General features: G+C 39.1%; 6 protein-coding genes across 7 annotated transcripts; 3 read left to right on the top strand and 3 right to left on the bottom strand.

Moving 5' to 3' along the window:
* The first annotated feature begins 6,096 nt into the window (after positions 1 to 6,096).
* LOC135469755 (WASH complex subunit 5-like) lies at positions 6,097 to 37,743 on the top strand. Its single transcript, XM_064748339.1, is given in 29 exon segments — positions 6,097 to 6,444; positions 7,066 to 7,172; positions 7,704 to 7,788; positions 8,732 to 8,832; positions 11,505 to 11,627; positions 12,104 to 12,329; positions 13,722 to 13,835; positions 14,640 to 14,823; positions 17,195 to 17,319; positions 17,958 to 18,087; positions 18,752 to 18,864; positions 19,868 to 20,034; positions 20,412 to 20,487; positions 21,906 to 22,025; positions 22,473 to 22,604; positions 23,743 to 23,823; positions 24,234 to 24,335; positions 26,776 to 26,955; positions 27,352 to 27,439; positions 27,442 to 27,475; positions 28,908 to 28,998; positions 29,781 to 29,955; positions 30,650 to 30,729; positions 31,174 to 31,277; positions 32,252 to 32,381; positions 33,270 to 33,366; positions 34,570 to 34,726; positions 35,012 to 35,099; positions 35,416 to 37,743. Coding segments are annotated over 29 exon segments (3,501 nt in total). The 5' UTR covers positions 6,097 to 6,216; the 3' UTR covers positions 35,479 to 37,743.
* A 148-nt stretch (positions 37,744 to 37,891) lies between these two features.
* LOC135469756 (mitochondrial enolase superfamily member 1-like) lies at positions 37,892 to 48,729 on the bottom strand. Its single transcript, XM_064748340.1, has 16 exons — positions 48,607 to 48,729; positions 47,776 to 47,875; positions 47,543 to 47,658; positions 46,644 to 46,730; positions 45,852 to 45,878; positions 45,450 to 45,490; positions 45,047 to 45,078; positions 44,072 to 44,110; positions 43,526 to 43,608; positions 43,113 to 43,147; positions 41,835 to 41,922; positions 41,288 to 41,422; positions 40,597 to 40,768; positions 40,112 to 40,211; positions 39,418 to 39,499; positions 37,892 to 38,260 (listed from the first exon to the last, which is right to left on the bottom strand). Exons 1-16 carry the CDS (start codon positions 48,688 to 48,690, stop codon positions 38,135 to 38,137), a joined length of 1,347 nt encoding a protein of 448 aa, XP_064604410.1. The 5' UTR covers positions 48,691 to 48,729; the 3' UTR covers positions 37,892 to 38,134.
* Positions 48,730 to 51,648: 2,919 nt separating this feature from the next.
* LOC135470251 (mitochondrial enolase superfamily member 1-like) lies at positions 51,649 to 63,799 on the bottom strand. The gene is made up of 16 exons (XM_064749071.1): positions 63,642 to 63,799; positions 62,121 to 62,220; positions 61,692 to 61,807; positions 61,120 to 61,206; positions 60,329 to 60,355; positions 59,532 to 59,572; positions 58,909 to 58,940; positions 58,600 to 58,638; positions 57,331 to 57,413; positions 56,154 to 56,188; positions 55,758 to 55,845; positions 54,952 to 55,086; positions 53,610 to 53,781; positions 52,990 to 53,089; positions 52,349 to 52,430; positions 51,649 to 52,036 (listed from the first exon to the last, which is right to left on the bottom strand). Exons 1-16 carry the CDS (start codon positions 63,726 to 63,728, stop codon positions 51,926 to 51,928), a joined length of 1,335 nt encoding a protein of 444 aa, XP_064605141.1. The 5' UTR covers positions 63,729 to 63,799; the 3' UTR covers positions 51,649 to 51,925.
* A 426-nt stretch (positions 63,800 to 64,225) lies between these two features.
* LOC135470400 (sodium-dependent lysophosphatidylcholine symporter 1-like) lies at positions 64,226 to 83,181 on the top strand. 2 transcript variants are annotated; one of them, XM_064749319.1, is made up of 14 exons: positions 64,226 to 64,279; positions 65,333 to 65,467; positions 66,415 to 66,536; positions 67,373 to 67,499; positions 67,958 to 68,036; positions 68,958 to 69,085; positions 70,750 to 70,840; positions 72,146 to 72,258; positions 73,012 to 73,095; positions 75,099 to 75,182; positions 75,930 to 76,042; positions 78,720 to 78,857; positions 80,219 to 80,395; positions 81,475 to 83,181. In XM_064749319.1, exons 1-14 carry the CDS (start codon positions 64,238 to 64,240, stop codon positions 81,593 to 81,595), a joined length of 1,554 nt encoding a protein of 517 aa, XP_064605389.1. In that variant the 5' UTR covers positions 64,226 to 64,237; the 3' UTR covers positions 81,596 to 83,181. The 2 variants fall into 2 exon arrangements, with proteins under 2 accessions (XP_064605389.1, XP_064605390.1); XM_064749320.1 differs by lacking the exon at positions 78,720 to 78,857.
* Positions 83,182 to 84,044: 863 nt separating this feature from the next.
* Positions 84,045 to 92,269, top strand: LOC135470155 (V-type proton ATPase 21 kDa proteolipid subunit c''-like). Its single transcript, XM_064748932.1, has 7 exons — positions 84,045 to 84,168; positions 87,403 to 87,451; positions 87,743 to 87,826; positions 88,320 to 88,467; positions 89,032 to 89,098; positions 89,704 to 89,894; positions 90,119 to 92,269. Exons 1-7 carry the CDS (start codon positions 84,069 to 84,071, stop codon positions 90,146 to 90,148), a joined length of 669 nt encoding a protein of 222 aa, XP_064605002.1. The 5' UTR covers positions 84,045 to 84,068; the 3' UTR covers positions 90,149 to 92,269.
* Positions 92,270 to 95,513: 3,244 nt separating this feature from the next.
* LOC135470660 (phospholipid phosphatase-related protein type 5-like) lies at positions 95,514 to 105,093 on the bottom strand (the record flags this gene model as incomplete). Its single annotated transcript, XM_064749695.1, has 7 exons — positions 95,514 to 95,705; positions 95,888 to 95,986; positions 96,665 to 96,841; positions 97,418 to 97,475; positions 102,123 to 102,309; positions 103,340 to 103,457; positions 104,902 to 105,093. Coding segments are annotated over 7 exons (1,023 nt in total), but the record flags the coding sequence as incomplete, so codon positions are not given.
* Positions 105,094 to 109,294: the final 4,201 nt, after the last annotated feature.

The following is a 109,294-nucleotide window of genomic DNA, read 5'->3' on the forward strand; positions in this document are numbered from 1 at the left end:
ATTTCCCCTTCTCATCACAGTATCATTTCCCCATCCCATCACAGTATCATTTCCCCATCCCATCACAGTATCATTTCCCCTTCCATCACAGTATCATTTCCCCTTCCCATCACAGTGACATTTCCCCTTCTCATCACAGTAACATCCGTTCTTCCCATCACAGTATCATTTCCCCATCCCATCACAGTATCATTTCCCCTTCCCATCACAGCGACATTTCCCCTTCCCATCACAGTATCATTTCCCCATCCCATCACAGTATCATTTCCCCTTCCCATCACAGCGACATTTCCCCTTCCCATCACAGTATCATTTCCCCTTCCAATCACAGTGACGTTTCCCCTTCCAATCACAGTGACATTTCCCCTTCCCATGACGGTAACATCCCTGTCCCATGACGGTAACATCCCTGTCCCCCCTTTCCATCACAGTAACATTTCCCATTCCCATCCCAGTGACATTTCCCCTTCTCATCACAGTAACATTTCCCCTTCCCATCACAGTGACATTTCCCCTTCTCATCACAGTGACATTTCCCCTTCCCATCACAGTAACATTTCCCAATCACAGTGACATTTCCCCGTCCCATGACGGTAACATCCCTGTCCCCCCTTTCCATCACAGTAACATTTCCCATTCCCATCCCAGTGACATTTCCCCTTCTCATCACAGTGACATTTCCCCTTCTCATCACAGTGACATTTCCCCTTCCCATCACAGTAACATTTCCCCATCACAGTGACATTTCCCCTTCCCATCACAGTGACATTTCCCCTTCCCATCACAGTGACATTTCCCCTTCCCATCACAGTAACATTTCCCCTCCCCATCACAGTGACATTTCTCCTTCTCATCACAGTAACATTTCCCCTTCCCATGACGGTAACATCCCTGTCCCCCCTTCCCATCACAGTAACATCACTGTTCCCCATTCCCATTACAGTAATATCCCTCCTTCCCATCACAATAACGTTCTCCCTCCCCACCACATTGACATTCTCCCTTCCCATCACAGTAACATCCCCCCTTCCCATCACAGTAACATCCTCCCTCCCCATCACACTGACATTTTCCCCATCCTATCACAATAACATCTTCCCTCCCCATCATGACGGTAACATCCCTGTCCCCCCTTCCCATCACAGTAACATCCCTGTTCCCCCTTCCAATTACAGTAACATCCCTCCTTCCCATCACAGTAACGTTCTCTCTCCCCATCACACTGACATTCTCCCTTCCTATCACAGAAACAACCCTCCTCCCCATCACACTAACACCCCTCCTTCCCATCACAGAAACAACCCTTCATCCCATCACAGAAACAACCCTCCTTCTCATCACAGTGGCATTCCCCCTTCCATCACAGTAATATCCCTTTTTCACATCACAGAAACAACTCTCCTTCCCATCACAGTGACATGGCCCCTTCCCATCACAGTAACATCCCCCTTTCAATCACAGTAACATTCCCCCTTCCCATCACAGTAACATCCTTCCTCACCATCACAGTAACATCCTTCCTCACCATCACAATAACATTCCCCCTTCCCATCACAGTAATATCCCCCTTCCCATCACAGTAACATCCCCCTTCCCATCACAGTAACATCCCCTTCCCATCACAGTAACGATCCCCATTCAATCACATTAATATCCCACTTCCTATCATAGTAGGGTCCTCCGTGGCTCATTTGGTTAGCGCGCTAGCGCAGGGTAATGACCCAGAAGTCTCTCACCAATGTGGTCAAGTTCAGCTTATGCTGCCTTCCTCTCCGGCCTTAAGTGAGAAGGTCTGACAGCAAAATGACGCAGAAACAACGCAGAAACAACCCTCCTTCACACCTCCTGAGAGGTGAAAATGATTATCATTTCCACCTTTCACGAGAAAAATATTTATGATATTCAACCTTCACTGTGCAATATTCTATTTGTTATTTTGACAATATCATGATTTAAGCAAGTTTAAGCTATAAACCTTCAAAGACTTGTATAGCCTATATAGTGTGACGACCCATATAACGTCTTGTATGACGTCGTGTCTTGTTGTGTGAAGTAGAAATGTTAAAGCTGACTGAACTGGCATTATGGCGTCAATCCGCTGAGCTCAGATTGGGACGTCATAAATTTTTTGACGTCATGGCGCCTGGGTGTGTAATAACAAAAATGATATCTTGTATCCCGTTCACACGGCCAAAATTGAAACCGGATCCTATCTGAACTGGTTTAAATCGAAGCCAGTTGTAAACATGCGTGTCTTTACACGACCATGTGGACAATCCGGTTTTAAGCCAGTTCAGACATTTGTCCGTTCACATTTACGCGAGTTTAGTAATTGCAGTGTCATCCTGGCCTCCATGTACCCGGGGCATTTAATCCAGTTGCCATTCACACGAAGCGGATAAACCTGCACAAGTCCTGAATCTGGCTTAAAGCCACGTCGCCTGCAGGAGCAAATAAACCGGACTAATTCCCCCCACTTTGCGTTCACACGAGCGGCGTCAAACTGACTCAAAGCCACTTTCAGATTTAAAGTAGCTTAACTTCACCTGTGCGAACAGGGTATAACTGAGTCAGTGAGATATGACTTAAATTATCAGTGATTAAAATCTTTACATTTCACCCATATATAAATAATCCAGTAGGAATAGCCTATCACCTGGGCGAGACCCCTCCTTCCCTGCACCTCAGGTTCACAGTATCGCCCTCGGTCAAAACACGTCAAAGTCGGAGACGCCAGTCTAAGGCTTATTAAATTCCACACCTATTTGTCTGAGTATATAGCGGTGTAAACACCGGTGCCACGCCAGTTACCAACCAACGTAATGTTCTACTAACCCGATGTTACAATCAAGTAATTTGATCGAGAAATGCCTCTCCGCAAATGTAAGTGGTTGTAGTTCTTGATGAATGCGTTTCAGATGTAAAGGAAAACTTGGAACATGTTTTCCCAAAAAAATCGATACGCCAATACCAGTGATGTGATTCCTGCTGCACAGTCGATTCGGAGCCCATTAATCGTTACTCCATACACCTGGAACTGCAAGGAAATGTACCGGAGCCAGCTATGAAAGTAATCAATACATTCCAACTATTTTTAAACGGACGTTTGTGTTCTTACGAGACAACGTAACGTTGTACAAGAAAGAGAAGCCATTTGCTGTAATTTACTGTTTCCCTGCCGAGGAACCTCCCTTTTGGCATTTTCACGTCACCTTCCCTCACTGCAACTTTCCAACCATTCCTAGCGATACAATGCCAGAGTTTAATTGGACGATATTTCACTGCTTCCATGCTATAAAGAAGCCACCATTTCACTTTTTATTTCAGCATCAGCAGTTTTCCCACCAGTTAGATTTACTGAGGACGATCCTTCTCTCTCCTGATTTCCTTCCAAGGCAGGACAATTTGGATTATATCTTAATGATGGAACTTACCTTATGTATGGCTTGATCTGTTAGTGAAAGCCATGCAATCAACCTCCATTACCGCTGTTTACCTCTTTAAATTCATATTCTATTAAGCAATTTTCAACAGCCATAGGTGTAGATGTACTTGACAAAAAACAATTGTTTAGCCAGTATGTTGCCTTTCAGTGACAAATTGAAATCTTTAGATTTAAGAGACAAGGACAATCCAGTTTCCTTGTCTAGACAGTTTCCACTCGTTAAACGGGAAAAGATTGTGCTAAAGATCAATAATATGTGTCCAGTCTTCGTGTCGTGATTGTACAACATTCAGTTTATCAAACTAGAATAATGAACTCAATTGTCTCAAACACACGCAATCTTACCAGAGCTGATGTTTTATCTCCTCTATCGTGCTTGTCGGAACGATCCCATTTAGCACCAAGACCTGCACCGTCTCCACTTGCATGTACATGAGCTTTGTCTTCTTCTCCGTCTAGGCCTATACCCTGGAACCTTTTGAAACAACACGATAAACGTACACGTTAATTATGTACTAAGGAAATGCAATGTTGCATGTTTCTGCCGTATTTAGAACTATCTTAATTAACCTGACACAATGGCGGCACTTAGTACTCGTATATTTAATGAGTACACGCTTCCAATTTCTTTGAACGACATTTAAAGCATAGACATACAGACTATATGAACACCATTTTCTTCAGCGAAGTCGCGCATAAAACAGCCCCCAGTCTGAGTAATTCTCATATGTAGAAACGTATTCTGGGTTCAAGTTGTCACACGTGCTTCAGCACCTATCCGAAAAACTATACAAAGCTGTGCACAGAGAATAATATACCAAAATAGCGAGCTATAAATCGTTATGGTTACCCAGTGGTATAGGTTTATAACAATGACATTGACACACGTACAACAGCTCACATTCACACCACGAGTGCGTATATAGCCTGTCTGCTATGAGTCGAACTGATGTGTTGAGAGAGTGTATGGTTCGGTACTCTGTCCATAATCATGGAACTTACATTGCTGACGCCCTGTAGCAATATTTCAAAACTGATTCCTTATATTTTATTTTCTGGGAGATCTGTTTTGCTTCTTTTCACCAATACATACATATAGATGTTATGGTACTGTTTTTGTTTTTTTTTGTTTAGTTTTGTTTTTGTTTTTGTTTTTTTCGGAGTAAGCCTACTCCTCTAAAATCATATTCTGGAAAAAAATTTTATGAAAAAAAATTATTCTTTTTGTCTATAATTGCCTTGGAATTTTGTAAACACCCCTTTTATTTTGACTATCTTTTGACCGTTTTATATAGGGCATGCATGGTACGGGGAGTGGGCATTCATTCACGTCCATATTGTTAATGCTCCCACCTTTAACATTGCGATTATGCGTATGTGTTCCTACTGAGGACCGGGCCGGATAGCACAGTTGGCAGAGCGTCCCCTTCCGGAGCGGTAAATCCAGGATCAATCCTGGGTTCAGTCACACCCAATACTGTACAAGAGGAACTTGTAAATTCTTCGTTTTGCGCTCAGCATGAAGGAGGGTGTGTAACGACTGATTGAACCGTATCAGTATAATGGCTCTTGCGGGGCGGCTCAGTGAAGCAGCACTAGATGAAAGAGCGGCGTAAATCCGCCCTGCAACAAGGAGGCACACTACATACACCCTAAGGATTCCTTCGTCGTCATATAGACGTTTTTCATTTTTTGTCATGAAATTCCTGTCTGCGGTGCATCTCCCCATATATGGTTTAAATTTTTCTAATATGAAAACTGACATAACACCACTGGCCGCCGTGACTTATGTCAAGAGGTCGACAAATAATTTTCAGTGATAGGCATTGGGATGGGACACAACACAGTTCCTTTAGAGTTACGCCCCCTTTCGGTTGGAGGCACCCAACCGATAGATGGCAAAATAATAGTCACATGATATCAACATGGAAGAGGCGTGGAGTGTAGCAACCTGATATTTTCTGGTATATTTTCTTATTAATCCTCTTTCACTGCCACTGATTGAATGTAAAAGTTGAATGCTGGCCAGATATGTAGATTTTCGCATACGTGAAATCATTATGGGCGTGTGCATAAAGTTGGAAAGGGCTATCACCATCTGTGAACTAAACGCACTGACGCTGACAGTTACTGAGCTCGAACTTGCTTAGTCTTGGTCGGTTGTATGTGACCAGCAAGATTTTCGGTACCGGTGCAAGTTGTAGTAGTAAAACCGTAGTTGGTCCTCTGGCACAATGTTTCTGTCATATATCTTCGCACTTTAGCCAAAATCCATGGAAAGAATACAGAGCAATTCACTTCCTAGATCTACTTAAAAAATTAAATTAAACGCCGAGATGTATTTTCAACAATTTACATGTACCTGCCTCAGGGATTATCATTGAACACTGCTGAACTGAAAAATCCAGTCGGTCCATAGCATTTTGCGGTATAAACGTTATAAATAGATATAACATTTACCAGGTGCTCTTTCACTCCCACTACAACCTCCATGTCGCTTCTGAGTACGACTGGTTAACAAAATCTGAAAGGGTTAAAGAGTATAGGGTATTTGGTCTTATGCAATGGTTGTTGTTTAGAATGTTTGTCTCATTGGCACTCCTAAAAACTGACATGTTATGTTATATTTTCAGATGATGATAATACATAGTCTGTGGCACAGTCATGCATCACATGGGTACCCAAGCACCTCTAAAATTCCTGAGATCAAAGAAGAACTAGATTGTAGTGACTTATCTGATAGACCCAACTGATCGAAACTACACATCACCATGACAGAATTCCTGGCAGAAAATAACCAGTGTGGTCAGACAATTCTGCGGCTTGTGGCTCGAGGCAATGCTATCATTGCGGAATTGCTGAGGCTTGCGGATTTCATCCCACCAGTCTTCAGACAAGAGCAGGGCCGCCCAGATCATGTCAAATACGCTGACCTTATTTGTGACTTTAGTTACTTCAAAAGTGCTGAGTACTTTGATAACAGGATAGACTCAAAAGCAGTAAGATTTTTTTCATGCCTGTTTTGGCTTATTCACAAGTGGTTTTAAAGAGAAAGTAATAATTTATTGCGCATTCAGTTGGAAAATAGAATTGCAAGGGTGGGCCAGAATCAAAACCTTTAGGAGAGGTATGTTTTGAAGAATTTAATGGATCAACAGAGAAGAGATCAGAATTCACCGAAGAATGCAAATATCATACACATAATTTTTCTTTTCAGTTGGAGATGGTGTATTATATTTTACATAAAGTGTGAAATATTGGATTTTAAAGATTATTTTCAAAAATATGTATACTAATCTGATATAATGATATCACAGGGTGAATTTGACATTATTAGTATTCTGTGTGGGATATCTAACATGTTAGGTAATATATCATGCACAGATTAAAACAAATCCATTGTGTTTGTCCCACTTCTGCGCATGAAATTTCTAAACAGCTCATGACAAGATTAGATGTTACCCCTCGTAGGGTTGTAAAGGCTCATTGGCATATACCTGTTCATTGTCAAGGAAATTTTAAATGTAGCTTGTAACACTGACATCCAAAATTTAGGTAAGTGGATATTTAAGTTATTCAGTGATTCCCATTCTACTCCGCTTTTCCTATTACTTTTGCAGGAGCTTCAAGACTTGGATGAAGAGTTTCGGGAAAATCACATTGAAATCTTGACCAGGTTTTACCAAGCCTTTGCCAGTGTTCATAAATATGTGTCTGATTTGAACAGGTAGGTTATGTAAGGTATATGTAAGGATATGTGAAATCTAAACATGCCGCCAAACTCCAACTGGAACTTTTGCATTGCTGACTTTTGAAAATGTATATATAGGGACAATATCAAGGCAGATTTATCCCAGGACTGTACACTATACCATCATTAAATTTATCTTAGGAGATTATCCTGTACCATCTACAGGTAGACTTATCACAAAACTTTAACATATACCACTTGTGGATTCGCCCAGTACACATTTTTTTATGTTACTGTTTTGCATGTTACTAAAGTGGGTGGCATTTGAATTTTTCCATTTACATGTATGTTACTATAGCCCACTTTATCACCACTCACCAACCCTCCTGCATGACTTCCAGATACATGTAGGTAGTGTGTACATGTAGGCTATATCTGTAAATGTCAAATGTGGGAAAGATTATCTGTAACTTTTGTAAAATATTCCTGAGCTTTTGGTGAGCCACTAACAGGAGTGCTCCTCTGTGACTACAGTATGAATTGATTTTGTTTATACCCCTGTTACAGATTCCTGGAGGATTTAGAGGAGGGTGTGTTCATACAGCAAACCCTGGAGAGTGTCCTGGTGAATGAAGATGGCAAACAACTACTGGTAATGACTTTCTGTCTCAGTTAACAGTTATTGAAATTAACACATCATTGTTAACATTAGAATGAACTAGTAGCTACTTCAGACTGCTACAAGGTAATGCATTGTACAGATACATGTATATCCGAGATGAAAGCCCACTTTGACAAGCATTATTCTTCGCTACTTCTGACGTGCAATTGTAAGCAGATGATCATTAGTCATTAGAATCAGCTACTACTTCAGGCTGCCACAAGGTGTTAATGCATTGTACAGATATATCTGAGATGAAAGGCTGCTTCATCTAACATCCTGCCTCGTCACTTTCTGCGTGTAAATGTAAGCAGAGGATTGGTAGTCATTAGAATCAGCTACTGGCTACTTCAGGCTGCCACAAGGTGTTAATGCATTGTACAGATATATCTGAGATGAAAGGCTGCTTCATCTAACATCCTGCCTCGTCACTTTCTGTGTGTAAATGTAAGCAGAGGATTGTTATTCATTAGAGTGAGCTTGTAGCTACTTCAAGCTGCCACAAGGCCAGTACATGTACCTTTTATCTCAGATTTCATCAGTAAAAGGAACTACCTTGTGGTAGCCTATAGTAGCTAGCTCATTATAATGATTATTATTCATATTGGTACTAAAAATATTTTTAGCAAAGCTCAGGTGCCAATTCCACGAAGCCAGTTTTGACTTAAGTCAAATTTTAGAGCTTATTTTCAAACCTTGTAAATTAAAATTTTGATTGCCTCGTCAATGTTATCTAAAGAAAATTGTCTGAATATTTCAACTTCTAAAACCAGAAACTAAGCATAGTGACAATGTCTTAAATTTTTACTTAAGTCAGAAATGTCTTCATGGAATTGGCCTGTGATCTGATTATGAAGGCAGCTGCAACATTCAGTTGACCGAAGAATTTCATTACCAGAATAAGTTATACATGGTATTCTTTTTGTGTTGACAGTGTGAGGCAGTGTACCAATATGGTGTGATGTTACTGGTGATTGACATGAGGATAGAGGGCCTCATTAGAGAAAGGATGCTTGTGTCGTATTACAGATACAGGTAAGCTCTAGTGACTGATGTGAGGATAGAGAGAGGATGCTTGTGTCCTATCACAGATACAGGTAAGCTCTAGTGGCTGACATGAAGACTGAGGGCCTCCTTAGAGAGAGGATGCTTGTGTCCTATCACAGATTCAGGTACGCTCCAGTGACTGACATGAGGATAGAGTGCCTCATTAAAGAGGATGCTTGTGTCCTACTACAGATACAGGTAAGCTCTAGCGACTGATGTGAGGATAGAGGACCTCATTAGAGAGAGGATGCTTGTGTGCTATCACAGATACAGGTAAGCTCTAGTGACTGATGGGAGGATAGAGAGTCTCATAAGAGAGAGAGGATGATCGTGTCTTACTACAGATACAGGAAAGCTTTAGTGACTGATGTGAAGATAGAGTGCCTCATTAGATTACAGATACAGGTAAGCTCTAGTGGCTGATGAAAGGATAGAGAGCCTCATTAGAGAGAGGATGATCGTGTAGTATTATATATACAGGTTTGCTTTAGTGACTGAGGTGAAGATAGAGGGCCTCATTAGAAAGAGGATGATCATGTTTTATTACAGATACAGGTTTGCTTTAGTGACTGAGGTGAAGATAGAGGGCCTCATTAGAGAGAGGATGCATGTGTCCTATGACAGATACAGGTAATCTCCAGTGACTGACATGAAGACAGAGGACCTCATTAGAGAAAGGATGCTGGTGTCCTATGACAGATACAGGTAAGCTCTAGTGACTGACATGAATACAGAGGGCCTCATTAGAGAGAGGATGCTTGTGTCCTATCACAGATACAGGTAAGCTCTAGTGACTGATGTGAGGATAGAGTGCCTCATTAGAGAGAGGATGCTTGTGTCCTATCACAGATACAGGTAAGCTCTAGTGACTGACATGAAGACAGAGGGCCTCATTAGAGAGAGGATGCTTGTGTCCTATCACAGATACAGGTAAGCTCTAGTGACTGATGTGAAGATAGAGAGGATGCTTGTGTCCTATCACAGATACAGGTAAGCTCTAGTGACTGATGTGAGGATAGAGTGCCTCATTAGAGAGAGGATGCTTGTGTCCTATCACAGATACAGGTAAGCTCTAGTGACTGACATGAAGATAGAGGGCCTCATTAGAGAGAGGATGCTTGTGTCCTATCACAGATACAGGTAAGCTCCAGTGACTGATGTGAAGATAAAGAGAGGATGCTTGTGTCCCATCACAGATACAGGCAAGTCTTGCATGGTCATTGCTGAAAACACACAGATATACATTCATACATGATTATTGGAAGTATCTACATCTACATGTAGTTCCCGATTGGGTGGATGTAAGATTTGTCAGGTACCTAGATGTACGATGTGGTATGATTGTTAACAAGATTCTGATTTCCTCGTTCATAATTACGCCAAAATCCTGTATTCCCATTTACATTTACAAGTGGAAGTTGGCTGTAATGGGAAAGTTCCTTGCAGGTAAATAATATGTATTCTATAACCCTTGACCATTACATAAAAAAATGAAAATATGAAAATCCATGAAATCCAACTATGAATCTCATGTTTTACTTTCTTTAGAAATGCTTATATGGTGACGTAAATAGAACAAACAAGTCTAAAGAGGGATGTTTTCTCGTTGACAAAAAGAATGGATAGATATCACGTGTCAGGTGTAACAGAACAACATCTCGCAACAGTGTTAATTTCATTCAAGCCTTGGCGAAAGGTATTGATGTTACAGAAAGGTTAACAGAAGTAACCAGTGTGGTTAAAATTTGCAACTTTGTATTTCATTCCCGGTGAAGCAAATATTTCACAGTAAGATCGAATGTATGTACTAAACATCATCTGGCAGCAATGTTTATTTCACGCTGGGAAATGTGCCATTGTCAAAAATTACAAGCAGACCAGTACAAACGATTGTTTCACTGTTCAAAACAGGTCACAGATTATTTTCGACAGCCACATTTACAATCAGGTTGACACCCGTTCAAACTGAAATCAGTGACCATGCAGGTGGGCACACCTTTTGTTTAGAAGTACATGTAATGGTTTTACTTAGTGTGTATGACATCATACGCCAAGCACTGTGTAGAATAACTTTGCTCGGATTATCCAACATTACTTTGTCTGGGTGTGAAAGTCTTCACATGACTCAAGTTTTTCTTATTTAATTACTTATAACCGACATTAAATATTTTGGAGAGGGTTATAGAATAGAAATAAAGTTCCTGCTATGGGTGTCTAGCATCAGTTTTATAATCAATAAGGTGGACAAGGTTAAAAAATTGTTAGGTCTTGGGCTACAACCTAAAAGAATAATATCGTCCACGTTATTGACTGTCAGTGCCACTAGACACTCTTACCAGGAACATTATTTGTTAAATATAGTAGATACTAACAAAAAGTTAACAGTTAAATGCTACCAGGGGCATTGCTAGCCTAGTGGTTAAGTTGCCTGCTTTTCAATTGCTAAGACATGAGAATCAGGTTCAAAATTGACCTTGACCTTGGGAGTGTGGGACCTTGGTTACAATAACTGGTTGACAACACTCATGTGGCCATTTGAAGTCTAACCTTTGTCTCCATCAGTGTATACTTTGATCAGTCATTCTGCACCTTATTATTGAATTATGCATCTATTGTATACATGTATGTGTTATTAACTGATTCCATATTGTGTGTTGCAGTGCCCAGAAGGCAGTAACTGCTGACTCCAACATAGATGATGTGTGCAAACTCCTGAGAGGTACAGGTTTTACAAATGCACCCGGGGCAAAGAGGCCCGCTCAGTACCCAGAGAGTTACTTCAGGTACGTGTACTCACATTCTTGGCTGTCGTGTTAAATACAAGCAGTGGGTCTTAATATGGTTGAAATCATCATGTTTAAAATCTGCTAACCTTCTGCTATAAAAGGAAGGATATATAGCACTTTAATATGTATATAGACATTATGACTAACCTGCTACAAGGAAATCCTCCACCACCCCTAGTATGGCGTAAATATGGATCAAAAGCAAGCAAGTGGCCAGTCAACCCTTTCTATGTAATTGATTGAAAACATTATCAGAACAATATGGTATGCATACTGCAGTCACTGTTGACTGTCTATAGAAAAATAAATGGAAAATTTGCAGTAGCTTTGACATACATGTACAAGTTTTCCCAAAAAGTCAATGTCATTTTCCACTCAGGCTCCTTGTCAAATGCATTACCCCTGCTGAAAGATTAGCAGACAGACAGAGCCAAAACTTTAATTTGCGCTGTAAACTGTTTTCTTGTTGTTAGTCGTGTTCCTGTGAACCAGGACTTTATCAGCATGGTGATTGGTCGGCTGAGATCAGATGACCTGTACAACCAGATCTCAGCGTACCCGTTTCCAGAGCATCGCAGTACAGCTCTCGCCACCCAGGCCAGCATGCTTTATGTCATCCTGTACTTTGACCCTGAAATTCTTCACAGCCAACAAGCCAAGATGAGAGAGATTGTGGACAAACACTTCCCCGATAACTGGGTAAGTCATTCCTGATATTTATTTATTTCATTGGTGTTTTAAGCTGTACTGAAAAATATTTCACTTATACAGCGTCGGCCAACATTATGGTGGGAGGAATCATTCCTGATAATCAACATGACTCCTAGAGCAGGGAGAAAATCGGCACCTAGATAACAAGCTATGGTGTCCCTGATAATCAACGGAACTCCTAGAGCAGGGAGAAAATCGGCACCTAGATAACAGGCTATGTTGTCCCTGATAATCAACGGAACTCCTAGAGCAGGGAGAAAATCGGCACCTAGATAACAAGCTATGGTGTCCCTGATAATCAACGGAACTCCTAGAGCAGGGAGAAAATCGGCACCTAGATAACAGGCTATGTTGTCCCTGATAATCAACGGAACTCCTAGAGCAGGGAGAAAATCGGCACCTAGATAACAAGCTATGGTGTCCCTGATAATCAACGGAACTCCTAGAGCAGGGAGAAAATCGGCACCTAGATAACAGGCTATATCGTCCCTGATAATCAACGGAACTCCTAGAGCAGGGAGAAAATCGGCACCTAGATAACAGGCTATGTTGTCCCTGATAATCAACCTGACGTCTGGAGCATGGAGAAAATCGGCACCTAGATAACAAGCTATGGTGTCCCTGATAATCAACGGAACTCCTGGAGCAGGGAGAAAATCGGCACCTAGATAACAGGCTATGGTGTCCCTGATAATCAACGGAACTCCTAGAGCAGGGAGAAAATCGGCACCTAGATAACAAGCTATGGTGTCCCTGATAATCAACGGAACTCCTGGAGCAGGGAGAAAATCGGCACCTAGATAACAAGCTATGGTGTCCCTGATAATCAACGGAACTCCTAGAGCATTGAGGAAATCGGCACCTAGATAACAGGCTAAGTTGTCCCTGATAATCAACCTGACGTCTGGAGCATGGAGAAATGAGCACCTAGATAACAGGCTATGGTGTCCCTGATAATCAACAGAATTCCTAGAACATTGAGGAAATGTGTACCTGATAACTGGCTATGCTGTCCCTGATAATCAGTGTGACTCTTGAAGCATGGAGGAAATGTGTACCTGATAATGGGTACACGGGTTCACGTCCCTGATAATCAACAGGACGCCTAGAGCATGGATTCAAGTATATAGTTCTCTTGTAACTCATGAAACAGCAGTGCTCTCTTTCTACTTGAATAAAAATGACAGCTGTGATAATTCATGGTTATGTTATTGAAATCTCTGATATTGTTATTCGTAAACATATAGGGCATGACTGTGTGATGAGTTGAAAGCTTTGCATCCCCATGTTGCAGGAGAACCCCACTAGTTAACCATTACTTTCAGACTTCACCAAACCACACTTTTGCAAATTTCAGTGATGTATGTGTTTGTTATTCAGGTGATCAGTATTTACATGGGTATAACTGTGAACCTGGTGGATGCCTGGAGTCCATACAAGGCGGCCATCACAGCTCTCAACAACACTTTACAACCTGGGAACATTAAGGAGCAGGTGAGGCAGATAACCCACTGAGGGGATAGGTGGGGTGAGCGGGGCTTACTTGATGCTTGTTTTATTCTTGTCTCAACACACAAGGCTCAGTCCCAGCCCAGACCGGCAGTTTTCAACGATCCCCACACCTATTTTTATCAAGGCCATGTTTGTAATAAGTGGCTGACAGTGCATGTTGAGGTTTTTGTGGATGGGGGGTGAGGGTGGGGGGGACTATATGTACATGAAGTTAGTTTATGATATCTTTCTTTCCGTACATTGAGCTCAACTCAGCAGATGAAAGCTTGTGCGCCACAGTTGGGATAGTTCACCAGTTTATACTTTAGGTGGTTTGCATGAACTTGAAACTGAGTGTCTACATACAAATGAAATATTCCTTTTCTTTACATCTATTCACCAAAAGATTTACAGTGTCCTTATCAGTGGGGGCCACCTTGGCCAAGATGGCTAGCATGCCAGCGCAGTGCAATGACCCTGGTGCCCCTCACTATTATGCGGTCGCTGTGATTTCAAGTCTATCTCATATTGGCTTCCTCTTCAGCCATACATGGCAATGTCTCCCAGCAACCTGGGTATAATCATGGGTGTCCTCTGGGCTGTGCCCACTTTTTTCCCACGATAATGCTGGTCGCTGTTGTATAAATAGATACAAAGGGTATGGATACTTAATTGACGATGTCTTGATATTAACTGTAAATTTTCATAGTAGCATAAGCATAGTCGTAGGCCTTTCATGTTGAAGGAAAACTTTGTGTGGAACTTCCTTTATAACCATAAGGCTTTCTCTCTTGACTTTGTCTTCAGTCACTGAAATACTCAAGGAAGATTGAGAAGTTGATACCTGTGCTGGAGAAGAACCTAAAGGAAGGTGTGCTGGTGGAGGAGTATGTGTTAGACCACATCCCCAAACTGATGAACATCATGAGAGAGAGTAACGTGACTCTACGCTGGATGATGCTACACACAGCTGCTCTAACCCCAGGTAAGTGTGCTCATGACTTAGGGAGGAGTATGTGTTAGACCACATCCCCAAACTGATGAACATCATGAGAAAGAGTAACGTGACTCTACGCTGGATGATGCTACACACAGCTGCTCTAACCCCAGGTAAGTGTGCTGAAGACTTAGGGAGGAGTATGTGTTAGACCACATCCCCAAACTGATGAACATCATGAGAGAGAGTAACGTGACTCTACGCTGGATGATGCTACACACAGCTGCTCTAACCCCAGGTAAGTGTGCAGAAGACTTAGGGGGGAGTGTGTGTTAGACCACATCCCCAAACTGATGAACATCATGAGAGAGAGTAACGTGACTCTACGCTGGATGATGCTACACACAGCTGCTCTAACCCCAGGTAAGTGTGCTGAAGACTTAGGGAGGAGTGTGTGTTAGACCACATCCCCAAACTGATGAACATCATGAGAGAGAGTAACGTGACTCTACGCTGGATGATGCTACACACAGCTGCTCTAACCCCAGGTAAGTGTGCAGAAGACTTAGGGGGGAGTGTGTGTTAGACCACATCCCCAAACTGATGAACATCATGAGAGAGAGTAACGTGACTCTACGCTGGATGATGCTACACACAGCTGTTCTAACCCCAGTAAGTGTGCTGATGACTTAGGGAGGAGTGTGTGTTAGACCACATCCCCAAACTGATGAACATCATGAGAGAGAGTAACGTGACTCTACGCTGGATGATGCTACACACAGCTGCTCTAACCCCAGGTAAGTGTGCTGAAGACTTAGGGAGGAGTGTGTGTTAGACCACATCCCCAAACTGATGAACATCATGAGAGAGAGTAACGTGACTCTACGCTGGATGATGCTACACACAGCTGTTCTAACCCCAGTAAGTGTGCTGATGACTTAGGGAGGAGTGTGTGTTAGACCACATCCCCAAACTGATGAACATCATGAGAGAGAGTAACGTGACTCTACGCTGGATGATGCTACACACAGCTGCTCTAACCCCAGGTAAGTGTGCTGAAGACTTAGGGAGGAGTATGTGTTAGACCACATCCCCAAACTGATGAACATCATGAGAGAGAGTAACGTGACTCTACGCTGGATGATGCTACACACAGCTGCTCTAACCCCAGGTAAGTGTGCTGAAGACTTAGGGAGGAGTGTGTGTTAGACCACATCCCCAAACTGATGAACATCATGAGAGAGAATAACGTGACTCTACGCTGGATGATGCTACACACAGCTGCTCTAACCCCAGGTAAGTGTGCAGAAGACTTAGGGGGGAGTGTGTGTTAGACCACATCCCCAAACTGATGAACATCATGAGAGAGAGTAACGTGACTCTACGCTGGATGATGCTACACACAGCTGCTCTAACCCCAGGTAAGTGTGCTGAAGACTTAGGGAGGAGTATGTGTTAGACCACATCCCCAAACTGATGAACATCATGAGAGAGAGTAACGTGACTCTACGCTGGATGATGATACACACAGCTGTTCTAACCCCAGGTAAGTGTGATCAGGAGCATCATCACACAGGATTGAGGGGAAAGAGGAGAGTATAAAACTTAAGTTGTCTGCCCATCTGTAGGTCTTTAAGTATTACAACTATTTCCAAGCAACAAGCTTCATAAACTTATACCTTATATAATAATATATAAGGTATATTATTATAACCTATACCGTATACCTTCTGCATTCATGAAACCGAGTCATAAAATTTTGTCAATTTTTTTTTTATCAACTGAGCTGAAGCTTATATGAAAACGAGTCAGATCACTTTTAAATTTTAAAAAGTTTTAATACAGTATATGAAGAACTGCTTCAATAAAGATAAGTAGGATGATACCTGTATCCCGAGGTTACTATGAATCGCTTGTTACATGTATCACTCCTTTGGTCCTGGTACGTGTAGGACACTTAAGGTGGCATCAGACGTCTGATACAAATTTACATAGAGTGTATGAAAAATTGTCACTCACTGCAGTATGGTGTTGTGATTATTTTTTTATACATTAATGTTTTACGCTGTGCTGCAGAATATTTCACTTATACGACGACGGCCAGCATTATGATGGGAGGAAACCAGACAGAGACCCAAGGAAACCCACAGCCATTCACAGGGTGCTGCCACACTTAGCCAGGTATGAGAGGAATGCGCAAGAGCTGGACTTGAACTCACAACAACTACATTGGTTATAGGCCTCTCAGTCATTGTGTGTTGCTAGCATGCTAACCATTCAGTCTTGGAGGGCCTCAGTTATAGTCTAGAATGAATGAGAGTGTTATGCTATACATGGGTACATCTGGTCAGAAGATATGGGATGTTGAACGTGTAGTGAAATACCTTATAACACAGAACTGTACTTTGTGTATTGTGTTTGACAGCTGCGGAGTTAAACAAGCGGGTGAAGCAAGTGAGAGATCAAGTGTTGGTGGACAGCAAGTACAACCCTCTGGTACTTTTTCAACTCTTGCTAAACACAGCACAGTTTGAGTTTAGGCTCAAAGAGGTGAGTCTCCTGAAGATTTTGTGATCTGTATTAAAGGGTATTAAAACCTAACTTGGCAATAGAAGGATATGACGTCGTTTATTATTCTGTCATTTTTCAACCTTTTCCCATGTTTGCAAAGTGTTTATTCAAGCATGTTCTGAAGGCATTATACTTTGTAAATTATACTTTTTGCATAGCCCTGAAATTCGCCAACCCTATCCAATTGCATCAAATTGCAAATTTGCATATATTTCACTGAAAGTTGCTCTATATTTAAATTGAAAAGTTTGAGGAATAAGGGTAAATTCAAATTTGTGCTACTACTCTAAAAGCATTGTCCTTGATCAAGAAATCTGGCCCTTATTTCACAAGCCAGTCTTTGACTTTAGTCAAAAGCTTAAAATGGCATAAAATATTTTTATAAAAGTAAAGACTTTCTTAATTTTCAGGTTAAATTTGTGTGACATAAATGGGCCAGAATTGATCAGAAATTTAAAGCTTGACATGTTACTAAAGCGATTAGTGTGAAGTGTGTATCAGACATTTCATCACACAGTTGCTGCAAGAGAAATGATCATGTAAATTTACACTTTGATTGGAATATCGTAGAAAACTTCGTGACTTGATACATAAAGTAACGTTTTAATTTTTGACAGATGTTTAAGCAGATGTTGAATGAGAAGCAGGATAAGTGGAACAGCCACAAGAAAGAAGGCTCAGAGAGGATCCAGGAGTTAGCAGACGTTTTCTCTGGGACTAAACCACTCACAAGGGTGGAAAAAAATGGTAAACCCAGTTGTTTTGTTTTCTTTTGTGATGGGTATGTAACTATTGACTCGAGAAGTTATCACCTAAATTACAACCTGAGCAATTAGGTTGATATGTGGGAGTAGAGAGGCATCTGGAAAACAACCTGACTTCGACAGATTTATTCAGAATCATTGCTGATTGGCTGGTGTCAGAGATGGGCACGTGCAGGTCATGCATAGGATTTTAAGCTGAATGTGAGGCATGGCGCATTATTCAAACATGACAAGGACGGTAGGAGTTGCCCCATTAAATCTTGTCTCCACTGTGACCCAGTTGGTGTTGATTCTGTATACACCTGTAAAACCACAGTCAAAGCAGATGGAATGATGCAAGTCCAAAACCTTATTCATGTTTAGGGGCCAATCTGCTGTTTTGAGATCCATGGTTTATTAAAACGAATGAGCCAAAAGCACAAGGATAAAGGATGATATTTTGATTTCATCCAATGTGCTGTATCTATAAACACATCCCTATGTATTTAATTCTCCAAAAGTTGTTGAAGCAGTCAAGAATTTGTATTTTTGTCAAGCTCAAAAAAGATTAAAGTTTCCCAGTATGGAAACAAGTAAACTTGCATGTGTTGTACCAGTGCTGACTGTTCCTCTCTGCTTTGATACTCAGAGTGAAAGTACTGTTGTAGAAAATCTTCAGGCCTGGTTCGCGGAGATGTCCAAACAGATTACCTCCCTTAACTACGAGGATTCAACAGCGGCTGGCAGGAAAATGGTTCAGCTGATACAGGCCCTGGAGGAGGTGAGCTGTTCATTGTAGCTGAGTGTACATGTACCTAACATTACTAATGGAATATGGAAAGGGCTCCTGTACTAGGATGTGTAAAAAATATGACCTTTCAAGGACAACCTGAAGAGAATGATTTAGGTTCATTTGGTTTAGTGACAGTGTCTTCAGGTTTGGTAATAGTAAATATGCCCAAATTTCATTACTGGATTTTGTCTTTTTTGTTGGTGGACACTTCAAACCAACCCATGCCTGGTGTCAGTATGCTGTGACTGGATGGGGTGTCATGTCTGGTGTCTGTTTGCTGTGACTGGGTGGGGTGTCATGTCTGGTGTCCGTTTGCTGTGACTGAGTGGGGTGTTGTGTGTGGTGTCAGTATGCTCTGACTGGGTGGAGCGTTGTGACTGGGTGGGGTGTCATGTCTGGTGTCAGTATTCTGAGACTGGATGGGGTGTCATGTCTGGTGTCCGTTTGCTGTGACTGGATGGGGTGTCATATCTGGTGTCCGTTTGCTGTGACTGGGTGGGGTGTTGTGTGTGGTGTCAGTATGCTCTGACTGGGTGGAGTGTCCTGACTGGGTGGGGTGTCATGTCTGGTGTCAGTATTCTGAGACTGGGTGGGGTGTCATGCCCTGTGTCATAAGATTGTGTTGGTGTGCTGTGGTTGTGTGGGATGTTGTCTGTAGGTCAGTATACCGTGGTTGGATGGAGTCTTATTTCTGGTGTTAGTGTGCTGTGGTTGTGTGGGATTTTATCTGTGGTTTAGTATACTGTGGCTGGATTGAGTGTCATTTCTGGTGTCCGTATACTTTGGTTTTATAGTGGTGTGACTAGTGTATGGCTGTGATTATGTTGTGAATTTGTGGGACTGAGATGACTGTCTGACTTCAGTATGTTGTGACTTCAAGAGATGGATTTCTACCAGTAAACCTGACAGCCATGATATGAAGGGGTGTTTTCTTGAGCATTGTGTGGAGAGAATATCCATTTGTGTCATTTTTCTCATTTTTATTTTCCAGGTACAAGAGTTCCATCAGCTGGAGAGCAATCTTCAGGTGAAACAGTTCCTGGCAGACACAAGAACCTACCTACATCAGATGATCCGCACCATCAACATCAAAGAGGAGGTGCTTATCGTCATAGAGATCGTGGCAGATTTGTCCTACGCTTGGGAGATTATTGACAGGTACATACACAGTGTAGCTGTGCTAACGTTTGAAGATTCGGTCAACGTTGTAAGCTGAAAATAGCTCCTAGCATTGCCATGTAGTAATTTTGTATGAAGAATGGTTCCAAATATCAACAGATTATTTATCTTTATAAAAACATGTATATATACCCCTAGAAAATAAAGATTTTTTATTACATATGCTTATGTGTAAGAAAAGTGAAGAGAACAGACATGCTGTCTGTTTTATAATAAGCAGTCCAAAATGTGTATAAAATTGGAAGTACAAAGAATATAAGTTAAACTTATGTACTGTGGAATACTTGTTTACCTAAAGTTTTCTCGGCATTTCTTTTCATAATATACAATATACATGTACTGCTTCCAATTTTCAGTTATACGGGTTACATGCAGCAAGGAATTAAGAAAGATCCCTCTCTAGTCACCAAACTGAGGGCTACATTTCTCAAGGTGTGTATGTCTGTAGTCAAGTATACTGTCATGTGTGTACATGTGGCTGTTGTGTGTGTACATGTGGCTGTCATGTGTGTACATGTCACTGTCATGTGTGTACATGTCACTGTCATATGTGTACATGTCGCTGTCATGTGTGTACAGGTCGCTGTCATATCACTGTCTTGTGTGTACATGTCACTGTCATGTGTGTACATGTCGCTGTCATGCTGCTGTCATTTGTGTACATGTCGCTGTCATGTTGCTGTCATGTGTATACATGTTGCTGTCATGCATGTACATGTCACTGTCATGTGTGTACATGTCGCTGTCATGTGTGTATCAGTGCAATCATGATGTTTTTTCCTACTGTAACATAGTCCCTATTAGGATTACATAAATCAACATGGCGTACATGTACAGTAGTACTCGCTGTTCCTGGTACCTCACTGACAGTAAACGTTATAGGACACTCCTGGTCATTTTTAATACGCAGTCTTCAACCAGTGTTGTGTGCAAAGCTGCTGTACATCTTTATTAGGTGCAAAGTTCATCAGCACTCTGGTTTGCTCCATCCACAAAACTCTCTGTCGTTCTATTATTGAACAATTCATTAAACAACAATTAAAACAGTAAATAAAGAAAAAAAAATACAGCAGTACTTTTTATTTGAGACTGGTGGAGAATACACTAAAGCAGTGTTACCACATTAATAAGGTCTGAGAATCTGATGTGGTAAGGACCTCTGTGGCTTAGTTGGTTAGCGCGCCAGCGCAGCGTAATGACCCAGAAGCCTCTCACCAATGCTGTCGCTGTGAGTTCAAGTGCAGCTTATGCTGACTTCCTCTCCGGCTGTAAGTGGGAAGGTCTGTCAGTAACCTGCGGATGGTCATGGGTATAAGTGAAATATTCTTGAGTACAGCGTTAAACACCAATCAAAGAAAATAAATAAATAAATCAGATGTGGTAAAGTGAAATTGTGTTTCGTATAATATAAGTTCTCTTCGTGTTGAGAAGGTATATGGGGAGCTAAATCTTGGGTGTGAAATTTTAACCCTGGGACCTGAGGCCTCTGCCCTAGACCTGCCCTTACAGAGGATTAAACAGTGTAACTGTGTGTTTTTAAGATGGCCTCTGCCCTCGACCTGCCCTTACTGAGGATTAACCAGTGTAACTGTGTGTTTTTAAGATGGCCTCTGCCATCGACCTGCCCTTACTGAGGATTAACCAGTGTAACTGTGTGTTTTAAGATGGTCTCTGCCCTCGACCTGCCCTTACTGAGGCTTAACCAGTGTAACTGTGTGTTTTTAAGATGGCCTCCGCCCTCGACCTGCTCTTATTGAGGATTAACCAGTGTAACTGTGTATTTTTAAGATGGCCTCTGCCCTCGACCTGCCCTTACTGAGGATTAACCAGTGTAACTGTGTGTTTTTAAGATGGCCTCTGCCCTCGACCTGCCCTTATTGAGGATTAACCAGGCTAACAGCCCAGACCTGATGAGCGTGTCACAGTATTACTCCGGAGAGCTGGTGGCTTATGTCAGGAAAGTGTTACAGGTAAGTGACTTCATTATTTATGTTCACAACAGTGCTGCAGGTAAATGTCTTCTTTGTGTATGCTCACAAATGTACTACTGTACATGTAAAGATCTCGACCAGTTTGTGTAATTAAATGCAGACAGAAGTAAATGTCTCTCAGTAATGAGTTTTGTGGCAGCACATACTAGACACATGTAGGTTATTGAATGATTACAGACTGACGTGGACTCATTCTATTTTTACGTGGGTACGTGGGAGGGTCTGTCTGCAACCTGCGGATGGTCGTGGGTTTCCCCCGGATTTTACCAGGTTTCCTTCCACCATAATGCTGAGTCACCGTCGTATAAGTGAAATATTCTTGAGTACAGCGTAAAACACCAATCACACATGCACCACAATTAAAGATAGATAAGCTTGGAAGGTGTGTAATAAATAAAATATATGTCATAAACTGGTTTCCCACAGATCATTCCACAGACCATGTTTGGGTTACTGGCCAAAATCATCCAAATGCAGACAGCTCAGATAAAGGAGGTTCCCACCCGGCTGGAGAAAGACAAGATGAGGGAGTATGCCCAGCTGGATGAACGATACGAGGTATGACACACAGATTTCCTCTGGCTACAGACCCAACGCAGTAGGACGAGGTGTACAGTCAATTATGTGAGCTCTGATCAGGATGGCCGTAGTCAACAACCATTCTTTTATTGTACACGGAATGTGTGGAGGGACTTGGGCTGGCTTGCACACAAAGATCGTAGCAATAATTGTAATTGTGAATATATTTGTAACAGTTTATTAATTTGTAATAATAAGTTGTGCTCATTGAACAATGGCATTGTAAGGTTATTGTAAATTTTTGAAGTTACAATGTCATTTTCAAAAGAGCTTTACATCATTGTGATTCAGCAGCTAACAAAATCAACGTGAAAAGATGCTCGTAACACCTTTGTGAGTCTAAGAGTACTAACAGTATACTTAAGACAAGTATTTGTACTTTACGTTAATGTTGGGGGCGATTGTGAATATTTACAACTGGGTCAACTCAATTGTAATTTCTGATGGCAAGTAACAATTATCTTAAATGTAGCTTACAATATCATGGTGCATGAGACTTAGGCTTACAAGCCTTTTGTGCCCCAAGACATGGAGGTTCTTTCTCATCTACTCTCCAATCCAAGACTGGGAAAAGAAGACTTATAGGTTAATACTTGTGAATGCATAGTTTGTCGCAGATCTATATTTTCTGTCTTTTTACATATTGCCCATGATTAAATGTTATTAGAAATTGTCCACTTTATATAGGTGTCTTTCATATTTCTATAAAATTCTGAATTTGACCAGCAAAGAATGTTCCAGAAAATTGCCATACAACAAATAAATTGTACTTTATGTTAAAACTACATGTACTTGTAGTGCCGATTCGGGGCATAACTACAACCAGTCTTGGCTCTTCCCTCACTTGACACTGAGAATAAGGATATATGTGTAGTGCTGGTTTGCCCAATGTCAGTGTTTTGATGGACTGGGATGTTGTATATGGTGTCTTTAGTATGGTGTTCCAGTGAGGTGGCACTACGAATATGTAAAACTGGACTGGACATTTGAGCTGGCAGACAGAAGTGCATGTAGCAAAAGTCTGTTGTTTATATTGCATGTGTAGAGTAGTTGAGAAATTATATTTGTATTCACCAGGTACATGTAGCATTATGTATGCCTTTTGCTCTATCTGCAGGTGGCCAAACTGACTCATGCTATTTCTGTGTTCACTGAGGGGATTCTCATGATGAAGACAACTCTTGTGGGAATAATCAAGGTCAGTGAGTTTAGTGAAAATAATCAAGGCCAGTGAGTCTAGTGAAAATAATCAAGGTCAGTGAGTCTAGTGAAAATAATCAAGGTCAATGAATCCTCATTTGTGAATTATCAAGGTCAGTGAGATTTGTGGGAATAATCAATGTCAATCAGACCTCATTTGAGAATAATCAAGGTCATTGAGTCCTAATATGAGAATAATCAAGGTCATTGTGTCCTAATATGAGAATAACCAAGGTCAGGGAGCCTTAGGGAAAGTCAAGATCAGTGAGTCTTGCGGAAATGACTAACGTAATAATGAAGTCACCAGTAATGTGTGACGATTTACAAACTGTAACAATTGTCAGCGCTGCTCTAGTCTTTTGTAGTGAATAATATGATAGATATCATTCGTGCGTTGTCATGTTTTAGATTGATCCCAAACAGCTGCTTGAGGATGGAATAAGGAAGGAGCTGGTGCAGCAGGTGGCATTTGCTCTTCATCAAGGGCTGATCTTCAACCCTAAGGCAAAGGTAAACTAAGCCTGAAAGACTTGGTTTTGGATTTGTACATCTGTAGCTGATTTGTCTGTGTTTACATGAGTGAGCTAATGCCAAAGTTGGATGCCCTGGGCAGTCAGATATATGTGTAAATCTGTGTTTACATGAGTGAGCTGATGCCAAAGTTGGATGCCCTGAGCAGTCAGATGTGTGTGTAAATCTGTGTTTAGGTGAGCGAGCTTATGCCAAAGTTGGATGCCCTGAGCAGTCAGATGTGTGTGTAAATCTGTGTTTAGGTGAGCGAGCTTATGCCAAAGTTGGATGCCCTGGGCAGTCAGATATATGTGTAAATCTGTGTTTACATGAGTGAGCTGATGCCAAAGTTGGATGCCCTGAGCAGTCAGATGTGTGTGTAAATCTGTGTTTAGGTTAGTGAGCTAATGTCAAAGTTGGATGCCCTGGGCAGTCAGATGTGTGTGTAAATCTGTGTTTACATGAGTGAGCTGATGCCAATGTTGGATGCCCTGGGCAGTCAGATGTGTGTGTAAATCTTTGTTTAGGTGAGTGAGCTAATGCCAAAGTTGGATGCCCTGGGCAGTCAGATGTGTGTGTAAATCTGTGTTTAGGTGAGCGAGCTAATGGCAAAGTTGGATGCCCTGGGCTGTCAGATGTGTGTGTAAATCTGTGTTTAGGTGAGTGAGCTAATGTCAAAGTTGGATGCCCTGGGCAGTCAGATGTGTGTGTAAATCTGTGTTTACATGAGTGAGCTGATGCCAATGTTGGATGCCCTGGGCAGTCAGATGTGTGTGTAAATCTTTGTTTAGGTGAGTGAGCTAATGCCAAAGTTGGATGCCCTGGGCAGTCAGATGTGTGTGTAAATCTGTGTTTAGGTGAGTGAGCTAATACCAAAGTTGGATGCTCTGAGCAGTCAGATGTGTGTGTAAATCTGTGTTTAGGTTAGTGAGCTAATGTCAGAGTTGGATGCCCTGGGCAGTCAGATGTGTGTGTAAATCTGTGTTTACATGAGTGAGCTGATGCCAAAGTTGGATGCCCTGAGCAGTCAGATGTGTGTGTAAATCTGTGTTTAGGTTAGTGAGCTAATGTCAAAGTTGGATGCCCTGGGCAGTCAGATATTTGTTTAAATCTGTGTTTACATGAGTGAGCTGATGCCAATGTTGGATGCCCTGAGCAGTCAGATGTGTGTGTAAATCTGTGTTTAGGTTAGTGAGCTAATGTCAAAGTTGGATGCTCTGAGCAGTCAGATGTGTGTGTAAATCTGTGTTTACATGAGTGAGCTAATGCCAAAGTTGGATGCCCTGGGTAGTCAGATGTGTGTGTAAATCTGTGTTTACATGAGTGAGCTGATGCGAAAGTTGGATGCCCTAAGCAGTCATATGTGTGTGTAAATCTTTGTTTAGGTGAGCGAGCTAATGCCAAAGTTGGATGCCCTGGGCAGTCAGATGTGTGTGTAAATCTGTGTTTAGGTGAGCGAGCTAATGGCAAAGTTGGATGCCCTGGGCTGTCAGATATATGTGTAAATCTGTGTTTAGGTGAGCGAGCTAATGGCAAAGTTGGATGCCCTGGGCTGTCGATATATGTGTAAATCTTTGTTTAGGTGAGCGAGCTAATGCCAAAGTTGGATGCCCTGAGCAGTCAGATGTGTGTGTAAATCTGTGTTTAGGTGAGCGAGCTAATGTCAAAGTTGGATGCCCCTGGGTAGTCAGATATATGTGTAAATCTGTGTTTACATGAGTGAGCTAATGCCAAAGTGGATACCCTGGGTAGTCAGATGTTTGTGTAAATCTGTGCTTAGGTTAGTGAGCTAATGTCAAAGTTGGATGCCCTGAGCAGTCAGATGTGTGTGTAAATCTGTGTTTAGGTGAGCGAGCTAATGGCAAAGTTGGATGCCCTGGGCTGTCAGATATATGTGTAAATCTTTGTTTAGGTGAGCGAGCTAATGCCAAAGTTGGATGCCCTGGGCAGTCAGATGTGTGTGTAAATCTGTGTTTAGGTGAGTGAGCTAATACCAAAGTTGGATGCTCTGAGCAGTCAGATGTGTGTGTAAATCTGTGTTTAGGTTAGTGAGCTAATGTCAGAGTTGGATGCCCTGGGCAGTCAGATGTGTGTAAATCTGTGTTTACATGAGTGAGCTGATGCCAAAGTTGGATGCCCTGAGCAGTCAGATGTGTGTGTGTAAATCTTTGTTTAGGTGAGTGAGCTAATGTCAAAGTTGGATGCCCTGGGCAGTCAGATGTTTGTGTAAATCTGTGTTTACATGAGTGAGCTGATGCCAAAGTTGGATGCCCTGGGCAGTCAGATGTGTGTGTAAATCTTTGTTTAGGTGAGTGAGCTAATGTCAAAGTTGGATGCCCTGGGCAGTCAGATGTTTGTGTAAATCTGTGTTTACATGAGTGAGCTGATGCCAAAGTTGGATGCTCTGAGCAGTCAGATGTGTGTGTAAATCTTTGTTTAGGTGAGCGAGCTAATGCCAAAGTTGGATGCCCTGGGCAGTCAGATGGAAGGCTTCAGGAAATCATTTGAGTATATTCAGGATTATGTGAATATCTATGGCCTGAAGATTTGGCAGGAAGAGGTTTCCCGAATCATTAACTACAATGTTGAACAGGAGTGTAACAGCTTCCTCAGGACAAAGGTATGTGTAATGTGTCGTCTCTGTGTATAAATCTTGTATGGGTAGAAAACATCTTTTTCTATCTGGCTGATGAAAACGGTATTGGATTTTAAGGAAATTAAAATTGGGAGAAAAATAGAAAAGGAAATCCCATCAAAGGCCTAATAAAGGTTTAAGTGCTGACCCCTTTTTTTTTAGAAGGTCAGTGTTGGTGTATGTATGGCTTAAAACAACAATCAGATAAATAAATGTATTTTTCTGTAAACATTTTATTTGTAGAATAGGATGTATACAATAGATTAGGATATGCTTGTATATGTATTTGTATTTTGTTATGAATGTATTTTAGTTTTGTATTTAGCCTATGCTTTTTCTTCTGATCCTTACAGTATAATAGTTTTGTTCTCTTTGCTTCAGGTCCAGGATTGGCAGAGCATCTACCAGTCCACAGCTATCCCCATTCCCAGGTTTGCCCCTGTGGACCACAGTGTTAACTTCATTGGAAGACTGCCAGGGAGATTATCAAGCTGACAGATCCAAGGTTAGCGGCACGCACTTCATAGGAGGCTGAGGAAATGGAAAACTGATTTTGGAAATTAGTAGTTGTTGGCCCGGTTTCCTCCTACCATAATGCTGGCCGCCGTCGTATAAGTGAAATATTCTTGAGTACTGCATAAAACACCAATTAAATAACTAAATAAATAAATAGTAGTTGTGGTAGCAAAGCACATAGAAATGTCTGTACATGTACTTATCAGGCTTTGCTGTGGAACATCTTCTTGACTGGCTTCCTTTGTTCTTGCAGCTCCGTATAGAAGTTTGCTATGATGTACATGTATGTAGTCCCCCCATCAAATGTATGACAGTGCTTTGGCTAAATTCCATGAAACACACATGTGTCTGCTTATGTGAGCGGAAATCTGTAGTAGAAAGAAGTAACAAGACCCAGCACTGATTTTGAGAGCTGCTGCTATCTCATTTGGCTAAACCCTTGTTCTTCCTGTAGCCAATCTGCTTTTGTTGGTCTGGCTGCAGTCTGTAATCAGAAGATTTGTGAGGTACATGGCTGTTAATGGGCAGTACCAGATGCAGTCATGAAGTGGATAGAGTGTCTACAAAATACAGGGTTTCCCAGAAGTCCCATCCAGGTTGAGGTGGAATGCTTGAGCTACAGAGCAGTGTGTTGCCCCATCTCTAACAGCATAAAAACCAATTCAACTCTTTCTTGTACTGTTAGTTTGTTAGCCATAATTAACTCTGAAAGAGGGGAAAAAAATTAAAATCAGTATTAAACCTGAAACACAGAAAAAAAAATGAAAATCAGGATGGTGCACGACTTCTGGGAAACACGGTATATGGTAGATTGAGTGTTCAATCCCGAATCAAGTCGTACCAAAGACTTCAGCATTAATAATCTTGGTACGTGTACTACCTTGCTTGTCAGTCAGTATAAGAGGAGTAGACCAAGTACTGTTTGACAAGGAGTCGGTATAATGTGACAGCATTGGGCGCCGTGTCTGGTGTCGTCGGCATGGTGTTCCAGTGAGGCAGCACTGTAAATATGTCAGCACTGGGTCTGGTCTGCTAGAAGGAGGTCACAGTTGTGAACTAGTAACTTTAATAGTGTTAAAGTAATGTTGAAAGGGACATTATACCCTAATCAAGAAAACAGAAATAAGTTAAAAACCAGTGGTTTGTTCTGGGCACTATGGTTTCCTTCACTCGTAAACCTGGTTACTGTTGTCAGTGGAAAATTCTTCACTACAGCAGTTGCCGCCATCCTCTTAGCAAACTATTCCTGAAACGAATAAATGAATCAAGTACAGGTTCTGCTATCAACAAGAAATAATCAGGTATAATAATTAAATACAGTGGTTTTATGTCAACTGGGTAATGTGTAGACCATGAAGACTTTGCTGTAATTTCTTGCACTCTTTATAGGATTATTGTGACCTGAAGTTTGTGTTTTTCAGGATTGCAGCCTACATTGACCAGATGAAGGCCTGGTACGACATCAGAACCAAGCAAGAGATTGTCAACAGGACACTGTTTCAGAAGCTACAGGTATTTAGGTTTATTGTTAAATGCTACAGCCGTGAATTGCTGATAATACATGTGTTAAGTTTAATGTTTCCTAACTTCAATTTAGAAAATTAATTAGAAAACAGCCAGTAATAAACAAGGGACTTTGATGTCAAGAGCCCAACGTTTATTGGCTCATTTCCTTGTTTGAATTGCTTGTAAGTTTTGTGGACTACATTGTAAGGTGGTTTGGTTGCCAAATTGTACAGCAGAATAACAGAGATAGTCTTAAGTGTGGCAGCAATTAGCCCTCTCACAAATGGAATGACAGCCCAATAATCGCTAACATACAGGTGAGTAAGATGTAGCTCAGTGAGTAAGGTGAGTGACTGCTGGCCATTAGGCACACAAGATGCGGGTTCAACCCTGGTCTTGGACAGGGAACTTATGGATTCTCCAACTCTCAATGTTTTTGGAGTCTTTGTGACATTACCTTTGTTGAAGATCACTTGTCTATCTTCAACAAGATGGACAAGTATTTCAGTAGCTTGCCAGAGGTCTTAGCTGTACTCCAGGCGCTCCAGCTTCCTCAGCTCATTAATTGGCTGCTATATTCATTTCTTCATTGCATCAATCATAAAAATGACCGCCATCTTAAAAGTGAAAAATTATTGAGTATGGCATAAAAGCAATCAAACAATCAGTCAGTCAATTTAAGTATGGCATAAAACAGCAATCAGGTACAAGTAAATAATCAATCAGTCACATACCTGTATTAAAGTACAATGTAGGTACACTATTTACTTGTCTGCATCACATTTCAGAAAGCCGTGGGGAGTTTTGGGCTGGCAGGGCTGGATAGACTGCTCAGTTTTATGATTGTGCGAGAGCTACAGAACTTCCTGATGGTGCTTCAGAGGGGGGTTCTCAAAGATAAGCAGTGGTTAGACATGTTTGGTTCACTGCTCAAGTCCCTCAATCCTATCACGGGCACAGTCAGTAAGTACATCATTTTTGTCAGGGTTTTTGTTTTTTTTTTGTACAGTTTATACATGAACATATTCTTTTCTGTAAAGTACATAATGCTGAAGCATTAGCAACAAAAAGGTTAATTTGGGTATTTGACTGTTACATAATGCCATACAAAAAAGGTTAGGAATAAAATCTTTGTTGAGCTTTATATTAAAAACTGATGTACCAAGTATATGACTGTACTGATGCACTCCATGCAATCGTCAGAAGAACTGTAAAAAAACTCTCTTAAACATTTCCCAGTTTCTTGAAATGTGAGTTACTGTTTATACAGTATATTTGTTTATTTATTTATTTATTTGGTGTTTTATCCCCACTCAAGAATATTTCATGTTAAGGGCAGCCAGCATTATGGTAGGAGGAAACCAGGCTCTTAACCCACGACCCTCCAGCAGACTTTCCCACTTACGGCAGGAGAGGAAGACCACATGAACTGAACTTGAACTCATAGTAACCACATTGGTGAGAGGCTCCTGGATCATGGCACCATGCTGGTGCGCTGACTGCCTTGACCACGGAGGCCCCCATTTACTGTTCACATACTTGTTTTATTACTGATATTCTGATATGTGAAGTGTGGCATAACGTGGCAGGGTAGGCGCTAATTGTTCCAGTCATTTGGTTCCGTATATATGTATATATATCTGCTGATGCTTTTCAGGTCAGCCACAGAAGCTTTACCCTCTGTCAGTGACCAAGGCTATGAAGATGTGGCCGCCATTTCTTGATGTTATCCTAAAGGTAAGACTGACGCAGATTTCCATCACTGAGAAACAGACTTTTTCGTCTTTTTGGATACTTTTTTGGATTTCTCTGTATTGTACTCGGCATACTTGGGACTTACATGTGATTGGGTAAGGTTTGATATACATGCACATTTGGCACAGGTGACTGGGATGCAGTAGACCACTCTGCCGGAGTTTCTGTTTGTGAAAGAATCAAAACTACATTTCAACAGCTCAGCACCCACTTTCAAAAAAATTCCGATAAATATGACTGACAAAGTTTTGTGAAAATGACCCCAGTATTTTAATTCCTTTAGACACTCTCAGGCATATGCATGTGTACTTGGACATAACTGATAGAATGTTATCACAGGATTATTCACAGCCTGCAGGCGTGATATCAGAAACCACAATGCTGTTATTGTTACCTGTGAATTTGTGCTATAATGTGCATCCACAGGTGGGTCAGATGCAGCTGTTACGCCGCCAAATTGCTCATGAACTCAGCACTTCCTGCAAGTTTGACTCCAAGTTTCTGGCCAGCAGTTTACAGACATTAAACACGTAAGTTGGACATAATACGTGCACACACATATGCAACATTGCATTATATGCAGTATAATATTTCAAATGTGGGAAGGTCTGCCAGCAGCCTGCAGATGGTCATGGGTTTCCCTTGTGCTCTGCTCGGTTTCTACCCACCATAATGGCTGGCCGCCATTGAAGAAGTGAAATATTCTAGAGTAAGACGTAAAACACCAATCAAATAAATAAATAAATAATATTTAGAAAAACAAAAAACATTATTACTGCATCATAATTTAAAGTGGTGATAATGCTGGCCACCGTTGTGTAAATGAAATATTCTTGAGTACGGCACAGAACTCCAATCAAGCAAATAAAGAACTTATTACAACACATTAATGTTCACTGCAACCTTCAGGCCCTTGACCAAAGAGATTATGTGATCGTATCCAGCTTTCACTGTTTTGTCTGGAGCTTTACAAGTCAAAGAGCTTGTGGCACACCTGGCAAAAGTCAGTGGTTTACTCCAGGTACACTTGTTTCCTCCATTCAGAAACCTGGCAGACATCATATAAGTGAAAAATTCTGCAGCGTGGCCTTGAATAACAATCAGTGGGGGGTCTCCGTGGCTCAGTTGATTAGTGCGCTAGGGCAGCGTAATGACCGAGGAGCCTCCCACCAATGTGGTCGCTGTGAGTTCAAGCCCAGCTCATGCTGGCTTCCTCTCCGGTCGTAATTTGGTGGGAAGGTCTTCCATTAACCTGCGGATTGTCGTGGGTTTCCCCCGGGCTCTGGCCGGTTTCCTCCCACCATAATGCTTGTTGCCGTCGTATAAGTGAAATATTCTTGAGTACGGCGTAACACAGCAATGAAACAAAAAAAAAAAAAACAATCAGTGGGAAAAATTCAATCGTTAAAACCATTGCATTATGTGGTAAACTGTCTTTCATGAAACTCTGATGCTAATTGCTTATCATGATACCATCATATGTGTTTGCCTCACCACCCCACAGTGCCTTGCTGGCTGATATAGAGAGGCATTACAAGGATCCCTCACTTCCCTACCCTAAAGAGGAGAACCCACTGATGTACGAGTTGACCTCGTACCTAGAATCTGCAGGGCACCACAACCCACTCAGGAAGGTAAGGCCTATGGGAATAAGGTTCAGGATATCATAGTCAGTATATATTGTAACAGCTCATGCTATCTAAGACAGCTTATATAATGAATGTATTCACTGACTATCTTAGCCTGGAGACAGCAGAGCTACTACTAAAGGCTGTACTTTGGAAGGGTGAATGGAAAGTCCATAATAAGGTGCATGCCCACTATGTTGCTGGCCGCTGTAGTATAAGTGAAATATTCAGCTCACGGTGTACACCGCCTATCAAATGATTAAAGAAATAAATAAATAAAATACATACTATTCACCCTTTTGAATTCTTGTGCATCTGTGTCTCCGAGTGCCCAACTAGTTCTAACATGGTGCCAGAGTGAGGGTTCTCTTGTAAAACATAATGTTATTCTCCATTCCTGTTGATCTTTGTCGCTTTTAGCAAAGGTTATGTACAGTTCACTCTGCATTGAATTATGTGCTAGTCATTATTTAAAGACTTTTGTAATATACCATAAAATATAGTTCTTATACGGTTCTGTTTACAGTTTAATCAGTTATGTATTTTAAGACTTTGGATCAGTTTTTCTCTCTTTTTTTATTAATTTTAATTGAGATGTATTTTAGGTGATTTGTCAACATGTCCTGTCTGTTTTTGTTGGATTTTTGTTCTCCTGACATTGAAAATCTTTTACTGTCTCCAGATTTAAAGATGTCACCATGATAAGGCTGCAATATTGCCAGAGTGATCTTTTTAAGCCATACTTTATTCATTTATTCATTAAAAAGTGGACAGATCAGACCATATGTGCAGATCTTCATATGAAACAGAAATAAATATACTGTCTTCCATATAAATAACATTTAAATATATGTTAACTTTTTTCAGTTATCCCAATCTGTTTTTTATCCCCAGATATATGTGACAACAAGGAAACTTCCCTACTTCTCGTTGTTCAACTTCCTGTTTGTCATCTCCCAGTTACCCAAGCTTGTCTACACCAAGAGCATAGGTATGCCATAGGGTTTCATTATGCCGTAGTTACTCCGATTTTTCATAACTTGAAACTATATAAAGATAGAACTCCTGTACTGCGAAATTCCACCTCTCAACGTGAGGTTTCTTCAAAATGATCCTCACCTGGGCTCTGCCCTGTTTCCTCCCACCATAATGCTGGCCGCTGTCTTATATTGTGTGTGTTAGGTAATGATTATATTGATTCATAAATAAATCAAAATGATCGTACGAGCCTATTTTATCTGAGCCTTCCAGTCTGGTGTATTCTGGATGGCGTTCCAGTGAGGCAGCACTATGAATGTATTGGAATTAGCTCCAGCCTGTTTCAAGTAGGCACTGCCTTGATGTGACTGAAATAATGGAGAAAGTGATGTTAAACCCAATCAAACAAACCCATGCCCTTGACTACTAGGCACTTAACCATCAAGGTCATCACTTAACCATCAAGGTCATGTTCAGGAAGCCATCTCTGAGTGATACTGCTGCAGCTTTCCAACAGGGACAAATTCCGCAATACAATTTCTGACAAGTCAGAATATGAAATACGATCATAAAGCTTATTATTCTTTTTTGTAAAGTAAAATTTTGTCCACCTCATTAGTGTTGTCTTAAGACAAATGTGTCCAAATTTCAACTTGAGCATTGTGGAGAGGTTTTAAATCTCAAGTCAGAAATGGCTTTGTGGAATCGCCTCCTGGACTTTTCTAACTTGCCTGGAAATGCCTTAAAAAGTTATTTTTAAATATGAATATTTTGTTGTATCAAATTGTAACATCAAATTTCCCAAATTTAATGTGACTATTATGGATCCTTGAAAGTCATATTGCAACACATCTGTAAAAATGATATTAGGAAGGTCTTTGAAAGAAGCAAAAGCAAGAGGTGTCTGTGAATTGAATAAATATAGAACTCAACAGGTCCAACATGTTTCCCTACCTTAGTAACAGTAAGTGGCCGATGACGCTTGTGTGGCCATTTTCACAGTCTCACTTAAAGAACCACTTGACTTCCTCCAATATGATGAGCATATCTGTACGTCACACGTCTGAGAGTTCATTATTAACTTACCAAAGGTCGGTGGTTTAACACAGGCAGCACGGTTTCTACTACTCATAAAACTGACCGCCATCACATACATTTGTAAGTGAAAAATTCTTGAGTGCAGTGTTAAAGAAATTTGTGCTTCCCTACCCTACAGGAGGCCTGGTGTGTAAGAAGTACCAGGACCCCCTGGATTGTCCCCCCTTTGTTATCGGCAGTATTACCCTCCTGAAACAGTTCCACTCTGAAAACACAGACGTCTTCCTGGCTTACCTGGGCCAGTACGTTCGCTCCATGGTGGAGGCTTCTCCAGGGTGAGTGCATTTGTGGGTCATAGTTAGGCCTTAGAGAAAAGGTAGGGATTTAGGAGAGGGGGGGAATGTTTTCTTGGACACCTTTTTAAGATTCACACATTACACAAAGTTTGTCTTCACAATGGCACATGTTAAGGAGTTTTTCATTTCGTTTTTTTAGTTCTCATTTTATGGAGGCTTACCTTAATCTGAATTCTCTGAGTGATTCTTAAGTAACTCATTGTAGCTTCTTTGACTTGTATGGTATGCATTGAACCTGATTGTATATGTCTGTTATGTTTAAAGGAACAAAAACCAAGAATTGTCCCAAGAAGTTGTCAGTGTCCTTCTCTTCCTGGAAGATTTCATACATTACAGTGGATTTTCCAGAAAAGTAAGTGCAATTTTTGTAGCCTGAATAGTTAACTTGTTTTACACTTAAGATTATTCTAGATTATTATGTTGATGTTGGATGTAATTTCTATTCAAAAATTGTCACTCAGAGTGTTCTCATTTGAGAGTTTGGTCTTAGCCAGTTGTCCTTTATACAATAATGTTACATCACAGATATAAATTCACGCTGATAGAGCATTTCACAATAATAATTTCCAAAACTTTTAAAAATATAAAACAAAATGTTTTAAATTTGTTTGACATGTTTTCTGTATGCCTGTATGATTCTTAATGCATTGCTCTGTTTTCCCATTTAGGCAATAGAAGCCCACATCCCTTCATACATCTTTGATCAGTTCAGAAGTCAAGCCTCCTCCTAGCTGATCACTCTCCTTGTAGACAGCATCAAGAATGGCAATACTCCCATCAGAGCATACAGAGAAGCAGCACTGAAGGCCTGTAAACTTGTGGCTTGTCAAACCTGTCTTCTAGAGAGAATGAAGAATGGCAATATAGGTTAAGCTGGTTTGCTAAACCATCTTTACAAACGTTATCAGCATGGCTTTGTAGCTGAAATTTTTAAGCTGATCTAAATTTGTAGCATGTCAAACCTTTCTTCTAGGCAGTATGAAGAATGACAAAGTAGCTGGAGATAAGCTGATGTAAACTTGTGGCTGGTCAAACCTTTTGTTCTAGCAATGTAACTGAAGTATTTAAGCTGATGGAAACTTGTGGCTGGTCAAACGTTCTTTCTAGACAACATATATAACCACAATTGCTGCAATACTGCCACAGTGGCATATAGTCATAATCATCTTTCATTCTTTCTGTACCTCAGTTTGAAGGGAAAATACGCCATTATAGCATTATACTAACCTGTAATATTGAAGTTTTTGAGCAAATATAAACTTGTGATTGTCTAATATTATTGTTGTCTTGAAAAATCACGTATTACAAATTTGTTATCGTGCGGGGTTATCATTATCCAAAAATGAGGAAGGTACAAGTCTCCTGTTGTCAGCTTCAAAAACGGATGAAATTATTCGTGGAAAGATTTAGAAATGTTACAGATGGTTGTTGTTAAAGACAGTATTGTTGATTATATAAAGTTATTATCCAGCAGACCCATTGATAAGTTTCAGGTAATGCACAAGTATTACCTGATGATGGCATACTAAAATGCTGAAATGTTGGGTCAAAATGAAGCTGTCGTTACACTATTCGTGTAAAATTATTATATATGCTTAAATTGTTAATACCTTGCATCAAATTCCAAATAGTAGAACTGTCATGTCTTCTTTTGATGAGCTAGAACAATGGTGCTTATTTGATGTGTGTGTTAGGTAATGATTATTTTTACGCGTGGATACGATGGACAAAAGTACATGTATATTTGTATATGTGAAACACGTAATAAAAACTGTGTGTAAAATTGACAAATGTAAGTACAACGGAAGCTATATTCATAAATGTTTGTTTTGGAACTGCAGATATCTCTGGTCGACTGGGTCAGGTGAATCAGTCTGGTATATTAAATGGATGGTCACATGTAACGAGTATGTTTTATGGGTGCGTTGTGCTACTGTCGAAATACCCTGCAGAGCAGTGGATTTAGTCTAAGTTACGTTTCTCACTCTACACAACGACAATACACAGAGAATATGCATTGAAAATCAAAACCATACAGATTCCTTGACTTGTTGGACTTCCTGGACAACGAAGTTGATTTGTCAAACGTCAACAACCAGTTCAGAAAGACGTTATTGTCGGACAAAAGTGGACGGGCACTTACAACCAGGCAGGTTTGTTCCCGCTTGCAATACCAAGCCAAGTCTTTGTTTAGCACAGTAAGTAGTAGAAGACCTAGGGCTCGGTTTCCTCTCGCCATGATGCTAGCCAAGTCGTATTCTGTAAGACGGATCGGAAGCTAGAGAGCACGTGATCTTGTTAGTAACAAACGGCGTGGGTGAAGAAAACGGTCTTTCTATTGTTGTTGCATAGGAAAATGCCTATTTTTGAATCGCTGTAAACGATATTTATCCGTTGAATTTGTATAATTTTCGGCCGCCGTCGTATAAGTGAAATATTCATGAGTACGGCGTAAAACACTAATCAAATAAATAAATGAATTATATAACTTCCATCTTTCCAGATAGTCTGAGTATCTCTGCAGAGTCTTTATGATGGTATTTTGTACAGCTAGGCCTCACTGATCGCTAGCGAAGTGGCAAAAGTGACGTTTTCCCCAATTCTTTAACATTGGGCGACCGTTTTGTTTTCGACACGACAGGGTGGTCACATGACCTCCAACTTCCGACCGTCTTACAGAATAAGTCAAATATTCTTCAGTAAAACACCAATCAAATAAGTGAACAGAGGACAGGAACATAGCCTATGAATCCACTGTACTGCATGGTACTGTGGCAACCACACAAGCAAGAGTTCTGTATTATTCTTTCAAGCATGTTGAGATTTGTCACCAATACTGTTCAGAATTGTCATTACCTTAAATTGAATGCTGTTTTGGATATTATACGTTGTAAAACGTGAATGTTATTGTAACAACAACATCAAAGTTTTACGCATTTTATTTTATTTGTTACGCAAAAATCCACATTGTAAAATTAAAATATTTATCTTTTAAACCTTGGTGCCTTGTTTTACTTTTTTTATCTGAAGGTTTTTCTGAAACAGTATGTCATAGCGTTTGATAACATGCCAGCAACAGCATTTTTTGGGATTGGATATGGTTGGAAGTTTCCTTACACCGGTACTTCATGTTGCTACAATACGCCTATGACAAAATTGCCAAACATTTGCACCAGCCATGTATTACTGAGTACATTCAATACGGGTATGTCTTACTCTATGCTGCTTTTTTGATCGCCATCACGGCAAATTAGAATATTTACGTGACCTTGTAAACTGGGTAAGTTTCAATTACTGTCAGTTTGGTAGATGAGATCCTCATCCAATCAGCTTATAGTTTCTTCAACGCGTGATTCACGAGAAGCATCACGTGATCACTTGCAGCGTTCACCACCTCTCTGTGGTAACTGGAGGGAACGTTCCGTCTGCGAAATACTTCTCCCACGTCTTTCCTTCTGGATACTCGAAGTTTTCTACGGCGGTCTTCGTTAGTATGGGACTGTAACCCGGGGTCTACAAGTATAAAACCGCGTAAGAAAATTAAAACTAAAAGCTAATTATGTTATCTGAAGAATTGCTTTGTGGAATCATGTGCTGGCTGATAGGTCACGAATAAAATTGTGGGTTGTGTCCAGTTTGGTGTCTTGGACATAGTGTCTCAGTGAAATAGCAACGTGCTGTACAAGGGCACACTATCGTTATATGGAGAGATCGTCCTTTAAATGGTGAACACCTCACTGGTATCAATCAAATCATTCCACGGGTTTATCTTTTTCCGGACGATGTCGAGTGTGGCCGACTCGAATTGAAAATGGCGGTTAGCGAAGTTTGGCTTGCCACCGATGTAACAGATACGTTTGTTTTAATTGTGACATTATGTTCTTTATTATTCACGAATAACTAGGTGAAGTAAGAATTACTGAAGGATTACAGGAAACATGTTTTTGTTGCGTATAGCTTCGACATGTTGAGGACAGTATACGCGGGAGTTCCAGGTTAGTAAATGGAAGAGTACAGATCCGTATTTTTGAATGCAAAGCTGGGATGAATGAAACAGACCTCAGATCTAGTATGTATGTATGCTTGGGATTTAACGTCGTACTTTTTCAGTCATATGACGACGAGGAGTCATTAGGTGTCATTCATGGACTACGAATTTGAACTTTGATATGGAATTCATGCCTGGAATATTCACTGTCTGCCCGGCATCATTGAAAGCTGATGACCGCTTCTCTCTCTCTTATGTTACCGGCTTTATTTCCTATTTGTATAATTTCTTACATACCTTTGTTTTTGGGAGCTAGTGTTAAACGTTGTTTTGGAAACGGATCTTGCGATTATCGACTTGGAACGCCCTTTACGGACTACGAATGGTATGCGAATGTCGGACATGACGCTTACATGTGTACATGTGTCTTCTTGTGGCAAGGCGAGTGCATGCTGCCACTGAAGTATTATGCCGAAGACACCAAACATGACGAAGTACCCCAAGTCACATTATACTGACACCGTACCAACCAGTCCTGTTCACTTGCTCTAACCTCTCTGTCTTGAGCGCCAAGCTTTTAAAGTCTTTGGTATGACCCGACCCCGGGTTTGATCTAGGGGTCTCCCGACTTCTACGTGGATGTCATTAGGCCACTGAAGCAGCGTTCTGCTGTGTGACTTACCACAGGCGCCACACAGTTTCCGTTCCTCACAACATTGGGGTTCTCAAAATGTGGACTCAAGTGATCAGCGTACTCCATTATCCTGATAAGAGAAACGAAAGACAACTGTCAGGAAATCAGAAATATAACCAAATACCTTATAACACTGTACATTCCCCAGGTTCTTTCATTCTGGCTCCATTATTATCCTCACCTATATGTGTCTATCACTGATATATTCTCCCCCGGCTCTTTCCGGTTTCCTCCATTATTATCCCCTCCTATATGCGTCTATTAGTGATATATTTTCCTCCAGCTCTTTCCGGTTTCCTCCATTATTATCCTCGCCTATATGCGTCTATCAGTGATATATTCTCCCCCGGCTCTTTCCGGTTTCTTCCATTATTATACTCACCTATATGCGTCTATCACTGATATATTCTCCCATGGCTCTTTCCGGTTTCTTCCATTATTATACTCACCCATATGCATCTATCAGTGATATATTCTCCCCCAGCTCTTTCCGGTTTCCTCCATTATTATCCTCACCTATATGCGTCTATCAATGATATATTCTCCCCCAGCTCTTTCCGGTTTCCTCCATCATTATCCTCATTTCCGTCGCCTTTGTGAAATGTTCTTGAGTGCGATGTTAAATACCAATCGGATACAGACATTTTCAAACAAAAACTACGTCTTAACTGAGCACCTTTACCTGTTCTCCAGGTCACCCGACACACAGACGTAATCAAAGATACATGTGTGACGGGCATATTCTGACAGCCCTACTCCCCCACCGTGTGGACATACCGGAACTGGGAAAAAAGCGGAGAAGCACTAGTTTAATCGTTAAATCGTTTGAAATTTGAGAGTACATAAAGCAAAAAACAATGGGTGCCTTAAGTAATAAAGAAATGATAAAGAACTATGTCCAAAAATAGTAAAAATTACTCTTTAGATTTTTTCACCTACTGCAAAATGGCACAATTTCCAATATTTTCTAAGGAGTTTTTTTCCCAGAAATTCTTATTAAGCAAGTGATGTGACGTCACATCACTTTACTGTGGTCGGAAATGGTCACTGTATTTTATCCGCTATTTTTGTATGGCGACGGACAAATTAGAAAAAAAATGTATATATGAAAATAGTTTTTGGGACAGATTCACATGGCGCATTGAAGTCGTCTCATTGTTTACGTACCTTTCATCTTGGCCGCCATAAGGATAACAGGAATGAGCTCGTTGATACTGCCCAGTCTGCAGCAGTCAATTTGACAAATCTGCAGAGCCCCGAACTCGAGGAACTGTTTGAACATGATGCGGTTCTGGCATTGTTCACCAGTAGCCACGTTTATTCCCAGAGGGTTGAGCTCCTGTTGTTAAGGTAATAATATTTATTTATTTATTTCTGATTATTGTTTAACGCCAGACTTCAGAAATTGGTTGGAGCAAATCGGAATGCCTGGCATAAACCACCGACCTTCGGCAAATTACTGACTTGTGGAATCTCACACCTTATTGGAACTGCCCCAAAAGTAAACAAGTGCCTCATAAAAGAAACGCATACGTAGATTTTCACAACATAAATCTGTTTTAGGTCAAAGTAATAACACGTAATTACTTAAAATAATTCGACGTCAGTTTCGGCTGGATATACAATACAGTACATGTATTGTTACAGTGATAAAGGCTGCAGTCATAGAGTAAGAAACATATAAGCTCATTCATCGAAGACACAAGCTAGATCGTAACTGTACTTTCATCGCTATACCATGTATATGCTCACCTATACGTTACTATTTTGTGAAAGTATATTCCGTGTCTGGTATATCTAAAGCCAATCGCATGATACAGGTACCACAAAATGAAATTAGCTTGCCTGATACGCGCACCTTAGCTATTTTCTTGTGTCCCAGTATATCATCTGGATTGGTCGGCTCTTCTATCCAAAAAGGCTTGAATGACGTCAGTTGTTTCATCCAATCCACGGCGTCCTGGACATCCCACTTCTGGTTAGCGTCCATCATCTGTTTTATGAGGTTTGTCAGTGAGGATGTAGTACAACAAACTTTACGTTTGTAATTTTGACAGTTGATGTGTAATGATGTCACATTACGCTTGCCTTATTCTGTCCATACTCCATGTGTGGCCGCGTTGTTCAAAGGGTGGACTCATTAAAGAAAGGAACTGTAATGTTTAAGTTTTAGGCCGTATCGATACCCTCTACTGGTTATGTAACATGAGCTAGTCCGTCTCCATGGTAACAAGCGGGGGAGTCCGCCATCATGTAAACAAGCCTGAATACAGCCGTCAAGTGTGTCACCAAACAAACTGTACAGTTTTTATTTGTCTATTCACATATAATTAAGACATTATAGGAACACTATAATATTATATGCAATGCATTTCTTTCGAGTACATTTAAAAAGCATTGCCTACCAACAGCTTGTCGTATCCAATGATATCTCTGATAATCTTGCACCGCCTCTGGTCGTCTTCAATGTTTCCGCCAACTTTCATCTTAAACCTGTGCAATATCCAGCATCGTCAGTAATGCCGGCGCAGTTCTCTCTTTAAAATGACTGTATATACAATTCAAAAATTAATCTGTTAATTTTAACAGAAATTCTGTTTTCTGCACGATGCAAGAATGTATATATGACAGAAAATTATGCTACAGTAACAGAATACATTCAACCATCAATGCAGGCAACAGACTTTCTGTTAAAATGAACAGATTTAATTTTTGAGGGTACATATAGCGCTGGAAATCCAAATCGATGTTATACCGTTGTAAATATTTTTTCTCAAACTGAATATAAAGATCAATTCGTTAACAATCAGTCAACACCTTCTTAAGGGCGCTGTCATATAACAACCGTAAATGTCCGAAGAATCAATCAATATCCTCCTTAAAAGAACATACCTTTCTGGTAGTACATGCGAAAGGTCTGGCACAACCTGCGGATGATCGTAAATTTTCACCGGGTTCTGTCTGGTTTCCTCCCACCGCAATGCTGGCCGCCGTCGTATAAGTGAAATATTCTTGAGTACGGTGTAAAACCAATTAAATAATTGAATAAATCAAGGAACATACACACATATAGACAAGACTGGTTAAATGTGAATCATGTAAGTTTTACAAACATTACAAACAATTCGCCATCGCAAAGGCATGCAAGCATGAACAAAAGACTTCATAAGCTTTGGCCCAAATTATTTTTGGCGGGAAAAGTTCCCTATTATTATATGAGCAGACACACTGAGCGTTGATCTCATGATATATCAAAAGTTCAAATTAAATTTATTTAACTATATACTATATCCATACAAGTCAGATTCAAGATATGTGCATCTGATGGGCGCGTTAATTTGGAACATATTTATTTACCGATTTATTTGATTGGTGTTTTACGCCGTACTTGAAAAAAATTCACGTGTACGACTGCGGCCTGCAATATTTTGGGGAGGAAACCGGGCAGAACCCGGGGGAAACCCACGACCATCCACAGGTTGCTGGAAGATCTTCCCACGTACGCATGTTTATTTAAGTTATACGGTAATGTCACTAAAGTAGTCACTGAGCTCTCTCAGACAGCTGGACAAGATGCATGATAGAAAATTGCCACAGATTTGTCCCATGTTGCACGCTCTGAATCTATATATTTTTTTGTATTCTATATATATATATAACAATACAGAAGCTATATGACTTACCGTGTAAATCCTTGGGCCAGTCCTGATTTGAACGCCTGCCAGAAGAAACAAGACCTTTTGCACATGGGAATATATTGTAATTTTCTAAATTTAATTGTGGATGTTTTATAGTTTTGATGTCACAAATGATCTGTATTGGGGGGGGGGAGAGGGGCGTTAATTTTTGTTACTATTTAAGCCTTTATATGAACAGTCAGAATAAAAACCTAACTGAGGCAATTGACAAGAGACCGGATCTCACCGGTTAAGTGAGGCCATTTCACTAAATATCACACTGTCCCCGATTCTCTTGAATTATTTCTATACTGTTGTCTTTTACATTTAGATCCCATATTTCACCTGAAGACTTAAACAAACAGAAGCATGCTTAAAATGATTTTCAGTTTTCACGGAATGTATGTAATATATGATACCTTCTTGAGCTGATCGTCATCATACCCCAGCCAGCCACAGGACATTGTGTACGCCGGGTAACCGTTGGCAACTATTTCTGCCTCTGAAAATTAAGAGGATCATTGGGACATACTGGACATCCAGAAATTAAGTTGTCTGAAACTTTCTTAAATGTGAGTCAAGCAGTCTGATTTCTTTTGACTTTACTTCCATTATGCATGCCATAGTAGTCTATGTGTCATCAGTTTGGACCAGGATCCTCTCAAAAATCAGCTTTGTAAATACTATTTTTTCTTAACACTCATCGGAAATGCCCAGATTAGGGTACAAAATGAACACGTGATTTCCGATAAATTCACAAAAATATCGGTTTACGACGTTTCCCGAAAGTCTATACCCAGGACTTTGCCCTCAAAAGACTATATCAATCAAATTTGCAAACACAGTATACGCCTCACCAGCAGTAAGCTCATATCATTACCTTGTGTCATATATCAGAGAAGATGACAAGGACAATACGGCTCAACTCCAGTACAATTATATAGCCTAGGCGTATATATGCCTACCTCTTTCTTTCTTCCCATCTTGCATTTTCCTTAGCATTTCTGCAAAATGAAGGCCACGAACTGTTTCATCACATCATCCTGTGATCTACTTATACAACGCAAATGTTTATGCACTTGATATGGAATTTGCAGTTATTTGAATCCGTCATTTTCATAAATTTTACGATAAAAATGTACGTCGATCTTTTCCATAAACTGGAACGTATTACGGTAATACTTTCTTAGAATCATTCATTTTTACACAGTAATACTGCATAGAATCATTCTTTTTACATGCTAATACTGCATAGAATCATTCATTTTACACGGTAATACTGTGTAATACTGCATAGAATCGTTCAATTATACACAATATACACTGCAAACATTTAGAGTCATTTAGACATTCATTCATTTAGACATGGCAATACTTTTTAGAATCATTAATTTAGACCTGGCAGTACTGATTAGAATTGTTTATTTAGACATGGTCAAACCGTTTAGACTCATTTACTTATACATAGTATACACTGTAAGGCTTTAGAATCATTCACATTGACCTGATAATACTGCATAGAATCATTCGTTTAGACATGTTGATAGTGTTTACAATTATTTATTTATGTTTATACGTGGTAATAATAGTTAGAATCATTCATTTATACATTGTGATATTGTTTAGACTCGTTCATTTATACATGGTTACAAAATTGCAGTTCACATTTGCATATTGCTGAATCCAAGGACTGCACACAAGGCCCCTGTGAAATGTGACGCATTCCAGCCAGTCTACTTAAAATGTAACCAAAGATTAATTTCACAAAAATCTCTAAATCAAATTTCTGGAAGAACTTTTTTGTAACTCCCTCTTTCTCACACAAGGGGACGTGATTTACGAGAAAAAGTACCAAAAAATTGATTTATGATGTTCAGTGAGTCAGTCCAGTATACTGTAATGTTCTTGTTAGACAGGTGTTTCCAAAGTGTTAACATTACCTAACGCCTCTTCCTTAGTCAGCAGATCCGTTCTAAATAGACAGAAGAAAATGATGCTATACTTGGCCGGGAGCAAATGATAATCATTAAAAGAAATGTATTAAATAGACGGTAAATTGACTAAGTATATTTACACTATAGCAGGTAAACAATGCTGGAAATTGCAACCTCCACGTACCCGAAGTATGGCGTATTTATGATTTGCTTAAATTTAAATTTAAATCAAAGCTAACCATCACGGCATCTACTTAGACAATTAACACGTGCAACGTTTAATTAATTAGTTATCTACAATGACGTATTACTCCAAGACCGTATAGGGCTGAACTATTTATTTGATTGGTATTTTATACGCCGGATACATAGGCTTAATTATGATTGTGTTAGCTTGTGAACAACTTACATGTACCGAAAGTCGACCACTGAAACAATTTCTTCGGGGGTCTACAAAACGATGCAGGGATTATCAGAAACGTTAATAACTGGTACCATATAAGAAGTCTGAAGTGAATCATTGATTGTCTGAATGACTGAATTATTGATTGATTGATTGATTGATTGATTGATTGATTGATTGATTAGTGGAACGCCATAATTTCAATCATATCTCAACGTTCATGAGGTCAATGATGGAGCAATTGTCCGTTTGATGATGTTTTTGGATATGATAGTCAATATATATCAGAGCTCGAAATTAAAGTATTCTGAATTCTAATTCACCTTCTTTTCTAACTTTGATAAAACTTGGGACAAGGATGAACGGTTCAGTGTTACGAGGCTATGAACGATGTACTTTTATACTCACCATGTCGACCAGGAGCTTCCAGAGTGGCTGCGAAAGGAAGCAGAAGATGCTGAATCACATCAGCCAGACCACTCTGTTAAAACTACAGTCTACTAGTGCTACGCAGTGTGCTACACAGTGTGCTACACAGTGTGCTAGACAGTGTTGTGGCAAAAATGCACATCCACATAATTTTGTGTACTAGTACACAAACTGTGTAATTCATGTGCCTAAAATGACTTGTGTACATATGTATATATGTGTGTACCGCTGATACACTTGTCATTGTGAATGTGCCAATTTATACAGTCTTTTTTAGAGAGCAAAGAAACAGATTATAATCAGTTATTATATTTTAATTTCATGTAGTATTTCAAAAGTATTAAATTATAGAGCGATTCGGTAGAATGTTTGTACTTTCCAATGTGCACACATAAAGCTATGAGAAAACAATGAATATATGTAAGGCTACACTATAGGGCTTCTTACAGGAGAGGTACAAATGAATTATTAGACTGAATTTGTACTTGATCCACTGAATACACTGTAACTTGCCTCAACATATAAACAAAGCAGTTCCTAAGATATGATCTCAGTCTACCGATTTTCGTGGTAAGGATTTCCAGAAAAATCTTCTCATCCTTGTTACCTTTTCTGTAAGTTTGCTGTATGTACAATGAACGCCACAACTTGGTCTCATTCAACATATGATGATGACTTATTTAAAGCCGAAATGCTGAGATCGTCAAAATGCATTTCATTGGAGTAACTTTGTTTAGATTCTGATGAACTAATACATGTATATTAATATACCTTTCCCGCCATTTTGGCCTTGATATCCCACAATGCATTGAAGACAGCGGACAGAGCCAGGTGGATCACGCCTTTTTCCGGTCCGATCTTTTCAAATTTGAAATGTATAAAAATTAAGTCTATACCAAAATCTGAAAAAATTATCTCTTACACTGACAACTTTCAGACTATTTCCACAATATGTATGTATGTATGTATGTATGTATGTGTGTGTGTGTGTGTGTGTGTGTGTGTGTGTGTGTGTGTGTGTATGTGTGTATGTATGTATGTATGTATGTATGTATGTATGTATGTATGTATGTGTGTATATACGAATGTATGCGTGCGTGCATTTATTTATTTGATTGATGTTTTACGCCTTACTCAAGAATATGTTTTTACATTTTTACGATTGCGGCCAGCATTATGGTGGGAGGAAACCGGGCAGAGCCCGGGGGAAACCCACGACCATCCGCTTGTTGCTGGAAGGCCTTCGTACGTACGGCCGGAGAGGAAGCCAGCAGCAGCAGGACTTGAATTCTCAGCGACTGCATCGGTGAGGTCATTACGCTGAGTGTATGTGTGTATGTATGTATGTATACAGGTATGTATTTATATCTGTATGTAAATATGTATGTGTGTTTGTATGTATATATGTATGTATTATACGAGCAAGTTTTATCTACTCCCGAAATATATGACAGAAGCAAATAAGCAATCAGTATTATTTTCTATACGATGAATACCAGAGGAGATTGACGAGATCATCCTGCTTTTAGGTAGGTAGGTTAAAACGACAGCAGATCGTTCAATTTATATGTGTTGGATTTATTTCGGGCTGCTAATTTAATTTTTAATTCAATTTAGATAAAATGAAGCCTATCTAAATGAAGAGAAATTGAGTGAAAGTGAAGACTTACCCATCTCATCTGGTCATCATTTGCGCACTTCCGGTAAAAACTTGCAAAGTCACCAAAGATATCTGCCAACTTTTGACCAACAACGAAGCGCCTAAAGACCTTAGCGGCGTACGAAACTGTAATAAAAAGTAATAAAAAATGTAATAACTACATTGTATATTATACCATGTTAAAGTGATGCGTATTTCAAAAATATATACTCATTTCAAGAAGTGTATGGTATGAGAACATACCTATTTCATTGCCCCTGCCAGACGTGAAGGTCAACCCGTAGCCCGTAAGCTCAGTGTCCGTTTTCAACTCCACATATGCGCATGAGTAATCGGGGCGGTGCTGTAAGACAAATGGAATATGGTAGATTGAAATAGAAATGCAAAATACGTTCACAGCTTTGCATGTGCATGGATTTTCAAACGTGTCTGTGATTTGCCAATATTAACACTATTTAGCTGAATCTGTTACATCTCTCTGTCGTTTAGTCTAAAATATTTCGTGCGGCATCATACGTAAACAAATAGAAACCGCCGTTTCTACTTTGTAGCACATCAAAAAGATCGGTGTCTACATAAGGTACAGAAAAGGTGCATGTTTGCCATATTTTCGGATTTGAAATGAAGCGATAGCAGGTTGAATTAAGGCTTCGTCTAATCATTTAGCCTACATGAACAGTTAGAATAAAACACTACTGAGGTAAAGTAGCAAGATGTTGTATTTAACCGGTTACCTGTGATCGTTTGCCATTTGTAACACCGTCGTCGCTACTTTGGTTTTACTCTCTATACTGCGGGTATTTTATTACAATCTAGAAATAGGTCATATTAATGCTATTAACGATAAGTTACATCTTCCATGGTGTGTATATGTAAACGTCATCTTGTTCTAGCCAACATAGTAGACCTAAAGCTATAGACAATGGTTATGTACGGTATCCGAGTAAAACATGTCCAGAACAACGTATAACGCCAATCATATATATGCCTGTAAATAAGGCTTGGTGTTTGTTGCATTAAGACTACAACATATTTCTGGACCACATATAAGCATACTTCAATGGAAATTCTTACCGATGCATCCGAACCACTGCCGTCCAAGGAAGTTGGAAATCGGATGTCTTTAACGTTGAGCTGAGTGATGACCGTGGGGGCCATGTTTCTCCTGTATAGAACTATGTCAGAGCAAGCGTCCACTGACTATAACTGCACAGTCTGTCTATGTTTTTGAAGTAGGCCTATACCTTACATTGGTTATCTTAGTTTCAAGGTCACCATCGTATGAAAAGGAGTTTCTGGCCAACATATACGCAGATACACGCTGACATATAAACGGCGGTTGCCCTATATTTCACGTAATCTATGTTTTAGATGCTTTTGATACTTATTTTGTTTAAGCGTGGTCACGTAAGAGAGGCGTGATGGACGGCACTAGATATTCTAAATGCACCGTATCGCGTCACATGTATATATTGCCCTACATGCTGGTGCTGATTAACTGCTACTGCAATATTTGGACACATTTCGGCTTGTTTCCATAATAAAACCGGCGATCTGAATGTATCATCCTCATCACTGGTGAATGAACGCACTTGATTGTGTGGTATTTGGATTGCTATATGAGATACACACCGACAATCGTCATATATAGGACATTAGAAGCAATATCTACAATTAATCTGAAACATCGGGGAAGCGAAAGTTTTTCCATTGGAAATTAGGGTGCGCGACTAGGATGCTGACAGAGGATATTTCGTTACCTCCTTGCTTCGCTTTCTCTCCCAGTATCACAGAGTTAGTGGAAAGGTCTGCCAGCAACCTGCGGATGGATTGGTTGGGTGGCCTAATGGTTAGAGCGTCCGCCTCGAAGTAGGGACATGTCTGGTGTCTTCGGCATGATACTTCAGGCACGATAGTGTAATGTAATTTTTTCTCGGTTGAGAAACGAATTAGAGAGAAATTATGTTCTCTTGATGTACGGAGTGATCGGTAGGGAGCGCCTTTCTCGCGCTTGCAAGGCCTTTATAAAGCTGCCTGATAAGGTGCTAATGGCCATTCAGCACGACATATTTTGACTTACAATTTATTTGCCACCTAACTTTGGTAGTGATAGAGGATGCGACCACTCGCTTTTCTCTTGTTTTAATAACACGCCTTTCGGGAAGGGGTGCAGTGTTGGCCTTGGGCAGGGAACTTGTACATGTACATCTTCAGTGTCGTGGAACCCACAGGGCGCGGGCACAGTGTTGGCCTCCGACAGGGAACCTGTACACCTGCAGTGTCATGGAACCCACAAGGTGCGGGCGCGGTGTTGGCCTCCGACAGGAAACCTGTACATATACATCTTCAGCGTCACAGAACCCACAGGGTGCGGGCACAGTGTTGACCTCCGACAGGGAACTTGTACATGTACATCTTCAGTGTCGTGGAACCCACAGGGCGCGGGCACAGTGTTGGCCTCCGACAGGGAACCTGTACATATACATCTTCAGTGTCGTGGAACCCACAAGGTGGGGGTGCAGTATTGGCCTCGGGCAGGGGTACAGTCTTGGCCTGGGACGGGAACTTGTACATCTACAGTGTCATGGAACCCACAAGATGCGGGCGCAGTGTTGGCCTGGGGCAGGGAACCTGTACATATACATCTTCAGCGTCACAGAACCCACAGGGTGCGGGCACAGTGTTGACCTCCCCCAGTCTTTGTCGCCTTGTATTCTCCATGTCTCGATCCACGGGTTTTTGACATGCGAGAATGAGAGACTAGAGAAAACAAGAAAACGTTATGATCTCGCACGGTTTTAGCTATTGTGACGTTCTCGAGTTCTCGAGCAGCTGGTCATCAAAACACATGACAAGAGAAAGCGAGTGGCCGCATCCGTCTTCCTCAGTTGAAGGACGAATTAGAGAGAAATTCTGTTCTCTTGATGTACGGAGTGGTCCATTGGGGGCGCCTTTAAAAAGGCCTGATAAGACGCTAATGGTCATTCAGCACGACATTTTCCGCCATATTTTGACTTACAATTTATTTATTTAATAGTAACAAATGTATATTTTTCTTATTACGGTGCTTGTTTTGTACTATTCGATCCAGCATTACAATCCAGCGGGGCCCTCCCTTTTGTGTACAGTACACGTTCGGACGGAACAGCTGCATGCTTTTTCAAGAGAATTTGTCCAGATCGATAATCATTAGAAATGTCATACATATAGACAAAAACAAATGGTTTATCTCTGTTTTTTTTAATGCCGGGAATGTTCTGTTTTCGACCAAGGTTACCTAATATATAGCGGTTTGAATCTTATACTTACTCTGTCCACCTGTTATATATACATACATATGCGTGATTTTATGGCTACTCAGTTATTACGCAGCCCGATTAAAGAGCGGCTGTCGTGTCTATACTCATCAGAGCGGCTGTCGTGTCTATACTCTTCAGAGTGGCTGCCATGTCTGTGCCCCAGCATTGAGCTATGTTGTTTTCGTATATGTAGTCACAGAGTTGAGCTAGAGTATGCCACACCAAGACGCAGTAAATGTACACACTAAAGACTACATCGCACTACGTACGCTTAATGAAACCGGACGGAGTGGTTGGACCTTATGTGTCAGTATAATATGACTGAGTGGGGTGTCATGTCTGGTGTCTTTGGCATGATACTTCGGTGGCGGCAGCATGGACTTTCCCTGACACAGAATATATATACATATCTAATGACTCCTCGAAGTCATTTATGGCTGAAAAGTTGCCAAGGACGGCGTAAAACCCCAAAGCATACATACATACATATATTCAACAACACCTTTATAAATTTATAAAATCTCCTTTACAAATTCATCAAAAAAGAAAATTATAAGAAAAATCAAATCTCATAACCATAAATGTTAATATTCGATAGCTATCACTTCCCTCATAAATAAGGGAAAAGCACGTATTTCCACAACTTACCTTAAATCAACTAAATGTAAAATACTAGTACATTAAATGCGTTTTTCTCTTAAACTTGTGAAATGGAAAAGTTACACGTTGAAAAAAAACAAATAATGTACTTAAATATAACATTAACAATATAAACATACACGCAGTCACTTTTATATGAATTTTTTATTCACTGCATTTTGTAAATTTAATGAACTGTAAATTGTCAGTGCAACTGATAATACTGTATGTTTTAACATCTCAATTAAAGCGTTTTTCAAATTTTACAAACAAATAAAACAAGCGTATAAGACTGTCATTTGAAATCAAGAAGACTAACCCCTTGTGGAAGAATATAAAATTTTTAGATAAAAACACATAATTATATAGCGAGTATTAAAATATGAATCAAAACATGAGATTTAATTTCGATCGCGTATTTGTACCGATCTTTGCAATCTTTGTTTAAGCGTTTTTCATTCTCTTTCGTAAATGCCATCATCAAAGAGTTTCTGCCAGACTTTGCCTTTTGGATATTCATACATGTCTAAAGAATCGGCTTTCATCTCTATACTGTATCCAGGGGCCTGAAAAATGATCATAGATTTTTATTGATTACATTGAATTTCAGTGGTTGTGCAAATCCGACAGCCATTAATATCCTGTTAGTCCAGAACTATATTTATGATGAAGAAATAGAATACATGTGCTATATTTAATAGAATAATTTGCTGCAATGACAGTACAATCTGTTCCAATAACAGACTTCATTCTAGCGTCACCCAAAAAAGACTTTCTTTTCAATTTTTTGTGAAACTAGAGACGCAGACTAAGGCGTCAAGGTCGCTGGTTCAAAACACAACCGGGGTCGCTGTGTAAAATATAGTGTTTGATCTCACCTGTGGCACTTGGTAATGACCCTTCTTCATGATGACAGGTGTGACAAAATGCTCGTGGAGGTGGTCCACGTATTCCGTTACTCTGCAATTTAGGGGATATATACACAGTTATAAACCATACACAAAATGATGCTGGCTTCCTCTCCGGTCGTACGTGGAAGGTCCGCCAGCAATTACCTGCGGATGGTCGTGAGTTGCTCCCCGAGCCTGGGGGAAACCCACGACCATCCGCAGATTGCTGTCAGGTTTTCCCACGTACGGTCGGACAGGAAGCCAGCATGAGTTGGACTGGAATTGACGGTGACCGCATTGGGTCATTCCTCCGCGCTGGTGCGCTAACCACCTCGACCACGGAGGCCTCCTAATACCAATATATGTGGTGTGCATGTCTGCACGAGGATGAATTCGTCAGTAACATGCCAAAGGTCAGAGGTTAAAGCTAGGCACTGATTACTGCCGCGCATAAAACTGACCTCCATCAAGTAAGCAAACATGTCTTTACAACCCTGGCTTAATGTAGTGGTTTATGCTGGTTTCAGGGAATTTTAAATTGCCCAGTTTTGCTTGCGTATTCAGATTGTGAACGAGTGTATCTTGCACTCATGGCTTCACACCACAGTCAAGCTGGCGAATTAACGCACCTGTTTTCCATGGAGCCCGACACGCAGAGGTAATCAAACATAGAGATGTGCTGGATGTATTCACACAAACCCACCCCTCCTCCATGCGGACACACTGGTACTACAAATATAACATTCATTTCTTCAGTCATAAATCCCTAGACTTCAGCATATTAACATTTTTTACTTTTCCGACCCTCATTCCTCAAACTTTTCGCATATGAAAGAGCAACTTTCAGTGCAATTTATGTACATTTGTTAAAAAAAATATTTAATTTTTGATTTTGAAGATAAAACTACAGTGGTTGGATTGGCCAGTTTCAGAGCTACACAAGTATAATTTTAACAGTCTACAAATGAACAATGCCTTCCGAATATGCTTGAATAAACATTTGACACATATGCGAAAAGGTTGAAGAATTACAGCAATTGTAAGCTGCTCTGATTCATGGCTACAGTCTAACAGTGTTTCATTCATATTAACCTGTGAAAAAGCGCAAAATATTACGGACAGAAAACAATAGAAAACTGACCGCCATCATGAAACATTGAAGTGAAATATTCTTGAGAATGGCGTTAAACAAAAATAAAAAGAATGAGTAAATAAATTAATAAATAAATTACTGGACGTAAGAACTTACTGTTAACTTTAGCGGCCATAAGAAGAACTGCTATGATCTCGTTTAGACTGCCCAACCGACAGCTGTCAATCTGACAGAACTGTAAAGCTCCGCCCCGCAAAAACTGCTTGAACATGATGCGGTTCTGGCATTGCTCCCCAGTAGCCACTCCAATGCCAAGAGGGTTTAACGCCTATTACACCGGAAAATAAAAAAGAAAAAAAATCTTTCAAATATGAAATAGTCCCAGGATCACAAAGTTCTCTTAAACTTACGTTTAAGTATTACTTTGAAATCCCCAAAGCCGTACGGAATCGATTCTGATTGTCTGGTATGAGACATAGGTAAGTCCAGGCTACGCCTTACCTAACCTGAATTTTTGGTAGCCTCCGTATGGTACATTTATTCAAGCGAGACCAAGGCTATAAGACTTAACCTAGGAAGCCCTTTCTCCACTGTCAACCAATCAACGTCGATTCTGTATACCATTAAAGGCAAAGAAAACACTAAAATAAAGTATTTATCAGATGAACAACCATTAAACATTGTCCAGAAAAATAGTTTGAATTATCTTTTAGAGCGTTTCTGATTGACTAAAATGCATGGGAAACATAGGATTCTGTTTTTGTCTGTTAGGACCCAGGAGGTATCAGTGACGTCACAGCAATATTTTTGGCTGAAATAGTTCGTTTCAAGGTCCATTTGGTAAATGCATTCATAGCTCTAAATGAAGACGCATCTTGAATGATGAAAAACTATAGCAATCTTTCTGTGTCAAGTGACAAAAAAAACAAGTGACACCTTTGGTTTCAATATGATCAGAAAAAGCCACAGTAAGTTTTAAATGCATTTTACTAGGTCGAAAAATATTCTAAAAATATATATATGCATATCCGACTATTTTGCCGGACAATATTTAATGATCTTTCATCTGACATGTACTTCATGCTAGTGTGCTATTTGCTTTTACGGTAAGCCACAACTGTTTTGAAGTTAAACCTACGTCTGATTAATCTGGGTCTGTGACACGATATTCTTGCTCACATCTATTAAACAATATCGAACCGTGAACCATCCAACATAAGCGAAGTGATTTAAATGTCAATGTTTTAGACGACGCCGATCTAGAATAAGTAAAAACCTAAAAAAACACTTTATATGACCACAGCAAGCGACAATTCAGAGTGACTGGTTATCTGAATATGTTTGTCCATAATTATTCCTCACTTGTTAAGCAAATGTATGTCTGGTAAACCTAAGAGCAATTGAAGACTACGCTACAAACGTGACTCGTTATAACTTAAAGCAAGATGTTGTAATACAGCATAAGCCTACATGTCGAGCTTGCTGACGTTTTGTATACCTTTGCTATGGTGGCGTGTCCTAAGATATCATCTGGGCAAGTGGGTTCTTCAATCCAGTACGGTTTGAAAGGTGCCAACTTCTTCATCCAATCAATTGCCTCGTTCACGTCCCATCGTTGGTTAGCATCAGTCATCTGCCAATGAAGTGATAACTTGTAATTCATCAAACGTTAATTCTTCTGGACATTATTTTCAATTCACGCGTTACCGTTGTCTTCATGCTTGCGAACTACAATTTAGGTGCAAGTTGATTTTTTTAAGGCCATCTCCAAGAATTTTTATGGGATGTCAGTTTTAGAGCGCCTAGCTTAAGTCATCGACCTTTGGCAAGTTTCTGACGAACTTTCTCACATGCATGTGACGCACAGATATGTACATCATACTGGGGGACTCTTTCTCCTAAGCGGTCTTCAGTGAACGTTAAACTGTCTATAGTGATTGAAAGGTAAGCAATTTGAACCATTGTAGACTACTAAGGCCCGCTTTCTTCTAGCACAGAGAAAACATCGGTGTTTAACACTTGAGAAAACAAACAGCTTATCTCAGTGTTAACTGAGCCTAAAGCATCATCTATACGTGTAGCTTAAGAGTAAAAGATTGTACTTTTGTGCGAAAATGAGCCTTTAAAATGGTCCTGTATTGAATGAATCCCGATTTTGTTGTCTTTATCTGCCTGCTTATGGTGTTAAAACGTGTACTTACGTATGCTATACTTCTATGAAAACCAGTGATGTAAAATACATACAGTCTCTTGACTCAGGTTAGTTTTGAACTCCTCTAGTTTCGAGTCATCTGACACAATTACCAATTTTCGGTCCGGTCCAATCATTTCTCTGATTATCTGAATACGCCTGATATCATCCTGGACATCAGCTCCAACTTTCATTTTGAAGCTAAAATATATGGAGGAAAAAAATCATCAAAGAATGAAAGAAATATGGTGCATGTGATTGATCGGTGTGGCACTGATTGAATTTCATGTATCGGATTAATATTAAAATGCTAGTTTTAAGTTTAATCATGTAAAAGTAAATCCACACACCACCCAAAAATAGATACATTATTAAAGAAACTTTGCTACTCTGGTGTTTCCGTTAGGTCGGGTTTTTAAGCTTGAATTAGTAACCTTTACATGACGTGGTTCTGAGAGTGTACGTTTTGGACTTTTCAGTTGGGTATTTGAGTATTATCCTGGACTTACACATCAAACCCCTCTGTCAGAGCTTCTTCACACAGCTGGAAATGAAATAAAATAAACAAATCACATAAACGCCATATATACGACTGCGTCAAGTACCTTGTATCTATATATGTGTCAGAATAAATACTTGTATGCCAGCCGTCAAGCAAAAGTAACGTTCCAATAATCACGTGGCCAATACCCAAAATCAAAATTCCCAGAACGAAGAAGGTATATAAAGTCCCAAATTAGGACGAAATCATGCAAAGAGAAGTAGGTATCCATTTTAACTGAGGTTGGAAAGAACCTGTTCAAGGCGATTAAATGAAATCAGTATTCAAATCGTGTACCATGCTAGTATATATAAGTTGTCAATAACTAAAATATGTATCTCATTTACGCTTTGATCGTAACTGTCCATATATCCACCGTTGTCATCTAAATCTATAATGTTTGGATGCGTCAGTGGGTAGTTATAGAAACTACTATACTACAGAAACCCATTCCTCATGGTGGAATTAGCTAATTTCCCTTTCTAAAAATATACTGATATTTTTTTCATACATTTTAATTGACGTTTAACGCCGTATACACAACAATATTTCACTTATAGTACGGCGACCCTGGGGAACTTACGACCATCCGCATAATGCTAGAAGACCATGTACGGCCAGAGATGTATATTGTCTTCATTAACACGGTATAACATGTATGTATAACTGGAATAATGTTACAGTAAGTATCTTTGCTATCTAGTGTTTGGAAACGTTTCCAGGAAATTCCTACATTTTTTTTTTTTTTTTTTTTTTGCTTACTTACTAGTTTCAGACTAGTTAAGAAGTATATAATCTCAACGACGGGTCATGAAGAAGTCGAAATAACTGAATACAGACAAATTCATTTGTTTCACCCACCCTTTCCACAAGTTTCATCGGTCTGGTTTCCCGGCCACATTATACCGCAATAACAATTTTTACCCACTGACTTGACATTTTCATCATGAGAGCGGTCATCCTTGGTACACAATTTTCAATCCACATTATAAAGTCTTGGAGCCAATTTTATACATGTTCTTTCTTGATTGCCCAAGAGATCTCCACTCCATGATTACACTCTATTTAATTGTTTCTCACCGAGACAAATCAAGCCTTTTAGAACCATTACATTTACAAGACGACCTTGAACTTTGACCCCTCACCTGCCTTATCTTGTCGTCAGGATAACCGAGCCAACCACAGGATGTCGTGTACGCGGGATAGCCCTGCGCCAACAGTTTGGCCACTGAACAAAAAAGACAAACAGTATTTAAATGTCCAATCCGGAATATTTAAATATGTTTTTAAACAAAAAAGTATTTTATTTTATTGATTTGACTGTTTTTTAACCCCATACAACCAAAATGTTTTAGCTTATATGAGGCCATTTTAGGTCGAGAAATGCGAAGTCTCTGGAGTAAACCACCCACCACTGGCAAGTTACTGCCAGACTTTTTCACTTGTGAGAGCCTGATTGGTAGACAAGAGAATTCCTGTGGACCTCATGCAAACCCAGACAAAACAGCACCGCCCATCACGTATTTCCACCAAGCGGCCCCGAGGAACAATGGAAGCGGGGAATGGACAACCCCGTCCCACAAATGAGATTTAACCCGCGTGTCGTGTGACCATGCAACTGAAAGGTAAGTATGTTAACCAATCGGTCACATGTAAATAGATTTGTTTATCTGATTAGTGTTTTACACCGTACGCAACAGTGTCCATTTCACAAATAAACAATATACCTGTAAACTCGACACAAATACATCTTGTTCAGTGGAGTTCATCGGTTGTTTTCTCGTGGGACAGCTGCAGTTCTAAATAACTTGTGACGAATTATTAACAACAATCTGTTTTCTCATGCGTGTAGTTTTTGGAGATTTATGCTTAATTTGCAGTATGTACCCAGATGTATGCGTACATCTTATATGCAATATGTACCCAGATGTATGTGCATATCTTATATGCAATATGTACCCAGATGTATGTGTACATCTTATGTGTAATATGTACCCAGATGTATGTGTACATCTTATATGCAATATGTACCCAGATGTATGTGTACATCTTATGTGTAATATGTACCCAGATGTATGTGTACATCTTATATGCAATATGTACTCAGATGTATGTGCATATCTTATATGCAATATGTACCCAGATGTATGTGTACATCTTATGTGTAATATGTACCCAGATGTATGCGTACATCTTATATGCAATATGTACTCAGATGTATGTGCATATCTTATATGCAATATGTACCCAGATGTATGTGTACATCTTATGTGTAATATGTACCCAGATGTATGTGTACATCTTATGTGCAATATTTGCCCAGAAGTATGGGTATATCTTGTAAAAATAGGCCTAGTCTGACGTGGCCTATAACGGTGCTATTGAAGTCACCTGTAATAAATTTGATTTCTTACATCTGTCTTCTTTGCCCTGCTGTCCTGCTTTCAGTAACCCTGTTAGGAAAAGATGACAGATATGTGTAACATTTCACAGTGTTCCAAGTTTGCCAACATTAGAATAGGTAAACGCAAACAAATTGAAAGCATAAGAAAGTACCACTACGGGTTATTAGTTTTGAAAGTTTTCCAAAATGAAAATTATCAAAAGCAAATAATAACAATAATGAGATTTTATTCAAGCAGAATATATAATATGATCTAAATAATTAGATAGTTTCATGTATTTTATGAATAAATAGGTTTTCATGTAAAAAAAACACTTACCTATAGCCTCTTCTCTCGTGATTAAATCGTTTCTGAAATAAACACATTGGTAAATCGGTTACAAATTATTTAAAGGTGTAATAGTGCATGAGAAACAAAGCACGCACTTATTTGGCCTTATGGAGAGCAATAACCATGGTGATTCATTACAATGAAAGTGGAAAGATGAATAATCGCCTTGGTTACCATTAAAGCAGCTTCCATATGTGCCGAAGAGCTCAGTGATTATTTTGCTAAACAGCACCTGCAATAACCAGAAAGAACTGGCATCGTCGGTGCTAATGGACGATATACTAGCAGGCCTTAAAGGCCATGTGCACCTATGTTTCCATGATTACTGAACTGTGCAGGATAATTTCAACTGTCACCACAATCTTCAAGATTATCGTCATTGTTTTCAGGTTCACAGAAGAAACGTTAAACTGTCTGTTTTTTTTCTTTCTTAATAAATCAGTTTTATCTATCCTCACATGTAGATTCGTAGAACACCTGGTTGTCCTAATTTAAATACGCTTTATGTTTAAATTTAAACATTTCACTCAAGAAACAGATCATAAGAGACTAGATCAACATGCATATTGTCTTTCTGGATTATTATCAGTTTACTAATAAAAAAAACTTACATGTATCTGAAATCAACCAGCGAAACGATCTGCTCCGGGGCCTGAAAGAATACAATTGGTATAGAATATATCATGATGATTCATTTTGTAGGCGGAGTATAATGGAGTGCCGGTAGAAAACCACCAACCTTTGGCAAGTTACTGGCGAACATTTTCTCACAGCGACCACATTGGTGAGAGGGTCCTGACTCATTCTGCTGGACAAGCACGCTAACCACTAGGCCACGTATGCCCCCAATCAACTCATATAACATACACAACGTAAATCCACATACTGCGGAGAATGACAGCAGGCTGTACAGATCGATATTGACTTATCAGTGTCATACAGAGTTCAACGCCGCTTGTTTTTGTTTGAGCTCCGTTTTAAGGTCGCTTTCAACTTTGTTTCAGTCATATCAGAAAAGCATCACTTCCTATGTTGCAAGTCAGACAAACTGTTGACATATAACGGTATTACGACACTATAGAACGCTAATGCCAATGACACAAGACACGACACCTCATCCACAAACATTATGGTGACAGTGGGCAGATCAGAACTTGTGCTGTTGAGTACCAAAAGAGAAAGTTTGGCAGATTTTGCACGAAGCGATGCGGCATTGAAACCCGGACTCCTGCGCACGAGACCGACACTCTAACCCTGATTAGCTAGGGCAATACCTGTATCTAAGATGTAACGGAAACAATTATACAACACAAGTATAAGTATTAGATATGAAAAGCACTTTGTCACCTAGACAGGCTGTTTCCATAATTTCCAAATCCTATCATTTTCACGCTTTATTTATACTTACCATATCTGCAAGAAGCTTCCATACTGGCTGAAACATGGTAGAAACAATTAATTAGTATAGTCCTGCGTTTGGATGTGCGGTCTCAGTATCCGCTACATCTCGGAGGAGCTTAGAGTCAGATGGACGGTCAGTGAGTTATACCATGTATATAAATAGATATATAAATACATCAGAACATGAGTAGGCTCATGACAATTTATCCCTTCGGACGGCCAGTCTGCTCGTGAGTCTTGCATGCTTTCTATTCTAATGTTTAGTCCACGTGTAAAGCTGTCCTCATTTCAATGACCGTTCGAAACTGTTGTGTGTATTTTCTGTGTAGATGCATGTACAGCTTTATCATGGCATCCACTGTGTGGCCTCATCTGTCCATCCGCCATGTCGTCTGTTCAATTATATCTCTTGATCGCTTGCAACCAGGTTTGCCAAATTTACATTCCACATACTAATTGTACACTTATTTAATTTCCTGTGATCTTCGTCAAAGTTCAATGTCTTTGAGGTCATTTTACTTGTTCTCTCTTTACAGGCCTGGAACACCACATTTCTGGAAGTGTGTAATCAGTCTTCGTCGAAGTTGTACCGCATATGCACCTAGTCATGTAGACATACCCTATAATGTTATGCATTGTCTTTGATCCATTTTTCATTCAAGATCATTGAACCTTTCCTTGCATTTTCTTGTAACACACTATCTCTTATAACGCTTAACTAGTACCGTGCATGGTATTTTTTTTTATAAGCGGAAGTATTGCGCTTTGATATCGTTTCGTGGGTGTACTACATATTACCTTTCCCTCCATTCGAGCCCATAGGTCCCACAGAGCATTAAAAATGGCTGCCGTAGCCAGATGGGTTACACCTTTTTCGGGACCCAGCTGGAAAAGAATCATCACAAACTTCACAAAGAGGTTTCATCTATCATGATTGATTTGCCGTCTTCATTGTTACATGCTTTGTTACCTGTACATTTGCCTTGAACAACTTGCGTTCCTGTTTATAATACTGGCTGATGGTTTTGAGTTGAGAGACATCATATAGGTGTATTAAGCACCTACATGCAGAAATATGTACCACTGGACGTAGATTATATTGTGTGAGCTAGAGTACTGAGAAAATCGTGAGGTCGCAGACATTTGTATAGGCTATTGGATACACATGGGATCAAGACAGACGTATATCTTAATCCCAGTATATACAAGGTTTTTAAATCTTCCACTAATGCTTTAAATGCCTTTCTATTTAGACTAAATATAGTTACAGACCATGATATTGATTTTATATACAGAACACAATAACGTACCGATCACAAGAGAGCATATAACATTAGAGAAAGATAAACGGTGTATTTAAATCGACTGACCCATCTCAACTGTCCGTGCTGGACAACATCTCTGTAGAAACCACCGAAATCAGCGAAGATATCCGCCAGACGTTTCCCCACTATTAACTGAGTGTACGCCTTGATGGCGCAGCATACTGTTAAAAAAAAGATCAGTCCCTAATTAATCCATTAATTTATTAATAGATGGATCGATTAATTGATTGATTGATTGATTGATTGACTGATTGACTGCACATGTGTTACTCGATTTCAGTCATTCATACTATAATGGCCAAGACATTATAGAGATCTAGAGACCTACGGAGACCTAAATATTTACACACTGGAAACAGATTATACGGTTAGCAACACAATGTGAAAGTGAGAGTATATCCCAGCCTACAATCTCTTTCTGATATTTTCCCCTACTTTAATTATTACAATTGTGTATCACTTATGTATCATTACCAATTTCATTCCCTTTGCCAACGGTAAATGTTAACCCATAGCCTTCTAACTCGGTGTCTGTCTTGACCACCACGTAAGCGCAGGAGTAGTCAGGTTCATTCTGTAACACAGATTCAAATATAGGGCAATAGTATGAAACACTCATTATGGAAATATACAGAATAGCTAGGATATATATATATATATAGGTGAAGAAAAGATACTTCATGTATGAACTTCAAAATAGGATTATAGGCCTACCAATAAATTTTATAACTGCAAATTCTCTGGTGGTTGTTGTCACCTTAATTTTCCATTTTTAGAGATAGTGTGTATGTCGATGACATTAGAAGACACCGGCCGCTGGTTTCCTTCGGCCGTTAATGGGAAGGGGATGCGGATGGCCGTGGGTTTCCCCCGGGGCCTGCCCGGTTTCCTCCCACCATAATGCTGTCCATCGTCGTATAAATGAAATATTCTTGAGTCTGGCGTAAAACCCCAATGAAACAAATAAATAAATCCATAAAATATAATAAGCGGTATACATTTAGTGAAAAAACACAAACAAGCAAAAAACCACTCAACATTCTACAGCATAGCCACGACATTGATAGGTCGAGAAAAGACTCTTTACGTATGGACTTAAAACTAGGCCTATGTCTAGCAATGAAATTGACAAGTGTGTATTATCCCCATACATTGTCAGCATGCACCCGTCGGGACGGACTGAATAAACGCTTCACATTTAGACAGAAGAATACTGTGTTCTTGGAAACGAACTTAGTGCTTGTAGGGTCGAGCAATATTCATCAAGGGAGAGTTGGGGGGAGGGGACCGGTGCAAATAGAAATGTATCACAAAAGACTCTTATATTTTCAATATACTATATATACACGACTCCTTCATTCAGGTGGGGGCCTCCGTGGCTCAGTCGGTTAAAGCGCTAGCGCAGCGTAATGACCCAGGAGTCTCTCACCAATGCGGTCGATCTGAGTTCAAGTCCAGCTCATGCTGGCTTCCTCTCCGGCCGTACGTGAGAAGGTCTGTCAGCAACCTGCGGATGGTCGTGGGTTTCCCCCAGGCTCTGCCCGGTTTCCACCCACCATAATGCTGGCCGCCGTCGTATAAGTGAAATATTCTTGAAACACCAATCAAAAAAAAAAAAAATCATTCAGGTGTACAAGTAGGTGTTCTGCAATAAAACGGCTCTTTACATCAACCAGTACGTGTTATTGTTAATAAATAATATTATTTTCTTTTATCCTATGTAAAAAGTTTATATGAAAAATGCATTAACCCCTTGCTCAGAAAATGAAACAAATGAAAAGAACTTGTCAAGCCCCCATCTTTTGCACGGATCCTACCCCTCAGTAAAAAATGATGCTAAGCAGACGATTGTTAACATATTTTACGCGAAGGCCTACACCTGTGTACACATCAGAGACTATTACACCGTGTCAAGTATATTTGATATGCTCGGTAGGACTACGTACACATCATCGCCCATTATCGTGGGTCACACTGACATACCGGTACACCTACCATGGCGTCCGACCCGTCTCCTTCGAGGGTAGTCGGGAACCTGATGTCTCTGGCCGAAATCTCCCGTATCACTGTTGGTCTCGTCATCTTGCGTACATGTGCAATAGGAAGGGAATTTACGAGCACACAGAAGTTGTGTTCACTGCAGCCTGCGACTAACTGAATGACCTGTACACGCCCGAGCAACTCAGGAGGGTGCGTGACACAACTGGGTCACCGAAAGGGGGCGTGGCATGTGGAAAGTGTAAACATCATAATAAATGCTCTCATCGAAATGTAAATGTCCTGAGGCTATATTAGAAACTCGAAGAAATCAAAATGAAAACTTGGCTACAAAACTGTAGTATAGGCCTAATACTATATTCTATTAAACGTACCGGTAACCAAAATGCATTTTTACTCACGTAAACAAGAGCTTTAGTATACAAACATATAGGCCTAACCTAACATATAGTCATGATGTGACTGTGTCTTTCGTTTTAATACGCTAGCTCAAAACATTAAGAGATCTACGGTAGATATATGTCGTGAAAAGGAAAGCAGCTGTTTTCATCGTTCCACTTTTTGGTCATCGCACGTGACGAGAGAAATGAACGATGAAGAACGATGACAGTCTACGGGAAAAACTCATTGTCAAGGTTGGTGTCAGCTGATGTTTGTCTCGGTTTTAATTTCGAGAAATATAGATTTTTAATTTTATTCGGTTTCGTTGTGTATTTGTTACAAGGTAATAACACTGCAGCGCAAGATTTGTCATTCTGCTTAACACTGCATGTAGGCCGATATATATAACAAGACTGGATTCATTAAAAAAAAATGACATATCTTGAAAACAATAAAGAAATCCATTGTGTGAAGACTTGCGCATGAATTTTGAAACCTTATACAGTGTAGTACGTGTATATGGTAGCTCACGTAGGCTGTAGTTCCTATCTATATATCGTCCAGCTATAACCCAATAGTACGCCAAATATGTACATGTATATCCTTTACCGGTAGGCCTATATAGGCCTACTGGTATGTTAAATGTTGTATGAGGAAGTTAATCCAGAGCTAGATAAGGTCTGAGCTGCTACCCTGTCGCCAAGGTCAAATCTGTCCAAAAAAAAAAAAAAAATGTCAACAATCGCAAATCCACTGCACAGACCAAATGTATGTGATAGTAACTGTACTATAACCTCCTTCACAGGCCAAATTCAGCCGTCTCACACGCCAAACCTGTCTGTATCTGGCCACATCATCCTCACTGTCTAAATCACCCTAACTGATTTAATCATCCTCACTGATTAAATCAAATACAGAGAAATCTGTAAAATACAATATGTACACCACAAAACATACAGAAAATAATGCTCACAACATGATAGTTTCAAAAATAGTGCTGACCGGGTTGTGAAATGTTCTTGACTACCGCATAAAACACCAATCAAATAAATAAATAAATAAACATACAAAAATACATACAAACCAATGTATACCACATAATACCACTGGTTGACCAGTCAATTTAGAATTTCTGGTAACTTTTCATAACATTTGTGTAACATGTGTGAGCACGTATTTTATATTGTCGAATAGGGAAAATCAGTGGCAGTTTTGAGATGATACCTGTTGCCATTTCATTGGAACACCCAGACCAGATTTCAGACTGGCAGATTTCAGTATGTTTGAATCAGTTTTTTTGTTTATAGGAGAACAGAGGGTCATTTTCCCAGCCTTTACCGGTGTGGAGGAAGGTGTGTTTTGCGGTGGGAGGAGCACCTTACCAAATCACTAACACTGTCATCAACTTCTTCATCAACATCTTCCTGCTGGAAGTAGCTCAGGTACAGACCTTGGACACCGTCAGTTAAAAAAAAAACATAGTCTGAATAGAATCCAAAAGTAATGTGCTCATTATGACTGTTCAACACATTTGTCTGTTTTGCAGGTTACAAAGATTCTTGAAGAGTCTTTGCTTCATTATCATGAAGAACATAGTGTGACAACTCAAAATAAAATAAAGGTTTACAATAACAGAATACTCTTTTTATCTCAACATATAAGAAGTACTTTTTTGACTTGAAGTACATAATTATTTGCTTTGTAAATCAGTTTATTAAACACAGTGGGCCCCAGGGGCTGATTCACGAAACCGTTTCTGACTTAAGTCAAATTTTGAAATACGATCTTAGATCTTATTTTTGGGCTGCAGAAATTGAAATTTTGTCCTCCTCATCAATGTTATCTAAAGGCGAATGTGTTCAAATTTCAACTTCCAGTATCAAAAACTAAGCATCATTAAGAGTTGTTAAATTTTGACCTGAGCCAGAAACAGCTGTATATGGCATTGGCCCCTGGATCATGAAGCTGTCTTTAGTGGACTTAAGTTAGACTTTGTCTTAACTTGAAAACTGTTTACTGTCCTCAAATTGTGACTCAAACTAAGGATTTTTATTTTAATACTAAGAGTTGTCTTAGACCTTCATGACAAAAATGAAAATTAGCGTTTACACGTATGTTAGGACTTGAGCAAGATCTCTGGTAGATGAATGAATGAAGGAATGATTATGGTTTAACGCCACATTGGCAATATTTCAGCCATATTGTGGCGAGGTAGATGAATGGCAGGAATCCACCTAAAGTAATTTAAGCTGTTACTTATATTGTTCATTCATTCATGCAATGACCTTTTACGTCAAAACTGATAGTGTATTACTAAGACATTGCGAGAAAACACTAGTCAATCCAGCTAGGACCTGAGTGAAATCCTTACCTTTCTGTGTTGTGACAGATCCGCCCACTTTATGTGTCAATCATTGTGTTCGTGGGGAAGGTGTGGGATGCTATAACAGACCCTGTGTGTGGTTATTTTGTGAATCGCACGGACAGCAGACTGGGTAAACTACGACCATGGTTGGTATACAGACTGGATCAGCATGGGAGAAACCATCATAGATGGATAACTTGAATGTATTCTTGAGACAGTGCAAATGTACTAAGTCGAAAATACTTAGTTTTGACAAGATTATATTGCACAAATTTTATGAAAATTTCCAGAAATATCTTTTTGTGGCTCAGTTCAGCAGGAAAGGCTTGCCAGGATATAATTTGATTAAAATGAAAGGGCTTTTGTGACCCACTCTAGAAAGGAATCTGAATGGCTGATTGTGAGGTAATGAATGGGAGGGTATGGGCCGCTGTAGTCCTTGGCTAGGCCAGTAAGTCTGCCTGTTTGATTCTGGCTCATCATTGTTACGAATGCAGCCCCATGTGAGCAAGTTTGTCAGCTACATGTCAAGGTGCCTCCACATATAAATACCACTGGCCTTATATAAACTGCATTTACCTTAAAACTGAGAATTGTCCTGAAAAAGAGCATTTTTAGTGGCAAAATAAAGGTCATGAAGATGTACATTTTTAGAGATAAATAACACTCATGTCATTGTACTTTCCTTAAGAAAAAAAATCAGATCACCTTTCTAAGATCGGAGATCAGGCAGAATGAGTTCTATAATCATGAACAAAATTTTAGGTTAAATACAGAAGTTTTGAACGTGACATTAAACACTAAATAAATAAATATGCATGAATGGAGATACTGGCATTAGCCATATTATCTGAAATCAGTGTCTGTCCTTACAAAGATTCTAGTTCCAGCAGCCCTAAGTAAAATGCTGCATTTATGCATGTGTGTTTAGGGTTGGGATTTGGTGTGCTACAAATTTGCTGAGACTTTTTATTTTGTCCAGGATTTTATTCTCCACTCCATTTGCCTGTACTGCCTACTTTTTCCTGTGGTATGTACCCGACATATCAGAAGAGGGCAAGCTTGGTTACTACTTCGTCATGTACTGTCTATTCCAAGGCCTTCTCTCCGTGAGTAGATTTGAACTTGAGTGGCCCATAAAGGCAAACCGTAAAACCTTTCCATTTCCTGAAAAACAGAAAAAATCAATAAGCAGTGTTTGTTTATATTGGACAGAATTTTTAATTGAGTGGTTATGGCTTTTTGTTGATGCTCCTCTGATAAAACTGGCTACCATTGTATAACTGAAATGATCTTGAGCATGGCGTTAAATTTTGCATTTGCTCTAAAATTCACCTGAAAATTAAATTTCTGAGCCAAATGAAGGTCAAAAACTGAAAGAGTAATTTAGGTGCTGAAATTTATAATTTTCCAAGAAGATATTATCCTACCTTTCAAAAAAATCCTCATAACATCTTTCTAAGGTAAGCAGTGTTAGTATAATCTAGCCAGTGGTGAAATTTTGTGTCAAATAATTATACGGTACAAATATAAGAATTTACCTACAGTGTTGTCATTTTTGTTTCAGTGCCTTCATGTGCCATACACATCCTTGACCATGTATATCTGTGATGACCAGAAAGAGAGAGACTCTGTCACAGCTTATCGTGAGTTAATTGACTAAACTGAGGGATGTTTGAAATTTAGTTTTAATCTTTACTTATTTATTCATTTATTTATTTATTCCTTTACATTTCTGATGACATTCACAGTTAAATTTTGGATAGGAATTTTATGGGAATTGCTTTCATTTTTGACATTCCTTTGATGGGTAGACAGATTTCGTCAACCAGGCCAGAGGTTGTCTGTGGCATACTCGGCTAAAAAGGCTCTAGCTTTCCACAACCTGTTCATCAGTCATTACCTACTCTTTGGGTGTGGTGCTGCTCCACAATAGTATGTGGAGAAGGTAACTTTCTACAACCAGTCAAACTATGACACGTATCGACTCACTATTGATAAATCACAGACTGACTACAGGCAAACCACAAACCCACTACAGGCAAACCACAAACTCACTACAGGCAGACCATAGACGCATTACTGGCAAATCACAGACTCATTACAGGCCAACCACAGACTCACAACAGGTAAACCACTGACTCACTACTGGCAAATCACAGACTCACTACAGGCAAACCACAGACTCACTACAGGCAAACCACAGATTTACCACAGCTAAACCACAGACTCACTACAGGCAAACCACAGACTCACTGTAGAGGCAAACAACAAAGTCGCTGTGCAGACAAACCACAGTGTTACTAGAGGCAAACCACAGTGTCCACGACAGGCAGCTATATAATCACAAGAGGCAAACAACCTTGAACAAGTGGAACACTACCATTGTACCTGTGTGCTTTAAAGCTGGGTTAAAACAGTCTTTTTTTTTATATGTAATCCAGGCTATTACCAAACTGTGAAACAAATTTGATCTGCCAATTTGTGATAAAGAGTTCCTGCGATCATTTTGCTGCACCTACTTATTACTGACTTTTTAAAAATTTCCATGTCCATTTACCTGTCAGGTATGCTGTCTGAAGCTGTGGGTGTTTTACTGGCTGTGGTTGTTCAGGGTCAGCTTGTGAACAAATACAGAGTGGCAGGGGAGTGTAGTGCAGAGACAACCATCTCACCTGGCCAGATCAAAGATCAGGTGAGGACTTGGTGCTATAAAAAAGATACAGAATTGATCAGTCCTAATACAGAGTGGCGAGAGAGTGTAATGCAGAGACAACCATCTCACCTGAACAGATTATTGATCAGGTGAGAACCAGGTGTTATAAAACATGATACAGAATTGATCAACCATAAGAGAGAGTGGCAGGAGAGTGTAGTGCAGAGACAACCATCTCACCTGGCCAGACCAAAGACCAGGTGAGGACCAGGTGTTATAAAACATGATACAGAATTGATCAACCCTTATACAGAGTGGCAGGAGAGTGTAGTACAGAGACAACCATCTCACCTGACCAGATCATAGATCAGGTGAGAACCAGGTGTTATAAAACATGATACAGAATTGATCAACCCTTATACAGAGTGGCAGGAGAGTGTAGTATAGAGACAACCATCTCACCTGATCAGATCATAGATCAGGTGAGAACCAGGTGTTATAAAACATGATACAGAATTGATCAACTCTTATACAGAGTGGCAGGAGAGTGTAGTACAGAGACAACCATCTCACCTGACCAGATCATAGGTCAGTTGAGAACCAGGTGCCATATAACATGATACAGAACTGATCAACCCTAATACAGTGTGACAGGAGAGTGTAGTACAGAGACAACCATCTCACCTGACCAGATCATTGATCAGGTGAGAACCAAGTGTTATCTGGGACTAATATAACTGTTATTTATCCCAGGCGTTATATAACATGATACAGAATTGGTCAGTAGTAATGAAGAAATGATCAGTCATAGTGGTGAGATGGTCAACCATAATACAGAACTGACAAGCCATTTTACAGAAATATACAAGCCATACAATACTACAGTAATAGACATTATCAGATGCATAGTACAGACATTATCAGCTGCATAGTACAGACATTATCAGCTGCATAATACAGACATTATCAATCACCTTACAAAAATAACCATAAAAATAAGACAATGGGATTTAAAGTGACCAGTCATGATACAAAATAACCCAAGGATTCATTAAAAATAAAACAATCTTATCAATGTACAGAAACGAATAACCATAACACAGAAATGAATAGCGGTAACATAGAAATGAATAGCAGTCACACAGAAATGAATAGCGGTAACATAGAAATGAATAGCGGTAACATAGAAATGAATAGCAGTCAAACAGAAATGAATAGCGGTAACATAGAAATGAATAGCGGTAACATAGAAATGAATAGCAGTACTACAGAAATGAATAGCGGTAACACAGAAATGAATAGCAGTAATACAGAAATGAATAGCGGTAACACAGAAATGAATAGCAGTAATACAGAAATGAATAGTGGTAACACAGAAATGAATAGCAGTAATACAGAAATGAATAGTGGTAACACAGAAATGAATAGCAGTAATACAGAAATGAATAGTGGTAACACAGAAATGAATAGCAGTAATACAGAAATGAATAGTGGTAACACAGAAATGAATAGCAGTAATACAGAAATGAATAGTGGTAACACAGAAATGAATGATTCTCCCAAATTAATCGACAAAAGTATTCAGAAATAACCAGCCAGTAATCACAACTGATCGACAATAAGTATGATTAATATATTTGTGGCAACCAAATTATACATTATACAAAAGCATGACTTCCTGTTTATTTTTTTTCTGCTGCCAGGAATGGTCCTACATGTATGGTGCCTTTATAGTGATAGGAATCTATGTGATTTGTTCCTGTACAGTATTCTTTGGAGTCAAGGAAAAACAAGGTAAGTCTTGGAAGGATCAGTAGAAATGCATAGGACATCTTCTGTATTACACAGCCATTGCAAAAGTGAAATATTTTTCGCTATTGGCACGGCATAAAATACCAGTCATAAAATAAATAAATATTGTGTATTACAAGCCTGACAGAGAGAACTCATAAGTTCCCTTGACAATGGACCTTGACCTTTGACCCTTGACTGGCTCTGAAGTTTCCAGTTTGCATCTAGATTTCCATGATGTCTGCCATGACTTTAAGTCAGGATGTTTGTCAGGAAGCTGGTGAGATGTTTTAAGGGTTTAACACCTTAATCTTGGTGTTTGTTGTGTGACCCAATACCACTGAACCTTATTTCTCACCTGAGCACTTGAGAGGTTTGACGAGGTGCAAAAGAATGTTTAGCAGTATTGAGTTACACAACAAACACCAAGATGAAGGAGTATCAAGTTACACAACAAACACCAAGACGAAGGAGTTAATTAAAGTCTATTGTACTCTGAAAATGTGGTAAAAATAGCATATTTCTTGCTTGCTACTGTCCTCTTCACCCTGTTAGGCTGAGGGCATGGATTTTAGAGCAATCAACATCAAGTTGAACTTTGGACCCAGATATTCTGAAGAGATATTACAAATGTGTAGTAATGTAAAAGTGTTGTAATAACAGAGTGATATCAATAAACAATGTGGAATTTATTGCACCTATGTTGTAATAACAAAGTGATATCAATGAACTATGTTAAATTTATAGCACCTGTGTTGTAATAACAAAGTGATATCAATAAACGATGCGAAATTTATAGCACCTTTATCACTGAAGGAAATGAGTGTATTTCACCAATATATAAATCATAAAACAAATCTAGCACATAAACAAGCTCTAAGTCCATTTATGCAGAAATAAGCAGGAACGACCTTTTTCTTCGCTGAAGTAAACATACCAGCTGGTATGTTGCGTAACACACTCAGTGTTGCTTGAAAGGTCCTCTCTGTTTGATATGCAAATTTGCACATGGCCCACAACTGACAGTAGAGTAGAATATGGTTCCCCCTGGTGTTTGTGTAGTTTCCTTTAGCCTTAAGCATGAATCTTGCCATGCCTTGGAGAAGTAAAATATTAACAGGGTCAAATGTGTTCTGCTACTTACTGGTTGGCAGGCTGACAAATTGTGTATGTGCCAAGCTACTAATATATCTCCTTGTATTAAATTTTGTTGCACGACATTAAACTTTGTTGCACGACAAAGCACTGACTGACTAACTAACTATGTTTCAGTCCTCTTTAATCACCTCTTGTTTCTTACCTGTACAGGTGTCATCCAAGATGGCCATGAACCTTTTTTCAGGGCTCTGAAGCTTGTCTTTACCCATGGGCCTTATGTTAAACTGGTTGTCATATTCCTCTTCCACTCATTAGCCATTGCGGTAAGTCAAGTGCTGTAAATATTCATGAATATACATGAATGTGCCGCATAACTCAAAAGTTGACTCAAAAGTCATTCTTGACTTTCATGATATGCCCATTTTTCCAGCTCATCGTCATATGACTGAAAGTTTGTGAAATACAACGTTAAACCCCCAGCATACATACATACTTTTTTTTATCAGTGGGAATTTAGATATTACCTACAGTAAGTGATATTACCTACAGTAAGTGATATTACCTAAAGTAAGTAACTTAAAGTTACTGTATTTTGCCTGAAGTTTGGTATGTAAAATGCACTGTCAGAAGCACATAAAGGCCTTAAATTAATACTTTTGAGGCCACCACTTAAGTTTTGTCTGATGAAAGAAATTAGTCAAACTTCTCAAAAAACTCAAATGGCAGAATAAGGAGAATGAATCACTGCGAATCCAGAAAAATATGCCGCCTGAAAAATGCCGAACTTAAGGTGCAATGCAGTACAGTTTGAAATGCAGTATTCTGTGATTTCTGTGAAGGTGTGAAATCCATCAATTCTCGATCAGTCTGCAAATAACTTATTTGGGCTTTAAATCGTCAGTATGCGTAATCTGCAATAGTTCATGAGTCTTACGTGAATGATCAAATTTTACATACATCGCTGTGTTTTATGTGATGGAAATACATGTATACTACACACTAAAATTCAAAACTCATTACATCATCAGTTAGTGTTTTAATATAATGCCTGGATCAGTGTTTCTTGTTGGTTTCAGATTGTCCAGGGTAACTTAGCCCTGTTTGTTACGCACGCTCTCCATCAAGGAGACCAGTTTGCCACGATGATTCTTGTCCTTCTGGTAGGTCATCAGGTCATTCATGGATGTATATTACCTGTTTTATACACGTACTGTAATTCTTCAGCCTTTCTGCATATTTGCAAGATGTTTATTCCAGCATATTCTGAGGGTATTGTTATATGTGGACTGATTATTCTGAGGGTATTGTTATATGTGGACTGATTATTCTGAGGGTATTGTTATATGTAGACTGATTATTCTGAGGGTATTGTTACATGTAGACTGATTATTCTGAGGGTATTGTTATATGTAGACTGATTATTCTGAGGGTATTGTTATACGTGGACTGATTATTCCAAGGGCATTGTTATATGTAGACTGATTATTCCGAGGGTATTGTTATATGTAGACTGTTTATTCTGAGGGTATTGTTATATGTAGACTGATTATTCTGAGGGTATTGTTATATGTAGACTGTTTATTCTGAGGGTATTGTTATATGTAGACTGATTATTCTGAGGGTATTGTTATACGTGGACTGATTATTCCAAGGGCATTGTTATATGTAGACTGATTATTCCGAGGGTATTGTTATATGTAGACTGTTTATTCTGAGGGTATTGTTATATGTAGACTGATTATTCTGAGGGTATTGTTATATGTAGACTGTTTATTCTGAGGGTATTGTTATATGTAGACTGATTATTCTGAGGGTATTGTTATACGTGGACTGATTATTCCGAGGGCATTGTTATATGTGGACTGATTATTCTGAGGGTATTGTTATATGTAGACTGATTATTCTGAGGGTATTGTTATACGTGGACTGATTATTCTGAGGGTATTGTTATATGTAGACTGATTATTCCGAGGGTATTGTTATATGTAGACTGTTTATTCTGAGGGTATTGTTATATGTAGACTGATTGTTCTGAGGGTATTGTTATATGTAGACTGATTATTCTGAGGGTATTGTTATATGTAGACTGATTATTCTGAGGGTATTGTTATATGTAGACTGTTTATTCTGAGGGTATTGTTATATGTAGACTGATTGTTCTGAGGGTATTGTTATATGTGGACTGATTGTTCTGAGGGTATTGTTATATGTGGACTGATTATTCCGAGGGTATTGTTATATGTAGACTGATTATTCTGAGGGTATTGTTATATGTAGACTGTTTATTCTGAGGGTATTGTTATATGTAGACTGATTATTCTGAGGGTATTGTTATACGTGCACTGATTATTCCGAGGGTATTGTTATATGTGGACTGATTATTCTGAGGGTATTGTTATACGTGGACTAATTATTCCGAGGGTATTGTTATATGTAGACTGTTTATTCTGAGGGTATTGTTATATGTAGACTGATTATTCTGAGGGTATTGTTATATGTAGACTGATTATTCTGAGGGTATTGTTATATGTAGACTGATTATTCCGAGGGTATTGTTGTATGTGGACTGATTATTCTGAGGGTATTGTTACATGTAGACTGATTATTCTGAGGGTATTGTTATATGTAGACTGATTATTCTGAGGGTATTGTTATACGTGGACTGATTATTCTGACGGTATTGTTATATGTAGACTGATTATTCTGAGGGTATTGTTATATGTGGACTGATTATTCTGAGGGTATTGTTATATGTGGACTGATTATTCTGAGGGTATTGTTATATGTAGACTGATTATTCTGAGGGTATTGTTATATGTAGACTGATTATTCTGAGGGTATTGTTATATGTAGACTGATTATTCTGAGGGTATTGTTATATGTGGACTGATTATTCTGAGGGTATTGTTATATGTGGACTGATTATTCTGAGGGTATTGTTATACGTGGACTGATTATTCCGAGGGTATTATTACATATAGACTGATAAAACAATGCTTTTTTTAAGCTGGCAAATCAAAGCAGTATAGTTTTGTCTCCAAACTCAAATTAAAAATATGCATAAATCGCAATGAAAGTTGCTCTTTTTTATAGGAAAAGGTTGAGAAATTAGGGTATATCTCATGTGTATGTGTCAGATGTCATGTCTGTTTTCTATTCACAGTTGAGTGCAATAGTTTTCATGCCTGCCTGGCATCTTTTGTTGTTAAAATTTGGCAAAAAGAAAGCCTACGCAGCAGGTCTTATTGTAAGTATCATGTTTAAATATCATCAGTACTGTTTGATATGTGAAATAACAGTGAGTATGGCGTAAAACACTAATCAAGTAAATCAAGTAAATAAATACTGTTTAATCAAAATGATGACATTAATAAGGGGTGCTTATAAAGTGTGCCCTTTTTTATCTTTTGAAGTTAACTAACAAACATAAGTACATGTACATTAATTTGGGGATTATGTGAATCTATATTAGGTTCTTATAAAACAGAAACAGATTTGGAATGGTGAAGAGCTAGTGATACGTACAGAATGCAACAAAAATGAAAATATATTACCCTATTACGTCTAATTTTTGGGACACCTGGTCTGCACATTTTAGTATATATATGTAATTGTAGCAGGAATATTGAGTTTCTTTTTTCTCACATGGTTAAACCATCTAATTACTCATATCTTTACTTTCCTAAAAGGCTGGTAAAGAAATGTAATATTCTACTTTCAACACAACTAATATCTGTCCTATAAATTAGAAGAATTAGGGTAACTACATGTATAATATTCTGTTTTAGTTGATCATTGGGTGAAACATGATTTGATCACATGTATCTGCTAAAACAAAGATCCATGTACAAAAAAGAAAGAAAATAAGAATCATGCGTTTTAGGTATCATTTAAAACCTTAACAGTTGGAAATAAGTGTTGCACATTGCTGCATGTGCATGTATGTGTTGACTGTTTGTGTTGACTGGTTATGTTGACTGGTTGTGTTGTGCAGTTGTTCATCCCAGTGCTGATATCACAGTTGTACGTACAAGGCAGCATCTATGTGTATTACCCTATCCTGGTGGTGGCTGGCGCCTGTGTGGCCGTCGCCCTGCTCTTACCCTGGTATGTGTACAGATTCGATAAACTTTATTAAATTGTATACATTTTTATCTGTAGTCTGTGAGTTTTAAGTTTACTTCATGTGTGGGTACATGTGATTTAAAAGTAGTGGTACACGTATCAGCAGTGTTTGTGCTTTTGTTGATTTTTTTTATGCCCCCTTGGAAAATTTGTCAGTATCCATTATTGGAAATACTTGATAGTCTTCATCATTGAAAATGTTCACTAGTGTTCATCATTGGAAATGATCACTAGTGTCCATCATTGGAAATGATCACTAGTGTTCATCTTTGGAAATGATCACTAGTGTTTATCTTTGGAAATGGTCACTAGTGTCCATCACTGGAAATGATCACTAGTGTTCATTATTGGAAATGATCACTAGTGTTCATCTTTGGAAATGATCACTAGTGTTCATCTTTGGAAATGATCACTAGTGTTCATCATTGGAAATGATCACTAGTGTTCATCATTGGAAATGATAACCAGTGTTCATCATTTGAAATGATCACTAGTGTTCATCTTTGGAAATGATCACTAGTGTCCATCACTGGAAATGATCACTAGTATTCATCATTGGAAATGATCACTAGTGTCCATCTTTGGAAATGATGACTAGTGTCCTTCTTTGGAAATGATGACTAGTGTTCATCTTTGGAAATGATCACTCGTGTCCATCTTTGGAAATGATCACTAGTGTTCATCTTTGGAAATGATAACCAGTGTTCATCATTTGAAATGATCACTAGTGTTCATCTTTGGAAATGATCACCAGTGTCCATCATTTGAAATGATCACTAGTGTTCATTATTGGAAATGATCACTAGTGTCCATCATTGGAAAATGATGACTAGTGTTCATCTTTGGAAATGATCACTAGTATCCATGATTAGAAATGATCACTCGTGTCCATCTTTGGAAATGATCACTAGTATCCATCATTGGAAATGATCACTTGTGTCCATCATTGGAAATGATCACTAGTGTTCATCGTTGGAAATGATAACTAGTGTCCATCGTTAAAAATGATCACTACTGTCCATCATTGGAAATGATCACTAGTGTCCATCGTTAAAAATGATCACTACTGTCCATCATTGGAAATGATAACTAGTGTCCATCACTGGAAATGATCACTAGTGTCCATCGTTAAAAATGATCACCAATGTCTTTCATTGGAAATTTTCACTAGCGTTCATCACTTGAAATGATTACCAATGTCCAAGAATTGGAAATGATCACCAGTGTCCATTATTGGAAATGGTCACTAGCGTTCATCCAGCCTTGCTTTAAGATACTGTGGACAGCCTTGCTTTAAGATACCATGCACATTGTAAAGCCTTGCTTTAAGATACTGTGGACATTGTCCAGCCTTGCTTTACGGTACCATGGACATTGTCCAGCCTTGCTTTAAGATACTGTGGACATTGTCCAGCCTTGCTTTTAGAAACCATGAACAGTTTCCACCCTTGATTGTGAGAACTACAGACAGTCTCCACCCTTGCTTATAGGATGAGTGGACAATGCCCACCCTTGCTTGTAGAAACAATGAACAGTGTCCATGTGTACTCATAGAAAAAATTAACAATGTCAACCGTTGCTTGTAGAAACCATGCATGGACGATGTCCACTCTTTTTGGACAGTGTTTACCCTTGCTTGTGGAAACAGTGGTTATTTATTTATTTATTTATTTGATTGGTGTTTTACACCGTACTCAAGAATATTGTGGAAACAGTGGACAATGTCCACCCTTGCTTGTGGAAACGGTGGACAATGTCCATCCTTGCTTGTGGAAACACTGGACATTGTCCACCTTGTGTGTAAACAGTTAACCAGCCTTGACAGTAGTATACACTGGAGACAAAGTCTTGTTTGTGGATACCAATGACTTGTCCATTTCTCCAGTGAAAACAATGGACTTTGTCCAGCCTTGTCTGTTACAAATACTGTGGATAATGTCCACCCTGTGTTTGTTAACCATTAAACCACATTGTCAAGCTTGTGGAAACAGTGAACATTTTCCAGATTTTCTGTAGAAACTACAGATGTTGCTTCTTTTGGAAACCATGGATATTTAGTTTAATCCAAGTCTCAGTAATCCAATGTAAACCTGTTGTTATCAGAATTTTGTTAAGAAATACTGTATTTGACCAAAATTTTTCTCCAAGATTAAGTTACTCATTTAGTCTGATTCTGACAGTTTTCCTGACCTTAATAGAAAGGTGTTTTTGAAGTTTATTTGGAAAGCAGGATGTTTATATACTACTGGAAACAAATGTAAATTTGAACACCAGAAGTAATTTTGTGACCTCTACTGACCAAAATTTTATAACCTTTATTTTCCTCTATAAATTAACGAATTAGTGGAAAAATTTTAGGGTAAATACACCACACCATATAAAAATATTGTGAAAGCCAGTCACATTTTCCAACATTGTCTCCACAAGTCATGGGCATTGTTTACTGGTAAACGATAACCATGTTTTTCTTTTTAATTGGAACCTAATAGTTAGCATCTGGCCTTCTGTTAAGGAAACCCTGTGACTTTGGCAAGAAGTTGTTCAATTTGGCTACCATACTGGCTACAGTCTTTCAGGGACAAACATTTTGCTCATTCATTAGAAAATGAAGTTATGAAAATTTATTAAACAATAAATTCGTGAGTTTCTTATTTACAAGGTCTATGCTCCCAGACGTCCTAGATGATTTCATGCTGAACACAGGCACGAGGAAAGACGCCATATTTTATTCCTTCTACGTCTTCTGCAACAAATTTGCTGCTGGAATCGGGTTAGGATTCTCACAGATAGCCCTAGAGTAAGTATAGCCACATTAAGTCATCCTTACAAATATGCAGTAGACACTAATTCCTCAACCGTTTCGTATATGAAAAAGCAACTTTCAGTGCAATTTATTGACATTTTTAATTTGATTTTTAAGACATTGGTTGGATTGACCAGTTTCAGGGCTTCACAAAAAGCACAGAATAATACCTATGCTTGTATAATCACTTAATTTGCAAACATTTGAAAAGCTTGAAGAATAACATTAACTGTATGTAAAACAATGAGTCTTCACTATAACCTTGCAGTACATGAGTTCCTACATACATTATAAAATACGCTATTTGTTTAGAAATGATGTCTCTCTCATTTTAGAACACTGTAGGACATGTCCATGCAATTGAAACATTGAGATGTTGTGTAGAACTTTGCAAAAAAGGTTATGAGACTATTCCTCTGAATCATTTAATATGATTTGGGATGTTATATTAACTATAAAGAAATAATCTGCCAGTAGGTTTGATAGATCTCCCAAAAATAGTTACGTTATTGAAAAGAAAGACACGTACATGTAAGCAGCCCTAACGCGTCAGGAAGTAGGGAGGTCACAGTTGAATGTTATAGCATGGTGACAGCAGACAGACTCAGTAATCAGATAATCATAGACTGGTGATAAAACCAAAAGTTTAGATGTAGGATGTTCATTTGTTTGGGGTTTTTTAGTGTCACAGTGTATACAGTGTACAGTGTATAATTGTGTCAGCTTAGTCAGACATGCTTAACGTGCTGCCTCACTGGAACGCAATTTCCTAGAAGCCAGACATGATTCCCCACTCATTCACATTTAACCTGTTTTTCTCAACTCAGGGTAACTGGTGTAGGTGGCCTGAATTTTCCCCGTCATGTACTACAAGTACTGGAGGCATGAAAATTCCAAATTCCCATTGTGACCTTGACAGGGTTTGAACCCAGATCTCAATGCAAATTTACATCCTAATAAATTGGACACCACAATGCAGTCAGGTTAAGGAATCATAGTGCCTAGCTGTGACAAAGTGACGGAATGTGACAGAAAACTTCTGTGACAGATCTGGTATATATCCCTCTGGCAGAAGTGGCACTTTTTAAACCCAGTACCATCGCCCCGCACCAAACCTCAGACTAAACCCTACCCTAAACCCCACCCTAAATCCTACCCCAAGCCACACCCTTTGGTTTTAATCACATCAGGAGGTGTGTCCGATACTCGGTGGTGTGTTGTTTCCTCTTCTGCTGGGTTAATCTTAAAATGATTGTTTCTGTATCAAACAAATGAATAGAATGTTCTGAATTTCTGTTTAAACTTTAAATGTAGTGGAATGGTAATCTCATGCATGACTTCTCAATCTTTCTCAGGATTGGGGGGTACCAGACAGGGGCATGTGTCCAGCCCAACAGCGTGAGCCTAGCACTAAGGATTCTCATGGTTCCAGGTCCTGTTATCTTCATCCTCATTGCTCTCATCTTCCTCTGGAAATATCCCATAACAGAACATCGCAGATTAGAGATTAGACAAGCTATTGAGGATTTAAAGTAAGAATGGTTTTCTGATGTCTTTATTTGTGCATGATTGTTTACGCAATCACCAAAGCTATTCAGATATTTTCACTTATTTAAATTACTTTTTGAAGGTGTTGATAATTTCAAATTCTGCGCTATTTGTATTAACATAAAAAAATGGTAAAACATGTATGTTTAAAATCTTTATGGGACCCTGACCAAAGGTCACCTTTAAGGGTAATGTATGATGTAAAATTGATACAAATTTAATAAAATGGAGGGAGCAGGAACAGAGAGTTTCGTATATACATGATTTAAATTCCCGTATTTCACCTGAAGTGTAGCCTGTAAAAAATGCACTTCCAAAAACACATAAAAGCATGTTAAAATGACAGTTTTGGTGTCAGCTCTTAAGTTTTTCTGATGACAAATTAATCATCAAAAAAAAAGGAAAAAAATCAACTGAAAACTCGTCAAGTGGGACCATAAAGTGAATCAGTCAATCAGAATTAAGTGTCAAAATGTGTCACTTGAAAATAGCTTTAAGTTAAACACATGAAGTAGACTCTGAAAAGCAGCACAGCTGAATATGCTGTCTGAGCCTGGCATAGTAAATCTGTTTTCTTCCATTAATTTGTATAGCTGACAGGTAGGCCAACACCTGTTAAAGACCAGGTAACAAGCTGTGCTATAAAGCCTCTACCCTGCCCTTTTATGTGGCCAATTGAGACTTGACATGCCAGGTGTTGTACTAACTGCACAGCTAGGTTGCTTTGTTCTTCACAAAATATATTACAACCAGCTTCAACTCTGTCTGGTTTGGATGGTGAAAAAAACAAAACACTGTGAGGGGTGGATCCCAACAGCTAGCCAGTCAAGGCCCAACTTGTGTGTAATCACGTGTTTATTTATTTATTATTTTTATTATTTTTTTCTTTACCATTTGAAAATGACTTTAACAAAACAGTGATCTAGCTATATCATCTTTTCTTTGTTCCTTATTTGTCTTATTGGAAAGTGAATAAGCCATTTTTGATCAAATTCTAAATGATCCTCTTATATACAATACAAATGATGTTGCAAAACTTTTTTCTTTTCCCATGATTCACCAGGAGTGATCAAAGCCCAAACCACAATTCAGGGAAGAGACAGAAGACAAATCAATCTAACAGGTCAAAGGAGGTCCTTGCCAGTTTGAGTTACAGAAGTATAGATGACTCAACAGAATTTTGATTTACTGTTAGTATCTATCTATATAAACGTGTTAAAGTTTACTACTAGGTTGAGAACTGATGAACACCATGATTTTATGCTTTAAACTGGTTTATAATGGAATGGTATAAGAAAGTTATCCAAATACATGCAGTTTTCAGTCTACATGTACTGTAATTCTTCAACCTTTTCATGTTTGCAAGGTATTCACGACCGGCTGATAAAATTTTACATTTTGTGAAGCTCTGAAATTGACAAAAAATGTGAATAAGTTGCACTGAAAGCTACACTGTCAAATGAAAAGGTTGAAGAATTCAGGTACTTTTACAATGTTACTTTTGTAACGATTTGCATATACCAAAGCACCAAGTTTAAAATTCACAGACTTTGTTATCCTGTGGCCGGTGTATTTTAACCATATGTGAAATCACATAAGTCAAACAACATTGTACAGTGTTTAACATTTTCTTTGTGTGAGGAAAGAAGTCAAATAAGATCAAAGGCACTATTTTCTTTATTTACTTTTCTACATACTAGTATTTTGCTTATTGTGCAATTTTACGAGATTACAAACATGCATATTCTATATAAACCATATATGGAAGAAATTTTGATGAATGTTCCATGTAGGCCTACATCATTTCATTTGTATAATATTGCTAGCTGTATGTGGGCTATATAGCTTAAAACTGACCAGTTATGGATTCTATTGAAGTACTCATAATGATCGTAGAAATCTCAAATTGTTAAAGCATTGCAATGCATTTAAGATGTAGTTATTTTGTGCCAGTCGTTTACGCAGGGTAACAAAGGACTTCCAAAGGACTCTTTCAATCATTACACAGACAAAAAAATTGAAAGAAAATTGATTTTATTCTGAAATTGATATCATGATTGGCAAAAAACCCATACGTATGTAAATTTGTACTTCGCATATCTAAGATCATTTAAATATGCTGTACAGAAGCTGAGTTTCTATTGCCTTTCCATTATTTCTGTATTACCATAACCACAAAATAGAGGACTCTCCAGTAAATGTCATACATCATAGTAATTTATGTGGTTGTATCCTTCTAGATATTTTCATACAATAAGACACCATGTTTTAAATATTGTTGTTTTTCTATCGGAAGTTTTTATAGTGCAAGATATGCAGTGTAAAAATAATTAATGCTTTCTTTTGAGAAGTATTTATAAATTATAAAATATTTTGTTTTTTGATTCCCAATATCTTAATTGCACGTGTAAAAATATAAATCGATATGCATGTTACATTTCTTTGACATCATCTAATAAAGCCTACAGTGATACTTATGGATTCTTTACATCCCAGAAATTATTGAGGTGAAATGATTCTTGTCAAACACATTGTGCAGTAAAATCTATATGTACGAGTTCAAATATTTTAATCTTTCATGGTTTGTTATTATACTGTTATGTTTTTTTTGTCCAAATGAGCTGGTGTGCAAATTGTTTTCGAACCCTTAATCATTCATTCTACTTTTACAAAGAACCTAAAGAATCTATGGTATATCATTTGTATGCACAAAGTTTTAATATGACCACGCACATACTGAGCTAAAGTTAGGACTTCATATTAAAATTGTTACCAGTGTTTTTTTACTATTATTATTTACATGAATGTATGTATTATATTCCCCATGATTAAGCTTTCATAATTTCTCATTATAATTTACCAGCATTGCAACAGTTGACCATCAAAATAAAAGATACAAAACCATTTATACTTTGCCATTAAAGAAACCACTTGCTTTCTGTGTCCCATTTCTCACTTGTTGAAGTTTTAGAATAAGACTACGTGTAGGCAAAAAAATAAGTGAAAATAGGCCTACTTAACCTTTGCTAAAGGAGAATACCTCATATCAAGAGCAGGGTCCACTTTCACTAAACAACATGAGTCAGATTTCTCATAACTTTCTTTCATAAAAGGTGTTGTCTGTGTCATAGTGAGAATAAGGTGGTGTCCTTTACACGAAAAGTTACAAAAAACTGATTTATAAAGTTTTATGAAAGTGGGCCCACAATAACAACAGGGATGGTGGGTGGGAGAGGTGGGTAAATTTCAGATTAGGAGAGGGTCAAAGGGACTGCTCTATGAAACATGGCTGTGCATTGTGGCCAGAACATGTTTGAGTTTTATGATGATCACAAATATCAGAGCAGATCATCTACAAGTCTGTGGGGAGAAAATAGTATCTTTCAGAAATTATTCAGGGGTATTTTTCACTGAGTTGGTGTTTCCTCCCACCATAATGCTATCTGTAGTCATATAAGTAAAATATTCTTGAGAATGGTACTGGTGGCACTGGTGTTTATAAGAAGTAGTGGTAAATGTTCAGGATTGAATTGTGCATGTATATATTTTATTTGACGTTTTACGGCAAAGGGAGGTAAGCGTTAAAGTGGGATAGGGGGCGCCTCGGTCAATTTATGCTCATGTGATAGGAAAACGAGTAGACGTACAAACAGCAAGATGGAGTTGGAAAGGCAGCCTACGAAGACGATTGGGATGCCAACAAGGCTAATTTATGATGTCTTAGTGGGAATATTCATCTCAATTTTAATTTTAATAGGTAAGTCTGTGAACAGTTTCCCAATGTATATTTATGAGAGGTGAACTAATTTGATATTTCGACCTAAGGTTATTTTTGTCAATCTGTGACTGTCAGTCACTTGACATCACCGGAATGTCAGGTGCCGTAGGGTTCTCAAAATGATCACTCAACCGGCATTTGGCAAAATCAAACAAAACACCAGAAATATTATTGGAATGTTATTAGCATCCAACAAATCAGAAATTAGATGTAACAATGACAATCGTGGTGTGGTAAATTATTGTTGAGAGCCAGAGGAATCTGAGATTGTTGTGTTTGTAATTTTGACACAAGAATCCAGGAGAGGATGTCTTAATTTTGTGTCCGTTACCTGAAATTTCTTTTTTATGAGGAAAACCAGAATTTCTGTTGTAAGGAGAATACGATACATGGCAAGTTTGAAACAAATAAAGGCTGAACCTGCAGATTCATGGTCGTGGGCTGCCCTAGTCCATCTAGATGATCTGGATGAGTGTGCTATTTAAATATTCTGACATCCATCAACACCTCTCAAAAGCATGGCATGGATTTCAAACTCCCATCTCCTTTCAACTAAGGGCAGTCCAAATCACTTCCTTTGTGCATTTATATCTAATTTTCCAGTGGAATCTCTAATACCATCCTCTTAATTTATTATCCACACCAATAGAACTAATTCACTCGCTGACTTGTCATCACACAGACTGCTAGAACTTCGGCAGAACCGAGTGCCTTGCCATTTTGAAGTGTCATGTGACCTACTACTGGGTTTAACTGAATTTCGGCATTGAAATCCTCGGGAAAACTATCATGTTCCCACTGCCGTTTGCAAGAACAACTTCATTCTTCGTAATTCAAACCAAAAAGGCATAAAAACGAACATGTATTTTAGTGCAGGTAAGTTTGGGTGCTGTTAGCGCAGACTTTGAGAGGTGGCAATAGACTCAGTATCACGATGAATGACAGAATTTTAAAATAGCACACTGTGTTCAATTAGATGTACAAGGGCTTGCTAGCTGCTGTTGTATAAGTGAAATATTCCTAAATCAGTTTATGTTTAACTGCTTGTCGAACATGCTTACAACAATTTAGACTGACTGGATTTAGTCATAACTTTCATCGTAGCATGCAGTAAGAGTTGAAAAAAAAAATAAAATTGTTTCCTCCCTTTCTCACTACTTGTGGGACCTTGGTGTTCATGAGCATTCAGTGACACTTGTGTGGCTGTTTGCACAATGATCATTGAAGACCACGCGTCTCCCACTAGTGTGATGTGCATACATCTGTATAAAACATGTGGTAAATTTCGTCAGTAACTTGCCCAGGTTCAGTAGTTTACATCTGGCACTCCTGTTTCCTTCACCCATAAAGCTCACCACCATCATATATATATAATATTATTCACCAGTACTGGGCGGTATGGCATTAAATGGCAATCAAATAATTAACAAAAACGTAGCTTGAACTATTACTTTGTTTTTGTCTTTTGTCACCCTGCATGGATTATAGTGTGAATGGTGAGATGAAATGATCTTCAGTGATTTTAGTATTCACCTATCTGCAAAGGTATCAGGCTAGTCAAGGGTGACTGCATATAACTCTGCAAAAGTTTATGTTGACACATACTGTAGTCACCAGGGAGCTAGGGGAAATCTAGTTAAGAGGGGGGAATACGCATGCCAGTTTGGCCTAGCTTCATGTACAGGATCTGTACATGTACGGCCCATATGCGTGAAACAAAACTGGTACATAGCAAAGACAGTAAAATGTGCTAGTGCAATTATTCAACCTTTTTGCATGTTTTGAATTACATTAAATTTTGTTAAAGGAAAAAATAAGCAACAGGGTAGAGGAAACAACAGCACATCACCAGGTACCTGACATATCTGGTGAGCTCATAGTACAGCTTTGGGTTAAAAGATTTGTACGTCTAATCTCCCTGTTAACTTGCTTGTTTGAGAGATGGAATCAGTGAAGCTGCTATCATGGATGTAGATAGTGTTACAAGCACTCAGACAGGATAGACATAAGGAGTAGGCACATACTATTGATGGGCTTCTTCTTTGATGAATATAGATAAAATGTAGATATTGTTACAAGCACTCAGACAGGATAGACATAAGGAGTAGGCACATACTATTGATAGGCTTCCTCTTTGATGAATATAAATAAAATGTAGATAGTGTTACAAGCACTCAGACAGGATAGACATAAGGAGTAGGCACATACTATTGATAGGCTTCCTCTTTGATGAATATAGATAAAATGTAGATATTGTTACAAGCACTCAGACAGGATAGACATAAGGAGTAGGCACATACTATTGATAGGCTTCCTCTTTGATGAATATAGATAAAATGTAGATAGTGTTACAAGCACTCAGGCAGGATAGACATAAGGAGCAATCACATACTATTGATAGGCTTCTTTGATGAATATAGATAAAATGTAGATAGTGTTACAAGCACTCAGACAGGATGGACATAAGGAGTAGGCACATACTATTGATAGGCTTCCTCTTTGATGAATATAGATAAAATGTTGATATTGTTACAAGCACTCAGACAGGATAGACATAAGGAGTAGGCACATACTTTTGATAGGCTTCCTCTTTGATGAATATAGATGAAATGTAGATAGTGTTGCAAGCACTCAGACAGGATGGACATAAGGAATAGGCACGTACTATTGGTAGGCTTTTTCTTTGATGAATATAGATAAAATGTAGATAGTGTTACAAGCACTCAGACAGGATGGACATAAGGAGTGGGCACATACTATTGATAGGCTTCCTCTTTGATGAATATAGATAAAATGTAGATAGTGTTACAAGCACTCAAACAGGAAAAACATGAGGAGTAGGCACATACTTTTGATAGGCTTTCTCTTTGATGAATATAGATAAAATGTAGATAGTGTTGCAAGCACTCAGACAGGATGGACATAAGGAATAAGCACGTACTATTGGTAGGCTTTTTCTTTGATGAATATAGATAAAATGTAGATAGTGTTACAAGCACTCAGACAGGATGGACATAAGGAGTGGGCACATACTATTGTTAGGCGACCTCTTTGATGAAAAAGGAGTATACACATGCTGAAGTTTAAATTTATGTTCAGAATTCTCTTTGCATTCCCCAGTTACATTTAGATTTTCACACAAAGACTTCATCATTATATAAAAGGTCTCCAGAATACAGTGTACCTAATTTATGTGTCTTTTTTTATTTACAGGTCTTTACTACATCCTCTCAGGCTATGGTGAAAGATTTGATATAGGATGGTAAGTAGTGAATAATACTGTGCGATAAAAATAAAAACAACGAATTTTGCTTGGATTGAATCAGTCAAGTTTTGCCCCAGGCTGTTTTTTTTTATAATTCTTCCATTAACTTCTTGTTTTGATGCGTATGGTAAATTACCTAAAATTTATTTGCCTCTAAAATGGAATTTTTGACAAAATTATTGGTGATAATTTGATCATGTTTTTTCTGTGACTTACAAAGTACTGCTGTAAAGGCTGTCGACCGTCATCATTGATCCAACTGTATAAATGTGCTTGCTTCTGTGCCAGGTTCCTGACAGACACCTCACCGTACATGTGGGCCATGATTGGTATTGGCCTCTCCATCTCACTCTCTGTGGTAGGAGCCGCCTGGTAAGACACAGTGCCTGCTAACTATATTGAACCTACAATTTTTATCATTAACAAAGTTACTAATTTTGTCTGGGAGTTTTTCTCATCTTTGAAAGGTATCTTGAGGTTTGTTAGGCATTTTTTCTCCTACTTCCCATATTTCTCCCATGTTAAATTGCATAAGAATTTAGTTTCTCAAAGATGCTAAGTCATGAAACGAAGGGATGAGGAGTCTGGAAAGTGTAAGCTTGCATTGGTATTAAAAAGAGAAATTTCCATTTTCTTTTTTGATTGCTTGGCGAATGAATACTTTTAAAAAATTTAAAAGGTAATAATACACACGGTAATAAGAATGATATAGTTTTGTCCTCACAAATAAAAAGGAAATGGTTACTGAAAATTTCTTTGCTTCTTGTCACATTAACGTTGTATTACCTGAGGCTATGAAGTGACATGAGGCCTTACTATTCCTGTTGATATAAAGCTGATATAAGGGAAAACATCCATGTTACAGGGGCATCCACACAACTGGAGTCAGCATCCTGGGGGGTGGAGTGAAAGCACCGCGAATCAAAACCAAGAACCTTATCAGTATCATTTTCTGCGAAGCTGTGGCCATCTATGGAATCATAATGGCCATCGTGATCAGCAACAACGCTGAGGTCAGTTCACGGAAACACGCTTTCTTTTTCAGTTAAACATGCCCTAATTCTTCAGGTGTTTCAACCACTTCTGCAACCAATATTTTGAAATATTCTAACATAAGTACATGGTGTGCAGAAGTGATTTGCACAGTTCTATGAAGCTTGTTTCTTTAGTGACATAAACAAGTCATTTTTAGTATCATTTTCATAATAATTGTATGCATAAATTCAACGGAAAAAAGTGCTTTAGTGGTTGAAAAGGTTGAAGATTACAGTATTCTAACAACATGACTTCATATGGCCTCTTTCATGCAGCTATTTAATTATACGCTGCCAGGCAGAAATATTCAAGAGATAATAAGGGGAGATAACTATTTTGTGATTCACCAACTATGTGCCTTGGTAAAATATTTTGGCAGATGTCGTGAAACTCTTGAGTGTTACAATTAAGAAGTGTCCAGAAATATGAAAAGGTACTGTAGTTCACTAAATGTACTGCACAGAAAGCAAATTGGAATTTACATTATTTTACCTGCATTTTTAATGAGAACTATAAATTTTAAATGTTGTTTTTTATTTCAGGCGTACGATGATGCTATTGTGAGACTGCCACAGAATGCAGAGGCTTTGAGAAGTAATTATGCTGCTGGTAAGTGTGATATTTACTGCTCTACGGTTTGGTTTGTTGTGCACAAACATTTCATCATTAACTATGGACAATTTCATTCATCACAGAACACTGAACAGTGCAAAGACATCATGATAGCCAGCATTGGAACACCTCTACCTTATAGCATGTGGTAAACGGGAAATGGTATGTTATTCAGTACAACAATGCTATATTTGAGCATCAGTGCTTAGCAGCCATGGCACCCTCATTTCAGACAAATTTTCATTGTTAATAATAGGCTCCATCTGTTCGATAAATCTGTGTTAGTCCATACTGTGTTGGGCACAGCCCAGCCTTGTCAGAAAAGAAGGGCATTTTAAAGTATTGCGCTTTTTGCAATCTGGTTAATGGAGATATTTGTATTGATGGAGTGTGTCGCTAAGCAGCCTTTATATAAACAAATAAGTATTCTTAAAGGTGGCTTCTCCAAGGTTGTCTTTTTTAATTTTTTTTCTTTTTTGACAGATAAGAGATCTGTCAGGAGTGTGGAAGATTCATTAGAAAGACATTTGAGTAAAATCGTTTAATTTCAAATAAGTGTGATATGTATCAGGTGTTCATGTCAGGTGACATCTATTTTGCAGGCTATAAGATGTTTGGAGCTGGGTTGACAGTGGGACTAACAAACCTGGCTTGTGGCATCTGTGTGGGTATTGTTGGTTCAGGGGCTGCCCTGGCGGACGCCCAGAATGGCAGCCTCTTCGTGAAGATCCTCATCGTGGAAATCTTTGGCAGTGCTATCGGGTTGTTTGGCATCATCGTGGCCATCTTACAGGTAATGAGTTCATGATCATGACTTGAAAACTTGTTTGTCAGGATAATGTAGGTAGTGTGGCACAGTTAAAGTATGCCCTCTGTTAATTACCATAAATTACAAAATTCCTCACTTCTGATTTCTTTTTGTAGCCTTTCTGCCAAATCTAATGATTTTTTTTTTTTTTTTTGATAAATAAATGGGATTAACTGTGGCTTATTCCTCATATCTTTTTTTTTTTTCAGACAAATGGAGCTAAAATGGGAAATCCTTAATGCAGATTTAATCCAGGTGCAAGGTGAAAAATCTACAACTACTGCAAGCCACGAGCCACTCTGCAAAACTCTGTGTGGAGTACATCATTCGTCTCATTTGTATAGTTCCATTATTCACATCGCCTGATTTCATTTTTGTGATTTCAATAAGTTGATATTAATTATTGTTCATCTGAAAAATAGTGCAGTGATATTGATTTGTATACACATGTATTGGGTTACACAAACTATCTGAATATTTCAAATTATTTCACACACCTTTAAGATGACAGATCAGAGTTGGATAAGCTTGCACTAATCACTTCAGTTGCAAGTTCAAGTCCAGGCTTGGCATTGTCTTAATTTTCTGGGTCAGTTTCTAAGACCACTGTCTTCAGTTTTACACAGTTTGTCTTTGTTGGTGTTTATTCTACTGGAAATGTATCAGAATTAGGAAACATTCCTATATGGATTGCAATTTATTAAAATGTATCTTTCACTCTAGATATAGTTTCATTGAAGCATAATTTTGTGCACTCTTAAGTTGGCTGTGTCCATATGTGTAAGATACCGTATATTATTAAAGTATGAGAGAAATATTTGTATTTTAGGTGTTCAGTGAACATTCATTATAATTGCTGAGGCACAAACATACCAGATTTATTTATAATGTAAAAAATTATCTGTTGGATTGTTATTAAATCAACAATGTTGTGTTTAGTGTGTAATCAAGCCCACAAAGGTTGCAAGTTCAAATCCAGCCATGGTATTTGTCAGGATTTAGAAAAGGTCTTCATCTACGTGCCTGGGGTTTTGTAACAGCTTGTTCTGGGTTGTACTTTAACTTGATTCTGGTTTTATCTACTGGTAAAAGTTCAGATATCATATAAAACTTGATGAGAAGATTCTGTGTGATTGAAATAGTAGATATAAATTACTTTAAAACAGATAAACGTGTGCAAGTTTAAAAAGTTGGTAATCAGTTGGCAGAACATGACTGTGCAGATGCAAAATGTTGATTCGCTAAGCTCTTCGTATTACTGTCTGTCATATACCTACTCCTTTCTGTACATCACAACAGAAAATACAGTATATATGTGAGGATTGTGGGAAAGTTGTTCATGCTAGTATTTCGGGTAAAAAGCTGTCAATTACATGTCTGTGTGTATATTACAATAGTGATCTGAAAACTGTAAATAGCCGAAATTAGCTTCTGTTCTGCCACAGATTGATGATCTGCAAGTATTTGTTTACTCTGATTTGTAAGAGAATCAAGCAGTATATGTCTTTATGTGTTCTGACAGTGGATAAAATGTAAATATTTAGGTTGATTGAGGCTTTCAAGCTCCGGGCCGGAGAGCTTATCTTTACTTGAAAGTTTTCAGTTTGCTTTGAGTTCTTAATAGGAGCATAATACGTACAAGAGTGACCTTTGTAATGGAACAGCAGTATAACAGTTCAGCCTGTCTGTTACAAGGTACATATTGGACTCTTGTGTAAGATCTACATCTACTGTAAAATATTAATTGTCCCAATCAGCTCATGACTTTCCATCCCATGTGTGACAAAATGTTCGGGTCCAACCTGTAAAAGGAATTTCAGTTGTCAAGTTATGCAAGAAATAATAATTTAGTTGACTGATGATTTGAGTGTACGGTTTCTGGTAGGTCATTGGATGCACCGGCTTTAAGGGGCATTGATAATCTAGTCACATAGTTCAAGCACCATAGTACAGGTTCCGCGAGAGAAACGAAGGAAACTGGAAACCTCAAGGTTGGAAGACTGGTTGGTATTTTTTACAAGGCATGGTCACTGTTTAAGATGAACTGCAAAGTGACAATCAATGAAGTGAAAAAACCCATGTATTGGACTGCAGCTTGTGATTAGAATGTCGATGATATACAATGATAATTAATAATCAATGTATGTTTCATAGTTTTATCGTGTAATCTGTCCAGGTGTAACTGACAAGCACCTGCAGGCCCACTTAATTTTTCACCTGTCCAGGTAGATACCGAGCCAGTGGGTACTATCATTTGTTATTATCCGGACTAGATCCATGCTGTGTTGTGGATGGAGAAGGTAAAATGATGTACAAAGTAAATAGAACAAAGAAATAATAAAAAATTCTATCCCAACAGAGTATTTGTTGTCTTGTTCGTGAACTTGGGTGGGAAGTGGGAACAAAAGTATTTGTACGTATTTCAAAATTCTTGGCATGAACTTGGGTGGGAAGTGGGAACAAAAGTATTTGTACGTATTTTAAAGTTTTGTTCATGAACTTGGGTGGGAAGTGGGAACAAAAGTATTTGTACGTATTTCAAAGTTTTGGCATGAACTTGGGTGGGAAGTGGGAACAAAAGTATGGGAAGTGGGAACAAAAGTATTTGTACTTATTTCAAAGTTTTGGCATGATATAGCTGATGGTCAAGTTTTCGTGTTGATACATTGCTAACAGAGCAATGGCTTTGGGTAAATATTATTTGGATTTCCATTTTTCAAAAATGTATAGGTAGGTTAGAATATACCAAATGCTATAAAATAAAGGAGTTTTAAGACGATATGACATTATGGTGAAGTCCCTTAATGCCAAAGAATATTTTCCATAGTCGATCACTTATTTCCTGTAATAATTGGTGTAGTGAATTTGTTTAGGCACTTCAGTAATTTGAAGACATCTTTTGTGGATATTTCGCAAGTTTGTGCATATCTGCCCATGTTGAAATGCACTGAGGGCTGAGGTGGTTAGCCTGCCAGTGTGGTGCAATGAACAAAGAGCCTCTCACATATGCGGTCACGGTGAGTTAAAGTGCAAAACACCAATCAATAAACTGAAAAAAATGCACTGATTAGCCCATGTTCCACAAAGCCATATCATGGCACAAAGTGATGTCACCATCATGATGTTTGGTAGAAACTCGAAATTTTCATATCGACAATATTGACACTTCATCACTCATCAGTCAGGAGAGGGTCAGTTTGCCAAGCAGCACTCAGCCCAGTGTTCGTCATCAATGATGCAAGCTTCATTAAACTGTGCAAATTCGTTCTATAAGAATGCTTCAAAATATTAGTTGCAGAGGCGGATGTAAGGGTAGAAGAATTTAATAGGGTATGTTGGTATTATTTTATTTTTACTTATTTGATTGGTGTTTTACGCCATACTCAAGAATATTTCACTTACACAACGGTGGCCAACATTATGGTGGGAGTAAACCCATGACCATATGCAAGGTGCTGACAGACCTTCCCATGTACGACCGGAGAGGAAGTCAGCATGAGCTTTACTTGAACTCTCAGCTACCGCATTGATGTTGGCATTAAGTCCAGCGTTCTAAAACATGATCTGTAAAGATGACCTGAACGGAAGTACTCTAATTTCTCAACCATTTCGCATATGAAAGAGCAACTTTCAATAAAATTTATGCGCATTTTTAATTGATTTTGGAGACAAAATTACACATTGGTTGGATTGGTCAATGTCAGAGCTTCACGAAAAGTATATTAAACTTGATCATTCTACACAGAATGTACTCGAAAGAAGAACTTGCAATCATGCAAAAAAGGTTGAAGAATGACAGTGATGTTGAAAGCAAACAATGTAAGTCTGCAGCAAAGCTACTCATAAACAAACTCCTGATAAACAGTCCAATGATATAAACCATACCTTTATTAAAATATACAATTAGCAGCATTTCATGTTTTAAACTTCAGACTGACAGTCAAGTTAGGGACTTAAAATGGCAGCTCCGAAATCTAGGAAGCGAATCATTTACTCAGTGCAAGCATATATAAAAGTATACATAGAGAATGGATGAATTTAGACATGCCATTCAGTCATTACCACAGCACTAACTGTGCTAATGAGAAATCCTCCAAAAAGAGACAACATAAACTGAACTCTAGTATATATTACATATATATGGTATTAGCCTCATTGAACAAGCAGATATGCTCAATAAATACAACTTTAGTTTAGACTAGATATCACTCAGATCCAAGTATTTGACTCCGTCAACGCCAATGGAAAGTTGACTCGTGGTAACTCACATTTACGTACATTTAATTTATGACTTGAAGCTAAATACATCTGCTACATAATATGGCAAGATATCAGGATATACTTTTAAATTTACAAGTTCTCATGTACATTAATTTTCATAAATAAATGTAAATATTAACGTCTACTAATACATGTACAAAGATCTGGAAACAATTCGCTTTTGGTTGACATTCCTCTTTCTCAGTTTTCATATTTCACACCAGCATTGAATTTAACTCAAAAAATTGAAGATCAGTTATATTCAGTTAGGGGGAAACTTTTCTGAAGATTTTTTTAACACAAGATCTCAGATCTAAATTTTTAACCATAGACTTCACGCCTTCACAACTGACAGACAAGAAGGCTCAACACATACAGTGTTTATACCCCGAATGCACCAATTCTTTCATTTCTTTATTTATCTGATCTGGTTCATTTATTTGTTTGATTGGTGTTTTACGCCGTATTCAAGAATATTCACTTTTAGCAATATAAGCATTATGATGGGAGGAAACCGGGCACAGCCTGGTGAAAACAAACAACGATCTGTAGGTTGCTGGCAAACCTTCCCACGTACCACCGGAGAAGAAGCCTGCCAGAGCTGGACTTGATCTCACAGCAACTTAGCGTGCTAACTAACTGAGCCACGGATGCCCCTTGTCTGATTTGATGTTGTGTGCCTTACTCAAGAATTTGTCACTTTTACGTGACAATTGGGGCCGTGATTATGAGTGAAGAAAACTGTTCGTGTAGCACATTTTGCTTGATTCTGATTGATTCATGCGCCTTAAAGGTCCACTTAAGAGTTTTCAGTGAAGTCTGATTAATTTCTCACAAAAAAATACACAAATGTTGGCATGAAAAGAGTCCTTTTATGGCCTTCATGTCTTTCTGCAAATGCATTGTTACATGCCAAATATTAGGTGAAATATACCACCTTTTTTTACACTAGTATTGAAAATAATAAAAATTTGAGGAATATATGTGGAAGGAATTACATGACATCATTATATGACAATTCAGCTTAATTAAAGGCCTGTGGCAGCATTCAGCCTAATTATGTTCTAATCTGGCATAACCAGCAGCTACAGCCTGGTAAAACAAATATACGTATCTGGCGTCTTTTTTTTTCTTCTTCTTCTCGGCATGTCTTTTAAACAAAACAACAAGAAAATCACACCCAGTTGTGTAATTACAAGACAGATTTTCTCAAACCTCTGATGGTAATTCGTCCCTGTATTTTCTGCAGGCATACATCTGTGAAGGTAACTTTGGTATGTCATAATATCAATTTCTCCAGTCCATGCATTGTTCTGGCTGATCAGAGTTGTCTCCCTTGCTCCTTCACATATGAGAAGCGTAGGAGTTCGAGTTTCTGTAATGTTCTGTGCTTCTGTTTAGCTCTCTCATCTGGCTGTCCGACCGCATGCGATGCTTGCTGTCGCTGATTAAACTAGGGGGTCTGGAGCGCAGATGAGCTCGAGGGATGTGAAGGTACTGGCCAGGGCCAAAGAGCTGGGTGTGAGACTTCTCATGCTGTAAATAAACAACACTGACCATAAAGATCATGCTAGGAACACAATCATCTAAACAGTAAATTAATACAGCATGTAATATCTGATTTAGTCTTGCTATGTCCTGAAAAAAAAAGTTCGCAAAAAAACTACTTCAGGCTTCATAAGTTCATGAAACAGAACTTTCAAATCGTGAAGTCATACCTCTCTTGCAGCAGCCATCTCGTAGATACTCTGCTGGAAATGCCGTAACGCTGTCTGCAGACATAAGCCCTCAAGGAAACAGTTCAGTACTATAATTCCCTGCAAAAACAACATACAATTTATTTTATTTATTTTCATTTTATTTGATTGGTGTTGTACAGTGTACTCAAGAATATTTCATACTACGGCTTCCAGCATTATGGTAGGAGGAAACTGAGCAGAGCCCACAGGAAACCCACAACCATCAGCAGGTTGCTGGCAGACCTCCTACCTACCATTGGAGTGAAATCAAGCATGAACTGGACTTGAATTCACAGCGACCAGATTGGTGAGAGGCTCATGGGTCATTGCACCCCTGGCACGCTAACCACCTCGGCCGTGAATGCCCTAAGGATAATATAAGTCTTAGCAACAATCACATTCACATAAGAGGAGATCCATGAATAGATCAACACAAAGTAACATGAACAGATCAACAAACAGTAACATGAACAGATCAACAAACAGTAACATAAACATATCAACAAACACAAACATGAACAGATCATGAGCTCATTACATCCATTACTTTTCAGATACCTTGACACTGCTTTCGATGCTTGGGGTGTGACACCAGCAATGCCTTAGATTTGTACAGAGTGAGCTAAAAATCAGCATTTGTTATTTTCCTGTTGGAGCGAAAAATGGCACTGGATGTACCAATGTGAACCAAACCATAACACACTGTACCACTCTGCCAGCTTATTAAGCCTTCGAAAATCACAGAAGTAGACTCACAAGATAAAATGCCATGAAGGATCCTAGCCCAAATCCCACAGCCACATCTGTCCAGTGTGACCTGTTCTGAGCTATCCGTGACAGTCCACAAAGCAGTGCCATCATGGCAAGAGACAGCGCCAGGAAAGGACGCAACACTTTGACAGCATGTGTGCGGATTGCTCCATGAAGGTATATCTGGATTAAGCATGAAAATATGTCGGAGATGAAGATATATTTATTTTGAAAGAAATGTTACATTTTCACCAAAAAATGGTGACAATATTTTAAATTTGTCTCGGGGAAAAACTATAGCATATATTACTTTTAAGTTTGGAAACAGGATTATAGTGTTTAACTCAAGTTTTGTTGCTCATGGGGAGTGGACCTCCCTGTACCTATATTACAGGCTTCCTTGTACAATATACTGACACCAGAATTGGATAGCCAATGACAAAACATATAATACATGTATTACATAATTTCACTTACTGATTAAGTTAGGCAGCATGAGAAATAATCACGACAAAATACATGTGTGGTAATAAATGGCCTAATATCTGGCCCATGAAAATTGCAAGTTTAGAGGCCAATTAATTATTATAATATATTACATTTGGTGCTGAAATTTAGATTGTTGATTACAATTTCACCTTACCTGCACAACAAACCTCAAAACACCTTTTTATGATCAACACAACTCGCAGAATCAGGTAACGTGCAACTTAATCATGTGCGATATTTTTTGGTGATTTAAGATGTGTGTACACTTACAGCTGTGAATACTGCTGAATATGAGGTCAGTGCTGAGTGCATGGAAGGGAAGGACAGTCTGAAATGAAGACACAGTTCACATTAGATTAGAAATTACAAAATTATTCTTTTTTTTTGGCTATTTAGTTACAGCCTCTTACATGCAGTTCTGGAAAGAAAGAATAAATTTAAAAGTGGGTTGTTTGTACACATACACACTCAGCCTACACAGGACTCCCCTAGATAATAGGTACTTGTACTTAAATATATGTGTGACCAGCTACCAATTATCACACTGTGGGTATGTCATATGTATGCGACCAGGTACCAATTATCACACTGTGGGTATGTCGTGGGTATGTCATATGTATGTGACCAGGTACCAATTATTAAACTGAAGGTGTGTCATATATGTGTGACCAGGTTCCAATTATCAAACTGCGGGTATGTCATATATGTGTGACTAGGCACCAATTATCACACTGTGGGTATGTCACATGTGTGATCAGATACCAATTATCAAATTGTGGGTATGTCATATGTGTGTGACCAGGTAACAATTATCACCCTGTGGGTATGTCACATGTGACTAGGTACCAATTATCACAATGTGGGTATGTCATATATGTGACTAGGTACCAATTATCTAACTGTGGGTATGTCACATATGTGACTAGGTACCAATTATCACACTGTGGGTATGTCACATATGTGACCAGGTACCAATTATCAAACTGTGGGTATGTCACATATGTGACTAGGTACCAATTATCACACTGTGGGTATGTCACATGTGACCAGGTACCAATTATCAAACTGTGGGTATGTCACATATGTGACCAGGTACCAATTATCACACTGTGGGTACGTCACATATGTGACCAGGTACCAATTATCAAACTGTGGGTATGTCACATATGTGACTAGGTACCAATTATCAAACTGTGGGTATGTCAGATATGTGTGACCAGATATCGATTATCACACTGTATGGGAAATTTTCAAATAAATTGGGAGAGGGTGGCCAAAAAAAGGTATACAGGGCAAGGAGGGACTGCTTTTGGCTTCTCACAGGGCAATTCTTTAACATAACACATACAGGTGAAGATCAAAGATGAACATGTATGTTTTAGGATAAGAATTTAACACCGGAAAAGCAACAGACACTGAAATCTGTGAACAACAGAAAAATGTTACATCTATCCCCAGCCATGGCCAATGCTAACTGAACATCAGGAAATGTCACCTTCACAAGACACACAGAAGAGAGAAAGGTACAAAATGATCTGCACACCGCATATATACAAGCCTTGTGCATTTTAACTTTTTCACACAATATAGATTTTGTAAAGCTTCAACAACAATGTGATATTTTTGGCGTTGCAGTGTATGTAGAGTATTTGCATGTCAAACTTATGTAACATGACCCAGTTGTTCAGAAGTGTATTAGGAGTGAAGCCCAGTATTAACTTAAGTCTGGACTAAAGTCCCCTTAGGTTTGCACTGGGACTAATATAACTGTTATATTATCCCCAGGTTTGTATTAGGCCACGACATGTAATAAGGTTTAAGCCTGGCTTAACTTTTAATACACTTTTGAACAACTGACCTCAGGTATTAATGGAGAAAAATTTGTTCCCAACTTGTACTTTTTTAGGCAAATCACATCAGTGAACTAATATTTACTTAAATGCAGGCTGGTACATTTGGAATCTCTGACTTCATAATTACATCAGGATGATTGATGTGTATTTGACTTCATTGGGGTGATTGATGTGTATTTGACTTCATTGGGATGATTGATGTGTATTTGACTTCACTGAGATGATCCATGTGTATTTGACTTCATTGAGATGATTCATGTGTATTTGACTTCATTGAGATGATTCATGTGTATTTGACTTCATTGGGATGATTCATGTGTATTTGACTTCATTGGGATGATTGATGTGTATTTGACTTCACTGAGATGATTCATGTGTATTTGAAACATACCTAAATGTTTAATATATGCATTTATTTCATTGGTAGTTTACACATTGGTTGAGAACGAGAGTTTATTTAATTATTTAATCTGACATAGATGTCTTTTTTAGGGTTATATGTAATTACCTTCACTCGTACCATGGTGCTAAAATAAAAAACTGAAGGAAGCAAATCGGACAGAACCGAAATCTTTCAAGAACAATTAATTCTCAAAACACACTCTGAAACAATAAGTATGATTGACACAATGTCAATAAGAGTGAGTGAGTCAATTAGTGAGTGCTTGAGGTTTAACGTCGTTTTTAACAATTTTTCAGTCATAATACGGCAAAGGAGTTCTTAGAGCGTATGTAATGTGCCTCCTTGTTGCAGGACGGATTTCTACGGCTCTTTTATCTAGTGCTGTTTCACTGAGATGACTTACCGAAAGCAAGTAAGCTGCACTGCCCGAGCCATTACACTCATACAGGTCAACCAGTCGTTGCACTATCCCCTTCATGCTGAGCGCCAAGCGAGGTAGTTACAACTTGCGCTTTTTTAAGATCTTAGGTGTGACCTGACCAAGGATCTACCGCCCTCGAAGTGGGTGCTCTACCAACTGTGTTATAGGGGTCGATCAATGTCACCAAGAAATGATGAGTATGTATATGTAATTATACATTTTTCCTGTTAGTACGTGTTATAGTGATTTTGTTAGGGCTGCATCTGCCAAGAGATCAAAGGGTAATTCCTCCTGTCCTGGGGGTACATAGCTGCTAGTCTCTACACCGTTATATACAAGTATGGTAACAATTAGAATGACATGAAAAGACTGTTCATAATACACTCTAATTATCTCTGCTCACAAATGCATCTGATATCAAGTCACACATACCCACAGTGTGCCTATTGCTATCTGGCCACACATACCCAAAGTGTGCCTACTGCTATCTAGTCACACATACCCACAGTGTGCCTATTGCTATCTGGCCACACATACCCAAAGTGTGCCTACTTCTATCAGGCCACACATACCCACAGTGTGCCTATTGCTATATGGTCACACATACCCACAGTGTGCCTACTGCTATCTAGTCACACATACCCACAGTGTGCCTATTGCTACCTGGCCACACATACCCACAGTGTGCCTACTGCTATCAGGCCACACATACCCACAGTGTGCCTATTGCTATACGGTCACACATACCCACAGTGTGCCTACTGCTATCTAGTCACACATACCCACAGTGTGCCTACTGCTTTCAGGCCACACATACCCACAATGTGCCTGCTGCTATATGGTCACACATATCCACAGTGTGCCTACTGCTATCTGGTCACACATACCCACAGTGTGCCTACTGCTATCTGGTCACACATGCCCACAGTGTGCCTACTGCTATCTGGTCACACATATCCACAGTGTGCCTACTGCTATCTGGTCACACATACCCCCGGTGTGCTTACTGCTACCTGGTCACACATATCCACAGTATGCCTACTGCTATCTGGTCACACATACCCCCAGTGTGGCTACAGCTATCTAGTCACAAATACCTAAAGTGTGCCTACTGCTATATGGTCACACATACCCACAGTGTGCCTACTGCTATATATTCACACATACCCACAGTGTGCCTACTGCTATATAGTCACACATACCCCCAGTGTGCTTACTGCTCTCTGGCCATCATGTGATAACTGGTATCTGGTCATATATACCCACAGTGTGAGACTTGATATCTGTTCATACATACCCACAGTGTGATAACTGGTATCGGGTCACACATACCCACAGTGTGGTAACTGGTATCTAGTCACACATACCCATACTGTGATACTTGGTAGCTAGTTACACATACCCACAGTGTGATCACTGGTATCTGGTCATGTAGACCCACAGTGTGATACTTGGTATCTGGTCACACGTACCCACAGTGTGATCATTGGTATCTGGTCATACATACCCTCAGTGTGATAAATGGTATCTGGTCACACATACCCACAGTGTGATCACTGGTATCTGGTCATGTAGACCCACATTGTGATACTTGGTATATGGTAACACACATCCACAGTGTGATACTTGGTATCTGGTCATACATATGCACAGTGTGATACTTGGTATACAGTTACACACACCCACAGTGTGATACTTGGTATCTGGTCATACATACACACAGTGTGATTCTTAGTATCTGCTTACACATACAAACAGCATGATAACTGCTATAACTGGTATCTGGTCCCACATACCCACAGTGTGATAACTGGTATTGGGTCACACATACCCACAGTATGATAATTGGCATCTGATCACACATACCCACAGTGTGACAATTGGTATCCAAATACACATTATCATATCCACTGAGTGATAATTGGTATCTGGTCACACATAATCATACCCACAGTGTGATAACTGGTATCTGGTCACATATAATCATACCCACAGTGTGATAACTGGTATCCGGTCACACACATCCACAGTGTGATAATTGGTATCTGATAACACATAATTATTCCCACAGTGTGGTAGCCGGTCACACATGCCCACAGTGTGATAACTGGTATCCAATCACACATAATCACACCCACAGTGTGATAGTTGGTATCTGGTCACACATATCCACAGTATGATAACTGGAATCTGATGACACATAATCATACCCACAGTGTTATAATTAATATGTGGTCACACATGTTTACACTCTCATGACAGTATAACATTTCCACAATGCTTATAACTAAGCCTTACCTGGCATCTCTTAAGGCCCAGTAGTCCGTGGTGGAGCATAGTTCTTCATCCCCAGACAGGTTCTGTAGGGCACATGCTGTAAGGTTCACCTGACACACCTCCAGGAAATTAGGTCGTAATATACCAGTCATAAACTTTGTCACATCCACGAATATCAACAGAGTGAAAGCCCCAAACAGAAAAACTCCTGAAGAAAAGAAGAAATAAATGATTTTGTATCCACAAATATCACTATTAATTTCTTTGTGAAAACTCAAATAAGAAATGTGGCAAAATATCTTTTTAGTCTTGCAGGTGTCTTTTTAGTCTGGCAGGTGGATAAAACTGGGTACATCCTAAGGAAGAGTAAAGGAACTGGGCAATGATGTGATCTCTAACTAAGAGTTACCCTAATTCCGAAAAATTTCACATGAGAAAGAGCATCATTCACTGTAATTTATGCACACTTAATTTCAATTTGATTCTGGAGAAAAAATGACATTTGTTGCATTGGCCAAATGCAAAACTTCATAAAAAGTATAACTTTCTCAGTCAACAGAGAATATTGCCTTCGAAGTATGCTTGAATAAACATCTTGCCTCTTCATAATGACAGATTGTAAAGTAATGTAATGCTCATGTTTTAATGCTAGAAAGAGAGTTGTAATCTAAACACTGGTGAATGTTATTGTTACTATGGTTAAAAGATTGGCCCAACCCCTTTTCACATACTATTTCTATAAATGAATCATGTCTTCCTACTGGAACAATCCTTGTGAAAACCTCTTTCAGACTTTCAGTTAAGACCCTTGAGTTTCAAACTCTCTGGAAATGAGTATCTTGCTGAAAACTTCTCATTTACACAGTATAAAAGTATTCCACACTAAAACAGTGTGTTATACAATGTGGAAAAATAGCTTGACACCTACACATGTATTCCGCATCAACCAAGGAGTTTTGCAGGTGTGGAAAGAAGTGGGGCTCAATTTACACAGCACCTCTCTGTGAGAAACAGGCCAATCCCGACCACCACTACACTGACGAGTAAAAACTTCTCAGAAGGTGTGTGGCCGCACCACCAACAAACCAGACCTTAGTTTAGTTGTTAAATTCCCCACCTTTGTGTGGGCCTGTTTTTAATGCCCGTTATGTTTACCCTCAGCTCAGGGTTTGAATAGGGTGGGTACCGCCGGCAAAGTCGGCATGCAGGAAGTTAAGCCATATGACCTTTGGCCTTACCGATGAAGCGAACCAGTCTCCGTATGACTTGAGGAATCTGGCATTGTTTGCACAAAGCCCGCACCACTTTCTGCGGATCACTGCTGAAGGCCCAGACTCCTATCTCCCCGATTGAGATCTAAATTAATTCAACAACAAGCAAATCCTCAATTGATTCCCTCCATATGTGCTAAATCAAACAGCCATCTTTGATCATATAAACAGGCAAGCCTTTAGATAACACACCTCTCTTAATATAAAATAACAATTGATGGCACTGAAATTACTTTATCATCCTTAAAACAATGTCACTGAAATTGCTTGTGCCACCCCTAGGGAAATGGCCATGGACAAATTCCTCATCTGGTATGTTTGATATCAAACAATATACGACAAAAAAACCACACAAACACACAAAAAATAAAAAAACACACCGCTCACAACACATTTTTACATGATTATAGATTACCATTTGCTATATGTACCATGCTGTCCTCAACATACATGCTTAATATACAATGATGTCATGAATGAAGTCAACAAATTCCTTTTCAATTTAGCCCCATCCAGGCTATCTACCATTGTTTACCTTTTATTGACTCAACAGCAAAGCTGAATGCTGCTGAGGTAGGCTGAGTGTTCCATCCACACTACAAATCAGACAGGTCAACATTGTTCAACATTGATGGTCATGTGTTGAACTGTGTTGACCTGTGTTTTTTTAAACCAAACTTTTGATAAATTGGAGGGAAATTTCTGTCTTTCTCTCCAATGCATGAAACATAATGACAAGCAGCCGGAAGAATTGTGTCGTGGGTTTATTGGCTGTGTTTATTATCATGGCCGTACTCCTGTATCAACGGAAGAATCGTGTCGGGGTTTATTGACTGTGTTTATTATCATGGCTGTACTCCTGTATCAACGGAAGAATCGTGTCGTGGGTTTATTGGCTGTGTTTATTATCATGGCTGTACTCCTGTATCAACGGAAGAATCGTGTCGTGGGTTTATTGGCTGTGTTCATTATCATTATTGCCATACTCCTGTATCAACGAAACTGACCCATCGTGAGACCAGTTTCTCCCTTTGACTTTTGGCGCCGACATTTTGCCCAAGTCACGTGCCTCAAGACGGTTATTTCTACATGCCCGCTGATTGGCTACATTCATTCAACTTGATTCAACTCGCTGACAAAAAATACACATACACATTTCCGATTCAACGAAGTTGGATGGTGTTGAGTGTTGTTGAACAGAGTTGAAGAACCTGTCCAGATTACTCAACACGGCTAAACTTGTTGACTCAACCTCAAGTTGATTCTTGTTGAGTCAACAAAAGCTAAGTGATGTTGGGTAATCTGGATTGGGGCTTTACAGATTATTTCAAACAAACCAGATTAAGAATTTTCCTACGGATAGTAGAGAAATTTCATTGACACTGTCCCAAGGATGGTAGAGAACAAAATACTCATCTATGTTTGTTTTGTTTTTTTCATCTATATAATGGTAGCTAGCAATTCTTTGCAATTTAAAGGAAAACAACACAAGAATATTACATTTAGAGGAAGTATTAAAACTGTCTCACCACAAATGGAGGGACACAGATACTGAGGGCATAGATAGCCTCAATTGGTACATGGGCCCTGAAGGCAAACTCTGAGAGGAAATCGCTACTGGAGCTCTGAGAGATCTGTGGGTCAACACAGGAGAAATTCTGCTTCCTCATCGGGAAAATGTCTGTCCATCTGCAGGAGAAATCCACAGAAATGGTGAATGTGTAAATTTAACTTATGTACACTGGATGGAATTAAACCATTTTCTGAATACAGCATACATTGAACATATCCACTTTTTTATTTCCCTGTTGTTTGGTACCTTACTCAAGAAGTTTTCTCTTAATATACAGTGGAGGTGCATTAAAAAGTAGAGAAAACTGGAGTGCCCTGGGAAAACCCCTGACCATTGGCAAATTACTGACAAACTTTCCTAGATGTGACGTATAGATATGTGCACCATTTTGGTGGAGGAAAAGTTGTCCTGCACAAAAGGCCAAAAAAGTAATGGTTATCATTTATTGTCACCAAGCCCACAAACAGTGAGACCATAATTGTACCAAATAAAACTCTTCTCTTAAAATATGACACAATTTCATCGTTCAGACTCAATAATAAAAGAGTGTCATGATAACAGTCACATTTATATCATCCTTAAATGAATAAAATAAGGATTTTAATGAAGGAAAATGCCCTTAAAATTTGCTCACATTTTCATGCTGAATAATCATGCGCATGGACACACAGACAAACAGACACAAATGCACAAGTCCACATCATATAGGACGAGTGGATGCACATGTCACAGACACTGCCTGGACACGGCAATATGACAATAAATGTGCCAGTACAGGAAATCAATAAACACCCTGTTTTTCTCTTAGAGCCTCTTCTGTTTAAATCTTAGCCTTTATAACATCCTTTCAGGCCTATAAAGTGCCAAGAAAAACTCCATATTTGGCAGCCATGTGATGAATGTATGTTTATGTTTGGCCCAGAGACAAATAGCCAAATCGGCTTTCTGAGCCTGGGTTGTTGGGAGAGGTTTAAGATGTGAGGAAACGAGCTCCCCCTACCCTCCACCCTCCAAAACATGGGCCATTATCACCAAAACCCTCCCTCACATTGGGGCTGAGACTTTTTAATTCTTCACTGGGCCAGGTAAGTGCCAAAAAACCGCCAGGTAAAAGCAAATAAAAGAGTTCCACGTAACAGGAAATTTCCTCGAAAAATCACATCCTCAGGTGACGAAAAGGCCAGATGCTGCCATGTACTTATAACATGTTGAGCATTAGGAGATTGAGCGTTAGGAGAAACCTGGCATACACACAGTCCACAAGTTAGAGGGGTTAGAAAATGACATCTACAAAACAAACAAAAAAAAAAGATGTTTCCAGCCAGCTTACAGGTTGTCAAAAAAAACCACAAAACTAAATCATACAGAACTCAAGATTTAATTCTGACACTGAACAAGAGAAACTAAAATCAGAGACATACAGAACTCAAGATTTAATTCTGACACTGAACAAGAGAAACTAAATCAGAGACATACAGAACTCAAGATTTAATTCTGACACTGAACAAGAGAAACTAAATTAGAGGCATACACATCAACAGAAACACATACATGTACATTGTACATTCCCATCCCCGCACGTAAAACAAGGAAATACTAGACCGCTACTGGATAAACCAGACTGCCACAGGATAAACCAGACCGCCACTGGATAAACCAGACTGCTACTGGATAAACCAGACCGCCACTGGATAAACCAGACTGCTACTGGAAAGCCAGATTACTACTGGATAAACCACACCGCCACTGGGTAAACCAGATTACTACTAGATAAACCACACCACCACTGGGTAAACCAGACTGCTACTGGATAAACTAGACCGCGACTGAAAAAGCCAGACGGCTACTGGCTAAGCCACACTGCTTGTGGAAAAAAACAGACCACCCCTGGAAAAGCCAGGCCACTACTTGGAAAAGCCAGCCCACTACTGGAAAAGCCAGACCACTACTGGAAAAGCCAGATTGCTACTAGGAAAGCCAGACCGCCACTGGATAAACCAGACTGCTACTGGAAAGCCAGATTACTACTGGATAAACCAGACCGCCACTGGATAAACCAGACCACCACAGGATAAACCAGACCGCCACAGTGTAAACCAGACTGCCACTGGCTAAGCCAGACCGCTAATGGAAAAAAACAGACCACTAATGGAAAAGCCAGGCCACTACTTGGAAAAGCCAGCCCACTAATGGAAAAGCCAGACCACTACTGGGAAAGCCAGACCACTACTCGGAAAGCCAGACCACTACTGGCTAAGCCAGACCGCTAGTGGAAAAAAACAGACCACTACTGGAAAAGCCAGACCACTACTTGGAAAAGCCAGCCCACTACTGGAAAAGCCAGACCACTACTGGAAAAGCCAGACCGCTACTGGCTAAGCCAGACCGCTTGTGGAAAAAAACAGACCACCCCTGGAAAAGCCAGGACACTATTTGGAAAAGCCAGCCCACTACTGGAAAACCCAGACCACTACTGGGAAAGCCAGACCACCACTGGATAAACCAGACTGCCACTGGATAAACCAGACCGCCACTGAATAAGCCAGACCACCACTGGATAAACCAGACCACCACAGGATAAACCAGACTGCTACTGCATAAACCAGACCACCACAGGATAAACCAGACCACCAAAGGATAAACCAGACCACCACAGGATAAACCAGACTGCCACTGGATAAACCAGACTGCTACTGGCTAAGCCAGACCACTAGTGGAAAAAAACAGACCACTACTGGAAAAGCCAGGCCACTACTTGGAAAAGCCAGCCCACTACTGGAAAAGCCAGACCACTACTGGGAAAGCCAGACCACTACTGGGAAAGCCAGACAACAACTGGGGAAAAAACAGACCACTACTTGGAAAAGCCAGACCACTGTTGGAAAAGCCAGACCATTACTGGAAAAGCCAGATCACTACTTGGAAAAACCAGCCCACTACTGGAAAAGCCAGACCACTGTTGGAAAAGCCAGACCACAATTTGGAAAAGCCAGCCCAATACTGGAAAACCAGACCACTACTGGAAAAGTCAGACCACTACTGGAAAAAAACAGACCACTACAGGAAATGACAGACCACTACTTGGAAAAGCCAGACCACCAATGGAAAAAACAGACCACTACTGGAGAAAAGCTAGCCCAACACCAAAATTGAGACCAACACTGACATTTTCCCCACATCAATACACTATCTCACCTACCTCTACCACCACAGGCTAAAAACATTATTTAGGGCCTTTAGCATTATATTAGAAAATAAATGACGACTTCTTATGTTCATAGAATGTACTTTTCCAACAGTTCCACGGATAACCAAAAATTGCCAAAAATTACTAACTATATGGAAACACGTAGACAAAAAGGCAATCTGCAGCTTTCAATTAAGTTTTTGAGCCATTTTTTTGCTCAAGTTACATACTGAGCACACAAAAAAAAAACATGAGCTGTACATCTACATGAGTGCAAATAAATTCATGTTTTGCTTCTAACATCAGGACATCCACATCACTGAATACATTTGTAGGAAGGCCAAGGCAATGCAGTACGCATGATTCAGATAAAATATTACAGGCTACAAAGATACATACTAGAACATGCTGGAATCTGCATGTTTCAGAACAGACCAATTACATCACATCAGCAAGGGTTATGATGTGGGTACAGGTAATGTTTAAATGTAAACACGGCCTGGTGAGATGGGACCAGGAATGACAGGAAGTGAAAGCAGGTAAGACAGCTAAGGCTAACAGGTGCACATCATGTCTTAATCCCGGTCTACCTGATAGATCCAATATTTGTTGTCTAGAGCAGGGGTGAGCACTAGGGTTTTGAGCACAACAAAAGATAAATGAAAGTTAGGTTCTCAATGGATGTTGTGGGGGTGGGGGTGGGTCTGTGGTTAAGGTAGTGCTGCAGCACAATGACTCACCAATGTGGTTGATGTGAGTTCAAGTCAAGCTAACCCTGGCTTCTTCTACAGTCATATGTTTGAAGGTCTTTCCGCAACCTTCAATGGTCGTGGCATTCAACTTCCAAAGCACTTTTTTTCAGTGGAATTTATGCATGCAATTATAATGAAAATGATGCCATTTTTTGTGTCACTAAAGACTGTAAAAAAACTATGCACATTATTTCTTTACAACGCACAGTCCTCTCAGAATGCTCCAGAATACTGGTTGCAGGGGTGGTTGAAAAGGCCAAGGAATTAGGGTAAAAGCACAGAGGCCTGATTTTTTTATTGAGTCAGTCGGGTGACAAAAACTATTTTAATTTACGCCTTACCTGATATAATATTCAAGCACGATGACAGCCGACAAGATGAGCAGTTCCAGGGTAAAGGTGACTGCAATG

The sequence above is a fragment of the Liolophura sinensis genome, chromosome 7, assembly GCF_032854445.1.
Source record: "Liolophura sinensis isolate JHLJ2023 chromosome 7, CUHK_Ljap_v2, whole genome shotgun sequence".
NCBI classification, from domain to species: domain Eukaryota; kingdom Metazoa; phylum Mollusca; class Polyplacophora; order Chitonida; family Chitonidae; genus Liolophura; species Liolophura sinensis.

Excerpts from the sequence above, each read along its gene's own strand:
- LOC135470155 (XM_064748932.1), top strand. The coding sequence starts at position 84,069 with ATGGAGTTGGAAAGGCAGCCTACGAAGACGATTGGGATGCCAACAAGG. Across the intron at positions 87,452-87,742 it reads GAAAGATTTGATATAGGATG|GTTCCTGACAGACACCTCAC; the intron begins GTAAGTAGTGAA and ends CTTCTGTGCCAG. Across the intron at positions 89,895-90,118 it reads TCATCGTGGCCATCTTACAG|ACAAATGGAGCTAAAATGGG; the intron begins GTAATGAGTTCA and ends TTTTTTTTTCAG.
- LOC135469756 (XM_064748340.1), bottom strand. The coding sequence starts at position 48,690 with ATGGCCCCCACGGTCATCACTCAGCTCAACGTTAAAGACATCCGATTT. Across the intron at positions 46,731-47,542 it reads ATGATGACCAGATGAGATGG|ATCGGACCGGAAAAAGGCGT; the intron begins GTAAGTCTTCAC and ends AAATTTGAAAAG. Across the intron at positions 45,879-46,643 it reads AGGCCAAAATGGCGGGAAAG|CCACTCTGGAAGCTCCTGGT; the intron begins GTATATTAATAT and ends TTCCTTTCGCAG.
- LOC135470400 (XM_064749319.1), top strand. The coding sequence starts at position 64,238 with ATGAAGAACGATGACAGTCTACGGGAAAAACTCATTGTCAAG. Across the intron at positions 68,037-68,957 it reads AGACTCTGTCACAGCTTATC|GTATGCTGTCTGAAGCTGTG; the intron begins GTGAGTTAATTG and ends TTTACCTGTCAG. Across the intron at positions 76,043-78,719 it reads GTCGCCCTGCTCTTACCCTG|GTCTATGCTCCCAGACGTCC; the intron begins GTATGTGTACAG and ends CTTATTTACAAG.
- LOC135470251 (XM_064749071.1), bottom strand. The coding sequence starts at position 63,728 with ATGACGAGACCAACAGTGATACGGGAGATTTCGGCCAGAGACATCAGG. Across the intron at positions 60,356-61,119 it reads GGGCTCGAATGGAGGGAAAG|CCAGTATGGAAGCTTCTTGC; the intron begins GTAATATGTAGT and ends ACCATGTTTCAG. Across the intron at positions 56,189-57,330 it reads CTGACGACAAGATAAGGCAG|CTGTGTGAAGAAGCTCTGAC; the intron begins GTGAGGGGTCAA and ends TTTCATTTCCAG.